The sequence below is a fragment of the Pimephales promelas genome, chromosome 1 (genome assembly GCF_988280905.1).
Source record: "Pimephales promelas chromosome 1, fPimPro1.hap1.1, whole genome shotgun sequence".
Taxonomy (NCBI): domain Eukaryota; kingdom Metazoa; phylum Chordata; class Actinopteri; order Cypriniformes; family Leuciscidae; genus Pimephales; species Pimephales promelas.
Genome location: NC_142769.1, coordinates 11,373,694 through 11,500,591, shown reverse-complemented (window position 1 = coordinate 11,500,591; position 126,898 = coordinate 11,373,694). Strand labels below are relative to the sequence as shown.

Sequence of the window (126,898 nt, the reverse complement as noted above, 5' to 3'; positions counted from 1 at the left end):
GTTGAGCTTGAGAAATTCCAAATCCAACTTTGCCTTTTCTAATTCCCTTTTACCTTGTTCAGCACGCAGTTTTATGTTCTCATGGTCCATCTGTAGAAGTAGCAGCTCTTTTTGCTGTTCAAAAGACAAATTACTTTTTAAGTCAGGTGCAATCGGTACATCTTTTTCCTCCATCTCGATATCTAAGATACCTTGTTTAATTAACTCAATTTTCAAAGCTGTCTTAACATTTTATTTGAGCCTTTTATCTTTTATCACAATTTCATAATGTTCAGCAATACTCAATAATTGCTCTTTAGTACACCCATTCAAAAGTTCATGAGAAGGTGAACTAACAAACTCATCAATATCAGCCATGCTGAAATCACCAGAACAAATATAATCAGCACAGTGCAATCAAATAACGAGAGTTTTCCCTCTACCTACCTTTCCAATACTTCTCTACCTAACTCAACCCTAGTCTTCATGCGATTACCGGTGGGGGGTATTTATGCACTTGTAACAAGAGTTACTTAAAACATCAATTAGTATACCACAGTGACCTATTTTAGTGATATTTAAGTTATTAGAAACCAGAATTAGGTTCGGCTCTTGAAATGAATTGGCTACGACCTCTGTTTGAATAGCAAACGCAGTATCAAAACATTTATTTTAACATTCCAGATGGATTGTGAAACACACAAAAGAAACAATAATAACAAATTTCCCCAAAATAGTCAGTCAGTTAAAAGAAAAGAAAAAAAAAATCAGTCCAGTCAAATAGTTCAATGTTCAACTCAGTTGAGTTTCAGTTCCAATCAATTCAGTTCCAATGTGGTTTGTCAAAAGGCCTTGTTTCAAATCACTACCGGCAGTGTGTGATAACGTTGGAGATCTCTTTAAATCTTATCTGTATGACGTATCCGAAAATGTGCGGTCCATCCACTTGGTGAGTTGATGGCCACTGGTTACGGTCACACTCCAGAATCACTGAATCGCTGAATCACAGGATCGCTGGCTCGCCGCAGAATCTCTCTCTCTCTCTCAACAGTGGCAAAATATGCACACACACAAAAAAACCAGTCTGCATACAGCAAATGCAAAATATCGAATTAGTAGCTGTATATGGCTTCATCACTAATCATTCAAAATCAATACAACTCAAATTCTAAATCACTCAGTTTAAACATGAACACAATGCACTTTGTAACATGTCACCTCAAATATGACTTAGAACAGTCAGTAAGAATATATGTGAATAGTGCAAAATGCTTATTTTACAGAAAGTTTTTTTTTCTCATTATCATATAGCTACGAATAGGAAGGCAAAAATGTGTTACAAACATCCCTTATGCTGGCTCAAAACCTCGTAGCTAAATAAACATACATGAATTCACGTTACGCCATCTCACAATAACGCATATACAAAATGGCGTTTCAAATAACAACAGTAGAAGTGAAGATAAACATATCAATTATCTCCGACTGGTTTTGTTTCATTGTCAAAAGACATAACAGGAATAACAAAGTAACAAAGTGCACATAATATATTATAGTTTCATAGTTTTAAATCAACTTAAAATGAAATGCTAGCAGAAAATCTCACTTCTGATGTACTCACCGAAGATTCTTAAAACAAGCAAGGAAAACAAAAGTGCAAACGGCAGTTTACAATAACTAAAACTTCTTTAAGCTTTTACAACATTGAAAATTATTTATTCTGTGTTAAGCGATCTGCTTTACTATATTTATCTCACTCCGTCTTCATCTCACAATGCACTTGACGAGAGGGTAGGAAAAAAATAAATAAATCCCCAGTCTTCTTTAGCTGTGCAACAGAGTGACTCAGACAATAAAACGTGAAACAGCGCCATCTAGGGGAATGGAGAATCACAGCAACTATCTCAGTCCTGTACAGTTTATGTGGGCTACATCCTCCCCCCCTGAATGTGCATGCGTCCCTGCATGTATCTATAGCTACTTAAATAGTAGTCAGTTGGTCTGTTTTTAAAGCAGTAAACTTCAGTGTGGGATGTAAGTCCAAAGCTTTTGTAAAAGCCTGGTCAAGACCATTCAACAAGGAGTGCATAACTAGAGTCAAGGGGTTCCCTAATGTCTGGTAAGTCAGCCGGTCAGGCTCTACCCTATGTCTAACTGATCTTCGCACTTCTGCGTCCTCTTTTTGTAGGACATCATTCACACTCAAATCTTCAGGTTCATCTTCCTCTGATTGTTCATTTTTGTTTTCTTTCTTCACAGGTTCCTCTTTGTCTCCATGTTCTTTTTCAGGTATGGTTTGCACCTCATCATCTTCCTCAACTTCAAGACTCATCTCATCATCCCTCTTTCCTATCTCATTAGGCAAATCATTACCCCCTTTCACTTTGTGGAAATTTTCTCTCCAATCCTCTGTTGGCTGGAATACCTCAGCTTCAGGTCTCAGTCTTGATTCCTCAGGGCTTGTGTTGGTGTTTTCCTCTCCTGAAGGAGGCCTAGGTTCAATCTGAGGGATTTCATGGACAACAGTGACAGGTGGGTGAATTGTCACCAGCATTTCCTCTGGATAGTCGTAATCAACTTCCTCCTCACTATCATATGATTCCAGCTGTTCTCCCTCTCCAGACACTGGAGTCTGAGCAGGTTGCACTGTGGCTTTGTTTTGCTTATGCTGATTCTCTTCTGCTTCTTCGGATGGAGCCAGGAAGCCACAAGGTAAGAGCAAGTCACGATGCAGTGTCCTTTCAGGGCCATCAGAATGAACAGGTGCTACGACATAGACAGGAGAATCATTTATGTGTTTCACTACTTTGTACACAGTTCGACTCCAGCGGTCAGCTATCTTGTGTTTGCCCCGCACCCCGACATTCTTGACAAGGACATGGTCTCCTACTTCCAAGATGGATTCTCTTACTTTCATGTCATATCTCTGTTTGTTTTTCTGAGCGATTCTTTCACTGTGTTCCACTGCAAGTCTGTAGCTCTCCTGCAGATTCTCTTTGAGCCTTTTCACATAATCAATATGAGTGGTTCTGCTCTGCCCCTCTGGGTGTAATCCAAACGCCACATCAATTGGGAGGTTTGGCTGCCTCCCAAACATTAGCTGGTAAGGAGAAAAGCCTGTTGTGTCATTTCTGGTGCAATTGTATGCGTGCACCAAAGGCTGCACATAGTCTCGCCACCTGGCCTTACTTTCTTCCTCTAGAGTCCCAAGCATCTCCAAAAGCGTTCTATTGAACCGTTCCACAGGATTGCCGCGTGGATGATAAGGGGTGGTTCTGGTTTTCTTGATCCCCAACAGCAGGCAAAGGTCTTTGATTACAGCAGATTCAAAGTCCCGACCTTGATCGCTATGTAGACGCTCAGGTATGCCATAGTGAACAAAGAAACTGTTCCACAACGTCTTGGCTACCGTCTTGGCCTTCTGGTCTGCAGTAGGTACTGCAACAGCATATTTTGTAAAATGGTCAGTTATTACTAGAATGTCCTTTGTCCCACGGCCATCAGGTTCCAAAGACAGGTAATCCATGCAGACTAGTTCAAGTGGTCTGCTGGTCCTAATGTTCACAAGACAGGCTGTCCTCTCAGCTTTTGCTTTGCGACGAATACATCTCTCACAAGTTCGCAACTTCTTATCTACGTCCGTAGACATCTTTGGCCAATAAAACCGTGTACGGACCAGGTCTATGGTCCTCTCGAATCCCATGTGTCCAACTGAATCGTGGAGACCTTCTAGAGCTGTTTCACGATACTTTGTGGGAAGAACCAGCTGGAAAAATGGTTTACCACTGTTCATCCTCTTGCGGTAAAGGACCGCATTGTTAATGACGAGTTGATCCTGCACTCGAAGCATGAGTTGGACTTCTTTGTCCTCTTTCTGTCTGACATGATAGGAAAGGCGTTTCCCTGTGGTAAGTATGTCCATGATTCTGCTGATTACTGGATCAGCTCTCTGCTCTGCAGCCCATTCCAACGGTGACATTCTGGGAAGGGTGCTGGATCCTGGAAGCATATCAGAATGAGTGAACTCAGCTGGGATAGCACTTGCATCCATAGCAAGGGATTCAACAATCACAGGTGAGTAATTACTCTCTTCCCCCATACTGAAAGCTCCATCTAGGTCATGTCTCTGGCATACAGCTTTAATTGCTTCTTTTGGAAAAGTGGCATCACTCTGTTCTTTTAAAAACTTTGACAGGAACTGCAAAACTCTATCGTCTTCAGCTTTGGCACTCAAATCTGTCTCATCAAGGTCATGTGGACGCCTGGATAAGCCGTCGGCATCTTGATTTCTCTTGCCGGCCCGATACTGAATGCTGAAGTTGAAATTTGACAGGGCCGCTAGCCACCGGTGGCCAGCAGCATCTAGTTTGGCGGATGATAAAATATAAGTCAGGGGGTTGTTGTCAGTGACAACGGTGAACTCGGCTCCATAGAGATAGTCAGAAAATTTGTCAGTTATTGCCCACTTCAAGGCAAGAAATTCCAGTTTATGTGTGGGGTATCTCCGCTCACAGTTTGACAACCCCCTACTGGCGTAGGCAATAACTTTCATCTGTCCATCCTGCTGTTGATACAGAGCCGCCCCAAGGCCATGAAGACTAGCATCAGTATGGAGAACGTATGGCAGTCGAGGATTGGCAAAGCCCAAAATTGGGGCAGTTGTTAACTTTCCAATGAGAGCCCTGAATGCTTGTTCGCACTTAGCTGTCCATTTTTCAGCAAAGGGTGACTTAAGGTCTGTGCTGGCAAAGGACTTGGCTTTGCATTTCCGCCTTGCCGGAATGTAGCCAGCAGTCAGATCATTGAGGGGCTTTGCAATTTTTGAAAAGTCCTTGATGAATCTTCTGTAATATCCGGTAAAACCAAGAAAGGACTTAAGCTCTCTAATATTGTCTGGTCGGGGCCAAGTTGTAAGCGCAGAAATCTTTTCAGGGTCAGTTTCTACTCCATTCTCCGAGACAACATGTCCCAAGTACTTTACCGACTTCTTGAAAAAATGACACTTCTCAGGCGATAACTTGAGCCCAAACTCTTTCAGCCTGCTCAGAACTCGCATGAGTCTCTCCTCGTGCTGTTCAAGGGTTTCTGAGAACACAATAAGGTCATCAAGAAAAACAAGAACTTCTTTTTGGTTCAAGGAGCCCATGCATTTCTCCATGACTCTTTGGAATGTGCTTGGAGCGTTTGTTACCCCTTGTGGCATCCTATTGAACTCCCAAAACCCCATAGGAGTGACGAAGGCGGTTTTAGGCTTGTCCTCCTCTGCCATTTCCACCTGATAGAAGCCTGACTTCAAGTCCATCACAGAGAACCATCTCGACCCCGTCAGAGCAGTAAAAGTCTCCTCAATATTTGGCAAAGCGTAAGCATCTTTAATGGTCTGAGCATTTAATTTTCTGTAATCAACGCATAATCGAATTTTGCCACTCTTCTTCTTTACAATTACAACTGGTGATGCAAATGGACTCTCAGACTCTCTAATGATGCCCGCATCATACAGCTCTTCCAAGTGGAGCCGGACAGCTTCGTAATCGGATGGGTGGATGGGTCTCACCCTCTGCTTAAAGGGTGTTGGATCAGAAAGACGGATCTTGTGCTTGACTGCTGTTGTATGTCCATAGTCAAGGTCACCACTCGCAAAGACTTCAGAAATTGAATTCAACCTCTTTGTAATCCTTTCTTTCCATTCTTCGGAGAGTGGAGAGTCACCAAAATCAAAAGTGATGAGGTTTTCTGGAGCCACTGAGTGCAGTGTGTAGCACCTAGTTGTGGTGCTAGCAGAGGATGACTGTTTACTCTTAGTTACGTCTTTGCCTGTTAAAGAGGTAAGTGGGGAAACAGATAATGGGACGGTGAGCTCTGCTAAGGTGCAGTGTGCTGGCACTGTAACACTGTGTGGGGTTTCATTCTTGAGCAAAACAGGCACTTTAAAAGATGTCCGTTTGGGACTTGACATGACATAACTGCAGAAGGTCAATCCGTTTGGTAAGCATGAATGAGATGGGAAATCTACCAATAGGGAAGTGCCAGAAAGACTATTCACGTTCCTCGTATAGCCATCTACTGCAACTTTCTGGCCTGCTGGGATGACTATTGCCTTCTTGTGAAGAAGTTTGACTTTATTCACTTTGTTTTTGCCTTGTGCTTTATTCTTATACAGACTGTGCAGGTGTTGGATGAGAACAGCATACGCACAATTTTCAGGGACAGGCCCACCAATCTCCTCACTGAACCCGTCATACAAGACGTCCAGAGCATTAGTTCCAATGAGGACTGAGACGTGAACAGAGGCACTAGAATCGGGAACGACGAGAGCTAGCGTGCTAACAGTTTTGGGGCTACCCGTGAAAGTCTCTGGAAAGAGTATTTCAATCTCAATATAACCAATATAAGGCACACGCTGGCCTGCTGCCCCCTCTACTTCAATGAGATTAGCCAAAGGACAAATTGGATGAGAAGCTAAGTGGGAGTCATGGAATGACTTGGAGATTGTGGTGACTTGTGAGCCTGAATCAATAAGGCACTCATGTTGAATTCCTTCGATGGTGACGTTAACTAATGATCTTGATCCAACTAATCCATTCATGAGATCATCTCTAGTGGGTCCAGTGGAGAAACAACTGGCCTCTAGGGTTTGCCATCTATTTTTAGGACTACTGTCACGATCATTGGCTCCGGGACGTCCCTCTACCGGAGCCTCGCCCAGTTTAAAGAAGAGCCCTGTCTTGCTTTCCACTCATCCTGCTTTAACTTCAGTTCCTTGTATTTCATGTCGACTGCATCTTTGTTCATGGGGTTCTCACACATTCTGGCAATGTGGCCATCATCCCCACATCTAAAACAGAACCAGGCCTTTGGCTGTGCTCTAGGTGTAACTTGGGGAGTCGCTTGGTGAACTTGAGCCTCAGCTCGGGGTGGTGGTGGATGTAGGCCAGACTCAAGAACTGCAGCCTCACGCCTTCTCTCTTTTTTGGATTTCTTGGCGTTGAGTTGCATTTGCAGCTCAGCAACTTGTTTCCTCAAGCTTTCAGTCTCAGATATGTACGCTTGTAACACACTGGCATTGTTATCAGTAAGGCAAGAGAAGTTGGCCACCTTTTGGATATTCACTGAGGATTTTCCTTTGGAGGTCCCTAAATGGCGGCTCATACGGTCAAGTTTGGTGGCTCTCTTGTCCTCTTCAGTTCTCAGCTGCAGTAAGAACTCAGCAAAGTCAAGGGATTTATCAGTTTTTAGCTCTAGCTGAAGAACAAGGTCGTGGTCCCAACAGCCACGCTTAAACTGCTTCATCAGGTGCCGGTTTACATCAGACGGCCTAACCCCTCCTCTCTTTACTGCAGTACTCAGCAGCGTTTGCAATCTCTGCAGGTAAGTGGAAGCCTTTTCTCCTGGATCCTGGTTTGTGTTCAGGAATCTAGCAAATATCTCTTCGCCGTCTTCTACCAGGCCAAAAGCAGACTCCAACAGCCTCATATAGTCTCTGGGATGACCTGATGAACCTAGCTGTCTAACAATATCTGAGGCTGGAGGAAGCAAACTCTCTAATATTCTCCTCCTCTGCGCTTCAACAGAGACATTGTCGTGGAACATCAGCTCTACATGGAGTAGCCAAGTTTCAAAGTCGGCTTCGCCTGGTGGCTTAGGCACTCTGCCAGAGAATGAACGCAACCTCTTGGAATCATTTTGAGACTTTGGTGCATCGTTTTTTATCACATGTTCAACAACAATCCGCCTCACCTCTGGTGGGTTCAACACTTCCTCATCCAGGTCATCAGCCGAAGTGGGAGCGACTCTTCCCCTAGTTGATTTGGGCTTTATCTTCACTTGCGTGGAAACATGTGGGTAGGGCTTAGAAATGTCATTTTTCTTCCTGGATCTATGAATGAGGGGCGTTGTGCTGTGGTCAGAGTCAATGCTGCTACTGCCATCAGAGTCGCTAGAGTCTGTGACTGTCTGTGTGAGTACTTTAATGCTAACAACACGCCATGTCACTACAGTGTCCCTTATATTTTGTATGTCAAAAGGTAACTTGGGCTCAACTAAAGCGTTAGCAGCAGCTGATTCGAATTCTACAATGGCATTACATTTATCCTCTTCTTCTGTGGTTGACAGCCTAACTACTTTAGTTACTGTGCCATACTTTTTAAGGGTTGCAGTAATATCTTCGTCTTTGTCAGTGTGGGCGACGCCTAACACGACAATGGACCGGTCTGTCTTGATACCGAATTCCTGTTCTACATCCATGTCTACACTGTAAACAGTTTCACTCAATGCAATAAGTAATAACACCTCCAAAAAAAAGGGAAAGAGGAAAAAAAAATAAAAAAATATCACAGAAATGGCAGTACGTATCTAGAACTCTGGAATGTACGTTCAACTGTCTTGGTCGTGCTCAAAACACTCCTGGCTGGCTCGCCACTAGCTGTAACAAGAGTTACTTAAAACATCAATTAGTATACCACAGTGACCTATTTTAGTGATATTTAAGTTATTAGAAACCAGAATTAGGTTCGGCTCTTGAAATGAATTGGCTACGACCTCTGTTTGAATAGCAAACGCAGTATCAAAACATTTATTTTAACATTCCAGATGGATTGTGAAACACACAAAAGAAACAATAATAACAAATTTCCCCAAAATAGTCAGTCAGTTAAAAGAAAAGAAAAAAAAAATCAGTCCAGTCAAATAGTTCAATGTTCAACTCAGTTGAGTTTCAGTTCCAATCAATTCAGTTCCAATGTGGTTTGTCAAAAGGCCTTGTTTCAAATCACTACCGGCAGTGTGTGATAACGTTGGAGATCTCTTTAAATCTTATCTGTATGACGTATCCGAAAATGTGCGGTCCATCCACTTGGTGAGTTGATGGCCACTGGTTACGGTCACACTCCAGAATCACTGAATCGCTGAATCACAGGATCGCTGGCTCGCCGCAGAATCTCTCTCTCTCTCTCAACAGTGGCAAAATATGCACACACACAAAAAAACCAGTCTGCATACAGCAAATGCAAAATATCGAATTAGTAGCTGTATATGGCTTCATCACTAATCATTCAAAATCAATACAACTCAAATTCTAAATCACTCAGTTTAAACATGAACACAATGCACTTTGTAACATGTCACCTCAAATATGACTTAGAACAGTCAGTAAGAATATATGTGAATAGTGCAAAATGCTTATTTTACAGAAAGTTTTTTTTTCTCATTATCATATAGCTACGAATAGGAAGGCAAAAATGTGTTACAAACATCCCTTATGCTGGCTCAAAACCTCGTAGCTAAATAAACATACATGAATTCACGTTACGCCATCTCACAATAACGCATATACAAAATGGCGTTTCAAATAACAACAGTAGAAGTGAAGATAAACATATCAATTATCTCCGACTGGTTTTGTTTCATTGTCAAAAGACATAACAGGAATAACAAAGTAACAAAGTGCACATAATATATTATAGTTTCATAGTTTTAAATCAACTTAAAATGAAATGCTAGCAGAAAATCTCACTTCTGATGTACTCACCGAAGATTCTTAAAACAAGCAAGGAAAACAAAAGTGCAAACGGCAGTTTACAATAACTAAAACTTCTTTAAGCTTTTACAACATTGAAAATTATTTATTCTGTGTTAAGCGATCTGCTTTACTATATTTATCTCACTCCGTCTTCATCTCACAATGCACTTGACGAGAGGGTAGGAAAAAAATAAATAAATCCCCAGTCTTCTTTAGCTGTGCAACAGAGTGACTCAGACAATAAAACGTGAAACAGCGCCATCTAGGGGAATGGAGAATCACAGCAACTATCTCAGTCCTGTACAGTTTATGTGGGCTACACACTGTAGCCCGCTGGGTGAAAAACGCAACTGGTCAAACCAGCGACGCCCTCAACACCACGGATGTGCTCCCGAGATAATTACTACTACCCACTTTCACCGCAACACTACACAAAAATAACAAACCCGACACATCTCAAAAGAAACATGCCGCTATGCCTATCAGAGAAAACTCACGTTAAAAAAAAACAATATTGCACATTCACTTACCAACTGGTGATTTCATACGGTGAACAAATTGACTTTGGCACAAAAACATTTTCGTGTGTCCAACAAATAATCAATTATCAAATTAAGCATCCAAAAATGTAACGCAATCAAATTATCAAAGGACGGACGAGCCCCCAATTTGTTACGACCCTTGGCTCAAGGGAAGCAACAAAAACAAGGGACACACGCAAACCAAATTATAGGCTCAAAAATAATGTTTATTTAACTACAAATGATAAGACAAAACAGAATAATGAAATGAAAACCATTAAAGAAAATAAAAGTGTTTCTGTAGTAATCAGCAAAATCAGTGTGTAGAGCACGGTGCATGGTTGAAAGTGTAATGCAATGTTGAGGTTTGAAATGTGAATGCAAAAAGCAACAAAATACAACGCAAGCCAAACACCAAAGCAAAGTCCAAAACCAAAAGCCCTCCTTCCTTGGCTCAGATGGTGATCTTTTAAGCGTCTAAGGTCACAGGTGTTTCCATTGAGGCAATTAGGCCATTGGATGCAATTAGCGGGCTCAGGTACCAACAGCAACACTCAAGACCAACAGCAGGGGTCGTCACAGCTCAGGCCTATAGATCAGCCCATTCTCACCCCCAAGGCGTCACTTAACTGACGCCTTGGGAAGCATTTGAACATGCTTCAATTTCTGACGCTTTAGGCGCCCTTTAGCGTCAGTTAGATGACGCCCTAGGATCGCGTGTACCCTACCCTCACCCCACACCTAAACCTAACCGCGTCCTCTAACTGACGCTTTCCTTTAGCGTCAGTTAGATGACGCCGTAGGATCGCGTCATGTAAGTGACGCTAAAGGGCGCCTAAAACGTCAAATATTGAAGCATGTTCAAAGGTGACGCCTTGGGGTGAGAATGCATTGTATAGATAAGATACTGCCTATACTGACTAAATTGGCACATCCTAACATTACTGGCATCATATACTCTCACAGTTATACCTTTCCCTCCTCTTGGCTAGGTTCGCCTCTCTAGCTGCAGGATCTGCCCTTAGCTTTGCATGGAAACATGCACCCCTCTCCTTACTAGAAAGAGGCATCTGTAATAATGTGAAAAAATGCTTAAAATAGGCAGAAATATATTATATATGTTAATATTAATTCATAGTAGTCGTACAAACTATATATGTGATATAACAATTAAGAAATAACAGTTAAATGCTCTGTGTCATATGGTATAACAACATGTCATACGGTAAAATCGTTTGTCTGTAAGACATTTTTTGTTTGCCCTTATGACAGTTTTGTGCTGTGTCATTTATAACAGGCAGTTGCTTGGCCACCTCCTTCCATCTTTACCATTTACCTTGACTTTTAAACTTTATATTTCACCTGTAAATAAATATTTTTTCAAATTTTAAATGTTTTAAACCCTTTTTTGACGTTTGACCATATGACACCCAAATCTGTGACACATGTAACTCACTTGGAAAAGGTGAAATTACCCCAAATGTAGGAGCAAAATCTTAAACTTGCCTTCAACTTGGCTGGTCCTCAGGGGTCCTCTGAGTGATGTCATCATTAATATTCAGTTCCAAAATGGCTTCTAAACTTTGTTTTACCGTATGACATAGGGAAAATGTGTTTTTGCGGAACAATTTGTTTTAGATACTAATGACATTTCTGAAAGGACTATCTTACTGATACTTTAATATGCTTATCTTAAGACTTGAAAAAATATGCCAAATGAAAAATTTTATCATTTTTAAACATTATTAATAATTTTAAATACAATTGTCTTAAATAACTTTAAGTGAATTGCGTTTGACCGTATGACATTTGACCACATTAATAGTCTAAAAATTACCTATTTTTGAAATTTCACACAATTAAGAACAGTGAGGAGGACAGATGATGTGAGATTAAAACATGTATATAATTTTAAACCTATTTTATATTAATATATAATATTTATTGCTCCTGGAAGTGCAAATCAGTGCGGCACGTCACTGACTTGGCAAACACTTACAGAGTAAACTGTCATAATGAAAACATGACAAAGCCATTTGACTATCTTGTTCATAAACACTGGTGTTAGGACTTTTCATCTTGACCACACTGACACTTTCAATGATATGAATACTTGCTTTTGAGGAATGAGTAATCCATTTTGAGCAAGTGATACACTTTTGCAGGTTATCAACTAAGTTTTGCAGTTTGTACTAATTGTTTTGAGAACTGCATTAACTGTTGTGCAAATGTAAATAGTGATGTGATAAATGCACCAAAGCGACGGAGAAAAACTGTATTAGAAAAGAGGTATTTCTGAAGTCAAATAATGTGACTCCAAAATGCTGCAGTAAAATTGTTTGATATGAGGTGTGTATACTGTATGGGACGTCCCCTACAAGAACTGACATTTTTTTCTACTTATTAGAAATAAGGTATTTATGGCCCTCTAAAGTCGAATAATGGGATGGGACATTTCTTCAAAATGCTACAATAAGATTGTTTGATATGAGGTGATACTGAATGGGACGTCACCTATAAGAATTGGCCATAGTTTTTTCTTATTACAATTTTTTTTTGTAACAGACAGACAGACAGACAGACAGACAGACCGATAGATAGAAAGAAAGAAAGAAAGAAAGAAAGAAAGAAAGAAAGAAAGAAAGATCGATCGATCTGGGTAGGCTACTCAAGCGCTCTGAAGCGCGTTCTTTCTCTGCTGTGTCTGAAATTACCGTATTCATAGTAATTAGGCGCACACGCTTATTTTTTTAGCGGCTGGCTTGACCGTGTATTTTCCATGCTTTATTTCGCGCGATTCGACATGTTGAATCGGCGTCGGGCCGTTGGGGAAAGAGAGAACTTTGATTGGCTGTTCAGCTAGTGAAAGAGTCAGTGCACGAGAATAAAAGCAAAACAGCAAGCAAAGAATCTATATAATGGCTAGATGTGTTACGGCGGAGTTTCCATCGTCATCACCGGCGGCCATCTTGTCACAGACAAGCTGATGTAAGATGAGTGGTCAGCACGAACACAAATACTCTTATCTAGTTGAAATCTTGACGGATTTACAAACGGTTTGGTTTCTTACAAACGTTATTAACGTGGCTATAATTATCTGGATGATTATTTATTTATACACTTTTTTTCATAAGTATGTAGTGTCATAACTACATCTCTGACGTTTACAAAACAAACCGTTTGAAAATCGGTAGAAAATTAAGCAAGTTATGGTAATTTAAATAGTACATGTACCATTAACACAATGTTACGAGTGAGCGAGCTACCTGTGACAAGATGGCCGCCAGGTGCAGACGTCGACCTCCATTGTCCAGCAGCGTGGACGACATATCTAGCCTTTATACATATCTATGATATGCACGCATAAGTTCCGCATTTGACGCAAGGATGCTCGTCCATTTCCGGTTGTGGAGATTAAAGCGGAGGAAAACTGAGGAAAACGGGATTATGGGAGAATCTTCAAAATTTACTGGCCTCCCCAGATAGCAAACTGACATTGAATCAACGTGGAAATATGACATCGAAACAACGTTGATCTAACATTGTTTTGCTCATCGAATTAACGTTGAACCAACGTCAGACGCGTCATTCTTTCAAAACTAACGGAAAATCAACTTGAAATCAACGCGTTGTTTCAACGTTATGAAAGCAAACCAATTTTCGATTATCATTTAGCTTTGAAGAATGCCGTGTCTGACGTTGGTTCAACGTTAATTCGATGAGCAAAATCAACGTTGTTTCAATGTCATGAGAGACGTCGTTTCCACGTTGATTCAATGTCAGTTTGCTGTCTGGGTCCTGTCTTTGAAACGAAACATACATACATTTAGATGTAATTTTATATATTATGTTTATTTAATATAATTTTAAAAAGAAGCATAAACACAACGAGGGGTGTCTGTTTTATCTGTTTTTGTGACTAACGTTTCTTTAGCATAACCATGGAGTATAAAATTCAATTTAAATTCTCGGTATTACATTGGACTCTACGATCGGCGGAAGTTATCGAGCATCCTTAGCAGTTCCGCATCACAATCCGTACAGCGACGCTTCCGTAACATGAATCCGTACAGTGACCCTTTGAATCAAATGTACAATTAATCACTTCCAGGTCAACTAAAGTTATATATACCTTTGGAAAATGTGTGTTGTCATCTTTGATTTTCTTCACACATTGTCGAAGTCCACGCCCTTTGAAGACGACATTTTAGCGATAAGTGCAATGACACCTGAGTGACATTTAAAAATGTAGGTGGGCAGGGATCTCGCATAGATACCGGTGAAGGAGGGAAGAGAGTCAGCAAATGAAATGAATGAAGTTTTGGTCATGTGGTAAATAGTATTGAAGTTAAACGTAATGGTTATTGGTGTTGAACATTTTTAACCTAAAATGTGTCTTATAAAGTTAATAAAATCCCATTTTAAACGGCAGTTTAAAAACTAAGTTCACAAGGTCTTGGAAACGACCTGCGGTGACCGAACGCGCCATTTTCCGTAATGAACAATATTTTGCAGATCAGCGATAGCAGCTAAGGACTTTAAAGTCACCCAAAGAGTCAAATGTGAAGTAAATTGTGTCATAATGAAATCTAACTACTGCACGATGAGGCAGGGTGTCCATAAACGTTGTTTATCCCCGTTGTACGGTTTCATGTTACGCTCCCAACAATGACTGTACGGAATCTTGTGACGCGTAACATAGTTCCCCACCCAGCGCTGCCTCAGCAAATCGCCATTTATGAGCATTTCATAGGCCAAAAATAAACCAATCAAAGCTATAGAAACAAAGATAAGACCTTCCCCCAGTAAATGACGTATCAAAAGTTCATTGGTCTAATCCGTTAAGGGTTGCTCTGACGTTTTTACGTGCCCGGAAGCGAGTTTTCGTGTACGGATTGTGATGCGGAACTAGCTAGACCCTCCCTCCTCCGCATCTCATCTCCTCCCCCTCCCTTCCGTCCTTCCTGATATAATTGTGAACGTGCATTTCTAGCTAATCCTTGTGTGGGTTTGGCGAACATCAGCGTCAATTTAGAAGAAAAAAAAAACAATTTAACGTTACTCTCCTGTCCAGCAAAAACAGAGCAACCTGAATGTCGGACTGGAAGCCCTTCTGCCGCCGGAGTTCTCGCCATCGTTCAAAAGCTTTGCTACCGATGTAAATTCGGAACTTCGCACGTTCTTTATCCGACTCCTTCTTCTTTTTAATTTGTTCCTCAGAACGACGTCTCTTTGGTCGTGTTTCGGCCATTTTTCAAACTTCCCTCTTATGCTTCTCTCTCCTTCACACACACACACCCTTCATGTGCACGCGCACTAACCCCCCAGACCAACACTATCTCACGACCAATTCGTACGAATTCGACGCATGATTAAAAAGTGGCTAATTCGTACTAATTCGTACGACCTCACTCGTACTAATTCGTACGATTTGTCTAAACCCACGTGACGGTTAGGTTTAGGGGCGGGGTAAGGGGTAGATCATTCGTACGAATTCATACGAATTGGCCAATTCGTAAAATATGTACGATTTAGCAAAATCGTATTAATTCGTACGAGTGAGGTCGTATGAATTGTTACGAATTAGCCGCTTTTTAATCATTCGTCGAATTCGTACGACTTGGTCGTGAGATCGGGTTGCCCAGACCCACCCTCAAATACTTCTTGCCAGTGATTGGCTGGAACACTGTTTGTTAGGTTTCGTGGTCCGGGTGAGACATGATTGTTTTTGTTGCCGTTTGTGGAGCCTGTGGTGTCTACAGAGACCGCATTTTTTTACAGTGTGTTTAGGGGACAGGCAGCTAGCCGATAGTGAGGAGACGTTTGATGTATGTGACAAAAAATGTTTTGGCCCCACATCGCTTAGAGAACCTTTAAGGATATCTCTGTTGATTGTTGCAACACCGCCGCCACTACCGGTCAGACGGGGCTCATGCTTAGGCTATAAGCGTAACATTTAGCACAAGTACTTCAAACAAATTAAACCTACGAGGAGTTTTCTGAGTAACATTTTAGATGTAAGGAAAAAATCCCTATTATCTCTAGCATTGGCTACTAGACCTCCAGGGCCTTACGCCGACTTCTTAAAAGAGTTTGCAGACTTTCTATCAGATCTATTGGTCAACGTTGATAAAGCATTAATTGTTGGAGATTTTAACATTCACGTAGATAATTCAAATGATGCGTTAGGGGTTGCGTTCACAGATTTATTAAACTCCTTCAGGGTCAAGCAAAATGTCACCGGACCAACTCATCGTCTTAATCATACACTTGATTTAATTTTTTTATCATATGGAACTGATCCAACCGATATAGATATCATTCCTCAAAGTGACGATGTCACTGACAATTACATGGTTACTTGCATATTACGTACTGCTGTAATATGACATGCTGCGCCACATTATCGACCAAGTAGAACAATTCTTCCATCCACCAGATCATTTCTCAAATAGCTTACCTGATCTGACTCAGCTGCTGCCTGAACCCAAACAAACAGATGAACTAGACGAACTTACTAGCACTATGAGCTCCATTATCTCTAGAACATTGGATATTGTTGCACCCATTAGATTAAAAAAGGTCAGAGAAAAAAGTATAGCAACATGGTACAATAATACTACGTATGTTTTAAAGAGAGAAACCCGTAATTTAGAGTGTAAATGGAAACAAACTAATTTAGAGGTCTTTAGAATCGCGTGGAAAGACAGTATGTCACGTTATAAAAAGGCCCTTAAAACGGCCAGGGCTGTGCACCTCAGCAAACTAATAGAAAACAACCAAAATAATCCAAGGTTTTTATTTAACACCGTGGCTAGACTAACAAATAAAAAGACGACACCTGAACAAAATATCCCTTTACAGTTTAGTAGTAATGATTTCATGAACTTCTCCACCGAGAAAATTGAAAGCAACAGAATAACAATCGTAAACTCTCAATCTCTGCTGCTTGCGCCTTATAATTCAGCCGCAATTATCACCCCGCAAGAACAATTACAATGCTTTACAACCATAGAACAAAAAGAGTTAAATAAACTTATCACTTCATCTAAAACAACAACATGTTTAGATCCTATACCAACTAAACTATTGAAAGAAGTGTTACCTATAGTGGAAGAGCCTCTTCTTAATATTATTAACTCATCTTTATCTTTAGGTTCCAAGAATGTTCAAGCTGGCAGTTATAAAACCTCTTATTAAGAAACCACAATTAGATCCAAATAACCTAGCAAATTACAGACCCATCTCAAATCTTCCATTTATGTCAAAAATATTAGAAAAAGTTGTGTCCGCTCAACTCGGCTCTTTCTTGCAAGAAAACGACATCTATGAAAAGTTTCAGTCTGGATTCAAGCCACATCATAACACTGAAACTGCGCTTGTTAGAATCACAAATGATCAACTTCTAGCTTCGGACCAAGGCTGTATCTCAATACTAGTTTTACTTGATCTTAGTGCTGCGTTCGATACTATAGATCACACAATACTCTTAGATCGACTACAGAATTACACTGGTGTTCAAGGACAAGCATTAAGCTGGTTCAGGTCATACTTATCTGACCGCTACCATTTCGTCTACTTAAATGGAGAAAAATCGATCATAACTTCGGCAAACTATGGAGTGCCGCAGGGATCTGTGTTAAGCCCTTTATTATTCTCAATATATATGCTGCCACTAGGTAATATTATTAGGAAACATGGAATTAGTTTCCATTGTCATGCTGATGACACTCAAATATATATTTCATCACAGCCAGATGAATACGCTAAATTATCCAACTATCCAAATATCCAAATTTTGTTATATAAGATTGGGTGACGCGTAATTTTCTTTTATTAAATCCAGACAAGACAGAGGTAATACTTATCGGTTCCAAAAACCATCCACAAAACCTTTCGCAGCACGACTTTAACATATTAGGATGCCCTGTTACTTTATCCGCTACAGTAAAAGACCTGGGTGTTATATTATTTCATATTTCATATGTTACAAAAACAGCCTTTTTCCACCTTAGAAACATTGCTAAGCTATGTAACATGCTTTCTGTCTCTGATGCAGAAAAGTTAGTTCATGCATTCATGACCTCGAGACTAGATTACTGTAATGCTTTATTAGCTGGTTGTCCTGCATCCTCAATAAACAAGCTACAGTTAGTCCAAAATGCAGCTGCTAGAGTTCTTACTAGATCAAGAAAGTATGACCATATAACACCGATTCTATCATCACTTCATTGGTTACCTATAAAGTTCCGTATTAATTACAAGGTATTGCTTTTGACTTAGCTCTAAATGGTTTAGCTCCAGTCTATTTAGCAGATCTTCTAGCGCCCTACAATCCATCGCACTCTTTAAGATCACTAAATTCGAGGCTTCTGGTCATTACTAGGATATCCAGGTCTACCAAAGGAGGGAGAGCATTTTCACATTTAGCTCCGAAGCTCTGGAATAGCCTTCCTGATATGGTTTGTTGCTCAGACTCGCTCTCCCAGTTTAAAACTAGACTAAAGACGCATTTATTTAGCCTGGCATTCATATACATTTTTTTATCTTAGAGTTACTGTAAATTTGGCCTCTAGTTCATATATAAACGCCAGAGGAGAACTGAGCCTGGATTCTCCCAAGGTTTTTTTTTTCTCCATGGGGTCATCTGATGGAGTTTTAGGACAGCCATCAGGTCACTTGATGGAGTTTTTCAGTTCCTTGGCACTGTTGCCTTTGGCTTGCTCAGTTGGGGATATTCAAATTAAATGACCCATCAATCCATTGATCAGCTCTACCAAACTTGATTGTCTTTTTTCATGAATAAACAAACACTGTTAAGTTGTCTTGATTGATACTGTGAAGCAGCTTTGATACAATCTGTATTGTGAAAAGCACTACATAAATATATTTGACTTGACATACAACTTCATTATTTATCATACCTACAATAGAGGTTTCATTGAGCTTTATCCAGCAATGCGTGTTTTGTTGTGCCGTCTACTCGGTCCAGCCCATCATCAGCTGTCAATCAAAGTTAACCACACCCTTATTTGGCATTCATTTCATATCTAATTACGATCTAAACTAACGAGCTAAAAAAAATTAAATAAGTTTTAAAAATTTTAAACAAGTGTGAGCAATTTTGAGTTGCTGTGTGCAAATGAGAACACAAATTGAAAGTTAATGTTTGCCTGCCCAGGTTTAGCATTTTGAAGTATAACGTCACACTGCAAAATTTGTAATGGTTTTCGTGAAGTATGTATTTATTCCTAAAGATATTAACCAACACAATTCCCTATAACCATTAGTTTTTCTTCTAGAATATAAAGTAAAGTATATGGGTTTATCTAAAGTCCTTTTCAGGCAAGCCATTGCACTCAGTAATCTTTGAAACACCTCTTGGGGAGCTATTTCAGTTATACAAGTACAGCCATACAACTATGCATTTCATTAGATTTGTGTATTTTATACTAAAATATATAGGCCTGACAGTATCAGCATAAGTGAAAACTCCTTGATTCCATTATCTTCCAAGGGAAGCACATACTGGTGAAAAACAATGATAGTAAATGCTAGTTTACATCCTAGTAATGTGAGGCAAGTGCTTCTCTGTGACTGTATAGTAAAGAAGATGCAAAAGTAAATGCACAATAAACTTGGTGTTTGTGAATGTCACTTTACAAATATCTGCAACTTCAAATAAAAACCCATCTATTGAATTATTTGTGCAAATCAAAACATGCAGCTTGTCACATAATATCTGCAAGTTTAAATTACCACTTTGAAAAAGTATTTCAAACCAAGACACTACAATCCATAGATATAAAAAAATGTGCAGAAGCCAGACTGACAAAACAGAACTACTTTTATTTACCATAGAGAACTTAAACTCACAAAAACTTAATTTCTGCTCTCAGTAGCCCAATAACAAAATCTGTACTTCCGAGTACTAACATTAAACAAAACATCATTTTCAAACTGAGTGCATGTCAGCACAGTATTTAAAAAAAAAGTGTGTGGGGGTTTATTTTTTTTGATCAACCACCTTTGGAGTCGCCCGAATACTGAAAAGATCTCGCAGATTTACTTCAGGATCAATGTGGTGTGGGATTTTGCGCTCATTAAACAGGCCCGTCAGATCAGCTTCCAGTTTGGCCCTCTGAGTGATGTTCATGCGCAATGAAAAGAGAGAGTGAAGGTCTTCAACCAGAGGACGTCGATTCCGCCCTTCCAATCGTTTCTGCCAACTCTTACTGCTCCGCTTATGTGGATGCTAAATAAGAATACAAGCGTTACAGAGATGGTGGCGTTTTATATAAAAAGAAACCAACATTAAACTTGATTTGTTAATGTGGTAATGTATAGCATGTCATAGCTCAAGCAGCTTTCAACCCATCATACTCTTAAGGGATAGACCTACCTTGAGTTTGACCACATCAGGTTCATGATGTAACATGTGGCGGACGAGGCTTTCCTGTTGAAAAAGCACAGATAAGAGTTACGAACACATTATAGAACATGAGTTAAGAGTAAAAACTAGTGCTGTCAATTGATCAATTTAAAACACTTTTGTAATTAATCATAATTAATCCACTCCTAACATTGTTTTTAATATACTTCTATATTGTAATTTCACATTTAAAGGTGCCCTCTGTAAAAATTGAGGTTAAAATATCCCAAAAATGAGCTACACACACCAAAAGAACAAGAAATAAGGTTGATTGGTTTTTTTTTTTTTTTTTTTTTAATGACAAGTAAATTAGCATGCTAAATTACTAGCCCCGGCCCGGCAGGTGTCGTAATACCAGTTTCGGCCAAGGGAGGCTGTATGCGGGCTGGCAACATAACCACCAGCCAAACTGCAATACACGAGTAACACGCACGGCTTGTGTGTACTTGAACCATGTCAGTCGTGTGGAAAATACAGCCCACTACAACATTTCAGTTCAGGGAAGAGTTAAAAAAATTATTGGTTGATATTATGCTTGAGGAATACATTTTGGTAAGTTGTAACATACTGTACCTTTCAACAGTGTTCGTGTTCTTTTACCATTAGCAGCTAGCTAGTAGAGATGATCGGTTCACATGTGCTAGGGATTGGTCGTGTAACATTTACAAGCGCCAAAACTGCATTTATTGTTTGAATTGCATAATAAAATTAACAAAATCTGAGAGCTGAGATCGGTCTCCGTGTCCTTTTCTGTGCATTACAAAATTGATGTGTGGCGTGAGAGTGTGTGAAAAGTGTCAATTGTGAGTCTCGCTGTGAATTTGTGAGAGTTGGCAGCTCTGAAAGGCGCTAGCTTGGTCCACATCTGGGAATGCTGTCTGTCAAATTAATTCAAAATAATGATAAAACTACCATAAAACTAGAAATAATAACATGGGCTTTAATTTTCCCATATCGTCGAAATGCACCGGCTTGTCTATGAGACGGCCTTTATAATTTAGTATTGAGATGTTGTTCATGGAGTCTGTAATCTCTAAAAATCTCCAAATGCTCCACGTGAAACTGCGGTCTTCCAAACTTTTACTATCGTGCCAAATGATTTGATTAATATGCGCGAGCTCGGGAGAGAGAGCAACACAGTGCTCGCTCGTGTTGTTTGAAGACATGAGTGCGTGTGGCCGCGGAGGTATTTCTGGAAGATTTTTACCTCAATTTTATCCATTAAGTATAGCATTAGAGGTGTAACGGTTCAAAATTAGACACGTCTTTTTTATAGTGTACTTTTTACAATAGCTTTCAAAGCAGCTTTACAGAGATGACCAGAAAATGCACATTGCAGTGCTACCGGGTTCTACATCAAAATGCCACCTCACTATTCAACAAAGACCTTGAAGGTCTAACAGGTCGGATATGTACAGAAATTGAATAAAGTTAAACACGTCACAGTCTTCAGTGAATAAACCATAAACGGAATAGATTAATCCATCTTAAAGCTCCATAAAGTTATTCTGTCAAGAGAATTGAGTTTGTTCAACTGGATAGGCTAATAAACCTTAAAACATAATACCTAAATCATTGAATCTTGTATGCTACTAATACGGCTCCCTAACACACACCTACAATTCAACTTCTTGTTCTGACTGTCAAATGGTGCAACCAAACCTCACAGCAACAACTTATTGTCTGTTTGCTTGTTACTCATAGTACGCGTCTTTAGATTAAATAAGTGTGAAACTAAGAACATTATGCTGGACACTTTCTATTTTTAAAATCGAAAAAAGTGCACCTTCGATAAACACCATTTTATTGCCCAGGCTGCGTTAAATATTTAAAAAAAAAAAAAAAAACATTAAACTGAAAAAATGTATTGCATGCATTAACACCACTTGTAAAACCAAACTTTGCTACAGATTCAATTTTGTCTTCATATTAGTTTCCAATGCTGGCCCTGGGAACCCCCTTTAAGGGAAGAGATGAAAAAAAAAAAAAAAGAGTGCAGAGTAGTGAGTTTCAGGTAAATTTCTTTACAAATAGGAGTATTTCAACTATATCGACATGTGATAGTCTTTTTGAAGAAATTGTAACTACTACTCTAATTGACACCACAAGACCATTCTACCATCCCTACCACATTCCTCAATGTACTCACACGCATGGCAAAAGTCTTGCTGCAGCCAGGGAAGGAACAACGGTGTGAGAGCAGCTGCAGATGAACCTTTCGAATATGGTGCTGCAGATTGAAGGTTGTGGAAAAGTATGCCTGGCAACCTTGACTGGGACATACCAAAACTGGTTTCTGCAAGGCATGAGTCCGCTTGTGCCTCCTCAAGGCATCACGTTTTCGGAAGGCCTTTTGACATACCATACAGCAGAATGATGCTGTTGACAAAATTATATGACTTGAGCTTTCGTGTAACCCATTACAGGCACAAGGAGAATGCATAGCACTCATGGGAACTGGAAAGGTACTGGCAGATAACATTTAATAAATTAAGTTCTCACTGGTTTACCTGGGTGACTCGCCATGTGTTTCCGTAAATTAGTCCAGTTGTGCACACTGATGGGGCATTCAGCATAAAGACAGCGATAACCTGAAGAAACAGTTACTGGGTGGCCATTGTCAAACCAGTTCGAATTAGTGGTTATTAAGTGGTGGAATTAAGTGGTCTCTTTCTGCTATTTGTTTTATAGCAAGTATTAGCAGAGGTGTTTGAGTGATACTTCATTACAATACCAATAGAGTAACCTGATATTGAAAATTCTATTTAAGTTTAACAACCTTTAAAAGGCTGCACACTGCCAAAATTGAATAGTGGGTAAGAGTTTTTGGGTTTGGGCCAACTAGGTCTTGATTCAGAGAAAATGGATGGCATAACCCATCATGGTCTATTCAATAAAACGCCATTTCCAATATTGCCAAGTTCCAGTATTGCAAAGTTTGCAGTATGGGTGAGCGGGGCACAACCTAACACGGGGCTAGTTGTGACACCGTTGAAATACTTTCATACATGCTAGCATTCTGAAACATAGTGCATTTACTAGTTTACATTTCAATACTATAGAGACAAATTAAATTCAAAAACTTTGGAAGATCTCACTTGACATTTAACCAGAGCAAAAGTAAATGTTAATGTTATCTATGTTGTGTTTTCAAATTAGACTAATCTGATCATTTAATTTAATGATATTTTAACAGTTGCAATTTAATGCTTTGCCAACTAGCAGAAGACACTAACAAGGTTTAAATAAGTTGTGTAGGTAAAACTATTATACTATCATGCTATTCTATTGAGACCATAAAAAAGCAAATAAAGAGTCAATGTTCAGAAATTATTAATTATGTTTTTAACTATGCTGTAGCCCAGGGGTGCCCAATCCTGCTAATTTCACACTTCAACTATAATTGTTTCATTAATACAGCGTATACTTTTCCCCCCGGATTTCTCTTTTGTTTACCCTGAAAATTTAAGTACAATGTGACATGCACATTAATAAAAAAAAGACTAAAATTTAATAAAATGCAATTAACTTTAAATACAAAATAACAGCTTTAATTACATTAACTTTGAATTTAACAAACACCAGAAAACACAGTTATAGGCTACAGTAGAGGTGCCCAATCCTGCACAGATCTCCAACCCTAATCAAACACCAAAAAGATTATTTAAAAAAAAGCTGTTATTTTGTATGAAAAACTTATTTAAAGTCTATTATATTTATTGTCACATTTCACTTATTTTTTTCAGGGTAAAGAAGAAGAAAAAAAAGTATACACTATTATTGTAAGGACAACTGAGAAAATGCAGGGGAAGTGTAAATACTTCGAACCCAAAGTTTACACTGAGAAAGTCAAAAAGCGTTGTGAGTGATTAGGTCTCCCCAATCTCAGGACCTCCAATTTTAGATGCCTGGGAGTTGAGAAGCTTGTACAGAAAAGTAACAGAATATTCCCTCCAGTGCACTTTACATTTGTCTCATTTATATAATTAACTTGAAAGTACACTTAACATTGAAGAATCAAGTAAATCAAAAATGGTTATTCAGTAAATGCCAATAAAATGAACATTTAAAGAATTGATGAATCCTCACCTGTGTGTCTTCTATGATGAGCTTTCCGCGCAACGTGAGACTTAAACCTCATTCCACAGCCGCTTTTCGAGCATCTTGTGCAAAACAAAAATTTCCTCCATATTTTACCTTCAGCTGTCAAAGTTCTAAAGCATTATACAAAACTCTTATGCTACATACGCACCTGAAACTTGAAGTACCGTGCGTCGCCAGGTGCAGTTTTAACGCTCGTCTTTTCCTGAACATCTTTGTGCACTGACGTTCTTTACACTGGGGAGGAAGACTTCATTTTGATAAGCTTTACTTGTGTCGCAAACAGCAAAATGCGTCAAGAGCCAGTAACGTTAAATTGGTGGGAAGGGAAAAATGGAAGTCAAACCTGGAAGTAATCGCGTTTTTCGCTGTGCGCGTAACGCACGTGCCTCTTAAGTTTATCTGCGGCGTAGAAGCTTTTGCCACATGCAGCGGCAGTGCACCTGCTCAATGATAAACGTTTTCAAATCACTAAAACAAAGAAAATAATGTCTTACGGGCTTACACATTAAGAACCTTCATTCTAAACTGGCCACATTTTCTTGCTCATCATGTCATAGCTATTTAAGCGTTTTGTGGTCGACTTAAAAGAATTCCCTAGCAATTTTCACATGACTAAAGTAGCCCACAGATAATAAACCTCAATTAATACAATGCCATAACCTCAAAATTAAGAATTTTGAAAAATGTTAAAACAAAACAGAAGTCACCCACGCAGTGCTGAGACTAAAGTAGCATGTGCCTAAAACAGGTCTAACGGTAGGACACCGCGGACAAATATACAAAATTCTCTAGCCTATTTTAAACTGATCACATTTAATAACCCAATTTTGCCTACTTGAAGTTTTTCTCGCTGCTGTGGACCGAAACGTGCCGAGTCAGATGCGACTTACGGGTGAAGCTGCGTCCACATTCCACAAATGCACACTTGTGAGGTCGCTAAAGGAACAAAACAAAAAACAAAAACAAAAAACAAAAGGATATGATCATAGAAAGTTAGAATCATTAATACGCGTTTTTTAAACACTTAATGTATTACAACTCACCGCACCAGTGTGCACAGTCTCGTGCTCCAGCAGACGCCATTGTCGAGTGAATGTCGCGCCACATTCAGCATAAGAGCAGTTAAACAACTGCAGTCGCGGCACAGTATCCTCTTTCTTAACTAGGCCTACCTGTGGGTTCATGATTTTCCAAACGTCCTAACAGCTACCAATGCGTTTTTATTGTGATTTTTTTTTACGTTGTGCTCGAATTATTAATTGCTTGATGACCGTGTCGGCTTCACTCATGCCACCTGCATGTAGTTGCGCTAATGACGTTTGCCAATAATAAGAGAGTTAATGAGAGCACAGCCGAGGATTGTTCCATGAAGGCCGTTTATAAAAGCGGGGATTAAAGTCGAACACCTGACTTGAATGAACCGAATTAATCAGTGGCGCTTAGATCGGTTGCATGACGATAAGATCTAAACGTGTTACCAGATGTTTATTATACGAGGAAGAGAATACGAGAATAAAATGCTAAAATTATATGAATCTTCTTTTGAGAAAGTGTCAAGTGTCAACATTGTATTGTTCGAATTAGGTGGCAATTCCCAGGTGAAAAGGAAATATATTTAAACTATGATATGCTAGTGTAGCTCCATATTAAGTATGTATCAAATGTGCTAAATTGAAACAACTTCAAGTATATTAAGTGTACTTTAATATGTATTTAAGTTCAATTTTAAGGTAATTGTAATATATTTTATTATACTTAATTGTGTTAAAATGGAACCAATTTAAGTACTTTTAGTGTAATGTAATATAATAGCACTTCTTTAAAGTGTATTTTTAATACACTTTAAATCGACTTTAGAAATACAGCATTAGTATATTTTTAGCTTGTTCCGAGTATATTTTAAATATAATTTCAGCTTATTAATAATGTATTAGTAGAACACTATAGGACCCACTATTGACATAGTAAAAATATATATTTTTCCAAAAACCATTTAATATGAAAATAATATATTAAAAATACAGTTAAACATTTTAATTCAATAAAACCCAGTAAAAATTATTTCTACAAAACACACAAACACTCTTTGAAAGATAAACTTTAATGCACTACATCAGTACAGCATTATGAAAACTAAACAAAATACATTAACATAAAATGCATTGATTTGCAGATGTATTAAACAGAACAAAAATAAATAAATAAACTAACTGCAAGGAGTAACTTTTAAAAAAACTTTGTTGATAATTTACTCACCCCCATGTCATCCAATATGTCATGTCTTTCTTTTTTCAGTCGAAAAGGAATTGAGGTTTATGATAAACATTCCAGGATTTTTCTACATATAATGGACTTCACTGGGAACCAAACGGTTCAAGATCCAATGGCTAACAGTGTTGCGATAGACACGCAAGGTCTTTCGCTTGCTTACCTCTGCCGTCGTGCGCGGTTAGGACCATGCCGTTAGGAGCTCAACATCTGTCTCGCATGCACGCTTGATGAACGAGTTCAAATAGGAGAGTCACGAACGCATATCACAGAACAGAGCAAGGCGAGCATTTGAGCTTATAAAACTTAAGGGTTATAGTTCACCCAAAAATGAAAATTCTGTCAGTATTTTTCTGTCAGTATTGTGCTAATGTTACGCTCTTAGATGTAAGAAAAAAATCCATATTGGCTACGGTTTATAGACCTCCAGGGCCATGCTGAATTCCTAAAAGAGTTTGCAGACTTTCTCTCGGATCTATTGGTGAATGTCGATAAAGCAATAATTGTTGGAGATTTTAACATACACAATACAAATGATGTGTTAGGGGCTGTGTTTACAGATTTATTAAACTCCTTTGGGGTCAAACAAAAGGTCAGTGGTCCCACTTATCGTCTAAATCATACACTAGATTTAATTATATCATATGGAACCAATCCAACTGATATAGATATTATACCGCAAAGTGATGATGTCACTGGATGCATGATTACATGGTGACTTGCATAATACGTACTGCTGAAATGTCATGTTGCACCACGTTATAGACCAGGCAGAACAATCCTTCCAACCACTATAGATAGATTCTCAAATAGCTTACCTGATTAGAGAGAAAACTAAAGCACCATGGTACAACAGTGCTACGCATGCTATCAAGAGAGAAACTCGCAACTTAGAGCGTAAATGGAAACAAACTAATTTAGAGGTCTTTAGAATCGTGTGGAAAGACAGTATGTCACGTTATAAAAAGACACTAAAAACAGCCAGGGCTGAGCATCTCCGCAAACTAATAGAAAATAACCAAAATAATCCAAGGTTTTTATTTAACACCGTGGCTAGACTAACAAATAAACAGACATAACCGGAGCAGAATATTCCGTTACAGTTTAGTAGTACTGATTTTATGAATTACTTCAATGAGAAAATAGAAAGCATCCGAAACACAATTATAAATGTACAATCCTCTATGGTGTCTTGTGATTCAGCCTCAATTATGGCCCCTCTAGAACAACTACACCGCTTTACAACTAGGAAGAGCTAAATAAACTTATCATTGCATCTAAACCAACATGTTCATTAGATCCAATACCCACTAAACTACTGAAAGAACTGTTACCTGTAGTGGAAGAGCCTCTCCTCAATATTATTAACTCGTCTATATCTTTAGGTCATGTTTCAAAAATATTAAAAATGGCAGTAATAAAACCTCTCATTAAGAAACCGCAATTAGATCCAAATTACAGACTCCTTTTAAATCTTCCATTTATGTCCAAAATACTAGAAAACGTTGTGTCCGCTCAATTGTGCTCTTTTTTGCAAGAAAATTATATCTATGATAAATTCCAGTCAGGATTCAGACCGCATTACAGAAACTGCGCTAGTGAAAATTACAAATGATTTACTTTTAGCATCTGACCAAGGCTGTATTTCAATAGTTCTACTTGATCTTAGCGCTGCGTTCGACACTATAGATCATAAAATACTCTTGGATCGACTACAAAACTACACTGGTGTTCAGGGACAGGCATTAAGCTGGTTTAGATCGTACTTATCGGACCGTTCTCATTTTGTCTGTTTAAACGGGGAAAAATCAAAGATAACGTCAGTAGACTATGGGGTAGTGCAAGGATTGGTTATTAGGCCCTCTGCTATTCTCAATATATATGCTGCCACTTGGTAACATTATAAGAAAACATTGAATTAATTTCCACTGTTATGCTGACGACACTCAATTGTATATTTCATCGTGACCAGACGAAAACACTTACTCATCTAAATTGACAGTGTCTGAACGATATAAAATGCGGGATGACGCTTAATTTCCTGCTATTAAATTCAGATAAAACGGAGGTATTACTTATTGGTCCAAAAAACTACACACAAAGCCTCTTACAATACAACTTTAATATAGACGGATGTCCTGTTACTTTATCCACTACAGTAAGAGACCTGGGTGTTATACTAGACCGCAACTTGTCTTTCGAAAATCATATTTCATATGTTACAAGAACAGCCTTTTTCTACCTTAGAAACATTGCTAAGCTACGTAACATGCTATCTGTTTCTGATGCAGAAAAGTTAGTTCACGCATTCATGACCTCGAGACTAGATTACTGTAATGCTTTATTAGCCGGTTGTCCTGCATCCTCAATAAACAAGCTACAGTTAGTACAAAATGCAGCTGCTATAGTTCTTAATAGGTCAAGAAAATATGATCATATAACAGATTTTATCATCTCTACACTGGTTACCTATTAAGTTCCGTATCAACTACAAAGTACTACTACTGACCTATAAAGCCCTAAATTGTTTAGCTCCTATCCTGACCTTCTTTCACCCTAATCCACCGCGTTCCTTAAGATCATTAAATTCAAGGCTTCTGGTCATTCCTAGGATATCTAAGTCCACTAAAGGAGGGAGGGCGTTCTCACATTTAGCTCCAAAACTCTGAAATAGCCTTCCCGATACGTGCCGAGGCTCTGACTCACTGACACAGTTTAAAACTAGACTAAAGACGCATATCTTTAGTCAAGCATTCACATAATGCTTGCCTCTTATTCCTCTGTTATGCCATACGGAACCGTTTGCCACTGAAATTGCTCAAAGCACCAGTGGGGCTCGACAGCCTTTTAGACAAACGGGTCGGCGCGTATGTTTGGGTTGTGGAGAGTTTAGGATTGCGGAGAATTTGTGAGATTGTGGTTTTTGAACACCTACTCCCGTGTAATGGAAATCATTATGAACATCAGCTATGCTAATTATTTCCCATTTGCCTTTCTGCTGTTGAATGGCGTTCGTCAGCTCCAGTTTTGTATCCAGCCTCTCATGGGGATTTCGGATGCCCCAACGCCTGTGATGAGAAGACCAACGCCTGTGAAGAGACAAATCCACGCCTGTGAAGAGACGACTCAACGCCAGCTACATGTTATTCCCTTAATATTACATGAATAACTAAATGTATTTTTCCATGTACTTTCTGAAATACACTAACTGTAAAGCTTCTTTGAAACAATATGAATGTTAGCCAGAGGAGAACTGGCCCCTGACTGAGCCTGGGTTCTCCCAAGGTTTTTTTTTCTCCATCCAATCTGATGGAGTTTTGGTTCCTTGCCACTGTCGCCTTGCTTTTGGCTTGCTTATCGGGGATATTTAATATTTGATATTTAATATTCAACAATATTATTGATCTGTGTTGTACTACTTTCATGTTATCACTGTCTGTGAAGCTGCTTTGATGCAATCTGTATTGTGAAAAGTGCTATATAAATACATGTGACTTGACTTGACTTGAGTATTTACTCACCCTCTTGTTGTTCCAAACCTCTGTGTTTATTTGTTCTGCTGAACACAAAGGAAGATATTTGGAAGAATGTTTTAATCAAACAGATCTCATTCCCCATTGACTACCATAGGAAAAAATACATACTATGGTAGTCAAAGGGGAATGAGATCTGTTTGATTAAAACATTCTTCCAGATATCTTCCTTGGTTTTCAGCAGAACAAATAAACACAGAGGTTTGGAACAACGTGAGTAAATACTGACAGAATTATCATTTTTTTAGGTGAACTAACCCTTTAAACTTTGTTATTTATATTTTAAATGAGCGACCGTTTTGCTTGATTCATCGTCTGGAATCGTTTAAAGCCCTTTGAACAGTTTGCACTGAAACTGTCTTTTGGACCTTGAACCGTTTGGTTACCATTAAAGTGCATTATATGGAGAAATGTTTTCATCAAAAACCTTAATTTCTTTTCGACTGAAGAAAGAAAGACATGGATGTCTTGGATGACATGGGGGTGAGTAAATTATTAGCAATTTTTTTTTTTTTAAAGTGAACTACTCCTTTAAGTCAAACAAAGTGAAATACAATAGCAAAAAGCAAAGTGGCCAAATCTTGAGTAAAAAGAGAAGCTTGTGACTTGTTCAGTCTGCCATAGACTCTTTTGGGGACATCAGAACCACTGAGGGAAATCTGTGAAGAATAAAAAAACAAGCATTAGTATAAACTTGTTAATTTACAGTATAATTCTAATAAAAAGTGTCATGATCCTGGGCCGGCTCTTTCTTTCTTTCTCTGTTCCTTTTCTGCCCTCTTCTGGTCACTCTCTTACATTACATTACACACACACTACTCATTCATTATCCCGGTCACCCTCAGCTGTGTGGCTCATCTTCTCATCACCTCCTCATTACCTTCCCAACTGTTTCTCACTATCTCTGATTAGACTTTCTATTTCTTGGCTTCCCTCTTGCTGTTCTTTGTCAGATTATTGCTCTATGTTACGTACCTGTGCATATCGCTCCTGATCCTGTCGTATCGTATCCTGTCTTGTCTGGTACTAGCTGTTCTGTATTCTGTGTTACCTCGACTCTACTCTGACACTTCCAGCATAGTGGTTCAGGATTGGCGTTCCCGTGCCAGCTACGGACCCAGCCTGTCTCTTCCTCTGAGTGACCGTCCGTGCTGATCAAGACGGCAGCTTTCTGTTCTGTTATTAAGAGACTTTTTGTTCCATTACCATTGAGATCCCTTTGTTGGATTTACTCGCCTGTCGGCTCCTGTGTTAACTCTTCTGAAACATTAAATCACTCATTGACTGCCCTTTGCTTTTGGGTCCTCTTTCTCATACGTGACAAAAAGCTGTCACTTTGGTTACTTAATTCAGAACACTTACTGAAGTGTTAATGCACAAAAAGAAAGATATAATTATTATTACAAATAGGATTTTTCTTTATCATAAAGAATTTTCTAACCATTTCTGAGGTTTCAGGAAGACACCGCTCAGATGAAGCTTGAAGCTTGGGCTTGAGCTGAGGGCATCTAAATCTTAAAGGAACACTCCGACTTTTTGGGACTTTAGCCTATTCACCTTACCCCCCAGAGTTAGATAAGTCCATACATACCTTTTTCATCTCCGTGCGTGCTATAAGTCTGTTTGACGCACCCACCGCTAGCCTAGCTTAGCACAAAGACTGGATGTGAATGGTTGCAGCTTTCATACTGATCCAAATGAGTGACAAAATAACGCAAACGTTTTCCTATTTACATGTTGTGGTTTGTATAGTCACAGAGTGTGCAAATATCAAGGCCATATGAGACACAGACATCTTTTGACCGTATAAATACTATATTTTCTGAAGGGGATCACTGCTACTTGGGCAGAGTGATAACCATCACCTGAGACGCACCGTGACGAGGAGCAGAGAGTTCGCTTCGCTCAGCGTTGGAATAAAGAGTCAGCAATTACTAACGTTAGATAGAAAAGCATAGTTTATCATGGGTGTTTGCTTTATTGTATGAGCTGTGACAATAAACAGGGGAGACCAGGTAATACAGTACCATGTTTCATTGATTTCCAACCAAAAACGCACCCAGATTTATAAATATCACATGAATAAATAATTATTATTATTACAGGAATCAATATATTTTAAATGCAATTTATTAGCTGAACCAAATGTATTCAACAGTAAATACATTTGCCTATATATTGCATTACTATAGGATAGAATAAGGGGAAATTAATAGCACAAATTGTTTTTGCACAATGAACTCACAGCGTACCCTTTTGCACGCTCAAGTTCGTTATTTCCATGGTTATTTCAAATTTAGGCTACTAGGCGCGCAGCGCGCAGGGTGCAAGTTCAACGCGGTGAAAGCGCTCGTTTTTTTTCCCAAGCGCGTCCGCACCGCATCAAGATAAAAACATATTCATACCCTAATCATATAATAGTGTCACTAACGTTACATTAGATCTGGCTAAAGGCACTGTTACAGTAGGTCATCTAAAAACATAACGGAACACTTACCTCAGCCGCAGGTGATCCACTGTCCTGTCTGTGCTATCGATGGGATGGCCGTATCCTTCAGCACATTATGGTCCGTGTGGCAAATTCCATTTTTTCAAAATAGTCGTCCTCATTGAAATGTACCGAGCAAACATAATGTCCCTTGATAATCTTAGGTGTGTTTGGATAAATATCCAGAGTAAGTTATAGCCATTTCTTATCCAGTCAGCGTTTTTAGTTGGAATTCTGTGAAACATGGTTACCTCCCCTGTTTACAGTCGCAGCTATTTACAATAGAGCGAAAACCCATGACTCTAAACTAGGCTTTTACTATTTATAAATTGCTGACTCTATTACCCAAACACCGAGCGAACTCTTCGCTCCTCACCACGGCGTGTCTCCGGTGATGCGGTTATTACGCCGTCAAAGTAGCAGTGCTTCGCCTTCAGAGAATAGTTCCCAGGTTTTATACGGTTAAAAGATGTCTGTGTCTCATTTGACTTTGTTATTTGTACATTATGTGACTATACAAATCACAACATGTAAATAGGAAAACGTTTGCGTTATTTTGCCACTCATTTGGATCAGTATGAAAGCTGCAACCAGTCACATCGAGTCTTTGTGCTAAGCTAGGCTAGCGGTGGGTGCGTCAAACAGACTTATAGCACGCACGGAGATGAAAAAGGTATGTATGGACTTATCTAACTCTGGGGGGTAAGGTGAATAGGCTAAAGTCCCAAAAAGTCGGAGTGTTCCTTTAAGTATTGTAGCTTTAAATGTAAAAATGCTGAATACAACACATACAATCATATAAATCAGTCCCTCGAGAAAAACATGATTATGCTATTGCATGATTCAATGCATAATCAGACAAAGTATATTCATGCGGGGGACGCATTTTTTCCAAATACGGCACACTTAAAAATGCAAAAAGATAAATAAAGATAAATGAAAAAAGTATTTTTACTATCCCTACAAGATCCCTATGATTTCAACTGTCACACAGGTAAATGAAAAAATCTGTTCAAGATACAAGCATTTAACACTACTGTTTTTGTTTTTTGTTTTTTACCAACGAAAAGTTACAGGATCAACTACTTACTCGACTTGACATACTGACGGCAGTCTGTCTTTGCAATATGAACATTTCTTGGTTATAGGCTATATATTAAATATAAAAACTCTAATTTCATTATTTAATACTGTTTAATTTCTCAGGGCAAGATAACTGGTTTTGTAAAAGCAGTTGGTGATTAACTTAATTTATTTATCGAATTGACATGAAAACTGAGAGCCTACTATTAATGAATTAGATTTTACTATGAATTAAATATCACAAACGTGTACGTTTAATTAGAGCTTAATATGAGCCTATATTAAAGCTACAATACTTAAGATTTAGATGCCGCTAGAGGGCGCTACATTCAAAACAACAACAACGGCTTTGCTTGATGACGACGTGGAGGAACGCGGAATGATGGGAACTGTTGTTTTCAACTCCACTGTGGATAAATCAGTCAGACGGGAATCGAAAATTAGTTGTCATGGATGAGGTAAAGTTCGATTTCTATAAGCGTTTAATGACATGCTTGTTTTTCATTAAACTGAAATAACCGCAAGAAAGGTTTAAAAGTAAATTAGTTATCACATATGTTACTGTACGAGTCACTGGACGAAGCTATGGTGGAGAGGGTTTGAAGGGGCAGGTCTCTTGCAAGGAGTTGACGTGGCTGGTCCTCCTTGGTAACTTTATAAAAATAAAAAATCAATTTAAATGTACATTTGACACATCTTTTCATATCGTGTAGTATTCAACCACAGCTACAGTTTCACAAAATTAACGTTAAGGGGGTCGCACACCGGACGAGAAACTGCAGCGCCACGTCGCGCCACATCTTTAAAATTCGAACACATTATTATCTATAAGTGTACATACCGGCGGAGCCCAGCAACGCCTCAGGACCGTGTTCAAAATCCTGCTGCGCCACAGAGCGCCATTTACATAGTTTTATATAAAATTTTTATTATTTTTGTCTCAAATCGTTGCTAATGGATCCTGACTTCGCCCTATGCTGCAATATGCATTTAGTTTTGCAGTCATTTACAGAAATCAGCTGCTTGAATGACAATTGCTGATGTTATTATTAGATTTTTCAGGTGAGATTCTCAATTCATTCAGTTAACAGATGCTCTGAGGTAAAGTTTTCAGAATGCAGAGCAACGATTGTATTTAATTGTACAGTACAATCATAACATAGAACAGACATTATCTTCATTTCCTGTCATTAAACATAATATTGCTGGCCATACACTGATGAGAAAGTGCGCGTCCGGTCTGCGATACTGTGGAGTTGTCCTAAACGTGGCGCAGCGCTTCTCGTCCGGTGTGCGACCCCCTTTACAGCCAACAGTTCACATTCCCAGAATAAATGAAAAGAATAATTGTGCTCCATTCCATAACAAATGCGCGAAACAAGCTGACGTTTGTTGCTTGATAGACGCTAACGCACAACTACCGCATTTGTCCAGGACTACACGTCCCAGATAGCAAACTGACATTGAATCAACGTGGAAATATGACATCGAAACAACGTTGATCTGACATTGTTTTGCTCATCGAATTAACGTTGAACCAACGTCAGACACGTCATTCTTTCAAAACTAACGGAAAATCAACTTGAAATCAACGTGTTGTTTCAACGTTATGATAGCAAACCAATTTTCGATTTCATTTAGCTTTGAAGAATGCCGCGTCTGACGTTGGTTCAACGTTAATTCGATGAGCAAAATCAACGTTGTTTCAATGTCATGAGAGACGTCGTTTCCACGTTGATTCAATGTCAGTTTGCTGTCTGGGGTAGTACGAGCGGAAAGCGAGGTAAGCGGATATGACGCGATTGACTGGCGACTCCCAGCTCACCCCTGCTCACACGCCCCGTTTCCTTGGTTAAAATCTCAATTTTCTCGCGATTTAAACATTGTTTGAAACATTTGGAATATTGTGAGTTATCAACTAAATATATAACACTGGCCTTGTGATTTTTGGATATTTTAATGCAAAAATCTTAGGTATTCCACCTTTAATTGAATTTTTATTGTTGAGTATAACCCCTTGAGATGAAACATCTCGTTTTCGAGGGGGACCGTCCTCGAGACAAAAACAAGATAATACAACACATATACATTCACTCACACCTGGGGCCCGTTCTTCGTACGTCCCTAACTCATTTAGCTGGATTTGATTGCTGGCGGTAAATTAACCGCGGCTGAATCATAAGACACCATAAAAGATTGTAGCTACATTTACAATTGTGTTTCGGATGCTTTCGATTTTCTCAGTGAAGAAATTCATAAAATCATTACTGCTACATTGTAATGGGATATTTTGCTCAGGTGATGTCTGTTTATTTGCAACACATTCTCACCCCAAGGCGTCACCTTTGACCATGCTTCAATATTTGCAGCCCATTCTCACCCCCAAGGCGTCACCTAACTGACGCCTTGGGAAGCATTTGGACATGCTTCAATATCTGACGCTTTAGGCGCCCTTTAGCGTCAGTTAGATGACGCCCTAGGATCGCGTGTACCCTACCCCCACCCCATACCTAAACCTAACCGCGTCCTCTAACTGACGCTTTCCTTTAGCTTACGCTTCATGACGCTAAAGGGCGCCTAAAACGTCAAATATTGAAGCATGGTCAAAGGTGACGCCTTGGGGTGAGAATGCGTTGATATTTGACGTTTTAGGTGCCCTTTAGCGTCACTTACATGACGCGATCCTACGGCGTCATCTAACTGACGCTAAAGGAAAGCGTCAGTTAGAGGACGCGGTTAGGTTTAGGTATGGGGTGGAGGTAGGGTACACGCGATCCTAGGGCGTCATCTGACGCTAAAGGGCGCTTAAAGCGTCAGATATTGAAGCATGGTCAAATGCTTCCCAAGGCGCCAGTTAGGTGACGCCTTGGGAGTGAGAATGGGCTGTTATTTGTTAGTCTAGCCACGGTGTTAAATAAAAACCTTGGATTATCTTTGTTATTTTCTATTAGTTTGCGGACATGCAGCCCTGGCTGCTTTTAGAGCATTTTTTATAACATGAGACATGACATAGGCTACTGTCTTTCCACTCGATTCTAAAGACCTCTAAATTAGTTTGTTTCCATTTACGCTTTAAGTTACGAGTTTCTCTCTTTATATCATGCATAGCAGTGTTGTACCATGGTGCTTTAGTTTTCTCTCTAGCCTTTTTTAATCTAATTGGTGCAACAATTTCTAATGTAGGCTACTAAAGAAAATGGTGCTCAAACTGCTAGTCATTTCCTCTGGTTCATCTGTTTGTTTAGGTTCACTGAGGAGCCGAGATAGATCAAGCTATTTGAGAATCTATAGTGGTTGGAAGGATTGTTCCTGGTTGAAAATGTGGTGCAACATAAATGCAGCCTTTGTTTCAAAAACATTAAAACATCTTTTGACCGCTGTACTGTAGTGACCTGCCATGTGCTGAGGGACATTACTGAATTTTCTTTTCTTTTTTAGCTAATGAGCTCTGAGTGATCACTTTAGATCCACAGCAAAATTGCTGTTAGATCCTTATTTTTAGCAACCCTCAGAACATTCTGCCGTAGCAAACACTTTTCATTGTGAACTTATCATAGTGTGGTAAGTAAAGAACTGTCTTGCACAAATCTGTAGGTTAGCAAATATATTTTAATATATAATATATATTTATATATTCATTTAAGCACAATGACAAAACATAATTTTGGTTTAGCTAAATTTACCCCAATATAGAAGCCACATCTGTAGGTATATCTAACATTTTTTATACTGTCCTTCACTGCAACGAAAGAAAAAAAAGAAAGAAAACAAAAAGAATACTGAAGTAATGCTAACATCACTCTACCCATGAATGTTTAATGACAGAAGAGAAAAATGAGATTCAAACATTAGCGATTTGCAAAGCGTTTCAAGCCAATGTGTCTTGTGAAGCGATAACTGGCTATGCTGTTCTCAAAAAGAGAACTGCAACACATCAATAAATAAATATGCAATGGCCATAAAATGCCCAAACAAAGAAGTCTTTCAACAACAGTCTAAAACAGACCAAAGTTCAGTATCTATTTTCATTTACAAGCAGCTATTCTACCCGACTTCAGCACAGCATGGCAATCCCATTTCAATTTACACGCCAATCCGAGCACTAAACACTACTGCACAGCAAAAACTTCTAGGGTGTAAGCTCTTTTAAGCTTTTTTTTTAAATTGTATGTAGCTTCTTATCATGAGATTAATAAATAGTTCTGCATAATAATGTCTGTTTTAAGCTTCTGAATAAACAAGAATTCAGTTGGCACTTTATCATGGCATGAGAGCATGCTTTAATCCTCAGTGTAAACGTTACAAGAATAGCTCTTATGCGCACGGTTTTGCATGTGCTCTATATTTGAATGTTTTCCTGCTACAAATGTGCATTACCAATAGGCTATATGACATTTCTCTATTTGCCTTTTTTTTTTACACACATTTAAGTTTCTGCAGTAACATTAACTTGTTTATCATGAGCTATTCAGCTCAAACATTCTCTACAAGGTCTTTACATGTAGGCTACACCCGAATATTTTAGACATGTGAAGTGAAGAAAAAAAGAAAGTTGCAAGAATATGTTTTGGGCCATATTTCACCCTAAAATAATAAAAAAATGAATAATATTAACTATTATTTTTAATGCTGAAAATAAATCATTTATGGTTACAATTTTACAATGTAAAAGAAGTCTTAATGGTCCTAAAATAATATATTGTTTTAATTTGGGGTTAAAACTGGCCCTAACATTTCTCTGTGAGATTCACCCTACAGACGTTATATCTCTGTTATATTTCTTTTCTGGGTTCTGTGATGTTAATGTTCCTGTATTCATTAAAGCACTGTACTACACCATCTCACCATATTCATTAAAGCACTCCCTCAAACTACACCCTGTTTCAGCACCATCAAAATCGCTCTAACAATCTTTTGACAATCTTAGTAACAGCATCGCACAAATAATGTTAAGTGTTGCTATCTCCACACAAACCTATTCCACATTCCTCAAGACCTCATTCTAACATTCTGATGGGGAATTTGAAACGTACGTAAATTAATGAACCTTAAAGGTGTTCTTGCATTTACAGCCAGTGGCCTCTCATACAAACATTTCACAACATGACACCAGCATGGGTACAACACATAGTCAAAATTGTCATATTATGCTGATAAGCATATAACTAAGAAAGAGAACAAGCATTTGGAACAACACTACAATAAAAAAAAAAATACAAAAACGTTTAAATGATGCTGTAAAGTTATTAAAACAGAAGATTATTGAAAAGGATCTTGAGCCCAGTGCCCTATGTTAAAACCAACATAACAAACCTAATCTGAGCCATCACACGCACATTTACAATTATGAATAGACGTTCCAATTTTGTCCAATTAGTAAACATACATCAGTACAACCAAAACAAGAAACAATTGCATTAAATAAATTAATAATAAAACACTTTTATAAATTCACAATATTTTTGTATGTACAACTTAAGAACAAACCATCAGTCAGAACAACAAGAAAAAGAACAAACGATGATATATTTTTTTTTTTTTGCATTTTGGCATTATTTTGACAAATAAACACATCCTCCCCCATTGTCATTATTGTAATGGAAAAAAATACATCAAAATAAAAACCTCTATTACAGTAGTGAGAAATAATTATATAATACATATTGTGTGCTTATGCAAATTATATTTTCATTACATTTATTTTGAGGATTACTTTTCTTGACAAATCACCCAAAAAGGTTTTTTAAATTGTTTTCTTTTTTGTTGTTAATTTTTTTTGTTTAGCTAGATTCAATGATGTCTGTTATGCCGATATGAATCTTCATCATTACGAAGCTTTTGCAGCATTATCAAGGCTGATATGTTTTGATACCATGACATCCAATCTGACAATCAAATGACATGAATTATGTGTATATGGCTTCAGTGGTCTCTTAGTTCTTACAGTATCGTATTGGCCGAACACATAATACTCTTGAAAACTGCATGTAGTGGTCATTAACAACATTGAAAATGTGTCTAGAGTTGACACAGTACCAAATATATTCTCTGCATAGAGGAAAGGAAGTGGCATTAAACTAGAGAAAGATGCTGTTTATTCCATTGAGCGCTGCATTATTTCCTGCTGGCAGAGGAAATTCTGGAAACTGAATACGCCTCTATTGTTCAAAAAGGAAACATGGAAAAGGGAGAGCTATAGCAATATGGCTATTCCAATGTTCTCCAGTTGAGGCGCTGTTTTGAAAATACACTTGTGAAATTATTTCAATCGCAAAGCACAGTGCTTAACAGATGCTCTTGATATAGACGAAGCTGTCATTCAACAAAGGCTAACCTACAGGTGCTCATGCACACAATATGTGAGCGGCAGAACCACATCAGGTGTGAACTGAAAACCCACTGTAAATGGCGTGAGGACATCTAAAGCCCTTGGTTGCTGGTCTGGGGACATTATAAAAGTCTATGATTGGTTGGTAAAACTAGCATAAGCATATAGAGAGCTGATCTAGAATCAGATATCACAGAGAACTCAGTCTATGGATGACAGGCCGGAGGATGCAAAAAAACAACATCCACAAGATTACTGAAGAACTGAGCAAAACAAACAGAAAAACGAATCAATTCAAGGACTGATCATGGTGTGTCGGAAAAGACTGATTTGAGCGTTTGGCCACGTGTCCAGAGAGACACTAGACAGGGAACATCACCACGTCACATACCGCAAAATTCACAAGATGACATTTGTACACAATTGAGAAACATCAATACAGCAACAACAACAACAACAACATAAAATTTCTAATAAATAGAATAATGTACAATCTGTTTTTGACAGGATTTTTTGTGACTCGTCGCATATATATGGATTTGCACTTTGGAAAATGACAAAAATGAACATTCTGTAATTTACTCGCCCTCAAATCTGTGTGACTTTTATTATTTCTTGGAACGAAAAAGGAGAACTGTTGCATAGAATGCAAGGGGATTTACGTGCATTCAAATGTGTTACAGTTTCATTGATACTAAATGCTATTGGTTCTTGCACAAATACAATGATAGTGAAAGGGGATAGGTCAAGGCCCCAAATGGACTAAGAAGTATACACTTTTTTCTCTTTTTTTGGGGCATTTGGGGCCTTAACTTGTCCCCATTCACTTTCATTGCATGAACATTCCCTAAATATCTCGTTTTGAGTGTATTTGGAACAAACATACAGGCTCGGAATGTAGAATAAAGATAAAGAGCTGTCCTTTTTGGGTGGCAACAGCAGAAGTAAAGTTTACATTTCACTGATCTAAAACTTGACGGGAATTTCTTTACAGTCCTCAGAAATCCATAGTAACTATTTCAAATTAAAAGGGCCACAAATGTTCCTAGCCAGTTGCGGTCTATCTTTTCAAAATGTTCCAGACTTTAACAAATACGTAGTTCTAGGTTCGATTTTAAAAAAGGTCTTAGAACTTGTTTTCTTAGATTCAATGAAATCACACAACAATAAATAGAGAAACAGCCTGTAACTGAACGATGCATCCTGCCCTCATGCGTGGGTGGAAATGCAGACGCATAAAATACGCATGACTTTATAATATGAAAACAACAGTCTGCAGGGGTTAAGCAACAACACTGTGATCAAGCAAATTTAGAGTCGTGTTTGAACAGTCTTTCAGCAGATGGTGTCAATAAAAGGCGCAATCTTACCAACACAAAGAATATCACAATGATAATCATGATATTAATATTTGTAAACGCAGCATGATCTTAATATTCTGTGTTAGAACGATTGGCAAAGATGTGTGTTTTTCAAATCAATGTCATACTTATTAAAATATAGCCTACTTTTGTGAAACAAGAAAAGTTAGAGTACAAATAGAAGAAAACACCTAAAAAATGTTGTGCCGTTTGGATCCACAATGTGATCCACACAGACTTTTGGCCACATAGAGTGCTGCAATTTATGGATATGTATTTACCATTCCATTAACATAATACTTTTTTATTTTTATTCTTACCACATCCTTGACGTAAATATCTCAGTTTTAGTCGCAGCTGTTTCTTACCCTCTATCAGTATACAAATTATAAACAGAAAATATATGTGATATTATCCTAATGTTTCATATAATGGTATACTGAGGCATCTGAATAAACAATTCACAGTAGAAGTAGTCAAATTTTAGGTTTTAACAAAAATATATGCCTTCTGTTTCCTGATAGTTAAAATGTTACTCTAAACACGTTCATCAGTTTTGTGTTCTACCATGTTCCGTTTTGATGGACTTTTCGTGTTTTTAGACCCGTTAGACATCTAATATAGCATATGGATGTTGTCTCCCATATGTACTAGAACACTATTATAATGATATATAAGACTGCTGTTGTTTGATAATAAACAATTAACTGATAATTTAATAAACTACAATTCATAGAAGTATGATGCAGAAATATAAAAAGCAGTATTAATTCTCTACTAGGTAATTGCATACCCTGCAACAATGCATTTAATTTCTAAAGAAGGCAAATATTGGCTTTCTAAGTGGCAATCACACAAATTCAGAGATGAATTTTCTGTAACACTTTTAAATGTTGATATGAGCTTTTTTAAAGGGAATGTACCAACCTTAAGTCTACCCACATTACTAACTAGGGAATAAATGTGTCTAAAGGAACAGTGATCCAGTGGTTAAACCTGTTTCACAACTAGATTCACATCTTAGGCCATTAGGACATCAACTGCAAACTCCCTATTACATAGGTCTGACCAACTTCTGACAATCCCACTTAATGCTATCAAGGGTCCAAATAAACTCTCTCTCACACATACAATATTCAACACAAGTGTCAGCGAACACAGAGTGATTGTTTTTCATTCCGACACACAACTTGACATATGACCCATTTACTATACAATTGTAACCAGACTACAAGTCTTGTGGTTGCTGTCTTTTTGTCCATTTCTTTGTCTTCCGTGTTCTTCGTGTGTTCCATGCCTCCGTGGCATGGGCGTGGCTGTAAAGCATCTTGGCAATCTGATTTGCTGCTTGGCTTCTGTTCATTGGGAGGTGATGTGGGCGGGGTGGTGGGAGTGGTTTGGTAACTATGATGGGCAAGATGAAGTGCTGGGGATGAGCAGCAGAGGTCATGAACTTTGACCTCATGCCTTTTTAGGGGGAGGGGCCAGTTTGATAATTTCATCTTCTGACGGTTGGCGAATGATATCTACAACATAGAAGAGAGACACAAAGAGAACTCTGTTACGGACAACATTATACAGAGTGCTGGGTAGTCACTGATTACATGTAATCTGGATTACATAATCAGATTTCAAAAATTAAGAACTAGATTATATTAGAGTAATTAGATTACATTAGGCCTATATTTTAAAATACTTGTTAAATACATAAATAATTGATACCTACTTATTTACTATATGTTAAATTTCTATAAAATTCTAATGCTTATATATGTTCAGGAATCAGGTTTGTTTAATTGTACACACAGACCAGTCATGAATATGTCTATTATAGAAAATGCTGATTGGTTAAGTTAACGCAGCATTTTGATTGGTTGACTCCATGCAGCATTTAATTTCAACCACCATTTTTTAAAGTCTGTTGTATTGTGTACAGTATATTCCACCGCAATTACCAGGAACTATTTGTCCCAGGAACTTTTTTTTCCCCCCCAGACCGCTTGCTTACTGCGTACACCGTGTAAAGTACCGGTCCGGGGCAGGAAGATGACGTTGAACTGCGTGCGACTGCTCTTCCTAGCCTGCGCGTTTGTTTTGAGTTTTGTATGGAGGAGATTCAAGCTTTGCTGCTTTTTTGTGTGCGATTGGTTTACTAACGAGGTATTTAACAAAACGGCAGAAAAGAGACGAGCACCCAAAGCGTATTCAGAAAGCTCGTAATGCTAGATATAAAAGTTGACGTTTGTTATCAGCGGACATTGACTGTGAGATGAATGGGACGAACGCGCGCCATCGGGCAGAAAGAATAGCGTGGTAAGAACCAATCAGAATGTTCCCACCCCGAAAGTTCCTGAACTCTGAAAAAGTACTACCTCGCCAGCAGGGACTTTCTGGGGGGGGGGGGAATTTTTACCCGGAACTTCATTTAGACCCTGGTTCCTGCGGTGTAAACACACCAAGTACCTCCCCAAAGTTCCTAGTTCCTGGGGAAAGTTCCTGCGTTGGAAACGCGGCTTAACGCCGCCTTCACACTGGCAGTTTAAATCAGCTCCGTAATACGCAATACGTTCCCAACGGACATCGTACTTCACAGTGAAAAGCGTCGGACGCGGGTAGAACAAAAATGGCGGAGAGATTACAATTCTGTCAGTTCTGTATGATCTCTCTGATGAGGGTTATGCTGCGCAAGGAAAGTTACTGAGGACGTTGACATGTCAGGTCGGCTAAAAAATTTGATATAGTGGTCAATAGTTCAAACCGTCAATTTAATTGTATTAACTGCCCTTATAAACGTTAGAAAGTCATGAAAATAAAAAAAATGACATGACAACTTATCGTTATAAAATCATTATTTATTTTATTAAAAGTTAATAATTCAGGTTTGTTTATCAGTACCATAGCAACAGTCAACTTCCGCTGGAATTGTCGGATAGGAACCGTCCATAGCTTTTCGCACGAGTTCAAATTTTTGAACGCATCCGGATGACCAACGGACACGATTTTCTTCGCACCGCACTCGGTCGGACCCGTTTCGGACCCGTTCGCATGCGGTCTGCGAATCTCCATAGGAAATGAATGACTTCCGGTCGTTTCGCAGCCGCATCGGAGCTGATTTAAACTGCCAGTGTGAAGGCGGCGTAAGAGTTGTTTGGTTTTCGAATGAACAGTGGAGTTTAAAAAATATGACCGATGGACTAATGATGAGGTTACGGTTTTTATTAAGCTTAAATTCGGAGGACGTAATCCAGCGGAAACTGGAAAGTCGTGTAGGTGGGAGATTTGAGTCTGTGATATGCCATAATAGAGGGATTTGCAGTAGTCCAGCCGAAACATGATGCAAGCATAGACTGCAACCTCTAGAGAACTCTCTGAAAAAAAGGGTTTGATTCTAGGAAAAAAAAAAAAAAAACTCAAAAGAACTAGACATGTCACAACTTGAAGATGTACATTTTTATAATTATACTAATAATCTTTTACTAGCTAAAAAAAACCCCTATAAATTATCAATAAGACCACAGAAGGTATGTAGTAGATTGTGTGCAACAAATTTATCAGCAAAGTTTTTTTGATCATGTTGATATTGTAGAGGGATTGGAAATTTGTGTGCTAATTATAATACAGTAGACTTTTTATACTTAATATAATCTGAGGTTCCTTTTGAGTAATCTATTGCCTAGGCTACAGTAAAGCCTCACTCCTTCAGAAGTAAATAGGACGAAACGTGAGCAATGTCAGAAATAATGCTAATGATCTGTTTATTGTGTTTATTTATATGAAGTAAAAGACACACAGACTTGATCTGTACCCTTATATTTCTTTGCAGAGGGGATGCGCGTGAGTTTGGTGTCAATCTCGTCGTCTTCAGAGATCTTTAGCACGGTTGTGCGGTACTCAATGACCCGGGTCAAGAGGTCGGGTCGCCGTGAGATCTCAAAGATGTGCTCTATGTAGGAAAGGTCATCTATGCAAGACCGACAAATCACAGAGATGTCATTTAAAACAGAATAAAAGCATAAAAACATATCTTCTAATGCATTCAACTTCCTTTGTTGTTGTTGTTTTTTACAGAATGCTTGAGCATATTTAAACATGGTGCCTCAAAATGTGTCACAACGTTGTGAAAAAAGAAGTGCACTAAATTATATTGAATGTGCCCTGGCAGTGTACCTCAAATATTAAAAGTTTTTTTTTTTTTTTTTAAAAAGCTTGTAAATAATATAAAATTAATTTAATTAAATGCCAATTAAGTAAACTTAAAGAAAGTAAGCTTTCATGATGTTTCTTAACACACTTATATGGAATGATTTTCCAGACAATATTCAAAAGGAATTGTAAATTGTATCAATTAGTACATGCATACACAAATGCGTGATTTACAATTGATTTATGGATTTTCTTTTCCATGTATGTGACATTTCTACCAAATTTCAAATAAAAATGTAGTCCCAGTTTTGTCCAAGCAAATGCATTTCCAATGTCTTACGAGTTATGACCCTGCCATTTTGGAATAGCAATCGAAAATCTCCTATTTGCTATTTCACTTCATCTGTGTCATCCCCCAACCCTCACAAAATTCAAATGGAATCACAATTTCCGATGTCCACAGTAAAATGTACTTCAGATTGCAGCGTTGATATCTGACCAATGTTTCACAATAAAAAAAGTTACAGTAACAATATTTTTGTGTGTGTGTGTGTGTGTCAGGAGTGCACATCAATCATGCTGAATCAAACTGGTATTTCGTTTTTCACATAAAAAGAGAACACATACTATACCTATTCAGTTGCACCTGCTTCCATTTATTTGCGATCTCAGGAATGCATAGAACAACAATTAAAGCCTAAAGGCTTACACATTTAGAAAAATATTACTAAAATATTACATTACGTCACATTTTTGCGAATTTCTATTAATTTTCCATGAAATTATGCAATGATTGTGATCTGATGAGGTTTGAGCGATCTCGCCCATCCTTATCCTTTCAGCCAGAGCAACAGAGGGAGCTCATGAGTAGAAAACAGGATTTATTAGTTAATAAATGAGCAGCGGTGTTGACCATCTCCTGACCCAGGTAAACTCCGCCTCTCTTCATGGCCACTCCTCAGGCCACAGTTGGTCCGCTTTGGACCAAGCAAGGTTTTCAGCGGGCCCAAAAAAACCCTGGCTGAGAAAGCCCAGATGAGGCCGATCAAGCCCCGGAAGTGACAGGGGAGAAGTGACTTGCCCTGACATGCACTAGTAGCTCTCTTTTGGCCCAAAAGTGGGAATGTGGCTAATCAATCTTGAGGGTAGGTTTATTGATTAAGTCAGAAAGTAAGCCACGCCTTGAAGTGGTGGAAAACAAAGCAGTATTTTCATCGTTATTCATTCCTAAAACTGCTGTGTAGTGTTTTGAACTTTAAACAAAGCCAAAAACATGTAACTAAGTATAAATCGCCTGCCAACCAAACACAAATGAAACCAAAAGAAGCTCTGATTGCAAGCTACTTGTAATGTTTTGTAAATGTCAAAATAAAGATACATATATAGTTGAAAGAATATGAATACATTTAAAAAAAATAATGTTGAATAAAATGTTGAAATGAAGCAGAATTCAGAGCATCCTCCAACGAAACGAACATGAACTGCAGTTTTCTTTTTACTTCTTTTGTTCTGGTTTCCAGGTAAAAATGAATCAAATCTGGATTTTTTACTTTGTTTGAATTTAATTGAAAAAAACTGCCATGTTTTTATTGCAAAAATAGCCAAATTCCCCGTTTTCCACCACTTGTGGGCATGGCATACTTTCTGACTATATCAATAAACCTCGCCCTTTAAGACTGATTGACATTTGACTGTGGACATCGTAAATGCAAGTGCAAAGGGGATTGTGCATCCATTTGAATATTGTGAGGGTCAGGGCAATAGCAAATGGGTGATTTACTATTGCTATTCCAAAATAGAAAATAGCAGGGTCATAACTTGTAAGAAATTTGAAATGCAATTGCAAATGGACTTTGCATTTCCATTTGAATATTGTCAAATATCATTCCATACCTTTAAGTACACTTTTAAAAAGTGCATTTTTTGATAATGTGAAATTAAAAGTTTTAATTTACCATATATTTTAAATCAATTTGTTTAGCCATTCAAAGACAATAGAATTATGAAATTACATGTAAAGAAGCAGATCCAAAAAGAAAAAGCACTCACCTATAATACATTTGCATTTAATTGCAGGTAATGCAATTAAGTGTCTGCAAACATTACTCACACTTAAGTATTTTCTTTTAAAGTATATTAAATACTTTTACTAAAAGTATGTTAAAGTGTACTTCTATTTCACAAGGGCGGTTATGTCAAACATCGATTTTTCTTCCTTCCAATCACGGCCTTTAAGAGGCATGGCAGAGAGGGAGATTATCAGTGACTAATAATTGAATTCTAATTTATACTTAACAGGGTAAATGATGCATTTTAATTTTAGTGAATGGAACTTAAGGTTTGATTACTTCATTCACTCACTGTTGATTGACACTGCAGAGGCCAGTGTCTTTTACTCTCTGTCTCACCTTGTGTTAGTTTGTCATTCTTCTCCAGGTAGCTGAACCACTCTTTGGAGGAGATGATGGAGTTACTCTGTTCTTCAGGGATGTCCTCCTTACAGGCTGACTTCAGCTGCTCCACGTCTTCATTAGTGATGTTCTCAGACAGATCACTCAACAACGAGCTGTATTCAGACATTCTCTGGGAAAGATGGACAGAATGAACAGATAAGCACAAAAATGTATAATGTAACCTCTGCTTCATACAATGGCATTTCACAAGAATAACCTAAGAAGGTTTTTCTGCAATAAGAACAGTACTACTAGAAATAGTAGAAATCCCTCTCTAGGACTAGTACTAGATGCAGGTATAAATGTCCAAAGTTTTTGACTTTTTTGTACCTTGTGTCATTGCTTCATTAATTTTTGTCAGCCATTTCATTATTTGCATTTGTTAACGCTTGTAATCCTTTTTTGTTTATTTGAATACTTCCTGAAAAAAACTTTCCATAATGGCACTGAGGTTTTGGATTTTTTAGATCTGGGATTAGCCTGGCATGCCAGATCTACATCAAGATGTTTGGTCTGGTAACTCATCATTGACGGGGCTCAATCCGAGGGGCGGGATAAACGGTTGTCTTTCAAATTCTCTCCGCACGCAATGGGCTATATGCACGCATAAATTCCGCATTTGACGCAAGGATGCTCGTCCATTTCCGGTTGTGGAGATTTAAGCGGAGGAAAACCGAGGAAAACGGGATTATGGCAGAGTCTTCAAAATTTACTGTCCTCCCGTCTTTGAAACGAAACGTACATACGTTTAGATGTAATTTTATATATAGTTATGTTTATTTAATATAATTTTAAAAAGAAGCATAAACACAACGAGGGGTGTCTGTTTTATCTTTTTTTGTGACTAACGTTTCTTTAGTATAACCGTGGAGTATAAAATTCAATATAAATTCTCGGTATTGCATTGGACTCTATGATCGGCGGAACTTATCGAGCATCCTTACACCTTCACCGGAAATACCGCCGTGCATAGAGCCCATTGGATTCTTACAACCAATCAGAGCAACTAAGAAGGTGACAAAGTAAGCGGAGTGGTGGAGCAAGTTGATATATTAAACTTTTACAGTATCCAGTCCATAGCTCACTGTCAACATTGAACATTGAAAATGAGGGAGATTTCCCAGAATCCATCCCCAAAATAAGTTTTTTTTTTAACATGACCCACAAACTTTAAAAATAAAACACTAATCATTAAAAGTCTAAAGAGTTTATAACTAGCCTACATATGTGTGAGAGAGAAAGAGTACACACACAGTATATGTGTGTGTATGAGAGAGAAAGAGACAGTGTGTCATTTGAAAAAATATCACAGAGAATGTTTAAATACTAATATCAGCATCCGAGGGAAACGGAGGTGCTTCGGAGGCTGAGTGCTGGAGATGATTTGGGAGAGGTCTGCCTTTACCGATCAGAGCGTGCGCTGACACGGAATAAAGCCTTTATCCACAAGTTTCCTACGCCCCATGAGGCCTTGCGTCAAAAGTGGGCGCGACTTCCGGTTGGAAGTAAACAAAGCGCGATTTGACACGCTTGACACTCGTTCATTCAACAGTTGACAGTCATTCAAGTTATAGCGATCCAAACTAGCTAACGATGTGGGAACACAACCTCAACGAAATTCAAAAGGGTGAAATAACAGTACCTTTACCCTCCGCAGTAGTTGATTGGGAGTATTATAATAACATTATTAATAATCAATACTCATCAAGGCATGGTGACAGACAGTTGTGCGAGCTGGCAAACATTTAAAACAAAAAATACACACTTAGTCATTGTGCTTTGGTCGGAGTTTATTCAACATTATAAATGAATGTGCTACTTGAATAACTTACATTAACTGGCACATTTGGTATTCTGTCAACACAGGCTTTGATCCCGAGTTTAGCTGTAACATCAGTAGCGAACAGCCAATCACATGCTGATAGAGTTTATAGAACATTAAGAATTTAAACAAATGTACACAGGAAGATTCGTCGTCGGAAGTTTCACCCACTTTATTTTTTACAGGAGCGCCCCTCGGAAACTTGTGGATACTCGACGCGTCCGCACCGAGCGTGCCGCATAAGCCCTCAAAAGTGAAGCCAAAACGTCTCGATCGCCCCCCTGTGACCAGTCCTAGTATAGCTCATAACCCCCGCCTCCCCATGTTATTCAATGGGACGCGAGACCAACTAAACAATTAAATTACACTTCACATATCCTTTTTCCAAAGATAGTTTCTGTCATTTACTGTAGTTTCTTTCATTCAAGTGTTCGTTTTTAAAATAAGTTTGTTTTTAGTTAGTTATGTGATGATAAAATAACGGTGCTCTGACATCATGATTGACAGCTGATTGACAGGTTTCTCTGTGCGAGGTAGTCACTGAAGCACCAGTGGACTTTTTTTAATAATGTTGATTATGTGGTTAGTAGGTGTATTTACCTTATTTTAACGAGGTTCTACAATCAGCAGACATCATTAGAGAAGAACGAAGCAGACAGAGGACACTTAATGAAAGTGCGGGGCGTATGCTTGCGTTTGATTCAGCGAGAATGAGGGCGCAGCCTTGATTTCGCGGCTTTACTTCCTGCTCACGACTGCGCATGACTGGTCCCGAAACACGCAAGTGCGCAGACTCGAGTTCCAAGATGTCAGTGTCATAACGAGACACTGGCGGCTTCAGTTCTCTTTGATGGAAAAGAGCGAAGGGGCGTCGTCCATCTTTTTTTACAGTCTATGGTCCGCACGAGTACAGCAAAAATGACAAGTTGATCGTTTTTCGCCCATGCTTTCGCCCCAGCTTTTTTGTAACAGCACGCGTGGCGCCTCATCCGAGGATGGACGACTTCAAACTGTCCGAGCTTGCTCTGACCGTTGCAACTCTGTCGTCATTATGTTAATGCCGCCTGCCGACTCTACACATGATGTGATTGGCCCATCATGAGTTGAGTTTTTCCAGAAAAAACCTCTATTGAGAGTTGCTAGACCACACTGCTGCCACTAGGGTGCGTCTAGATTTCTAGGCTAATCTAGGATAGTTTTGTGCACTTATTTCCTGAGGCGCTCTCAATGACGTAATGACAGGCTCAGAATGACATAATCGGCAACGAACATTTCTGGGATATTTTGACTACATTTTTCTACGAGGAAGGAAGCGGAGACATCTTGTCCATCTTTTTTTACAGTCTATGGCAGTGGTTCTCAACTCCAGTCCTCGAGACCCACTATCCTGCACATTTTGCATGTCTCTCTTATCTTATAGATCAATGTTTCCCTTGTGACAGCTCTCTGTCTCCCTCTAGTGGAGCTCGTGACCATCATAATTAACAAAAGTGACATCTTCCCACTTCCACAGAAATTCCTGCCTCACAAACAGTGCTGTTATCATCAGCACCTTCATGTTGTCAAAATACCAAGACGTGGTAGGATATACTGCAAGATCCATGTGGCCACATTTACTGTGATGGCAAACAATTCAACCTGAACGCGTTTGCTGCTGGCCAGCCCACATGAGGACAGAGGTCTGAGGAAACTGTGCAGGATCCAAAGCCAAGATGGACGCCTCTGTTATTTTACAATGTATTGTTTGTGCTGTGTGACAGCCGGTTTAACAGTGCAGACATTCTGAATTCATCACCTTCAATGTCACTGGTATAATACAGTGTGTGTGAGTGATGGAAGAAATAGAATGAGTGGGAAACATACAAAGGCATCCCCCCACACACGTTTTATACAAATTTCATATACGTACAAACACTGTTGGCATGCTTCAGTTTATTTGCTACTGTCTGTTACAGTATCTGTAAACCACACTGATCTGCTGGTGACCTAAATACAGTGCTGCAGTTACGTGATTCACCAGCAGAGGGAGAGAGAGAGAGAGAGAGAGAGAGAGAGAGAGAGAGAGAGAGAGAGAGAGAGAGAGAGAGAGAGAGAGAGAGAGAGAGAGAGAGAGAGAGAGAGAGAGAGAGAGAGAGAGACCATGCAAATGTAGTTTGACACATCTCATGTCACTTCCAACATCAGAGCAATGCAAAGAATAGTGTTAAGAGATTCAGGTAAGTGCACAGGTTTAGATTTAGCTGGTTTCTTGGCACTCAACATGCCTCTTGCTTTTGTAAGCACTGTACACAAATAAAAATGTATGTGTAGCACATAAATACTATAAAGACAAGAACAATCAAAATTCAGTATGCAAATAAATCTAGGAAAGATGACTGATCATAAGATAGAATGCAAATATTATTATTACAAAAAAAGTTTATTCGTGTGTGCTATTTGTCTAGTAGCCTGTAGGCCTACTTCCGTTAAACTAATACTTTCAGTCTACCTTTTATGTACTTCTCAAAAAAGTCATAAAAAAGTCTAGGTATATTTGGCCTATACTTGCATCTTTTGATCGAGATGTAGTTAAAAGTATAATTGAGTATTATAAGTTTGGATTAGCTTGTAGTTGTGTTTAGTCTACGGATGTTCTGTTCAAGATTTTTGCAGTCGATACAGCAACCAATTTCTTGTCATCATGATCGCCCGATACCGATCCCAATCATTCAAGCTTTATATGAGTGATATAAGCTCTCTGGTGAATATCACTCTTCAAGGGCGCATTTCGATATAAGCACCCTTCTGAAACCAAAAATGACAAATGGGACACCTTACGGTCTCATGGATTTAACGGACACAAGCAGCTATTGAAAAACCACCACTAGACCGAAATAAAGTGTGCCATTTGGGACAGGACCTTGTTGACAACCAATCGCTCTGTAAAAGATCAATCAGATCATCCCTAGTTTCCTCTTTTGTCAAAACACAGGTGTAGGATACACGCAAACAGGCACTGTAAGCATCGCTTACACTCATGTATGCTAATGTGATCATTAAACAGCATGAAAAAAAGAAAACTGCATCACTGAATGAAATGTCAACCCAGGAAGAGCTATAGCCAAGACTGTGCCAGCTTTGGGGGCAGTGGCGTGCCCAGAACTCTGCTGAGGTAGGGGAGAAATTGCATTCCGGACTTCAATAAGGCCAAAAGGCCACTTTATTTTTTAGTAAGGGTACATCACAACCTGTTGCATTTTGAGTTTTATTTCTAAATTCCATTTTATAATCTTTAAAATGGCCCTTTAACAGTGAGTGCGACACGATAAACCAGGGGTACCCAATCCTGTCCCTGGAGATATACAGTCAGGTCCAACGGATTCCAAATGCAAATAAGCACACTTGAAATGAAATCTGGACCTACTACTACTTTTGGTCCCTTAAAAAGTGGGAGGCACATATACAAACGGCGGTGAAGACCCTTCAGGCGGCCGTGGGTGGGACATTGGGCCCCCACCCAAAAAATATTTGGGGTGAATCCCCGGATTAGGGGTAGACGGGGCACGAACAGTCTCTGGCTGGGCGGTCTCGGCTGGACGAGACTCTGGCTGGGCGGTCTCGGCGGGACGAGACTCTGGCTGGGCGGTCTTGGCGGGACGAGACTCTGGCTGGGCCGTCTCGGCGGGACGAGACTCTGGCTGGGCCGTCTCGGCGGGACGAGACTCTGGCTGGACGGTCTCTAGCTGGACGGTCTCTGGCTCGGCAGGGAAGGACAGAACCAGCGGAGAAGGCACTGCAGAACAAGAAACAGGCAGGACGGTTTCAGCAGGAACAGACTCTAGGATGATGGCCCTCCTGACTGCACGTGCTGATATCACCGGTGGATCAGCCACGCAGGAAATTAATCCTGGACAGCCATAAACTGAACTGGTAGTTGGTTTGATGGTTGGCGTGGTGGAGATGGCTGGAGATGGTGGTTGAGTGGTGATGTCATCTACGGTGAAGGGTGAGCCACTCAACCACAGCACATGATCCAAGTACTGAACAAATGATCCTGGGATTGCCGCTGCTGGCGCTTGATGATAAAGGGTATAATCTAACCCAAACCAAAAGAAGTTCTTCTGGACCTCTTCTGCCCAGCTTGCCCCTTCAGAGAGCTCCAGGAATTCAGCAACATACTCCTCGATGTGCCGGCCATCCTGGAAACAGATCAGCTTAGATTTGTTCACTTTGGCAAGGGTGAGGAAAATACCCATCTTGTTGCTTTCTTTTGGGTCCTGCAGTCAACCTCTTTCTCTTTCTTATATGGTCCGTTCTTCTGTTACGGTAGTGTGGTACTGGAAGCACGAGGAGACGAGGAATAGCAGGAAACAGGATCTTTAATAACCAAAACATCACACTGTACTACAAACGAGAACAGACCAGGAGTGAGGAGAACACAGGGTTTAAATACACTAGAACAGACTAGGGGAAAAAGGCACAGGTGGGGAAAATAAACCTAAAACAGCTGAATGAACTAAACCATAACGAGGAGCGGAAAAATGGAAACAGGACTGAACCAAATACACAAAGAACGGGGGAAACACAGGACACATGTAACAGCCTATGGGGAAAAAAAATACTATTGGGTTTTTGTCGGGGGAACCAGTTCGATGCGAATTGGCGGTAAGCCTACAAAGTGAGGTCATACCTGCACCACTCTATTTTGATGGTTTCATGGGGCAACAGGAAAAAAATTAATTGACAAAAAAAAATTATCTGTGATTGATTGCGCCTGGTGTGAATAGCTCCACAGGGATCTATAGTTTCGATTCAAGAGCATCATAGCGCTGAGAGGGAATTCAATACAGCCAATTATTCTGCTAAATACCATGTTTACCACACTTTTCATTTTCCAGGTTTTTGTGTATGAAACTAAACTGGTTCAGCATCTTGATTAGAAACAACCCAAGCTGTTTTAGTTAGTAAAACTATGATTGGACACATAGTATCCCTACTATCGTTACAAATACAAAAATTAGCCATACATTTCTTGAGGCAAATCAGAAGAAGTGATCTCCTCTCCTTTTATCACAAAAGAAACTGCCAAGTGCCAACTTATATTCAAGCAATTGAACCTTGAATGAAGCCCGTCAGCAAACTTATCCAGTTCAGACTAGAGGGGAACTCACTTCGTCAGAAATTGCTTGAAATCATACAAACTTATTCAGGGAGTAAAACTAATCGCTTTCCAGTTAGATGTGATGTTGAATTATTATTTTTAGAAAAGTATCCACCTTTTATTGAAGATAAATCTCAAGGTTTATTTGCATTTATCATTTCATTAACATACTGAAATAATCAATAATATAAAAAAAAGTTGAAAACTAAATTATGCCACAAGTAACGTGCCATATATTGGAAGTTTCTTTGTTTGATATGTGTACGTCGTCTGCTTTCTACTGAAATTAGAAGCTTGGCTGTATTGTGGGAAATAAAGGGTTATACTAAATGATAGAGGAAATGAATGCAGTTAAAGCACTCTGTCCTCCACACTGACACAGGGTAATTGCTTTCAATAGCATCAAAACACAGCTTGTTTCCAGGTAGCTAAGCACTCTGGAAGCTCTAATAACATTGATCACTTATATCCTCTTTTTTAATGAAAGAGATAAAAAAGATGACAGATTAGTATTAAACTTTTTAAAATTTCAGCTATTAGAAAAGCAGGTATAACTTCAAACAAGTAAAAAAAAATCAATAATTAGTCAGATAACAAGCACATATACATTTTTTTAAATCTGTATAAACTGCAATTGCCCATTTTAAGAGTTGCCAACAAAGAAGATTAAATTTGATTGCAAATTAAATAACTTTGTTTATACTCCAAATGGGAAATTCACAACAGCAGCACATAATATATGTGTACTGTATGTATATATAAAGTAATTAAAATTAAATTAAAAAACAGCAATTGCACCATCCTCATCTCAAACACTATTTCAGTGTACAACAACAAAACATGGTAGATGTTGATGGTAGATGTTTAAACATACACACAGCACAAATAAATGCCTCCTTTCCAAATAAAATGCAATGTAAAATAAAATAATGACATTTAGATTATGTAAAAAGCTTCCAATACATTATCACATCTCTCCAACACAGACCCATCACTCACAAACAGATGGAAACTCATTAATATGACCTTGGTACATAGAATGGCTGTGTAGAAACTATTATCTTTTTTTTTAAACCTGTGTGTGTCTGTGAATTCAGCCGTAAGCATTTTTCTCCTCATCTGATGATGTTAGATCAGCGCCAGTGAAATGTTTTCAACCTAATCATGTGTAAGAGAAAGCTCTGTTTGAGTGTTTTAAATATGAGGGGAAGATATAGTGAATATTTTCATGATATTGTCAAATTTGGCAAATCATTTTCAGCCTTTAGATTTAGTTTCATAGTCCATCGCTGTCTCACGAGTATGAGACAAGTCAACATCAGAACACAGAATCTGATTGAACTTTCAGAATCAGCTTGATTCTTTCCACAAATCAGTTCACATAACCGGTTTCCTGTTTTTTTTTTTTTTTGTTTTTTTAAATAATACATTAAATATATGTAGGTAAATATTGCTGTTTATTATTATATATTGTTATATTGGTGCATATGAAAGATTAAATATGTTCCAAACTATGTAAAAAGGTCAAAAGGTAAAAAGTGTTCACATTTTTTAATGAGATGCATCATCAAAATGCTGAGCAATATGGAGATATATTGTAGTAAACTATATCATCCATGTCCAGTCTTAGTGATAGTCAGGGCCAGTACAATGTATCGACGTGTTTATATGCGAGTGTGATGTTTTCCCAGAAACAGCCCCATCAAGCTGAAGAGAACGAGTTAAACAGACAACAAGGAGGAAAGAAGAAAAAGAAGAATGGGAGAAAGTAAAAGACTCTGCCTCTAAACAATTTTAACCCAAGTTCAATTTGTGTTCTTGTTGTACTTTTACCGGTTAAACTGTATTTCTATTGTTGCATGCAGGTGGTGCTATGTAATTCAACACACAATAACACAGTCAGTCAAATTCTAAAGGTTGAATTGTATGTTTATTATTTATGTTAACTAAAAATGAACAGGATATGAAATTATTAATTTACACACTTTAATGATTAATTCATTGCGTTAAACTGGGTGTCAGTCAGATTTGACAAAGCTTCTGCGACGACGTGTTACAGTTTCAAGTCTTCACACAATGATGAAACATAAAGCTCTGTGTTTATATTTCACATTTTTGTGACGGCAAAAATGAATAGAAGTTGAACAAATGTAAGATGTTATGCAAACATTTGATATTTTGAATTATCTAATCTATAACTTTCCTGATTTATGCATAAACTGTTTATACATTTTTATGGGGTCAACAAATCTCACAGTCTGCTTAAACATAAAAACATGCAAAACCGTCCATTATGCTGCTTGATACGGAAAAATGGTATTTCTTATATTATTTTAATATGTGTGAACCTGGATCACAAAATCAGAGTCGCACGGGTATATTTGTGGCAATGTAGCCAACAATACATTGTATGGGTCAAAATAATCGATTTTCTTTTATGCCAAAAATCATTAGGATACAAGGTAAATATCATGTTTAATGAAGATATTTTGTAAATTTCCTACCGTAAATATATACTGTATAACATTTATTTTTGTGAGTGAATCCAGCACAATCGCAAACATACAGTAAAGGGACAAGGGTTAAAACACCACCCCCGCAGAAGAAGAACACCTTCTTCAACACGGCTGGTTTAGCCCCGCCCACCGATTTGCACATTACACGCATAGCCAAGTAGCCTAACATACATGCCTACCTCGTGATGACAAACCGGATCGAGCTACCGAGCAATACAGAATATTGTGCAGTGCCTGGTTGTGGAAGACAGTCACTGCATGAATAAACTTTATTTTTAATGACGTTCCAGCTGATGAGGGTAAAACATCGTCGTCTGTTCGCTTCATTTCACTGAGGATTGTTTTGTAAACAAGACTGGATTTGCAGACGATTAAGAGTAAAGAACGTGCTGTGCCGTCTATATTGGATCTGACAGGAAATGTGCAACACACGGACTCTTGGTCGAACATGTATGGGCGAAGCCGGTTGCCATTTGACAACATTGGACGTTTTCCCCCACGTGCACCGACGGGTGAGTTAAACTCATTATAATATGCAAAACTGTTCTCCACTCACAGCAGTGGGCGTTTATTTCCAAGTCTTCAGTGCGACACGCCCATAAAAACCTACCGTTTTTCAGGAAGGCTCACAACTTGGGTACAAAATAGCCTATTACTTATTCATTTTGATGTTTTTGAATGCAAAAACCAAGCGAACGTCATAAATTGACCTCAGACAACAATATAATAAAATTTAAAAAAGCCAGTTCATGACCCCTTTAAATGACCCATGTGACTGGTTTTGTGGTCCATGGTCACATGTCATAATTGTAGCGCAAATGGTTTTGAAACTGCATGTGCGCTAACAGGGTTTGTACTTTACATGAAGTGTCTTTAACTATAAACAGCAGGAATAGTGATTGTTGGTAGAAGAAAGAGGGGAAAAGGAGTAGTTTACGTCTTGCTTCCTTATCCAGCTGCTGTTTTTTCCGCTGCCCTCTGAGCCCAGTGAGGAAGTGAAACCACAGTAACAGCAGGAAGTGAAGGCCGGCTGGCCACTCACAGCTGTGTCTCCATGGCAACCATACTTTTTTTCCAGTTGCAGTGAATAGGCAGAGTGGCGAGGGACGGGAGGATGACTGGCGCGCTGTGTTTATGGACAGAGGATATCCTCCTCCTCTTTGTCACTGGATACAGTGTTCGCTTTCCGTATTTGACCTTTGACTTCTTTGAGTAATGCAAGCCCCGTGTGCATGCATGCGTTCAGCAGGCAGTGAATAAATTCTGCTTCGTCCTACAGTCTGGCATCACGCCGATGCAGAGCACAGGAATGCGATGAAAGGCAGATGTGTGATGCATAGAGATGCCAGAGACATGGATGTGTGAGGGTCATGACTCAGGATTTCTGATTGCAAACAGTCTGGAACATTTGTGGAATATTTTAGATTAATAAACCAAGAGTAGGGCTGTGCATTTAATGAAATGGCGAAATGGACTAGTGTTTGTAAATATGAAATACTGCTATTGTAAGACTATAAGTCTGCATGTTGTCTCAGTTTGGTCTACTACACAAACTCAAGCATGTGTGACAGTCATGGTACTTTCAGAGTCTCACAATATGAGGACATGAACACATGAACTTAATATCCAGAGCTGCTCTGAGTCACTTTACCAGCATTTCACCATTACATTAGGAAAACTATCATCAGACACAGAAAATTTAAAGCTCTTCACTACAGCCCACCAAAAAAACTTTAACTTGAAGAAATGATGACAGAAATAAATTAGTACTGTACAGTAGAATGTACTATCAAACTAGGAATATAAAATGGTATTTTGGGGGAAAAAATGTCATAGAACCCTACATCCCAAACAAATTGAAATTTTCTAAATTATATTTGCTCTTCCCCTCAGTATAAACAATAACCCGATGACATAATTGGAATTGGTTTATTTATGAGCATTTAAAAATTGAGATCTAGTTTACAAGTAACTGTTGCACAGGCTTTACTGCATGTTGGCAAGTGATGAAATTTTGGGCAAAACCTGTACGGATGTACACTATGTGTCTTCCTGTGGTTTGTTTGCAGGCAAAACTCATGAACATGATGAATGAATGTATGTGTGTGTGTTTGTGTATATGAACATATTTTGGTTGCTCATCGGCTAATGGAGTCTTTGGGCCCTATTTTAACGATCTGAAACGCAAGTGTCAAAGTGCTGTTGCTATTTTCCCGGCGGGATAAATGCCTCTTGCGCCTGGCGCAAATCTAAAAGGGGTTGGTCTGAAGTAGCTTCATTATTCATAGGTGTGGTTTGGGCGTAACGTGAAATAAACCAATCAGAGCGCCATCCAACTTACCCTTTAAGAACAGGTGCGCATGTTGCATGACGGATTGTTATTATAACGGCGGGATTACCAGGCGCGCGCCAGGAGGGTTCACAGCCGATGAGACCAACGTTCTTGCCAGGGCAGTTAAAAGACATAGAAGTGACGTTGTATGGGGATGGGAGAAACCCTCGCACATCAGCGTCGGTTAAACATTATATACGTATGTTTCTTGCCACTACTGGGCAAACAGGTCTGATCCTTTAGTAGCCTACAGGTACAATTAGCCTTAAAAAATGAGTAATAAGGTTTTTTCATCTTCATGTAAACCACAATGATTTTCCTCATGTGTTAATACTTTTTTCTTGTTATAATGTATGATTAGCAAAAATAAAAACTGCTGCATCTGTGTTGATGAGAGAATCAAAGTGTATGCGCGTTATGCACCCGCTACATTATGGCCAAGCATGCACGCTTAAAATAGCATTATGAACAACGCGCAACACGCAACACACCACTGACTTTAGACCAGTTTTTTTTCTGATCAGTGGCGCAATTGTTTTCTGGAAGTGTAAAATAGCTCCAGGGAATATTTGCGCCGAAACACGCCTCCTTTTTGCGCCGATCCGCCCAGGGAGCGCAAGTTCATTTCCTAGTTTACCGACGTGCGTCTTTTGAGGGAAAAATCCGGCTTCGCGCGCATGCAAAATAGGAATTACACATATACACATATTGTGTATAAAGTCATTTGCGCTGGGTGCAAGATAGAGCCCATAAACTTGATGCTGACAGGAAGTGACCCATTGACCTTTACAGAGTTTGAATGAAAAGCCTGTGTTTATTGCAAGTCTGTAGCAAAAATAGAAGCAAGGGAATTGCATGAGAACTTTTTTTTGTGCGTTCGTGTTCTCTTACGAGAGGTTCTCTCGTATTGTGTAAGCTAGCTCACGCTACGGGAAAGATTCATCTTTGCTGAGAAGTTGAAGTCAAAAAATTATTCCATAATTTTGTAATCATTGTCACCGCAGTTTCTCTGAGGCAGACCATGAGCGGGCTAACTAGCAGCTCATTGGTTCGTTCAGAGAGAGTACAAGAGCCTATGGGAGAGCGGCGCTGAGCCCGCGGCCAATGAGCGGCAGGCGCTCGCTCATTGCGTCAGAGCCCGCCGAAAGGGGCGTGGCTATAGTGTATAAAAGAAGCTCTCCCTAGGCTGTACGTCGATTCTTTCATTCTTCAGCGAGCTACACGCATCCGCTGTCCTGGGAAGAAGCCGTCGAGAAGGCCCCTTCTAGCGAGCTCCGGAGACTGAGGAAGCCGGCCGTCTGCCACCTTCAGCTGCCTTGCAAGCTAGCGCCATCTGATGACAGTATCCTTTTGTTGATATTCCATTCTAAAAGAGCTACGAGGGTCTTTTTCAAGATGCCTCGTACTTCCTGTGGCTCCTGCCACTCTCCACTCAAGAGCGGAGATCGCCACCCCATCTGCGCTCTCTGCCTCGGACTGGAGCACGCAGAGCTCGCCCTCGCCAACGGAGGATTTCGGGGAAGACAACTGCAGGCGGTAAAAAACACTCCCGCGCTGCCCCTGATCTCGCCGCGGAAGAAGAAACGCCGCTCTCAGAGGACGCCGGAGCTCACCGTGGATTTCAGTGGGCCGCTGCTGCCGCCCCCCGACCGCTCTCCCTCTCCGCCCCTACTGGACATCCAGTTGCCGCCGAGTGGCCGCTCTGTCGCCTCTGAGGACGCCGCAGAAGAGAAGGACTCCTGTTCGCTGCACGCTTCTGACAGCGAGGACTGGTCTTCACTCAGTTCTTCAGCGTGAGAGTCTGCGGGGACCCGCGCCGGGATTGAGGAGGAATTAATGCGTCTCCTCTCACAGACCGTCAAACGTCTCGGGCTCGAGTGGTCGCCTCCTCCCGAGCAACCACCGAACCGCATGGATGGTAAATTCCTGCACCGGCGCCCGCCCCCCGCCTGCAACCGGGCCGCATGAAGTCCTGGAATGCTCCCCTTTTGCCCCCCCGCTCCGACGTGTCCGCCTCGCTGCGCTCAGTGGATGGAGCCGCCGAGAAAGGCTACACAGCCATGCCGCCCGTGGAGGACCTGGTCGCCGCTCACCTTTGCCCGCCCTCTGCTAGATGGCGTTCTTCCCCTACGCTTCTGCCGAAAGCGTGCAGAGCGACCTCCACTTTTCACGCTCGCGCTTACGCCACCGCTGGACAGGCTGCCTCAGCGCTGCACTCTATGTTAGTCCTCCAAGTGCTACAAAGCGACATCTTGTGCGAGATGGCGAGGAGCGATAAGAACCCGCCCTCCTTTTCGGATTTGAGGAGCGCGACGGACCTCTCCCTTCGCGCTACCAAAGCAGCCGCTCAAGCCCTGGGGAGATGTATGGCTGCCCTCTGTGTTGCTGAGAGACACTTATAGCTCACGCTTGATGACATGGGAGACTCAGAACGCGCCGTTTTCCTCAACGTGCCTATCTCCCCGACCGGCCTCTTCGGATCTGGGCATCGTTGACCGCTTCTCCAAGGTACAGAAAGCCACCCAGGCCATGAACTTGTTCCTGCCCCGCCGCGCCAGCACTTCTGCAGGCCGTTCTCGCGAGCCTCCTGCCAGAACCCCGCAAGAGCGCTCGCCTCAGCAGGCTCATCACCCCCAGCGTAGACAGGGCGGCCACCAAAAGTCTGCCTAGCACAGCTGAGAAAAAGACGGCCTTCTCCCGCTGCGGCCAGACCGCCGTTAAAGTTTCGTCCTCTGCTAGTCCCCGATGCCTCGCCGACTACAGTAGTGCTCACCGCCACAAACAAGCCAGAGAGTTCTCAAAAAGAGCATAAAAGCCTCAGGTGTAAAAAATGTGCCCACAAGCATGTGTTCACTCATACACACAAGCACCGTATGCCCCGTGTCTCCCACAGAGCCCATTCTCACAGAGCAGCCACAGCCCGCTCTAGTAGCAGAAAACATAAACACGCCCACGAGCCCATGCGCGTGTCCCCTCTCTGCTCACTATGTCTCACGGCCCACAAACTCCTCTCTGAGTGTAAGTCCCGTTGCCACACACACTCTAAGCGTGCCCACACACAGTGTCCAGCCCGCTATGTGCAGCAATCAGGGCAAGATTGCCATTCAGCCGCTAGCCGCATGCTTCGAAGCATGGGAAGCCATCCCCGACATCTCCCCGTGGGTTCTAAGCATTATAAAGAATGGCTACCTATTACAGTTTCGTCGCCGCCCGCCCCGTTCCCACGTTCGGCTCGAATCCGCTGTCAGCCTAGCAGCGATGAGCATGCTCCACTCAGAAATAGCGAAGCTGCTGCAGAAGGGTGCAATAGAGAGAGTTCCACCATCTATGACCGAGTCGGGGTTTTACAGCCGTTATTTCCTTGTACCCAAGAAAGATGGCGGCCTCAGGCCGATCTTAGATCTCAGGGTTTTGAACAAAGCGCTCATGAGGAGACCGTTCAAAATGCTCACAGTCAAGAAACTCCTCGCGCACATGCGCCAGGGGGACTGGTTCATCTCTCTAGACCTGAAAGACGCCTATTTTCAGATCCAGATAAATCCTCGCCACAGGCCATTCTTACGTTTCGCCTTAGAGGGTCAAGTTTACCAATATGCTGTTCTCCCGTTTGGCCTATCCTTAGCACCCCGTACTTTCACAAAGTGCATGGATACAGCGCTCGCCCCCCTGCGGAGTCAGGGGCTGCGCATACTAAACTATCTGGACGACTGGCTGATTCTAGCACAATCCCAGACAGAGCTTCTGTCGCACTGCGCAGTTCTCCTCAACCATCTGAAAGCGCTGGGACTCTCTGTCAACTGGACAAAGAGCTCTCTTCAGCCCAGTCAAACTATTTCCTTCCTAGGAATAGATTTGAACTCTATCACGATGAAGGCTCACTTATCCACACAGCGCGCGCCCCGTGTTCAGCGTCTAGCCGCCTCCTTTCGGATGGGTACCCACACACCCCTGAAATCTTTTCAGAGGATGCTGGGTTATATGGCCTCAGCCTACGCTGTGCTACAGCTGGGTCTCCTGCACATGCGCCCCCTTCAACTCTGGTTAAAGAGCCGCGTATCCCACCGCGAGTGGACTACGGGCCACCAGCTTATCAAGGTTACACAGACATGTATCACTGCACTGCAACCATGGTCAGTAACCGACTGGTTTCAGAGGGGCGTTACCATGGGAACCTTTTCTCGCCGAAAAGTCATCTCGACAGATGCATCCAACACGGGTTGGGGTGCGGTCTGCGAGGATTCACCGGCCGCCGGCCAGTGGTCGAGCCAGGAGAGTCCCTTACACATAAACTGTCTGGAAATGCTCGCGGTCGAGAACGCGCTTCTGCTTTTCCTCCCGCGCATCCAGGGTCACCACGTCCTGATCCGCTCGGACAATATGGCCGTTGTTTCCTACATCAACCGTCAGGGCGGGGTCAGATCCAAGAATCTCTTCCATCTGACGCGCCGCATCCTATTGTGGTCCCAGAGTCACCTGCTCTCGCTCAGAGCGACGCACGTACCGGGCCATATGAACGACGGTCCAGACATACTGTCCAGGAACCTTGTCTCCCCCGGAGATTGTTCCCCGCACACTCAAACAGTCCAAACATTGTGGTGCCTATTCGGCAGAGCAGAGATAGATCTCTTCGCGTCAGAAGAGAACGCTCACTGCCCGATATTCTTTTCAAAGAGCGAGGGCGCGTTAGCCCAAAACTGGCCCCGCCGCCCGCTCTATGCTTTTCCCCCGATCTCTCTGCTACCGCAGGTCATTCAGAGAATCAGGGACACATGCCACCTGGTGCTCCTCATAGGCCCATGCTGGGAGAATCAGATTTGGTTCCCGTAGCTCACGCAGCTGTCGCAGACAGCCCCGTGGCCCATTCTAATCAGAGCAGATCTCCTCACTCAAGCTCACGGCACGATCTGGCATCCCCATCCACAGCGTTGGGCGCTTCGTGCATGGGTGACCAACGACTACTCGTCAATTTGCCAGAAGGAGTTCTGAACACGATAAAACACGTCAGAGCGGCGTCTACTAGAAAGCTCTATGCTGCAAAATGGTCTGTGTTCAAAAATGGTCAATCAATGGTCTGCCTACGACAAAAATTAGGACCCACGGACGTGCAAGGTTTCGTCTTTGCTCGTTTTCCTTCAGGAGATGCTGGATAAGGGCAGGTCCCCATCCACTCTGAAGGTTTACGTGGCAGCCGTCACGGCGTTCGTTGAACCCCGGCACGCCCAGTCTTTGGGCAAAGACGAGCTAATCATCCGCTTCCTCAGGGGAGCCAGAAGGATGAATCCCCCTCGCCCCCCTTCGGTTCCGGTCTGGGATCTTTCTATAGTTCTCGAAGCTTTGAAAGCCCCTCTGTTCGAACCACTCGAGTCCGTGGACCGTGGATCTCTCGCTAAAAACAGTTTTTCTGATTGCCCTCGCCTCAGTAAAACGCGTGGGGGACATTCACGCGCTTTCTTCGTGCGCCGCGTGTCTTGAGTTTGGACCTAATGACTCAGTTGTCATTCTCAAACCTAGGCACAGTTATGTTCCAAAAGCGATTGGTACCCCCTTCAGGGCGCAAGTGATTTCTCTATCGGCTCTGCCTGCATCCGATAGCAAACGTGACGCCGATCGCCTCTGCCCGGTCCGGGCTCGGAGAGTGTACACTACACGTACTGCTGCGTTCAGACGCTCGGAGCAGCTGTTTGTGTCGTTCGGCGGCCGCACCAAGGGTCTGGCCACCTCTAAACAGACACTTCTAGATGGATAGTGGATGCTATCGCCTTTGCTTACGCCTCTAAAGACCTGCCTTGCCCGCTGGGCATCAGGGCTCATTCCACTAGAGGCATGGCCTCGTCGTGGGCATGGTCCTGCGGAATTTCCATTCACGACATTTGTGTGGCCGCGGGATGGGCCTCCCTGTCCACCTTTGTCAGATTTTATAACTTGGAAGTACCCGCCTTACAGGCAAAATTACTGGCGGTCTAGTACAATACAGCTCTCCTATAAGAGGCTGCATTATTGGAAGTTCTATCACAACCGGTTCGCCCCTTGTGCTTCCCCATGTGCTTATGCATTATACGATAACGGCCCGCTAGGCCGGCCGCCTTATGCTTTATACTATAACGGCCGCTATGCTGGCCGCCTTATTTTTCCCTTCCACCTTAAGATTCCCCCCGGGTTTCCCCACTGGGATGCTTAGTGGTTACATAGCGCGCACGGCGTGGTGTTTCCGTAGCGTAAGCTAGCTTACGCAATACGAGAGAACCTCTCGTAAGAGAACGAATCGGTTAACGAATCGGTTAACGTAACCTCGGTTCTCTCTAGATGAGGGAACGAGTATTGCGTTCCTGGCCGTGCTTGCGCCACTAGCGCTTCGCTTCACACTGAAAGAAATCAACGTACAGCCTAGGGAGAGCTTCTTTTATACAATATAGCCACGCCCCTTTCGGCGGGCTCTGACGCAATGAGCGAGCGCCTGCCGCTCATTGGTCGCGGGCTCAGCGCCGCTCTCCCATAGGCTCGTGCATTCTCTCTGAACGAACCAATGAGCTGCTAGTTAGCCTGCTCATGGTCTGCCTCAGAGAAACTGCGTTGACAATGATTACAAAATTATGAAATAATTTTTTGGCTTCAAGTTCTCAGCAAAGATGAATCTTTCCCGTAGCGTAAGCTAGCTTACGCAATACTCGTTCCCTCATCTAGAGAGAACCGAGGTTACGTTAGGTAACCGATTCGTTTGTGTGTGCCACCACCTTCTAACGCCATTATGGCTTTATCCACAAACCACTTTCATTATACATCAAGAGCTTTGTAAAAAAAAAGATTTGTATTTTGCAATGTTTCATTTTGTAAATAAATGTAAATGCAATAAATGTAAATTGAAATTTTATGTATCTCTAGAAGAACCCGAATGCAATAGTAATTTATTTCTGTGATGCAAAGCTGAATTTTCAGCATCATTACTCAAGTCTTCAGTGTCACATGCTCCTTCAGAAATTTGAAAATGCTGATTTTTTGCTCAAGAAACATTTCTGTTCCATTTCGAGGGAAAGCAATGCTTTGTCGAAATCACTCTAATCTTATTGGCGAAATGTAGTCCCGTGACAGACAATGGTGCACCCGGAAGCTTTATAGGACACCCAGACCGAAGATTGTCAGCTTCCTTTTGGTGTTGCTTGTCCCATTATTATTTTACAAAAATAAACGAACAAGCAGCAATTTAAGATCTGTCTCCCTGCCTACGCTTTATTTAAAACATAAATAAATAAAAACACTGAACTGACTCCTGCAGAACAATGAACTGTTTGCATTATTGAATAATTTTCCTGTTATCATAATAAAGATACTTTGAAACAAAGCTACCAGTCCTCTGGTTACAATGGCAGCAAGGCACATCAGTATTTGCCCAAACTAAACCACCATCAAAGCATTGACCCTTCAAGACTTTAATCTGAGACTGCAACCCCACAACCTCTTTAGTGGGCCAGCAGTTTTCATTGAACTTTTGGCCCATTCTTCATCCCCAGAAATATTGCAGAACTTGGAGGCTCACACTATCCAAGAATGGTATTGGAGAAGTATGTTTGGTTGTACCCTGCAGGTAAGCAGGTCTTTTGAGACTGACCTCTGGTGTAGGCTGGTATCTTTTTTAGACTATTTGGCAGCCATTTCTGCCAAATGGGTTTTGCAAATTATAGAAGCAGAGTGTTGCTACTCGAGGCCATCCACAGAGAGACTAGGCGTCAAGGTGGCACTCGCAGCATGGCAACTTCTGCCAAATATTTCTCTATGGGTCCTGCAAATTTTGAGAAATGTCCAAGTGGTCAGTGGCCCAGGTGTTAGAGCAGGACGTACATTTGTCTATTTTTGCAAAAAAGGCCACAGAACATGTCCCTCTTCAGAGTGAGACTCTGGTTTTTATAATCGGTACTCAGTGGACTTAAATGTTCAAGATGCTAACGCTGAAAAGTATTTTACCGGTTTCACAGACAAGACTTAAGCCTAGTCCCAGACTAAATGTATATTTGAGCTGTCTTCACTGAATGCAACTTGCAGTGACATATCGTAAAATGTGTCAGTGTCATTGTTTTGTCTCAACATGCACACCAGTTGTCCTTATTTAAGGCCTACTCCTGTCTTAGTCTAAGCCCTGTCTGTAACTAGACCATTGAGTTCCAAATCAAGTCAGAGGTGTTGTTTGTTACACTAGAAGATGCTTTCTCAATACAGGAAGTTCCTTAGGTTCACTGCTAGGGGCAAAGATTACCAATTATTGTCTTCCATTTAGGCTTCCCTTGTCACCTAACACTTTCACAAACTGCATAAATCCAGCTCTGACTGCATTGTGATTCCAGGGCATTTGTGTGCATTCTGAATTGAATTTATGACTGATTTATTTAGTCAATTCTCTCAGGCATAGGCAAGATCAGGCTAGGCTAAGCCATCATTGTAAAAAAATTCAGAGACTGTTGGGACTCATGGCAGTTATGTCCAATGTGATTCATTTGGGATTAAACATGAGAACATTGCAGAAGTGACTCGCTACCATTAATTTCTGACAAATTTGTCTCTTGTGGCTCCTGCAAATGTTGAGTACTCTCCAAAGCGGTTAGTGCAGAGCAGGCTCAGGTGTTGAAAAGTCTCTTTTGGTGAAAGAGGCAATATAACATGTCTCTCACCAAGAAGAGTACTGACACAAGACTGAGGGATTTTACAGAAAGAGAACCCCCTTTAGCATCATCAGAGTAACACACAGATGCATTCGTACCCTAGTGATGTGGAAGAAGCCTTTGTTTTTGGCCCAGGTTCTTGTGCTGGGGCCTCCCTTCGCAAGATGCTAACGAGGGATGAGGTACAGATGAGGTACATGGCTGCTTGGCTTGAGGTCTGTGGAGAGGTCACCATCCTTCATGGCACATGAATTGTCTGGTAATGATGGCTATATTTCTAGCACTGATATCAGAGACTACCATGTCCTTTTCCACTCACACAACACATCGGTAGTCTCATTCATAAAATCACACGCTCTCTGCAGTTGGCACACCAAATACTCCTTTGGGTCCAGGATAAGTTGACCTCGTAATGGGAGTTTACATCCCATGGCAACTAAATCAGGGAGCAGACATCTTGTCAAGGCAGGGGACCAAAGAATGGAGACTCCACACAGAAAAAGTGGAGTTGATTTAGAGGAATTTCGGCCAGACGTATGTGGACTTGTTCACATCAGAAGAAATAGCACACTGTCCGCTCTGGTTCTCCTGTTCGCATCCATTTCCACTGGGGCTGGATGCCCTGGTTCAGACATGGCTGAGGCTATGACTGCAGACATTTCGCTTGATAGCTCTGCTCTCGATAATTCTAAAGAGGATTTGGCCCCTGAGTGGGATCAACTATTGAACTATGGTCTTTCCACTGAGGTTGTTGAGACTATTTTTAACTTGCGTAAAACTGACCATTTCTTGGTGTGCTTTGGTTCAACCAGAAAGGTTCCTCAGTATCCAAGCAATATAAGCAAGTGGATCGTTGAGGCAATTTCTGTGGCTTACAAGGCATCCCAGACAGCAAACTGACATTGAATCAACGTGGAAACGACGTCTCTCATGACATTGAAACAACGTTGATTTTGCTCATCGAATTAACGTTGAACCAACGTCAGACGCGGCATTCTTCAAAGCTAAATGAAAATCGAAAATTGGTTTGCTTTCATAACGTTGAAACAACGCGTTGATTTCAAGTTGATTTTCCGTTAGTTTTGAAAGAATGACGCGCCTGACGTTGGTTCAACGTTAATTCAATGAGCAAAACAATGTCGGATCAACATTGTTTCAATGTCATATTTCCACGTTGATTCAATGTCAGTTTGCTATCTGGGATGTGATATTCCTTCACCCTTAGTCATTAGACCCCACTCTACAAGGAGTAGAATGCCTTAGACGTCCTCTAAAGCATTGTTGTCAGGAGTTTCCCTTCAAGTTGTTTGTGATGTGACTTCAATTTGAGTGAGTATGTGAAGACTTCACATACACACTCTGAAGACATCCAATAATTGTTTTACATATTGTGAAAAGGGGCATAATAGGTCCCCTTTATGTTGTGTGATCGTTACAATTCACAACTTTTGGGCAGGCATTTGATCCCTATGGCATAGTGGGTATGAACATTCCCATAGCGTCAACATTCTGGCACAGCATTGTTCCCTCAAAAGGGGAATTTCTCTGTTACAACTGTAACCCTGGTTACCCAAGAAAGGAACGAGACACTGTAACCCTTTGCCATTATTTCTACATGAGCAACTTATTTCAGCACTAGCTGACGATGTTTGGTCCTGGTGTCATTTATTACTTCCGGATGCGCTGTCATCTGTCACAGGACTACGTTTTGCCAATGAGATTGGAGTGATTTCACACGTGCGTGCTTCAGATGCAGTCACACAGAAGCATTCTCATAGTGTCAAAATATTTGACACAGAATCTAATTACCTTGTCAGGGAACCAGGGTTACTGTCATAACCAAGACGACTAATATTAATATTGAAAACTGTTGAGCTTCATAATTTTGTGGAAACTGTTAACTGTGCATTTTTTTTTTTTTTAGGATTGTTTGATAAATATAAAGAAATAGAAAGTTCATTAGAACAGCATTTGTTTGAAAGTGAAAACTGTTGAAAACAATTTACTGTCCTTGCTGAATAATAAAGGTATTCATTTCTTCAAAAGACTTCAGATATATAATAACCATTATTGTTGCATTTTTATCTGAAACCCTAAATCTGAGATTACTGGTTTCTTTCCCTCACAAACATCTGAGAAGCAGGATTTCTCTACATTCAGTCGTATTGGTGTCTAAGAGAAACAACAGACTTATTAAAGAGATCTCATTGGTGGGAGCGTCAATGTGGGGGTGGGGTAACTGCTTGTTGCTAGGTTACAGTCTCCAGGCTGAAAGGCAAGCGGGAACGGTTGTTATGGGGACATCAGCCATGTGGAGGGTGAATGAATTTTGGACACGCACACACACACACTCACTCACTCACTCAATCACTCACACCCTCACATACACACACTCTCACGGCTCTCTGTCCTTGAAGAACATGTCATCGCTGGCTAAAGGTAGCGTTGCCATGACAATACGTGACAAGCGGCAGCAAAAAAGAGACTGTGGGAATGTGTGAGATGAATGAGAGAGTAAGACACAATATTTTAAATTGATTTTTAATTTGTTATTTTATGTTTTAAATTCAAAGATTTAGTTATTTTGCTGTGTTTTGTCATTTTTATGAATTGTTTTTATTTAATCTTTATAGTTTTTATTTCAGTTTTAGTTATTTTAGCACATAAAGTTTAACTAAATCAAAGTGAGAAATTATGCCTTGGCAACTAGCTAAAATGAAATGAAGTGATTTTTTATGGTTTTAGTTTGGGCAAAACAAAGTAGATGACTAATAACCAATGTAAACAGCTTCTCAATGTTGCATCGTGATGCAACACGTCAACGGTCGCATCCTGTGTACATGGTATAAGTGTGTGTGGTCCTGGTAAACCATATGTTCTGGGGACCATGTCCCCACAACAATAGTAATACCAGTATTTACCAGGACCAGGACATTTTTTAGTCCCCATGAGGAAAACACCTTATATCATCTATCTTACAGAATGATGTTTTTGTTTTGTTTTTTAAATGCAGTAATGTTTTATGTGAGGGTTGTGTTTAGAGGTAGAGTTAGAGGATAGAATATACAGTTGGTACAGTAAACATCATTAAATCTTTATGTCTATGGAAAGGCATAAAACACAGAAACCCAAAATTTAGTGTGTGTGTGCGTACGCGCATGTGGATTGGGGCCCTGTGGAGCGGTGTTAAGAGTTTAGTCACGGAGAGGAGACAAAACACATGTGAAGAAACTGCCCAGACACACATGGGATCCTCACACTCTGTGCATAGGCAGTCTGTTTAACACAGTCACACACAAACACACACACAATAAATAATAGCAGACAAAAGCAGGCTGTGTGTTTCAATGAGTGTGTGTGTGTGTGTGAGATGGTAGTGACAGGCTTCTAAGAGGACAGACAGTGAGTTCAAATGTGTGTGTCAGACAAAAGAAAAACAAATGACTAGCAGGTTTTATACTGTGAATTACATGACATATTTATGTGATCTCTGTAACTACAAGTTAAAAACATTCACATCTTTAATTTTACAGACACTACGACTTCTCTCAGAAGTGACCATTATTACAAAAACAAAAATGTCAGATTTGAACAGTTATTTATTTATTTATTTTTCTGAACCAATACTGCACTTGTCTGATTTATTCAAAAATTGAACAGTCAGAACATTATCTCTTATTCTCCTAGTTAAATGCTGGAAAAAGCTCATGCTTCACTTTTTCTTTTAAATTTGTATGATGTATTTCAAATTAGGCCTAACTCCTGGAACACACTGAATTTCATCATCAATGTCTGGAGGGGCGAAATATTCATGATTATAAAACGCTTAGTTTGAATCCTTGATTCTAATTGGTCAAGAGCTGTGCTTTATTCACGATTAAACACGGCTATGACCGCTTCACCCAACGGTTCTATTGATCGCTGCGCAACACTGCGGTTCTATGTTGTTTTTATTTGAGCTTTCATGCATTTTACACATTGGAACGTTGTTGCTGTTCATGCTCAGGGACTATTTTTTCTAGCGGAAGGAAGGCTTTTAGTGATTTTACTTCAAGAAAGTTGCACTAATACATTGTTTTTACTTTAATATTGTGTGGCAACCGTTTTCTAAAAGCAATAAGGTACTCAAGGCAAGTGCTGTATCGTGAATAAGTAACGACTGAAGGGGTTGCAGGCACTCCACGAACAACGCCCTTCAGCCGTTACTTATTCACGATACAGCACAGCCTCTCGTACCTTATTGCTTACGTAAACAAGACTTCAACCACCGCTTCACTCCTTTTTTAATAAAGCAAATTCTCCTTTATTCACAGATTGACCCTTTAGAACCTGAAGCTAAAAAGGTCTGTAAATATACAAGCATACACACGCACAAACACATATACACACATACACACCACATGCGAAAGAGTCTCGCTCAGCCTTCTCCCGAATCAATGTTCAAATCCTTCCTTTCCACTCTCCCAGAAAGCTGCCCTCATTTGCTGACGGAAAGCAAGAAATGACCATAAATCACATTTTGTCAACTGTCAGGAGCAAATTGAATTGTTTTGATATAGTGCAAACAGTTGAAGATAAGGTAACATGAATACACCTTGGTTTGATATGTTTGCGATAACACAGCTGGTTTAATAGGGTTAATGCAGTCCCCCACGGGAATTAGGACCTCGGCTGTGGCGAGGAATATCGCTCGAACTCCACTGACTTAACACTCATTATCTGTATTGTGGTCACACCAACCACAGTACAGGCGATTCATATGGTTATCGCCCATGTGAACCATGCAAACCTGTAAACACCTCCATTACCTCAATAAACAAAGCATCAAGCTTTATCAGGTTACTCTACGAATCTGTAAGACGCGCTGTGAGGAATCAGCCTTGCATTTACCTCAGCAAAAGAATGTGATTCATTACACGGCTTGATCCATCAGAGGATATCATTTCTGATGAGTGTGTGGTTCATTCTTACATTAATTGTTACAGTGGTTCATTCTTACATTAGCATGTTATAATAAACTTGTACATATTTTCCTAAATGGGCTTTTCCCAAACCGCCAGATGTTGTAATATGAAATATAGGCAAACTTTCTTTGAATCTAATGTGCTTTTTCTTTGTTTATTATTTAATTATATTTGTATTAATAGATACAACTGATGAGTCTTGCAGTCTCTTCAAACTGTTTTTCTATGACAGCACTGCACCAACGCCAGCAAGCTGTTCAACTACATTGGACTGATATTCTAGCCTATATGAACTTTGTGAATCATTGACTACTGATGGTGGGGCAGTTTTTTCTTCAGTGCGTGGAAAAAAAAGCATAGAACACCTCGGAAATGCTATGGTTTACTTGTATCTACTGTCAAACAGGAACTATTTCTAAGAATGGCACAAAGGTGTGTGACAGTTCAAGTGTCCATATTTAGATCAGTGTAATAAATAAAAGTTTGTTGCAAGCAGGGTGGAATCGAGAGCAGTGAGAGAATGGTGCGAGGACGATGGCGTGATTGATAAGGAGCATCACCAGCACTACTCGAATCTCTCAAGGAAGAGCTTTGGAAGCATAAAAGGAGGAGCGACGCCAGTGAAGGATGAGAGAGGACCAGGCCTGGACATTTATGTTATGTTTTGGTTTAAGTGTGTGCGCAGTCACAGATCATTACGTTGATCAGCTCCTCATATGTAGGGGTAAGGGAGGAAGCAGACTCACTCAGCACATATGTCTCGACTCCCATCACCGGGCCAATAACATGCTCTTTGCCAGATCGGAAGAACCCTCCAAGCATGCTTCCGGGTATGGCATGAAAGCTAAGGACCAAGCAGGTAATGCCAGAGAAAGCCATTTAAAAAAAGAAAAATGGCAAGTGGGAGCGGAGCTTGCTCACTGTAAATTGGTCACAATGAGGGCAACCAGCTTTGATATGGCGGCACACACTTCCTGATTGCTTTGCTATATTTTTTACTCCTAGCTACAAACAAACAGAATGTTTACACACTCAGATTTACACAAAAATGGCTTCTCTAAGACAAATCTCATGATGTCTTCTCTGGGTGCCCTTATGGGCCCACATGTGATATCATATCACCCGACAAGAGTTGCCAATTAAGATTGGAATATATTTTACATATTATTTGGGATTATTACAAAGTGCACTTAAGTGTGTTAAGAATTAAGTATTTATTAAGAATTAAGTCTTTAAATATTACTATCTTTGTGTACACTTAAGTTGCCTTTTATTTCATGGATATCTAATCTTATCTAGTTTTTTTCTTCAAAAAACATACTTTTAATATTTGTACACAAGTGCACATTTAATATATAGCCTAATTAAGCACTCTTCTCCTTTTTTTTTTTTCTCAAGGCAAACATCAGTTACGTTGTCAGAAAAACCTAGCTTAGATCGCATTGACTCATTCAAAGCTCTGCTTCTGATGAGTCATCGAACAGATGTCTTCTTTATTTTCCACATTTCCTTTTTCAGAAAAGTAAATTGTGGCAACTGGGTTTCATAAGGAAAGCATAAATAAATAAACTTCTCATATATCCTTAGCTGCGGTTGTTTTATGAATGTCATTACTTATGTCTTGTGTTATTTTGTGAAGTATAAATGGCTCAAATTCATCAAGCCATTTCTGCCCACGAGACAGAGAGAGATACAGCATATTTGAAGAGAAAGCTTTTACTTCATTAACACTGAAAATATCACCGCCTCAGGGAGAACAAGACAGATGCTCGATGTGTATGGGAGAGAGAAAGATTGTTTAAAAGACAAAGAGAACTGCCAGTGAATATGTGTGTGGAGTAATTACACAGAATAGCTGCTTAACAAAAAAGTTTGCTTAATTGTATTGAATGTGAAGTTCAAATCTTAAAAGTATAATTTAAAATTACATTTGCAGATAATATAATATTAAAGGGTAACTAATTCAAAATGCTGGAAAAGTGCAGGGGGGTGTGCACCTGAGACGCATCTCTTTGTATGGAACTTGCCTACGTCACCAACAACCGCTGTGTCACGTACCACCGCAAACATCCAATAGGAAAATTCAACTGCAGTAGCCACCGTTCAACCTGAAGAGGGCAGAACTAAGACGTTTTTACACCATATATTGTAGAACTAGAACACTTCACAAACAAATGCCCAAAAAGTTACTTGAGTCAATGACTGGTATTAATAAAGATCCATTCTTACAGATCATTAACTAAAAAAAAGTTGGTTAAGTGTTTAGTTACTCTTTAATGAAATAAAATACCATTTAAGTGCGCTTCAAAGGGATAGTTCACCCAAAAATGAAAATTCTGTCATCATTTAATCTACTCACTCATGGAAATACTCTGGGCCCATCAACTGTTTGGTTACCGACTCAAAAATGTATTCTTTTGTGTTAAACAGAAGAAAGAAATCAACACAGGTTTGGAACAACTTAAGGGTGGGTAAATGATTTTCATTTTTGGGTAAAAAAAACTCCCTTTAAAGAGAGTATAATTTCATGATGTTTATTACTTTTAAAAGTGCACTTTGTGATAGTCAAATTAAAAGCTTTCATCATACATTTTTAAATCATAATGTTTTAATTATATTTTCTTTAAAGTACACTTTTGAAGCATTCCATCAAGATGATTTGTAATCCTGTTTTCTTCTTAACATCAATTTTAAAGGGGTCATATAATGCCATTTTTGTACAAGTTAATATGAATGTTTAGGGTCTAAATTAAAACTTTGTAATATGCTTTTATTAAAAATTCACATTAGTATTTTCAGAAAACACCATTTTACCTGGTCAAAATCAGCTCTTGTTTTCAGCACTCTGTTTCAGTGCATATGCCTTTAAATAATAAACCCCGCCCCTCTGTTCTGCTGGCGTGAACGCACGTGGAGTGTTGCCTTGACAACAGTTGAAGGTTTTGGAGAGAGAATGACTGTGAGAGTCTCTGAGGACAGATCTGTGAAACTGTATCAGTTTGAACTGGAGTAACATGTTCACCAGAACAAGATGACGGCTGTGAAGAAGTTAGACAATTAAAGTCCCCGTGAAATCAAAATTGAACCTATTTACTTTGTTAGCGCATATTACTAGTCTTGTGGTGAACAATTAATCCGTGCAAGTGAATATATATTAAAAAAATGTTTTACCTTAGTAATCTTTAATCAAAATCTGAAAAGTTACTTCCGGTCTGGAACGGTTTCTTTTTCTGATGACGTAGGTTTCACAGTTTGGGTGGGGAAACGCTTAACCACTCCCCTCAAACCGTTAGTTTGCTATGAGCGAGAGATGGAGAGGAGGAGCGCTAGAGTAAAACCCTGCCCTCTGTTCAATATTCCGTTTCACTTGGAAATACGTCACAGCACTGGAGAAAAATCGTTTGCAACTTCCGGTTCACGGGGACTTTAAGGCTTGAGGACGTTTCTGAATGGTCAGTTAACGTAATGTTACTTTGATCTATCTTTGTATGCACTGGCAGAGTAGAGTAGTGAGATGCGAACGCTGTGTTTACTGATGTATACGTTAGTTCATTGACAGATTGACGTTACAACTAACGTTGTGACATTATTTTTTTCAGCAGCAGCTTCTTAGCAAAACCAGCTTTATACGGATCCTCGTTTATAAAGCAGTCTGGTCAGAAATGATTCGCGCAAACAAGAAAGTATTGACGTTGATCGTGGGGAATATTCCCTTCGTAAATAAAACTCAGCCACTGCGTCTTCAGCGGTTCAAATTTAGGTACATCAGAATGATTTTTGTGTTTTTGTTATTGCACCCAAGAACAGAACATCACAGTCGCTTAGACACCATTCTGCTCCAGTGTATCAACAATGACGGACTTTAGTCTATGATGACAGCTCGCTCAAGGTGGGTCTGTGTTGAAACACTGCTGTCAATCAACAACCGCGGGAGGGGCGTGCGACCGTGTGACGTCACAGTCAAACGGTCGAAAGAAAGGCTCGATTTGAGGCAGGGGAAAACATAAAAGGAGATAAAAACAAAACCACTGGATGGATTTTTATCATTAAATGATGGTACAGGCACTGACATCTCATGTGACCAAAATTGTGCTTCGTTTAGTGACCTCAACAATACCAGATCAGGAGTACAGGTGAGGGAACAACTTAGAGAACAAACACAAACAAGGATAATTGATCACACACAGCTGACACATAGGAGACAAGTGAGTGGCGGGAATCTGAGCAAAGAAGACACATGACAACAAACAAAACTGAAAAGTCCATGAAAACTAAACACACTTAAAGGGTTAGTTCACCCAAAAATGAAAATTCTGTCAGTATTTACTCACCCTCATGTTGTTCCAACCCCGTAAGACCTTCGTTCATCATCGGAACACAAATTAAGATATTTAAGATATTAAGATCGCTCCTGCATACAGTCCATAGGCTTCTTGAGGGACTGGCTCTTGCTGTCCTCGAAAAGTCATTAAAGACATCGTTAAAATAGTCCAAGTGACTACAGGGGCTCAATCTTAAGTTTATCAAACGACGAGAACACTTTTGTGCGCAAAAAAACAACAAAAATAATGACTTTATTTCAACTATTCGTTTATTTCTCCCTCTGCGCGAGTCAGGTTACTAGTTTAATAGCATAAGCTTCTGTTATTGTACGTCACACGCATCACACACATGACCAGCGTCGGCCAATAGTGAGCCTACGTGTGACGTAGCTCTACGCAATCACACTACGTTAACTGACTTACAGGCTCATGGAGAAGGAAGTGAATAGTTGAAATAAAGTCGTTATTTTTGTTGTTTTTTTGCGCACAAAAGTGTTCTCGTCGTTTGATAAACTTAAGATTGAGCCCCTGTAGTCACTTGGACTATTTTAACGATGTCTTTAATGACTTTTCGGGGACAGCAAGAGCCAGTCCCTCAAGAAGCCTATGGACTGTATGCAGGAGCGATCTTAATATCTTAAATATCTTAATTTGTGTTCCGAAGATGAACGAAGGTCTTACGGGGTTGGAACAACATGAGGGTGAGTAAATACTGACAGAATTTTCATTTTTGGGTGAACTAACCCTTTAACATATTGTGACTAATGTAAAGTACTTGATTATACATTTACCTGTAGTGTACAATTATTCATTATTACATTTAAAGTTATATTTTAAACGCACAAAATAGAAATTACATTTTAGTTTACTATAAATGATTGTCAATATTGTTATTATTATTATTACTAATATATTACATATATTCACTTTTTTATTTATTTTTTATTGAAGGCAGTATGCAGTAACTACTGTGCTATAGTGTGCAAGCATTTTATTCCAGATAGTCATAATCTTTTAAACGTTCAGACAAAGACAAAGAAAGAAAAAATTCTTCATTGTCTATTTTCACTCATCTCTGGTATTTCTCCAGTCTGGGCCCTCATCTTCTGTTCATTTCTCAATCTCTTTCTCTCTCTGTCCCTCCTCCACACTGTCAGCAGATATTTTGGAGGCTGTTGCAGAGTTTTGCTGTATTCTCACACAAACTCCTACACACTCCCGCATACAGAAGTCAATTTTATGATTGATTTTTTTCCTCATTAGGATGCTGCTGCATTTTATCTGATGGTACATATTGTGTCTTCAGCCAATTACACCTGCCCACGGCATATAAAGTTAAACTTCTTCTAGGCAGAAACCGCAAATAGTAATGAAATAGGCATTGGGAACTAATTCTTAAAATTAAAATGTTTGCCAAACTCTGGCTGCACACAACATTTGCTAATGAGTTGTTTATATGACTGAGAGATTCATTTAGTTTTAATAACCAACTTAAAGGTGCAGTGTGTGATTTTTAGTGACATCTAGCGGTTCGGTTGCGAGTTTGCACTAAAGGCTCAGCCCACTGCTCACCCCTCCCTTTCGAAGAAGCTACGGTGGCTAAAACGGGACAAACATATCGTCGTCTGAGACAGCAGAGAATAGCCAGAGTAAGCCAAGAGTGTGTAACATTGTCACTGTTTCTGTACCACAGTCCATTATAAACTACATCATGGATAAAGTTTACAAAGCCATAGTCAGGAGAGGATCAACGGTCCTATTAATATGTGATGCGATCTGGGAAAACCCACCACATGGTGAAATTTGACATATTACAGGTTTTGATACCATATTAAAGCTGGGTTCAAGCCCTTTCCAAATCTGTTTATATTTATTTTATCGGTTGTCTGTAACAAAAGTTGTGGTTATCTGAAGTCGGCTGATCGCTATGATTTTCAAAAACAGAATTTTGAGAAAAACAGGTTTAAAATAACGGTCACATCCTGGCGCTCCCTTATTTATTGCCTTTTTTTCATATCACATATTTTAGTAATCATCATAGATTAGGTATCATTCGAAAGCTTACGAACTCAAAATTCATCCTGTGAAAACCGTTTTGAAATTGGACGATTGAGAGGCGAGCAAGGTCTTTTAGACGAGCAGCTTCAAACCCTGTTGTTCTCTTGTGCTTCTCATCATACCACACGATAACGCTGGATAAAAATAAATAAATAAAAACTTGCATGCCGTTGTAGTTCAACCAGGACTGGATTTTATTCTGTTATGTGGTTTATTTTGATAGCTGAACTGTCTTTGTAGTGTTAAGAGAAGGAGAGCTAAACGGGAGATTTGTGTTTCCCCCTCCGCTCCGCCTGTGTGCTTGTTGTTAAAGAGACACACAGTCTTTTCAGCTGGACATTATAAATTGCTATTTTTTCTGCACTAAACTAAGGAATTTTCCCAAGTTATATTCAGAGATGATAAACAAGAAGTTATATAATAATAATAATAAAAACCCAATTTTGACAAAAAAACTGACATTTAATCTATATTTAGACTTTACTGAAAACGTAGCATCGAGACATCCGGCCGGTTTTCCCACATCGCATCACATATATTATATAATAATAGTAATAAGCGGATAGTCTCACAAACGTAACCAGCTCATTTCTCCCCACATAGCAAACCCATTATACAGTGAGGGAGAAGAACCACATGAAACTATGCAACAGGGTAGTAAACGTTTAGCTGGCTAATATGAGCTGTTATAGGGGCTGAGCTGGTTAAAGCGTAAATCCTTGTTTAAACTCGACACGTCCGCATGAGCCCACAGGTCTGCATCCCCTAGACAACACACAATAGGCTTTTTTCTCTGATTTTGAAAACTCTTCGGGATCGACTTAAAATGCTTCCAAGATCGAATTGTCAATTCCGATCGACGGGTTGGTGATTCCTGTAGCATACTGGTCAATGACAAGAGTACTAATCAGTTGTTTTACGAACGTAACCAGCACATTTATCCCCACATAGCAAAGCCATAACACAGCGAGGGAGATAAACTAAGAAACAATCCAACAATACATATTTTACACCATTGACAAGGGAAAAGTCACTACTCACTAGGGGTCGGGAAAAAAATCGCGTTGCGGAGGTGGACGATTCTGAATCGATTCACATCATATAATAACGTAATATTGACGGAACGCGAAAGACGGAACTCTGAAGCGCGGAAGTGCAGTGGCCGGACCGTCTGTGGAGTGCCCATAACAGACGCAGACGAGCGCCAAATCCAAACACCCTCTTCGTTAAAAGCTGACGTGTGGAAATATTTTTGGCTTCTGAAGTTGAATGTAGATATAAATGTCTCATTTAAGGTAATAAATACATTATCACTTATTAAGTAAGTTCTTTATACACCACTGAAAACAGTTATGGATGATTTGATGGTGACTTTAAAGGAAAGAAGAGTATGTTGGCTTTCAACTCCAACTGTTTTTGTGTTTCAGAGTAATTCTGCCAATATGAAGTGTAAAATCTGAATGATCTCAGGCCAGATCCTGTAGAGGACACAACTGTGTGTCCTGATGGCTCTCTCTCTCTCTGACTCAATGCCACACAGGGGATTGTGGTTAATGTAGTTTGAGTGGGAGTCATGTGCCGTTTGGTCAGATGGATTGTAGGCTGTCAGTTTCACACAGCTCAGGGTTCGTGCTTAGATATCAGAGAGTGAGATGTCATACTGCTTTATAGGTTAGACAGTTTAGAGAGTATTTGTCAGAGCAGTATTACACATTTATTGTTTTAATCTACAAACACTTACAGTAGAGGATGACACACCTACATAATCTTCATAATCTTCTAGTTCATTTTTGCATGAGTTTACTTTTATAGTTTCACTGTCCATCAAAGGCTTCCATTTAGCCTGGATGCCAGCCCGTTACTGGTCTTCAGTAACGTAATCCTCACGTCATCAAAGTGCGCTTGTCAAAGATGACTGCAGCTGGAGAATTGAGATGTATAGATTCCGCTGTCGCGTCTTTTTAAAAAAAAAAAAAATAGACAGCGCATTCCTTTTAATAGACAAACAGAGAACTGCAATCAAGGCATTTGTCGATCAGAAAGATATTTTTGGCGTCCTTCCTACATGATTCGGGAAAAGTGTAACTTATCAGCTGGCTCTGACTGTCGTTAAGAAGATGGGACGTAATGAAAAGCCTGTGGTCGTTGCGGTTTCTCCTTTGGTGGCACTCATGGAGAAGTAAGTAAAAGAAGTAACACTCATTATTTAACTTCTAAAGTAAATAAAGTAGGCTACGTTCTGTATTTGAAAACTGCGCTATGCAAAGGAGTTGACTTACGCGTTGCTCTGATTGGTTGGTAGGTCTACCGACTATCCAATTGAGTGCAGAGGTTTTTTTTTTTCCTGGTTCGGTTACGACACGCCTCATAATCAAAGCCTAATAGAGCGGTTTCAGACTCATATTCTTTCTTGAATATGAGTATGATGAAGTCAGGCTAGCTTCCATTTGTATTAGGAGTGTAAATTTGCTCTGACAGCTATTAGCATATTAATATTCACCATTCTTGACTTTGGCTCACAATTAGCTTGTTCTAATATGATTTTAATAAAAAATAAGGTTGAATTTAGGGTTGGGGCCGATCCGATCCAATATCGGTATCGGGACCGATACCAGCGTAATTCACGTATCGGATTTCCCTGATCCAACCTGCGGAGAAAACCAATATTTATGAGCCATGTCTGCGCTTTAACGTTGTCTGCTGAAATGACTCCAAAAGTGATTCCCGCCGGGCCTGTTAGTCTGCTAGCTGGCTGCAAACTGTGGAATGGATACCCTGAACGGAGGTGCAGCTCAATCATAGACTGTAAAAAATAGGGCTCAATGAGACACACAGACCCCCGCTCAGGAAATCCATTCCGCAGTTTGCAGCCAGCTAGCATAGCATTGAGCTACCAACATGTTAACTGTGTGAAAATCCTATGGTGGAAATACTTCACACTGGAAACACCGCAGCAGAGCAAGACCGCAAAATGCAATGTTTGCAAAGCCGTATAAATTAAACTATTTGTCTGTGATGCATGTTTGCAATTCGCAGTCCAGAAGAGAAAGAGAGAGATCTCTCACGCGGTGCCACAGCAAGCACAACACGACAGCCCTAATGAGTGACGACAGAGGAAACGTAGCCTGGTTACACTTTAGATATGTGATATTAGTCTGATTTCCAAAGATTAAAGAATATAATGAGATAAAAAAAAAAAAAACAATAGCCGCATTCTGTCTAGCCAACTTCCTTCCCATCGCGGCGGTGCTCTGTCATTTCTCCCTAAAACTCAAACTTTAAGACAGAATCAGCACGATCTGTGATTGTTGTAAAATGCAGTCTCTGCTGTTGCTAAATTGCGGGACGCTTTTAATAATAAAAAGAGCTATTAAAAGCACAAAATTTGCGCAAGAGATGCTGTTCCCAATGCGGCGCGCGCTCCGAAACAGACCACAACAAGACAAGCAAATTATACTCTGGGCTTCATATGCGCGTCTAAACGATCAAATGTAGCCTGCACAAGAAAAATGTCAAACCGACCGGCTTGAAGATTAACACTTAAACCACCATTTATGTCTAAAATGAACGTAGTTATGGAAATAGTTGGGAGAAAATATGGTGCATCAGTAGACTATAAATCTGAACTTGTTCTTAAAGGGACTCTGTGTAGATTTTTAGGTATTTTATTATCTGAAATCAATATTTTTATTCATAAATATGTCCTCAATGGTGTACAAATACCTCTGCAAATTATCTGACTTATCCTCGTAAATGAAGAATTTATTATCTTTATGTACATGGGACGGGTAGGTTCACGGAGGCTTCCATGTCCGTTCCGCCATCTTGAAAACTATAATAGCAGAGAGGGTCAAAAAGTACCACCAGCCAAACGCGTTTCCACAACGCGTTTTCGTTCAGACTCAGAGCCATCGTCACGTCACATTGAGAGGCGCATTCCCTGCAAGTTTAAACGGCTGCATTGCACTCCTATGATTGCTGATTGCTCTTTTGCTCTATTATTTGTTGCGGACCATATGCCGAGTCACAGGAGAATGCATCCTCATCGCAAAAAAAGGCCAGACTTGAACGAAAAAGGAAACGTGACCGGAGATTGCAAAAAACACGGCCATTAATTTTTCCGTCATAAAATTAATCGGATATGGTTCGATTTTCTGCGTTTTTCGCATCCAGAGCCAGCATTTTGAGAGGTCTTTTGACAATTCAGGGCCGGGGGAGCTCGTCCTCAAATCATTGAACATTATGCGCCGTGCTTTCAGTTTCGGTTTTCAATTCGATCAAGTGTTTATGTTCTCTTCTCTATAGCTATTGGATTATGAAATTAATAAACCTCCCCTTTCAATCAGATTGAAATTTAGGATCGAATAAGGTGTGATTGAGCAGCCTATTCGATAACTAATGTATTATTTGGGCACAATATACACAATACATACACAATAACAGCCTAGCTGTTCTGTCTGCCCAGCGCTTCCACAGGGCCGCGCGCGGGTGTGTGTGTGTTTGTGTGTGTCCATACCTGGTCCATACCAGACACACTGCCAGTCTCCGTTCAGAATCGATTGGTTCACGGAAATTGGTGGTCTTGTTTTTAATATGTGGCTCCAGAATCGCTAGCAAAGCATCAAACTGTCCCGCTGACATTCTGAGGTAAATTTTGAATCGCTCAGGATAAATCCTCTCGGCGCAATTTCAGGATTGGATGGATATTTTCTATTTCTTCTCTTTTCAATATGAGAGAGGGCAAAAATCATGCTCACTGCTTGACGAATCCATTTGGTATTTTTGCGTTTTTTCCCGCAAAGGTTTAATAAATACGCAACGGACTCGGTGTGCAAGGTTTCTATGCGTGACGAATTTTTAGGCTGACGTACAGGAAAATACGCATACGAAAATTTCGTACTCAGTGTGCAATGGCCTTAAATATCGGGATAGCGTTTTCAACCGTGGAAATAGCTAATGCAGCAGAAAGATTTCAGAAGAGACGCTGAAGTTGCCTGCTTTCTCCTCGACAGGTTAGTCAATGTTACAGTCTGACTTAATTTTTTTGTCATTGCTTGGTTGTGTACTTTATTATATAGACAGTATAACATTTATAGGTAAAAAAGTTAAACAAGGTCTTTGATGAATAGCAGCTATTGACTACTTTACTCGCAGCTATTGTGAAGGAAGGTGCTAAAAACAAGGTTTGTAAGTTAATTCTTTATAACCTATAAATTCAGTAAGAATATAGAGATAATGATTGTAAGAAAATATTGCTCTCTGTAAGATTTTCTATAGCTTTCTTTTTATATATAAATGATCAATTAGCTAAAATTGTGATTTTGCTATGTGGATAAGATTGTACAGAGAATTAAAATTAATTTATACAGCTAGACACATAAATTGTACACATAAGTTAACACATAAGTTGCTGTTTTTTTTTTAAGTTACAAACCTGTTCACCCGGAGAAAAACTCGATGAAGTGATACTACAAGACATCCTGTCATAGCATTTTTGGTACATAACGGCAACCGTAGATGCAATACGCACTTGAAAATGCGAGGCGCTGGAGAGCAAAATTCGTTTGGATGCAAAATAATATTTAACCACTAGATGGGGGTATTTCCTACACAGAGTCCCTTTAAAGGGGCAGTATAAATGTGATTGCGACATTACTGAGAATCAAACAACAAAAGGCAAAGAGAAAATCACTCAGCTCTTGAAATAATTACTTCAGCTTTAATAAGCATAAATCTATCTATGATAAACTTTGCAGTGCTATTTTACTTTTGATTACTTTATTATAATCCTTTTTAGACCATAGGCCTACCTGAATAATGTTAGTAGACCTTCCTGAAATTAAAGCACTTTGTAGGACTGGATAATGTGTACCTTTGTTTAATTGTCTATCTATTGTTTAATATATATATATTGACATACATACGTACATATCATCCTTGCCTGTAGAGAGGAGTTTATTTCAGCATCATATAAAATCAATAATAATGATAAATAATATTAAAGCAAACACAGCTCTGGTATCGGAAAAGTATCGGTATCGGCCGATATCCAAAGTCAGGTATCGGGATCGGATCGGAAGTGAAAAAATGTGGATCGGTGCATCCCTAGTTGCATTTGTTAAAGGTGGGGTATGTGACCATTTTTTTTAAAAAATCACTTGGAATCCTATCCCTAACCACTTACAGCCAGAGTTAGAAGCACTGAAATAAAAATTAAGCAGTTTAATCATCTGTGGAACGGGCAGAACTAAAAAAAATCCAGCCAATCATTTCCAAGACCACATACAATCATTGGACTGTAAGTGTGTCAATCAAACAGTTCTACCATACCCCCATCCCCCTCGTGCGCGTCCCTTTCATACAAATCACATACCTCTATGTGTTTATGAAGCATAGGGTTCTTTATTCAACTCCAAAGAACCTTTTATGCTAAAAAGGTTAATGACAAGAAAGAACCCTTTTGGCACAAAGGTTATGTATAGGCTATTATTCATTCATATATTACATTATTCTGCAATATTTTGTAGTTGTAATTAAAATATTGCTTATTAAACTGTTGTAGTAACTTAACATCACATTTTAATCATGCTGATTTTTGGAGGAGAAAAACTGAAATGGCACTCTTCATGTGATATTGATTAACTATAAAAAAATGATATAAATATATACATTTTCTAACCCCCATATCTTGAATTTTTGATCATTTACATGCACATTCATAAATACATTTTGGGGTCTTGATATTTGTCAATAATATGAAATAATTAATCCGGAAAGGACAAAACAAATGATATTGAATGAACCCAAAAGGTTCCTTTTTCCTGGTTAGAAAGAACTCTAAAGGGTTCTTATTATTGAAGCCTTAAAAAGGGTTCTGTATAGAAATTTTTAGGGGTTCCAAATACATAGTGCTGATAGAACCTTTTAAGGTTCTATATAGAACCCTTTCTTCAAAGAGTGTAGAAAACAAATACATTTGAAAAATATTTTCATAGTGAACAACTATACAGCATCTTGGTCAAAAGTATACAACATTTACTACATTTTAAAATACAAATGTTGTATTTGTTAACATTAGTTAATGCACAGTAAACTAACGTGAAAAATGAAAAATTCGATTTTTACTAACTAATGCTTACAAAGATTAATAAATGCTTCAAAAAATGTATTGCTCACTGTTATTTCATGTAGATCGCTATCTTTAGAAACACTCATTCCCAGTCAGGATTAACATGGTTCTGTCCTTTCAAAAGAGATGCTGTGCCTTCAGACTAAAGATCAATTGATCCACACATCATCAAACATGACATCATTGAGGGTATAGGAAAGCCGTTGCCATGACAACTCCCATCCGCTTCATCTAAACCGTGTTGTGAAAATGAAATCTGCTGTGAGTTACACTAGCTAGTATCAGGTAATTTGATCAAAGCTTTAAGAGAGAATTCAAACACATAAAAATTAAAAAAATCATGTGTAACAAAAATGAAGTTATTTGTTTTGATCTATACAATAGAATGGTCTTTGGGACCTCATTGAATTTCATTGTATGCATGAAAAACATACATTTTGCAAAAAATACTTTTGTGTTCAACAAGAGAAAGACACTCATGTCTACAAGTGTGGAAGGACATTTTTTTAATTTCTTCCTGAAATATACATTTTATAATTCTTCTTCGATTAAGAGTAGTTTGTTAAAAAAAAACATACTTTATTCATTTCTTCAATTGCATATTTTTTATTAAAAATGTCTGTGTTATTTTAGTTTCAATGAGAATCTACTACAGTTTTTTTTTAATATTTCAAATTTTCAATATTTTATATTTTTTACATTATTGTTTTTAGTATTTTAGTACATCAAGTTAAACTAAATGAAATGTTGATTTGGCATTAGCAACTAGTTGAAATAAAAAAAAATATTTCAGTTTATTATTGTATATGTCAAGTAACAATGTGTTTGTTTGTTTGCTAGTTGTATTATTGTTGTTGTTGTTGTTGTGTTAGGCTTAGTTTTAGTTAATAGTCCTGTAAATCTTTTGATAAATCGATCAGGGAAGAGAAAATTCTCTGCATTTGATATTTCAATTATCTTAATTTCAAAAGCAGCTTTAGTGAAACCCCCAAGAGCACTGTATTCACTGATCAGTGCACCATTTTTGTAAACAATTTTATCAGAAAGACTGGTTCAGTTTTCTGTAAATTAACAAATGGAAAGATTAGCTCACAGTGTGCTGTAAACAAGTTAAGCTCACACTATTCTAAGATATTACATATATGCTTATATTTATTTGTTTCCAAATAAAACAGCGAGCAGTGCATTGTTGCCTCTACTTAATAACTCCCACTTCAACACCCACCATCACTCAAGCACAAACACACATACTGTGCTTCGGTCCTTGGCAGATGCTTTCAGTAGTACCATAATTTGAGAGCAGAAGTCTGAACTGAATCAGGTCTTATCAAATCCAATTATTCCAAGCGAGACATTTCATTTGGCTGAAGAGGGAGTGAATTATGAGGGTGCTGTGTGCATGTGTTTGTGAGTGTGTACCTGCGAGCATCTCAGTATGTGAATGTGAGAGAAATCGCAGAGGGCAGATTGGTTGGCCACTCACTCGGCAACCATTAGTCGACAGATTTGTTTTTGTGTGTGTAGAATCCTTTGATGTGTTTGCAGTCTGAACAACTTCCTAACTTCCTAAAGATGTTCTACAACGCACATTTATAGTATGATAGCTATGTTTCCATCAAAAGTTAGAATTTAACTTATGCCTATAATGGAATATTGCATAAAACAAGCACTTTCCATATTCATAAGAAAAAAGAATTCTTATGAAGTCACGGATCGGTTCATACCTCGGTTCAGAGTCAGACATCAAGGCTTGGTACAAGTTCAGTACAAAGGAGGAAAACAAAAATGCAGAAGGCATTTTTTATGCATTTCTCAGGCTGTATCACCTAGTATTACTACATTTGAGTAATTCATGTAATTAACATATTACTATTGGAGCATTCTCTCTCCCTCTCTCTCTCTCTCTCTCTCTCTCTCTCTCTCTCTCTCTCTCTCTCTCTCTTAATAAAGTTTTATTAATAAAGTAAAGGCATAGAACCAGATTACTGCATGAACAATATTTTATATAATTACTGTAGTTTATTCATTAAATTAATAAAAAAGACCTTGAGATATGTTTGGTAATTGTACCTGAATGAATTTAAAATTAATTTGCTATATTTCAGAACAATATTTTTGTTTTCCTTAAAATTGTAATTAACAACTTTATTCTCATCTGAATTATAAAAAATCTATTTCTGTTTATAAAACGGTCAGTTCAAATCCTTCATTCTGATTGGTCAAGAGCTGTGCTTTATTCAGAATCAGAATCAGAATGGGTTTATTCGCCCTGAATGTTTGTACATACAAGGAATTTACTTTGGCCGGATGGTGCAAACATATAACATACAGCATATAGGGTACATACTATAATAACACAAAAGTGTGCCCACATGGGGTACCTAATAAAGTAATAGTTGGAGAAATTGTTAATTATTTATGGGGATTATAAAAAAGGTATTGGGTGGATTTTTTTATAATTATAGGCTGGTTGTTTATACACACTGAAGACAAACATCGGTGTTCAAACACCTTGTAAAATGAATTTTGCATAATATGTCCCGTTTAAAGACTGACTGTAAACATTTGCCAACATTAAAGAGTTAGTTCACCCAAAAATGAAAATTAAGTCATTAATTACTCACCCCCATGCTGTACCAACCCCGTAAGACCTTCGTTCATCTTCGGAACACAAATAAAGATATTTTTGATTGAATCTGAGGGCTGTATCACTCTTCCATAGACAGCCTGAGGGACTGCCTCTTGACGGCCCAGAAAGTCATTAAAAGAAAAGGTTTAAATATTCCATGTGCCTACAGTGGCTCAACTATAACTTTATCAAGCGACGAGACTACTTTTTGTGCGAAAAAAAAACGTAAATAACGACTTTATTCGACTTTCCATTACTTCCTTATGGGCGCATGCGCGAGAACTGAGACGAGACCGTTCTTCTTCGACTACTTTTTGTTACCGGCTGCTCACCGCTTAGGAGTTTTACCGCCCCCTACCGTATAAGATGACGTACTGCTTGTAAACAGAACGTTTTGCGCCTCCGGCTATATCAGTACGTCATCTTATACGGTAGGGGGCGGTAAAACTCCTAAGCGGTGAGCAGCCGGTAACAAAAAGTAGTCGAAGAAGAAGAACGGTCTCGTCTCAGTTCTCGCGCATGCGCCCATAAGGAAGTAATGGAAAGTCGAATAAAGTCGTTATTTACGGGTTTTTTTTCGCACAAAAAGTAGTCTCGTCGCTTGATAAAGTTATAGTTGAGCCACTGTAGGCACATGGAATATTTAAACCTTTTCTTTTAATGACTTTCTGGGCCGTCAAGAGGCAGTCCCTCAGGCTGTCTATGGAAGAGTGATCCAGCCCTCAGATTCAATCAAAAATATCTTTATTTGTGTTCCGAAGATGAACGATGGTCTTACGGGGTTGGTACAGCATGGGGGTGAGTAATTAATGACTTAATTTTCATTTTTGGGTGAACTAACCCTTTAAGCAAAGTTAGCAACAGTCTCACAGAGACACAGCATGCAGCGTAGGTTTCGTTTTGTGTGGAAACAGGGTGGAAGGCTGTTTTACAACCTGCTGAGGGAAATTATAGGAATGAATCTATGAATTGAATTAATATGAATGGATTTCTGAAGGGAATGACTGGTTTTAATTGAATTTTATTTTAATATTAATGGCATGTAATGCCTAATAAACCAGTGTTTATTAGCGCAGCTGCATTGTGTAGAGCCGTGACCAGGGCGAGACCTCCTAGAAAGTTTTTTTTTGGGGTTAAGACCAATGTGAAAAATTGCAATGTGCTTCTAATTTTATTTGTTAGCTGTTGTATATAAAACAAAATTAAATTTGGGTGTGTGTAAAGGCTGTACACAATAACTATAACAATAACTACACTATTAACTCCTTACCACCTGAAGGCATTTTTAATGATTGCACATGATTTCAAGTGGCATACTTAAAAGTAATGGCTAATAACACGACCAGAAAAAGTTTCAGCAAGTAGCCTAAGCCTACATACACTAATTTAACAGAAAGTAAAATTTTGATCATGTTTGGGTCTTCTTATGTTACACTATTACAACATTGAAAATGTAATGAAATGTATTTATTTATTTAGTTATTTTTCATGCTTGACATGATGTCAACTGCATCTGGGCCAAATGTTGTGTTGATATCTCAAAGCAATCAAAAGTTATGGCATTTGGAACCATGGTAGCCTTTTTATCAAAAGTCCAAAAACGAATCCAAAAAAGTGATCTGTTCAATAGGCAGATCATGATGACAAGAAATCGGTGGTCAGTATCGACTGTAAAAATGCTGATTGGATCATCCCCACCAGTCAGTTTAAAAAAAAAAAAACAACTTTGCTATAGATCAGATGTGATGTGAACCTTTGACTGTTTAAATCAATCGACAGAGGATAGATTCAGCTCGACCTTGTGAGTGAGACTGGACCGGATGTAAAATTGCACGGTCATTCTATCACTCAGCAGAGATTGAACAGCAGGACTAAGATTTACCAGAGAGAACCACCACAAACACACACACACTTTAACAGTAAACCTGAAACCCCAAATAGATCTTATGTAACAAAACTCAAGAGAGACTTGCACTAGAACACTCCTCGTCAAGTGCTTTTGTTTGCAATCCAGTGTCATTCTGTATTATGCCAAAATAACATTTCCAGAAATCCAACAAACACTTGACAGGACCAAAAGCAAGTGACAGCCTTTCTAAAAACTTCAATGTAAATGCATAGACAGTTGAATTAGGGTGAATTGAATTAACTTGGTCCTGACTGGTATATTTCAAATTCTGAAAATTTCAGAACCATGATAACTTCATTTTCTTTACAAAAAATGCTGAAAAAAGGGAAAACTAGGCAATGACATTCCTGTAGCTCAAACAGTAGAGTATGGCATGAGCAATACCAAGAGATCATCATGGGTTTGATTCCCAGGGAATTCATGAACTGATCAAATGTATAACTTGAAAGCTTGAAAGCACAGCTTTGGATAAAAGCATCTGCCAAATGTATAAATGTAAATGAAGACTGGACAGTTATTCCAGTCAAATATCAAAGAAAAGGCAGCAAACTTTTTTTCAAATAACCAGAGACAGCAGTGAAGATAATAAAACTGGTAACTGCTGGACAATAATAATAATTAAAAAAACTAACATCTGCATAGGTGAACACAATTTAGATCAATGATTCAACTAATGCCTAACTGCCTAATTCAACTACATTTTACCAAGTGTAAGAGAAGAAAACTGTTACTTACAGTAACATAGCAAAAGATAAGGAAGACATTTTGCTTCTCCCTTGATAAGTATCTTGCTATTGTCACAGTCTTCGTCTGCACCATCCTGTCTGCGTCTCCTGCACTACACTTCCCAGGATCCTCTCGTCACCCTATCCCGTGTTCACTCCCTCATCAGCCACCTGTTCCTCGTCATCGTCATCTGTTTCACCTGTCTTCACCTCATTATGTTTGATTCTTCTGTGTATTTAGTTCCCTCAGTTTCCTTCAGTCTTGGTCGATCGATGTTAATGTTACGCTGTGTTCTGCCTGTCTTCTGTTTATTTATTATTAAACCCTTATATTGGAGCTTTTTGGACTCTGCTTGTCTGTCTGCCTGCACCTAACCCGTGACAGATCGATCGACCCCCAAATTGGGACTAAAACATGGATTCCTTCGTGGCGGTTCAGCTTCTCTGCCTAGAGCAGGGGAACCGCTCACTCGAGGACCACTTGGCGGATTTCCTCTCCCTCGTCCCAGCCACATCTTTCCCGGACGACAGCCTCTGCAGCTTCCTATATGCTGGCCTCAACACCGCCACCAGAGAGCTGTTGTCCGGGGAGGGTCCTCTGTGGAACTTCGCTGCCTATGTGGAGTGGGTGCTGGTGTCATGTGGATCTTCTTTCACCGTTGACGACGGCACCAGCCCCACTCCAACGCCTGAGATCTCCTCCTCGCTGGTTCCGTCCAGCCCCGTCCAGCCTGCCCCAGAGACCGTCCAGCCTGCCCCAGAGACCGTCCAGCCAGCGCCTGAGACCGTCCAGCCAGCGCCTGAGACCGTCCAGCCAGCCCCAGAGACCGTCCAGCCAGCCCCAGAGACCGTCCAGCCTGCCCCAGAGACCGTCCAGCCAGCGCCTGAGACCGTCCAGCCAGCGCCAGAGACCGTCCAGCCCGCACCAGAGACCGTCCAGCCCGCACCAGAGCCCGAGACCGTCCAGCCAGAGCCCGAGACCGTCCAGCCAGAGCCAGAGCCCGAGACCGTCCAGCCAGAGCCAGAGCCCGAGACCGTCCAGCCAGAGCCAGAGCCCGAGACCGTCCAGCCAGAGCCAGAGCCCGAGACCGTCCAGCCAGAGCCAGAGCCCGAGACCGTCCAGCCAGAGCCAGAGCCCGAGACCGTCCAGCCAGAGCCAGAGCCCGAGACCGTCCAGCCAGAGCCAGAGCCCGAGACCGTCCAGCCAGAGCCCGAGACCGTCCAGCCAGAGCCAGAGCCCGAGACCGTCCAGCCAGAGCCAGTGCCCGAGACCGTCCAGCCAGAGCCAGAGCCCGAGACCGTCCAACCAGAGCCCGAGACCAGGATCCCACCCAGCCTCCCTCTCCCACCTCCTCCCGTCATGCATCCGTCAGCCCCTCCGTCTGCCAGCTCCCCTGACCCAGCTGGGTCGTTGGATCCCCGGCCTTCGCTTCACACCTCCTCTATCTGGACACTTCCTCGGCCCCCGGTCCCATCGGATCCCCCGTGGCTGCTACCTCCCTCAGCTCCTCCATGGTCCCACAGTCCACCAGCTCGGCCAGGCTCCCTCGTCCCTCCGAACTCCCTGCACTCCCTCGTCATCCTCCCTTCACCTTTGGACTTCCTTCCCTTGGCTCCGCCCCGTCATGTCACCCCCCCGGTTCAGTTGGACTCCTCACTCCCTCCAGTCACCCGTCAGCCCTCACGCACTCTGACCTCACCGTGTCCCTCTGTGCCCCTGTCAGCACTTCGGTCACCAGAGCCTGCGGTGTCCCCTTGCTCCCTCGGTCCCTCCTCAGCACCCATCATCGTCGGTCCCTCAGCTACACCCTGGTCTCCTCTCCCATCCGCTCCGCCCCTGTCAGTCGGCCCCCTGGTGTTGCCAGCCCCACTACCATCGGCTCCACCAGGGGTCCTCCCTCCAGCTGCTCCGCCCTGGTCTCGCCCTCATCATGCTCCGCCCTGGTCTCGCCCTCAGCCTGCTCCGCCCTGGTCTCGCCCTCAGCCTGCTCCGCCCTGGTCTCACCCTCAGCCTGCTCCGCCCTGGTCTCGCCCTCAGCCTGCTCCGCCCTGGCCACGCCCTCAGCCTGCTCCGCCCTGGCCACGCCCTCAGCCTGCTTTGCCCTGGGGACGCCCTCAGCCTGCTCCGCCCTGGTCTCGCCCTCAGCCTGCTCCACCCTGGCCACGCCCTCAGCCTGCTCCGCCCTGGCCACGCCCCGCCCAGCCCCCAGTTCGTCCCCCCTCCTTCCTCTGTTATGCGGCGTGAGGTCACGCCTCCCGGGAGGGGGGAGTTCTGTCACAGTCTTCGTCTGCACCATCCTGTCTGCGTCTCCTGCACTACACTTCCCAGGATCCTCTCGTCACCCTATCCCGTGTTCACTCCCTCATCAGCCACCTGTTCCTCGTCATCGTCATCTGTTTCACCTGTCTTCACCTCATTATGTTTGATTCTTCTGTGTATTTAGTTCCCTCAGTTTCCTTCAGTCTTGGTCGATCGATGTTAATGTTACGCTGTGTTCTGCCTGTCTTCTGTTTATTTATTATTAAACCCTTATATTGGAGCTTTTTGGACTCTGCTTGTCTGTCTGCCTGCACCTAACCCGTGACAGCTATATTCCAACTATGAAAGAATATTTTTTATTTTTATTATTTAGCATTCAGATTTGTTTTTTTCCCCATGACAACAGACAACATATGGAATCTTATGGGTATTAATATTCAATTTGAAGTGTAATATGCAAAATGGCAGTGCAATATGTAAAATGGAAACGTATTTCTGTATTTAAAAATATAAATTATTTTAAATTCTGTACATTTCCATACAAAATGTGCAAAGTTTGGAGAAAAATTTAAATTCAATTTAAATTCAATATAATTGACATTTTCTACACTACTTTTAACATATAATTTAAACGTATATTTTAAAGCTGCAGTCCGCAGTTTTTCCTCTTTGTCGCCATCTCTGTTCAAAACCTGAAATTGCAGTCATTCATGGAATTATCAACTTTACGCGAGTTATACCTCAACACCCTTGGCACGGCACTATGACCAATATAATAATTTTCACCCTAAAATGTAATCTGAACTAGTAAGTAATATCCACTTTTATTCTAATGACCAACTGAAAAAAAAAGCATTGCAGTAAATTGCACTGATTAAATCTAACGATCGATTATCAAATCACGTCAAACCATGCAAATTATAATTTGTTCTCAAATTGTTAAAGGGAAAGTTCACCCCAAAATGAAAATTCTGTCAGTAATTACTCACCCTCATGTTGTTCCAACCCCGTGAGACTTCCGTTCTCTATCTTCAGAACTCGCGGACTTGGTGTTGTTGTGTGGCAGTGCTCGACATTGCCACCTAGCTGCCTGGAGTGCATACTACATTGAATTTCACACACTTTTCCATAACCATATGCACGCGGATTTGCTACAAACTCATCTAAACGCAGAATAAAAAGTGATAACGCAACACCACTTTTGCGTTTTCTCTTCAGAATCGTTTCCGTGTAAACATAGCCTTACTGGCAGATAAACAGTGAAATGGCAATGTTCCTGAATATTTTGCGTGTCCATCAGTGATTTCATTTTAATTTGGACCCTTTGCAACATTAAAACATAGGCTACATTTATATTACAAGCCTATATTAAATTAATGTAGAAAATGGAAAATTATATTATTGATTTTGAATTAGCATTTTTCTCCAAACATTGCACATTTGGTAAGGAAAATTTATTTAAATACAGAAATACACTGCCTAAGCTTCCATTCACATCAGTTGCTTTAGATGATCTGCCATTTTTCTGTTTTGCCTGTAAGTTCATGACTCTCTTTAGGGGGAAAGACTGAAGACTGCCAGGGCCGGAAGAAAACACTATAGCTGGGGTTTGGCTTGTTGTCGATCTAAAGTTTCTGTTAAACAAGGTTTACAGCATCTTTGGCCAGCAAACAATCCCAGCCTGAAAAGCTCTATACACACACACACACACACACACACAAGGACAATGAGGGAAGTGTATTTCTGCTGAGCTGCCTCCTTCCCTTACCACAGGCAAAACACAAATCAATATATGAGATAGGAGAGCAGAAACCATTCTCCAGGTGCAGGAAACACACTGTGTGACTAACAGTAATACATCTGGTCGCGCAATTGCACACTTGGATCTGGTTTAACTTTGTTCAAGCGAGAAAAAAAAGCTGTCTGTGAAAGGAAAAGGGAAGCACTACTCCAAGAGGAAGAGAGTTTCTGTCATGACTGAGGTTGCATTATGAGTTAGTCCAGACTGCTTCCACAGCAGTTTTACTGAGATCCTTAAGCAAATAAAAACCAAAAGTATTCAATGACTGCCAGATTTCGTTATTGAAAATAATAAAGGTAAGGTGGTACAGTGCGGTAACAGCAGACAATAGGAATTTCAGTTAATGCCCGAAATTGTTATCACTTAGGCTACATTATGCTACCCCATGGCTGAATAAAAAAGAAAGAAAAAAGAAAAAGAAATATGATTTCTCAACATAACACTCTGAACAACCAAGTGAGGTTTAGTTAAAAATCAGGAACTGAGTCATTATTATAAAATAATAGGAATGCTTTCGGAATCTGTTTCATCGACACAAGACGCGCAGATATTCCGCCGATGAATCAGCCGGTCCGGATCGAGCCCATGAAAGCTGATTGCGTGGCAGATTGTGCGCCCTCGACCGCTATTTGAACGATGCCCAAGGGATGTGCTTCAATATAGGTACTTCAAATAGTGACATGCTACCATAGAATGTTTTGGCAAATAGATGAGTGACTTACTCCGGGCGCGGGGATCCAGCGATGGTGATGATCTCGGTATGGTGATGGATGATATCCGCTGTGGGCTTTGGCCACCCAAATACAAAGTCCAGTTTACCACAAACACAGTTCAGTCAAAGCATCAGCGAAAAGCATCAAAACTAGAGTGCGAATATGATTAAGTTAGTGTGGTAATAAACGAAGACGCCACGGAAACTTTAAGCGTCCGTTCACTCGATCGTGCTCGCGCGTTACCGTCTCGCTGCCGGATGAGAATGGAAACGCCTTTTTCTCCCTATAACCCCCTCCTCTTTCCCTCTCTCTCTCTCTCCCTTTACCAATCACACTGTCTGAATCTGGAGCCTCAAATACACACACACACACAAACACACATTTTTCGGGCCTGATGTCACTTTGCTATCCGCCCGGTCAGATAATCCCTCCTCCTTTTTATTCCACACAATCCCACATCGTGCTCGCGCTATCTCTCGCTGCAATAAATCCGCTGACAAGAGCCACCTTGCCGATCTTTAAAATAAAATGAAAACAGTATAACATGACAACGATGTTAAACGAGAATTCCAGTGTTTTACATTTGGGAGGATAATGGAATGTTCTGCGCCCTGCAGTACTGCATCTTCCCACAAGGGGTAGTATTTACTCGCGCACAATGTCAACAAAACACATGTGCGATTGTAATCGTGAAATATCTATCTATCTATCTATCTGATCTATCTATCTATCTATCTATCTATCTATCTATCTATCTATCTATCTATCTATCTATCTATCTATCTATCTATCTATCTATCTATCTATCTAGTCTGTTTTATTATCTTTTCAGATCATGATTGTTTGTTTATTGATTTTTCACCACATGTAAACAGCTCGTGCGATGTTATATGCGTGATTAAACTGTAGCCTACAGTTCTCTCGAGACTGTAGCGTCTACCACAAAAACCTCCAAATTTCGACTTTACATTCATGAAAATACAGTTTTTTTTATTTGCTTTATACTATTTTCACAAGTAAGGTGTACATTTTCAAAACTCTTAGTGCTAATATCACAACAGATCATCAAAAGTGCACTTTTTTCAAACATTTCATCATGTTTTCAACTGTGTTAGTACAACTCACACAATCACAAAGTATCCTTTTCACAACACAAAATAAGTGTTTCATCTACATTATTGTTTCATTCACAGTAACTGCCTTTCATAAAGCTCTTACTATCAAACTTTTGATTTGCATCTCTTTTTGTTCAGTTTAATACTTTTGTCTATTATTTAATCCAACAGATCTTAATGGTTAATCAATTAATCATTTGGTAAACCTATAGATTTTCATTTCAGCAATATACAGTTTATGGATTTTGAGAACTACAGAAATAAAATGTGTGTTTGTATGAATACTTACAGTAAATTACATGTAACCACACATGATGAATACTCGTTATAGCTAATTGATTTCACATAGTGGTAACCACAATTGGCCACTATATACTGTAATTTACGTAATGTGTGCACTAAATGTTATGTTTTGTTCTCATTTAGTTACATTTCATTATAGAAAGTATACCTATGTTACTGTACAATTATATCTGAAAAATAAAAACTATAATTTGCCTAAATGATTGTAGGGGATTTCTTCATTGATCCTTACAGTAACTTGATTACATATATGATGGATATTTGGAAATTATAGATTATGTAAATGTTGGGTACTGTAAGTGTATTGCCTAATGTTACAGTAAAACTGTGTAATCTGTCTTTTATAGTACTGTAGCATATTCATTTCAGCACTTCTAAGGCCGATTTGAAACATGTATCATGCATTGTTTGCTGTTGGATGAACTGATTGTTAAAAGTACTAAACTGAAAGAAGATCATATTGTTGTGTTTCAGTGATTAAACCAAATGTTCTCATTACATATTACAATAATCTTGTGTTTGAAATAATGATTACGTGGACTGAAAATATGTGCAACTGATTGAAAGCATTACATCAGGTTTTGAAAGAATGACTAGCTGCGCTACAAGTGTGATCAGTTTGGATTTTTGTACTAAGAGTTTTGAAAATGTACACCTTACTTGTGAAAATAGTACCAAAGCGAATAAAAAAAACTGTAATACACTGCAAATCTAAAGAGAATTTTTTGTTTTGGTTCAATATAAAGGATATATTAAGAATATATAGTCACTGAAGCATTGAAGTTTAATAAAGAACATGATTGTCTATTATTGTTGTTTTTTTAATCCTATTTCAGTTATAAGCTAATTTCTATTTTGTTATAATGCTTTGGCAATATACAGAATTAACTTTTGTCATGACAATAAAAATATAAGAATTGAACTGACAGAGAGACATGAGCCAATTAATCACAGTGCAGTGCATCAGTCTTATTTGCATAGAGGCAGTTTTATGGAAATTTCATATAGCCTACATATTAAAGTGCAAATTCCTGCATTTGAGAAGGAAGTTCATTGTTATCAGTGTAGTGTTAACAAAAAGTTAGCTTTTAATTTGCTTTTTTCAAAGGGATTTGTAAGTGCAGAAGAGGAGCTAGTCGCTGTGCTGACGGTGGCATTCCGCCATGCTGCCATGACCCAGTTTGCTTTCACTTACATCACACACGTGCAGCTGCCGTGGAGTAAAAAGCCAACCAGATTCTGCTCTGCATCTGATGCACAGAGGATATTTCTGTATGACGTCTGATCCTCATATGCACAATAGTTGCTTTGTCATATGTTAACCACATAATAATGTCCATTATTTATTATAGCCTCAGGCATATATGCATATATGAATGTGTGCATTCTCAGATTGTCCTGAACATGCAAAAAGTCAAGTGCATAGACAGAAAAACACAATTCATGCAAAGGAGCAAGACCCTGACTTCCATAAACCTGACATATCAAAGCAGCGTATTTGTACCCTGGGAAACGCTCTCATGAGGAAGTTATTTCTCGCTGTCACAAGATCGACTCGTTCATGAAACCGAGAAGAAAGAGACCTTCTAAAGAACTTCTAAAAACATCCTGAGGAAACACAGAGACAAAGAGAAAGCAGAGAGGGAGGAAGGGATACTGGAGAAGAAAGTTTTTTTGGATCTTGTTCATTTGTTAGGCACTTTCCACAAATCCCATTAAGAGCATTAAAGGGATTGTTAAAATTAAAATTTTGTCTGTATCTACTCACCCTTATGTTGTTCCAAACCTGAATACATTTTGTGTTTTTTTCTACTGTTGAAAAGAAGATTTTTTAAAAAAGTCAGTAACCAGACAGTTGACTGCACCTATTGACTTCCATATGGGGGAAAAATATTATGAAAGTCAATGGGTGCTGACATTCTTTAAAATATCTTCTGTTGTGTTCAACAGAAGAAGTCATACAGGTTTGGAACAAAATGAGGATGAGTAAATGATAACAAAATTTTCATTTTAGGGTGAACTATCCCTTTAAAGGCTCAAATCCCATGGTTTATTAGATATGCTTATTATGTAACATAAATCTAACCCATCATGAAAAGTAGGTCACTTAATTTCACATGAAAATCGGCATTTCCCCTTATAATGAGAATTTTAGGCTGTTACAGTACATCTCAGCTGAGTTCTTGATCTTAAATGACATATTTACATTTTCAAAACGAGAGAGAGAGAGAGAGAGAGAGAGAGAGAGAGAGAGAGAGAGAAAGAGAGAGAGAGAGAGAGAGAGAGAGAGAGAGAGAGAATTGTAATCTGTGAACAAGGGAGAAGAAATAGTCAATGACTTTTTAACATCAGATTAATTAAAGATGCACCAGAAGAAGGGAGACAGATGGCATCAAATACAACATTTTACATTACTGTATGCCATGTGATATTGTAAACAGATTACCATGGTAGAGACTTCCATATTACTGGAACTCACTCTTATAACTACAGTATAGATTCAGTCAAATTATACAGTGAGAACAATTACTGTATTGGCAGCAAAATCTATTCTAAAACCTCATGGATGTGTCATACTCCATCACACCTTTTGAAAACACACTGGATATAGGCTATACTAATACCAACAATATGGATTGAATTACATAAATTAGATGTATTTTCCAATGTGGTATCTGTGGCCTGTCCTGTAATTATTTTAGCAACAAGGGTGATTTGAAACTTGTATCTTGCAGTGTTAGCAATTTAATGAATTGATTGTTAAAAGTACTACATTGAAATTGTTGTATCTTTGATTAAACCACTGTTCTCTTGAGTTTTACTGTAATATAACTTTTTGAAATGTCCAGTACAACTTACTTGTGAAAATAGAACCAGTACTTAAGTATGTTAAGAAGTAGTCCAGAGAAATAGTCCAGAAAAAATACACTTTTTAAGAGACCCTATTTGTGGAAAGCACCATTCACTGACAGAGACCACATGCCTGTGTCATCTGATGGTTCTGGAAAGCTCTGTTCCGCTGGACTCATGCTGTGATGTCGCTGAAAGGAACTGGTTGTTGTTTGTGTGTGTTTGTGTTTGTGTGTGTGTGTGTGTGTGTGTGTGTGTGTGTGTGTGCACGTGCATGTGCGCGTGCGTGCGCGTATGAATGGAGGGTGTGAGTCAACAAAGAAACAAAGAAAATGCGGAGTCATTTTACCTCTCTCATTCTCTGTTTCTCTCTCACTCTCTTGCTTCCCTCTAAAAGATTTTTTAATAAAACTACCGCAACTCAAACTAATGTTGCAGTATGGTAATCACAGCTGTCCAACAAATAAATATAAAAAATAAAATAAAAAAAAGGCCTGCGTGCAAACTCTATCACTATTCTTCATCAAAAGTGTACAAAAATAATAAATTATTTTTCCTAATAACATTAATTGTTATGTTCAAAACCAATTAGTTTCTGTCATGATTCTTTAATTGACACACCCAAACACAGAAAGTTGGAAATCCAGAGTTGAAACTACATTGATGGCTTCTCATCTTGTAAATATCATAATTCCAACATGACTTGAAGGCAACGTTACACACAGTGTGCTTATCAATATAATTTGCCAGACTGGTTAATTAACTCTTAGGCTGTCCGTTTGTGTCAAACCATATTTACCCATCCAATTAGGCCCAGAGCCGAGCCACAGTTTAACTCTGCCTCATCAGACACAAAGAAAAATCAACAGGAAAAAAAGACTGCTAATGTGAGGGCAGAAGTCATCCATTCACTTGTAAAATGGGGAGGTTAAGGTCTAACATTGGTTTAAAATGGGCAGTTGGTTAAAAAAAGTGAAGGCAGACAAGTCAACTACATGATGATGATGATAGATTTGAACCAAAAAGTTGTAAACACAATGGCAACTTTATAGGTACATCCATTAAAATACTCGTTAATGCACATATCTAATCCGCCATTCACACGGTAGCAACTCCATGCATTGAGGCATGTAGACATTAACAAGACAATCAGCTGAAGTTCACATTGAGCATCAGAATGAGTCAAAAAATTGTATTTAAATGATTTTGAATGTGACATGGTTGTTGGCACCAAACGGGATGGTCTGAGTGATTTTCATGCAGAACTATCTCTTGGGTTTACCAAGAATGATCAGACAAGGAGAAAATATCCAGTTCTGCAGTTCTGTGGGCAAAATTGCCTTGTTGATTCCAGAGGTAAGTTGAGAATGGCTAGCCTAGCTGAGCTGATAGAACAGCAAGTAACTTAAAGACTTGTTACAACCGAGGTGTGCAGAAGAACATCTAAACTCTCAACACACTCTAAACTAGGGGTTTCATCAACTAGTTGACTAGTCGACTGTCACAACCACTAGTTGGCGCTGTTGGCCTTAGTCGACTAGTCGGAAACAAAATGATGATGTCATGCCGCTCTATCTGAATCAGTAGTTACGTGTGGTTTGTTTAGGTTCGTTACCATAGTAACTCAGTTCTGCGCATGTGCGGAAACAGGAAGTAAAGATCCCCATGCGGTGATCGGCTATAGTAATGTGTGAGCTCTATCTGTCGTCAGTTCTGAATCCTTCGCTTTTCCTTTTCCCCCTTTGCTAATGCAACGTCTGTGAGTATTTATCATTGTTTGACACTAAGTTACTGCTTATTTTAATTTTGTAAAATTATTGAGAAGGCTAAATTAGCTTTGTTTATTGCTGCTGGTTATTTTTACTAGCTCAATTGTGATTATCAGATAGGCTAAACTGCTATGTTTGATTAGCCCTGCTATTTACACTTTTTCTGTGTATTTTTGGTTTGATTATTAATATTGTCATGTCATTGTACTATATTGCAGTTTCACAAGATTCTCAGTAAACTTCTGGAAATTAATCATCTGTGTCCTGGAGTTTCTTGGGAGTGTTTAAGCTGAATGGAACATAGTCCATGACAGTGAAAAGACGGCAACACAGCTAACAAGGGACTCAAGGATTGCCAAGCTACGGAGCAACTTAATTCTATAAGATGAGCAACTAATGCTACCCTGTCAGCTACTCACTAGCTTCCTTCTCCTGAAATTGAAAACGCGGTGAGTCACAATGTCACAACATAGCAACAGTAAAAAAGGAAATGGAGATAACCAGTCTGAGACTGTGCGCTCAAGAAGCAGTCGTTCATCTGGTACATCGTCCAGCTCAAAGATTAGCATGGCCGTCGCCATGGCAAAGGCAAAGGCCGAAGCAGCGCAAGCTAGAGCGGCACATGCGTTGAAAGAAATTCAACTTAAAGTAGAGCAAGCACGAGTTCAAGCTAATCTTGATGCTTTAAATGAAGAAAAAGAAAAGGATGCTGCCATAGCGGAGGCAAATGCTCTCGTAGCTGGTTTACAAGATATGGGTTTCGAAGTATGTAGTAAAGCTAACAGCCAGGTCTCTCAATCTGTCAAAGACCAGCGCGTTGCCGCCTACGTGTCGGCGCAAGCCAGCCTATGCAGCGAGGCTCGATCTGACGGAAGAGGGAGTGACTATGTTTCGCCAACAGTTCACTCGCTACACCCTCAACCAGTCAATGTGATCCCTTCTACACCTCACCCACGCAATGCAAGTCAAACCCAAGATGCTGCCTCTGCTAAAATTATGCCACAGCAAGTTCCTAAGACCCCTCAGACCAGTTTGGCACTGCCACAACAAAGCTTTAATCAGCCTCTCAACTCTGCTCCAGCTCCTCAGCTTGTTGGGAATCGCCCCCAACAAAACTCAAAACTGGATTCATCATCTCCTGTGCACCTGCCCACTCCCAGGACGCCTCATGGAGCTAGCTATGAACATTCTACGTTCACTGGCGACCTCATCAAATACCTTGCTCGCAGTAGCTTGGTGACTTCAGGTCTCACCTTATATGACGACCAACCAATAAACTATTGGGCCTGGAAAACATCATTCCTGAACGCTATCGCTGATCTAGACCTCTCTGCTGCAGGTGAACTCGACCTTCTCACCAAGTATCTGGGAAAAGAGTCATCAGAACAAGTAAGAAGGATAAAAACGGTCAACATTAAAGATCCAGCAACTGGACTGCACATGGCATGGGGGCGCCTCGACGAAATATACGGCTCACCAGAGGCCGTTGAGGAGGCTCTGTTCAACAAACTAGAAAACTTTCCGAAGGTCACAACGAAGGATCCACAGAGACTCAGGGATCTAGCCGACCTGTTGTCAGAACTACTAGCCGCCAAGGAAGACGGCTACCTTGCAGGCTTGTCGTACTTGGATTCCTCCAGAGGAATTAAGCCTATCATCGAGAAACTCCCATACAACATGCAAGAGAAGTGGCTTTACTTTGGTACAAGATACAAACAGGAACATTTAGTTACCTTCCCACCTTTCTCTGTGTTCGTAAACTTCATCGCCACGGAGGCAAGGGCTCGCACTGACCCGAGCTTTAACCTCTTCACGCAAGCTCCAGTAGAGAGAAAGAGTAAGTGGGAGAAGCCTACAAAGACGTCTGTTTATGTTCACAAGACGCAGGTCTCCGGAACTGCTAAGGCTGAGTGTAGGAAAAGTACAGAAGCAATTGACCCAAACAAACACTGCCCTCTACATAAAAAGCCACACCCTCTGAGGAAATGCAGAGGCTTCCGTGAAAAGAGCATAAATGATCGCAAACAGCTTTTGAAAGAACATTACATCTGCTTTCGCTGTTGCTCCTCCACAGAGCATCTCGCAAAGAACTGCACAGCTGAGATAAAATGTACAGAGTGTGAGAGCACTGCTCATGCGACTGCACTTCACCCCTGCCCACCTGCCTGGAAATCTAAGTCGTCCCCTTCCGCTTCTGAGGATGGCGGGGAGGAGGACAGAGCAGACATCCAGGAGGTCAAGTCGACGTGCACTCAAGTTTGCGGCGAAGGATTAAGCGCCAGATCTTGTGCTAAGATCTGCCTTGTCAGCGTGTTCCCAAATGGATGCAGGGAGGAGTCCAAGAGAATGTACGCCATACTGGATGAACAGAGCAACCGCTCCCTGGCGCGGTCGGAGTTCTTTGAGGTTTTTAAGATCTCAGGAAGTTCCTACTCGTATACACTTAAGACCTGTGCAGGGCGTTCAGAGACAGCGGGGAGGAGAGCAAGCGGTTACACTGTGGAATCGCTAGACAAGAAACTAAGCATTCCTCTGCCTATACTCCTCGAGTGCAACCAAATTCCTAACATTCGAGCCGAGATTCCTACGCCGGAAGCAGCCTACCACCATGCCCACCTGAAGCACATCGCCAATAAGATTCCACCACTGGATCTAAACGCCAAAATACTTCTTTTACTGGGCAGAGACATCTTACAGGCGCACAAGGTCCGAGATCAGATAAGTGGCCCAGGAGACGCACCGTTTGCACAAAGGCTTGACCTAGGATGGGTCATCGTCGGCGATGTGTGCCTAGGAGGCGCTCATAGGTCTCATGAAGTGAGAAGTTACAAAACCACCATCTTGGAAGTTACAAGTTACAACCACCAGAATGGACGTACCAGTTATCTTCAGCCATGCAACAATCAGATCAGAGTGAAAGAGATATTCGGTCAAGTGTCTAAACCTCAGCATCATCCTGCAATAACCTCCTCGCGTGACTCAGTGATGCTTAGTGGAGACTGCTTGGGGCAGACCGTCTTTGCTCGTACTCCTGACGATCACAGACTCGCTCCATCCATGGAGGATCTAGAGTTTCTGAAGATAATGGAAGCTGAGTGCCATCAGGACAGCTCCAAGAGTTGGGTTGCACCTTTGCCCTTCCGGTCACCAAGACAGCGGCTGCCTAACAACAGAAAACAGGCCTTTGACCGTCTTGTCTCACTCCGTCGCTCATTGGAAAAACGACCACAGATGAAAGCCGATTTCCTTGAGTTTATGGAGAAGATGCTCCAGAAGGCACACGCAGAAGTCGCCCCGCCAATGCAGCCTGGACAAGAGTGTTGGTACCTCCCCCTGTTCGGTGTTTACCATCCTAGGAAGCCAGATAAGATCCGCGTGGTCTTTGACAGCAGTGCGTCATGTGAAGGAGTGTCGCTCAACGATGTCTTGCTCACCGGCCCTGATCTTAATAATAGCCTGCTAGGTGTTCTTATGAGATTCAGGAAGGAACAGGTGGCGATCACCGCTGACATTGAGCACATGTTTCACTGCTTTGTCGTTAAGGAGGAACACCGTGATTTTCTCCGCTTCCTATGGTATAGGAATAACGATCCTACCGCCGACATTGTGGACTACAGAATGAGGGTTCACCTCTTTGGGAACAGTCCCTCGCCTGCCGTTGCAGTGTATGGTATGCGGCGGGCAGCTAAGAAAGCAGAAGCCGACTATGGCAGCGACGCAAGAAGATTCATTGACCGTGAGTTCTATGTTGACGATGCCTTAAAATCCTTCAGCACAGAGGAAGAGGCCATCAGCGTCCTCGGTCGAGCACAGGAAATGCTTGCAGCTTCTAACCTCAGGCTACACAAAATTGCTTCAAATCGACCGGCAGTCATCGAAGCATTTCCATCCAATGATCGCGCCAAGGACGTCAACAGCCTAGATCTCTTTGTTGATGATCTGCCAATCCAACGTAGCCTTGGATTGTTCTGGAACATGCGCACTGACACCTTCATGTTTCAAAGCAAAGATGACCAGAAGCCATTCACTCACAGAGGAGTACTCTCAACCGTGAATAGCCTCTACGATCCTCTAGGGTTCCTCGCACCCATCACGGTTCATGGAAGACTCATACTCAGGGAACTCACCATGCAGGCAGAGGACTGGGATTCACCTCTTCCTAAGGAACAGGAGACTGAGTGGACTAAATGGAAACAGTCGCTTCAAGACCTAGAGGGGCTCCAGATCACACGTCCCTACACGTCCTTCTCTACTGCAGGCGCACTAAGAAGAGAACTCTGTGTCTTTGCAGACGCATCAGTCAAGGAGATAGCAGCCGTAGCTTACATCAAGGTAACAAGCCATCAAGAACAGGCTGAGGTTGGCTTCGTCTTTGGGAAAGCTAAGTTGGCACCCCAGCCTGCTTTAACTATCCCGAGACTTGAGCTCTGTGCGGCTGTACTTGCCATTGAGATCGCTGAGATGGTAGTCACAGAGATGGACGTAACATTCGATAACATCACCTACTTCACTGATAGCAAGGTTGTATTGGGGTACATCCAGAACCAGTCAAGGAGATTCTATGTCTACGTACATAACAGGGTCCAACGTATCCATCAATCACCTTGTTCCGGCCAGTGGAAGTACGTCCCAACACATCTCAACCCAGCCGACATTGGGTCAAGAACTGTGACACCAGCCTTGCTTAGCAGCACAACTTGGCTCAAAGGACCAGCCTTTCTCTATGATGCACCTTCGCATTCACCTGAGCCTCAAGAGATTTATAATCTTATTGACCCTGACACCGACTCTGAAGTGCGTCCCCAGGTACTGGCAAGTCTCACGCATGTTACCAGAGACGTGGTACACCCACAACGCTTTGAACGTTTCTCCAAGTTCAACAATCTCCTCACAGCCATAGCACACCTCATCCACGTGGCTCGCACCTTTGCTCACTCCACCAAGAATGAATGTCAGGGATGGCACATCTGTCGTCCTACAGAGAAAGAGTTGCTGAGGGCAAAAGCGTTTATTGTGAAAAGTGTCCAGAATGAGTGCTATTCAGATGAACTTAAGTGTATAAACTCTGGATCCAACATTTCATCTTCCAGCAGCCTGTGGAAATTGTGCCCTATCATGGACCAAGATCAACTTCTTAGAGTGGGAGGTCGGATTGAACAGTCAGATCTGAGCATTAATGAGACACATCCTATCATCATTCCTGGCCGGCATCACCTCGCAACCCTGCTTGTCTCTCACTATCACCAAGCCGTAAAACATCAAGGAAGGCATCTGACCGAAGGTGCTGTTCGAGCGGCAGGTTTCTGGCTGGTGGGAGCTAAACGCTGCATTAGCAGTCTGCTTCAAAGATGTATCACATGTAGAAGGCTGAGGGGAAAGACCGAACATCAGCAGATGGCAGCTCTCCCAGCGGAACGGCTACAAGCAGCACCCCCTTTCACCTATGTAGGTGTCGACGTCTTTGGACCATGGGACATTGTCTCACGCCGCACAAGAGGAGGAGTCTCCAATTCTAAACGATGGGCTGTGATGTTCTCCTGCATGTGTTCAAGGGCAGTTCACATCGAGGTAATAGAAGCAATGAGTACCAGCAGCTTTATCAACGCCTTGAGAAGGTTCTTTGCTGTCAGAGGCCCGGCAAAGCAGATCCGCTCCGACTGCGGCACTAACTTTATCGGCACCTCCCGTGATCTGGAGATGGTCAAGACTAATCCAGGCTTCAACAGTGTGGAAGAGTACCTACACACACAGGGCTGCACCTGGGTATTCAACCCGCCCCATGCGTCTCATATGGGCGGCGCGTGGGAGCGCATGATCGGCATTGCCCGTCGGATTTTGGACTGCATGCTGCTCGAGCAGAGGAGGTCTCACCTTACACACGAAGTTCTGACTACACTCATGGCTGAGGTAGCTGCTATCATGAATGCTAGACCGCTCATCCCCGTGTCATCAGATCCGGAATCGCTGCTCATACTCACCCCAGCAACGCTCCTGACTCTTAAGACTGGCTCTACACCTCCTCCTCCTCCGTCAGGAAGCTACCAGGAAGTGCATCTCATCAGAGAGGAGTGGAAGCGGGTTCAGGGCCTAGCAGACACGTTTTGGAACAGGTGGAAACATGAATACCTCAAGACATTGCAGCTTCGACACAAGTGGCAAGGAAAAAGGCAGAACCTTCAAGAAGGAGACATAGTTCTCTTGAAAGACAATCAAGCAAAGAGAAATCAATGGCCAACGGGCATCATCACAAAAACCCTCCCAGGAGATGATGGATTGGTTCGGAAGATTCAAGTGGAAGTTGTCAAGGACGGAACCAGAAAGTCCTTTTCTCGTCCTGTTACAGAAGTCGTTCTGCTTCTCTCTCCAAAGTCTGATTCTGCTAATTAATGTGGGCTCTTTAAAGATCCCAAGCGGGGAGTGTCATGCCGCTCTATCTGAATCAGTAGTTACGTGTGGTTTGTTTAGGTTCGTTACCACAGTAACTCAGTTCTGCGCATGTGCGGAAACAGGAAGTAAAGATCCCCATGCGGTGATCGGCTATAGTAATGTGCAGGGCCGTATTAAGAGCTCACTGGGCCCCGGGGCTATGAGTTACTGCAGGGTCCCCCCCCCCACTACTTTAGGTCACCAACTACATTAGCTAAATGTTATATTATTATACGAGTCATTTTATCCATCTATGATATACTTCACAGTTAAGTTATGTTACTTTTAACACGATTTTTTTATATCAAAATGTATTGCCACTAAAATTTCATAATTATTGTGACCAATTTCAATATCACCAAAAAAATAATAGTAGCTTAAGAAAATAATCTCAAGTTTATGATGAATAATATTACATTATATAAAGTAATCAAATATACAATAGGTTTTCACTATAAATTCAACATTCATTCTTGTTAATTTTGCAAAAGTAATTCAGTCAAATGCAGTAAATTACTTTCTTTCTGATGTTTGATTAACATTATTGACACACATGGCGACAGCAGCTTTATTAGCAGCGTCTGTCACTTTGAGACCTCAGAGTCGGATTCAAGTGCGCTGTGCAAAACCGTCTCAAGTTCACCATGGTCTCAAAACCAGCATTTACAAAATGAATTCTCTCCCCCTGCTCACTGTGCCTGAGCAGTTTAAAATAATTTGTATCCAAACCACAAAGTTTAAAAACGCGTTTAAATGATAAACTTACATCATGATGGCGCAGCAAAATTTAAATATTTCTACCGGATAAATTATCGCCAGTCCTTTAGGCGAATATAGAGTTTAATCAAACACAAAAAGCAAAATTATACATCCATCAAATCAATATTCAAACTTACCGAAAGTTTGTGGGGTCGATGATGACGCTGTGTTTTAAAGGAACACTCCGACTTTTTGGGACTTTAGCCTATTCACCTTACCCCCCAGAGTTAGATAAGTCCATACATACCTTTTTCATCTCCGTGCGTGCTATAAGTCTGTTTGACGCACCCACCGCTAGCCTAGCTTAGCACAAAGACTCGATGTGACTGGTTGCAGCTTTCATACTGATCCAAATGAGTGGCAAAATAACGCAAACGTTTTCCTATTTACATGTTGTGATTTGTATAGTCACATAATGTACAAATAACAAAGTCAAATGAGACACAGACATCTTTTAACCGTATAAAACCTGGGAACTATTCTCTGAAGGCGAAGCACTGCTACTTTGACGGCGTAATAACCGCATCACCGGAGACACGCCGTGGTGAGGAGCGGAGAGTTCGCTCGGTGTTTGGGTAATAGAGTCAGCAATTTATAAATAGTAAAAGCCTAGTTTAGAGTCATGGGTTTTCGCTCTATTGTAAATAGCTGCGACTGTAAACAGGGGAGGTAACCATGTTTCACAGAATTCCAACTAAAAACGCTGACTGGATAAGAAATGGCTATAACTTACTCTGGATATTTATCCAAACACACAAGATTATCAAGGGACATTATGTTTGCTCGGTACATTTCAATGAGGACGACTATTTTGAAAAAATGGAATTTGCCACACGGACCATAATGTGCTGAAGGATACGGCCATCCCATCGATAGCACAGACAGGACAGTGGATCACCTGCGGCTGAGGTAAGTGTTCCGTTATGTTTTTAGATGACCTACTGTAACAGTGCCTTTAGCCAGATCTAATGTAACGTTAGTGACACTATTATATGATTAGGGTATGAATATGTTTTTATCTTGATGCGGTGCGGACGCGCTTGGGAAAAAAAACGAGCGCTTTCACCGCGTTGAACTTGCACCCTGCGCGCTGCGCGCCTAGTAGCCTAAATTTGAAATAACCATGGAAATAACGAACTTGAGCGTGCAAAAGGGTACGATAGGCTGTGAGTTCATTGTGCAAAAACAATTTGTGCTATTACTTTCCCCTTATTCTATCCTATAGTAATGCAATATATAGGCAAATGTATTTACTGTTGAATACATTTGGTTCAGCTAATAAATTGCATTTAAAATATATTGATTCCTGTAATAATAATAATTATTTATTCATGTGATATTTATAAATCTGGGACTGGGTGCGTTTTTGGTTGGAAATCAATGAAACATGGTATTACCTGGTCTCCCCTGTTTATTGTCACAGCTCATACAATAAAGCAAACACCCATGATAAACTATGCTTTTCTATCTAACGTTAGTAATTGCTGACTCTTTATTCCAACGCTGAGCGAAGCGAACTCTCTGCTCCTCGTCACGGTGCGTCTCAGGTGATGGTTATCACTCTGCCCAAGTAGCAGTGATCCCCTTCAGAAAATATAGTATTTATACGGTCAAAAGATGTCTGTGTCTCATATGGCCTTGATATTTGCACACTCTGTGACTATACAAACCACAACATGTAAATAGGAAAACGTTTGCGTTATTTTGTCACTCATTTGGATCAGTATGAAAGCTGCAACCATTCACATCCAGTCTTTGTGCTAAGCTAGGCTAGCGGTGGGTGCGTCAAACAGACTTATAGCACGCACGGAGATGAAAAAGGTATGTATGGACTTATCTAACTCTGGGGGGTAAGGTGAATAGGCTAAAGTCCCAAAAAGTCGGAGTGTTCCTTTAAGAATAGATTAGATTAGAATGAAGAGAAGAGTAAAGGCGATTTATTGGTTGATGTGTAGCCTATTCTAATAAGGCGCAGTCAGCAATCATCTATAGGCCTACGTGCAGCAGCAGGTCGGTCGTTCACAAGTTAAATATAGAATAAATGTATTTGTCATATCAAATTAAAACCTGACGTTTCAATTTACCATGCCCTGCTCAGAGCGTTGGCCCTGCATGCCTATGGGGGTTTGATTGACAGGTGGCCTGGCCAATCATAACGCCGAATACGCAACTTTGTCCGACAACAAAGCTGTCAGTCGGTGGACATGAACTTGAAAACGGTAATGTTTAAATTACTTAAATGACAATATTTGAAAGTTGAGACTTTGTTTCATATCAGCAGTAAGCTGCTCTGAACTCTCTCTCGTTATCACTCGGTGTAACGTTAGTCTTTGCCCCGCGAAGTATTTTTCACTGCGTGAGTGCATGAGAACATGATGTGCGTGACTCGTGAGAGCCGCCTGGCTCGTGGACCGTCACATAGTACCTAAAAAAGGCGGGTCTTTGCGAACGTCTCTATTAATGATAATGATTCCATGATAATGCATGGAATATGCGGCAAAGTGCAACTAAATAACAGGGATAATTTGTGGGGGACGTTATTGCGTGGTAAGGCTTTGGTAATCAGATGGCTTGCAGTATCTGCTCCACAGCCAATCACGGGCCCCCTCCTTGCTTGGGCCCCGGGGCTTAAGCCCCGCCTAGCCCTATGGTTAATGCGGCCGTGGTAATGTGTGAGCTCTATCTGTCGTCAGTTCTGAATCCTTCGCTTTTCCTTTTCCCCCTTTGCTAATGCAACGTCTGTGAGTATTTATCATTGTTTATCGAAAAATACGAGTAGCCTACTACTCTCGCTTTTAGACCAGCACGCGACGTGTATTACATCAGATTTTCTCTTAAATGTTTGCTTTCACTTTAGACATAGCCAATTCTGTTTATGTAAACATTGTGTGTTTTTAACAGTAATAGTATAATAAGACTCGAAAGATAACTTAGTCCAGTATTCAGGCGCTGTTTGACAGGCTTCTAGTGCCTGTGAACGTTGGGGGTATGCCGCGCGCTCAGGAAAGCGCACGTTAGAACAGCGCATGAATTAAATGTTTAACCGGCAAGGCTTATGCAAATAATGAACTTTTGTGAATTGCAGTGTCCTGTACCTATTCCTTGACGTGTGATGTGTAGGCTACGTCGCGTTGTACAGTTGATACAGAGGCGCCAGAACTGATAGAATACACTGTAACACGATACTACCATATTTCTTCAAAAGCAGATCGTGGAGACATTTACTATTCGTGATATCGCACACCCCTAGAATAAACCATTTAACGACTAGTCGACTAGTCGTCGACTGTTATGCAAAACTAGTCGACTAGCAAAAATCAGTAGTTGTGAAACCCCTACTCTAAACACACAACACATCAAACCTTGAAGAAGATGGCCTACAGCAGCAGAAAACCACACTGGGTGGCAATCCTTTCAACTAAAAGCAGGCAATTGAGACTACAATTAATATGGCTCTGTGGGTCACCAAAATTGGAAAATAGAAGATTGGAAAAATATTGTATGGTCTGATGAGTCTCAATTTCTTCTGTGACATTCAGATGGTACGGTCAACATTTTGCGTAAACAACATTAAAACATGACTCCATTCTGCCTTATCAGGCTGGTGGTGATGTAATGGTGTGGGGGATATTTTCTAGGCACACTTTGGGCCCCTTAGAACCAATTTAATATTGTTTAAATGCCACCAAGTCCATCCCTTTATGGTCACAGTGTACCCAATCTTCTGATGGCTACTTCCAGCAGGATAACTCCCAATATCAGGTTCACGAGTTCACACTTACAAATAAGTCAGATGGAAAAAATGCATATTTGGCGTGCTGTCCGAGGAGAGGGCTCTGGGCTCGGTATTTAGCCCGAACCCAGAGTACCCCCCCCCCCCCCTATATTCCTGACTGTGAAAAAATAAGCCAGTAGTGAGGAGTCGGGGTGGTGGTGGTATGCTGAAACTGTCAAGGAATGTTAGGTGGGTTGACAGTGAATTTTTATATATGCTTCTTCTCGTGCTGATAGGGTAGACATGAAACTGTTTGGTGATGAGTTGATTGGAATGATTTATTTGAACGTGCTCCTCCCAAACCTTGTTTATAAAACTTCGTTTCTAAAGTTCACACTTACAAATAAGTCAGATGGAATAAAGGCATATTTAGCGTGCTGTCCGAGGAGAGGGCTACGGGCTCAGTATGCAGCCCAAACCCAGAGTACTCCCCCCAAAAAGCTACAAATAAAATGCAGGACAGGCGCCAGAATGATGCTGATGACCCCCAAAAAACCTGCAGAATGCAAAATTTAAGGTATTAGCTGTGGAAAGGGGTGGTTTGCTGGGATGATTTTTTTTAACGTAGGATGGGAGTTGGTTGTCTTGAGGTTTGATGGGTGTGCTTCTTAGTTAGAAGGATGTGAATGGTCTACCGCAGGAGTGGAGGAGGATGGTATAGCTGATTCAGTGGAAGTGAGGTGGATGGAGCAAAAGGAGGAGAAGCCACTACTGCGGCAGTGGACTGGACTTGCTTTGGTTAACAGAACTCCTGCGGGAGTGGAGTAGATGACACTGCTGCGGCTGTGGAGCAAGTTTGGAAGGAGTAACGGAGCTCCTGCGGGAGCGGAGTACATGACACTGCTGAGGCAGTGGGGCAGACTTGCTTGACTTAATGGAACTCCTGCAGAAGCGGAGTAGAAGACACTGCTGCGGCAGTGGAGCAAGTTAGCATGGAGTAGCGGAGCTCCTGCGGGAGCGGAGTACATGACACTGAAGCGGCAGTGGACAAGACTTTCTTGAATTAATGGAGCTCCTGCGGGAGCGGAGTATATGACACTGCTGTGGCAGTGGAGCAAATCTGGATGGAGTAATGGAGCTCCTGCAGGAGCGGAGTACACGACACTGCTGCAGCAGTGGACCAGACTTGCTTGAATTAATGGAACTCCTGTAGAAGTGGAGTAGATGACACTGCTGCGGCAGTGGAGCAAGTTAGCATGGAGTAATGGAGCTCCTGTGGGAGCGGAGTAGATGACACTGCTGCGGCAGTGGAGCAAGTTAGCATGGAGTAATGGAGCTCCTGTGGGAGCGGAGTAGATGACACTGCTGCGGCAGTGGAGCAAGTTAGCATGGAGTAATGGAGCTCCTGTGGGAGCGGAGTAGATGACACTGCTGCGGCAGTGGAGCAAGTTGGTCTGGAGTAACGGAGCTCCTGCGGGAGCGGGGTAGAAGACACTGCTGCGGCAGTGGAGCGAGTTTGAAGATGCTGCTGCGACGGTAGATGAACTTGCCTTTGACTTGCTTTCCTGGGATCCTATTGTGAGTTGAGAGGAAGTTAGCTAAGGAGGGTTTGTTGAGCTTGTTTGGTATGGAGGTGGTTTGAACGGATGTAACTCTTAAAGGCCTCCGACGACCAGTGGCCAAGCTCTTAGATTTGCTACTGGGAGAGGCAGCTGTGGGCAGCTGTGGTTGCTGCACCTATGCGGAATGAATGGCTGGAAAAATTATTTGCAGGGATGCCTGATTGAAGCAAGATGGACTTGAGATGTTTTTGGAACTAGAATCGTGTAACGGGGCAATTGAAGTCATCGGTGAAAAGTGGGTCGGAAGGGGACTTGGTTTGTGAGTTTCTGAGTTGTGAGTATGTAAAAGGAATTTGGTATGGTTGGATTGATGATTGGAGATTGAAGAAGTATATGAAGTGGCCTTTTTCATTTGATCCTGTAAAAAGTTACAGGAGGATGATGGGGTGGTTGAGCTTGTACCGTTGGTATACTCACTTTGAAAGAGCAGCCTGTTTCACTTGAAACTGGCAATGTGGTGTGAGGTGCAGTACTGGACAAAGCTGTAGCAAGTCTGTAGCTCAGCGGAGCGGAGAGAAGAGTGGGGCCTGGCGGCGAAGGAATCTGGGGCGTGGCCCAGGCTAGCTGAAGGCCTGCTGCTACCTGATGCTTGCGGAAAACTAGGCCCTGCGACATCGGGAGAAGGTGTTTTCTGAAAACGTGAGTTTGGAGTTTTGTTATTATTTGCCTTTTTTTCTGTTTTGTAGGTGGAGTGGATTTTGGAGAAGAGAAAGCTGCCTGGAGAAAAACGTACAGGTTGTACAGTTGTGCTTTGTTCATCCACCTAGAAAAAAGAACGCCAGCGCTGATTAGCGCTTGTCTCAACCCCAGCTTTGTCCACTTCTCGATTGCAGGAATATTGGGTTTTGCTAGGAGGATATTGGGTGTAGGAGGAAGCTGGAGATGGTAGAGGTCTTGATGGTGGAGGTGAGGGCAAACCACGGCACCTCTGGGTACGAGAAGCTCTGTTAGGCCGGCGACCGCACGGTGAACCTGGAGGTTCGGAAGTTCGGGGGAGCGTAGATGAAGCCTGACCAACGAAGGAGTCGTCATCGGAAGGGAAGAGTTTGATCTCTGACATTGTGACAAATGGACGGGACCAAATGCTGAAACTGTCAAGTTTATTTGAACGTGCACCTCTCGAACCTTGTTCATAAAACATCATATAATGTCATAAAACTCAAATAATCTGAAACTGGTTTATTGAACATGACAAGGAGTTCACAATACTGAAAAAGCCTTCACAGTCACCAGATCTCAATCCAATAAAACACCTTTGGGATGTGGTGAAATTGGAGATTCAAATCTTGATGTGCAGCTGAAAAATCTGCAGCAACATGCACCAAACCTCTGAGGAATGATTCTTGCACCTTGTTGAATCTATGCCACAAATAAATTGAGGCAGTTCTGAAGGCAAAAGGGGATCCAACTCAGTACTGGCAAGGTTTAATGAAGTGGCCGATGAGTGTATGTTGTTCCCCTTCAGGGATTAGCACTGTGTAATTTCAGTGGGAACGCGCCCCAGTGTAACGTGTCTGAAGCATGAATGAAATCAGTCAATGGAAAGATGGAGCGTCAGATGACGTCATCGACCAGGAAGCTATAAATATCCCCTGAATACACAAGCCGCCAGCTTCTGTTACTTCAGCAAGTGCTCTGTGTGTGTCTGAAATCTTTCATTGTATTTGTCTGTTCTGTCAGAGGAGTTTATCACTATATATATATTATATATTAAAAAAACAAAATGAGCGAGCAGTATAGGAAGTGTGTTCCCTCCTGTACACGATACATCACGGGTGGGGATTCACACAAGCTATGTGTGGCTTGTTTGGGAGTGCAGCATGCCCAGTCGATGCTCTCGAGGGAGTCGATTGTGAGCATTGCGAGCGCTTTCCTCTGAGAACTCCACGCTCGCCAGCGATCGCTCTTAGAGGAGAGCGGTATGCTGCAAGCTCCCCAAGGCTCGGGTCCCACTTCTGTTGAGGCAGAGCGACGACACTTGTCTGGGGTTCGCAGATGGATCTCACCGGCGGCGTTGAGACGGGCCCCGCCCTATTTTTCTACTGCGGAATTTGCTCTGGAAGCACGCGCTGCGGCAGTTACTTCTGCCCGGGTGGAGGCACATGAGGATGTTGAATTGAGATTATCCAGTTCTGAGGAGCTGGATGTCGAAAGTTTTGCATCAGAAGAAACTAGTTCGTCACATTATACTGCAAATGAAGAGGGTTTGATGGATGTGTTATCTAGGGCTGTTGAAAAGCTCAGTATCGAGTGGCCAGCTGATAGACAGGAGTCTAAAAACAAAAGTAAAATACATGATAGATTTCTGTCTGTACGACCTCAACCTTCTCGCCGGTGCTTACCGTTCTTACCAGATCTTCTTGCTGAGGTTTCAAAGACCTGGGTAAGAAAGGTTTCAAGCAGAATTTACACAAATCAGTCCAATGTCCATTATAGTCCATTATGTACAAAGACAGCATCCATGCTTTCAATAGGGAAATAGGCAAAGCTAGACAGACTTTATTATCAAATATTATAAACAGCAATATAAACATCACACACACACTTTTTGCTACTGTAGAGAGACTGACAAACCCCCCGAGGCAGATTCCCATAAAAAATCAAGTGCTGAAATCAAACTCTCAGAAAGCAAGTGCAGTGAGTTTGCTTCTTTCTTCTCTGAGAAAATCAATAACATCAGAAAGGTGATCAGTACATCCTTGAGTTGCGCTGGGGTCAGGCAGATCAGACCACAACCTGAGAAAGTAGTTGCTATGTCTGATTTCGAAGAAATTGATGGCACAATTTTGGTAGAAACCGTTCATCACCTTAAAACATCAACCTGCGCCCTTGACGCACTTCCCACATCTTTTTTCAAAAATGTATTACACAGCTTAGAAACAGATCTCCTAGAAGTGGTAAATGTCTCACTTCGCTCTGGGAGTTCCCTATCGAGGGAACTCAACACTGCGTCGATAAAATCGACTCTTTGGGGGACGCTCCCTAAGCGTGCGCCTCTGAAGTATGAATGAAACTAATCCAATCCTGATTGGTGTTGCGTCGTGACGTAACATGTGACGGCATACCCGGAAGTATAAAAGTGACGCTGTCACAACACACACTAGCTTTCGCTCTTCAGCAAGCGCTTTATGTTGAAACTGTCTGTCTTATTTGGTGTTGTTTGTCTTATTATTGAAAGAAAGTATGGCCAGTGAACAATTCAAGAGGTGTGTGCATCCCTGCCCTCGTTTCATCACGGGTGGGGACGCACACTCTCTATGTGTGTATTGTTTGGGAGTGCAGCACGCACGGGCAGCTCTCGAGGGGGCTGCTTGTGAAATGTGTGAGGCTTTGCCTATTAGAGTGCTGCGCTCCCGGCTGGCGTGCTTTGACGAGCACGGTCAGGCTCGCGTTCCCCAGGGTTCCGGTCCCGCATATGTCGAGGCGATGCGGCGACTGAGATCCTGGGGTTCGCAGCGGGATCTGGCGGAGGAGAGTGAGAATGCTGAGGCATTTTCTCGCTCGCCATCGGCTGGTCCCGCAGCCTCTGAGAGTGGTGTGGGAGCCCGCGCTGCGGTTTCTCCTACCCGCGATCAGGTCCCGGTGCTTGAGCTGTCTACTTCTGAGGAAGGGGACGTGCTCAGCATCGATGCGGACGACCGTGATCTCAGCACGCCATCACGCGGCCTGGGTTATGAGGAGCTGGTGGAGGTTGTGACACGCGCTGTGGCCAGACTAAACATCAGCTGGCCACAACATGAGCAGGAAACGCAAGTCACCAGTAAAATGGACGAGCGTTACCTGCAGCGCAGGTCACAGCCTCACCGCCGGGGTCTGCCGTTTTTCCCTGATCTCCATAAAGAGATCTCGAGAACGTGGGAAAGACCGCATTCGTCCCGTATTTCGAGTCCCAATGTAATAGATTACAGCAATGTTATGGGGGCTCGAGATATGGGATATGGGAAGATGCCGAAGGTGGAGGAGGCTTTAGCGAGCTATCTCTCTCCCGAATCGGCGTCTTCCCTAAAGACCCCGGTGTTGCCTAGTAAGCCCTGCAGAGAGACATCTGCATTGGTGGGCAGGGCTTACATGGCGGCGGGTCGGGCTGGTTCGTGTCTGCACTCAATGGCGATTTTGCAGGCATACCAGGCCGACCTCCTGAAAGATTTGGATGAGGGGGAGGGGCCTACTCCTGAAGATGTCGCGGAGGTGAGGAAGGCCGCAGATTTGTCTCTCCGGGCCACTAGGGAAGCGGCCAGCGCTATTGGCCGCTCTATGGCGGCCATGGTGGCCACGGAGAGGCATCTGTGGCTGAACTTATCCGGTATTAAAGAAAAGGATAGGTCCTTCCTGCTGGATGCGCCGCTTTCGGCTTCTGGCCTGTTCGGCGACGCCGTTAATTCGGTTGTCGACAGGTTTCAGGAGTCGAGAAAACAATCTGCGGCGTTCCAGCAGTACCTCCCCCGGAAAGCGAAGGCCAAATCTAGTAGGGGGGGGCAAAGCAATCAGCCCCAGCCATCAGCCAGCTCCTCCCACAGGGCAGAGCAGAAGGAGAGCGTTTCCTCTAGAGCCCCCCCTCCGGGGTCTTGGCAACAGAGGAAACGCTCCCAAAAACCGAAGTCCTCCAGCCAGAGGGGCGACCTGAGGGACGTCATTCAGGCTAAGAGGACTTCGGAAAAGAGGTCCTAGCCAAGGCAGGACTTCAGAGGGCTGCCCCCTCCGCAGTGAGACAACCGAGGTTGTTCTCACAACGGGGCCCTCTAGGAAAAGATGCAGGTCCGCCGTTAACAGCGCTTCGGGCCGCATCAATTTCCAGCGAAAAGACACCAGAGGCCAGCCTCGAGAGGCTGGTACCCTTAGCAGATTTTGTAGAGGGATGGTATCATCTTCCCAACATATCTCCATGGGTCCTGCAGATAATACGAGTTGGGTACAGACTGCAGTTCGCGCACCGCCCCCCCAAGTTCTCTGGGGTGGTGCTCACTGCGGTGGTCCCAGAGCAGGCTCAGGTGTTGGAACAAGAAGTACAGACTCTGCTGTCGAAAGGAGCCATAGAACGTGTTCTTCCGGTAGACAGGGAGTCCGGGTTTTACAGCCGGTACTTTATAGTTCCAAAGAAGGATGGGGGGTTAAGGCCAATTTTGGATCTCAGGGTGTTGAACCGGTCTCTGAGAAGGTTCAAATTCAGAATGTTGACCATTCCAACAATCGTGAGTCAAATCAGATCCGAGGACTGGTTTGTCACGATAGATCTGAAAGACGCCTATTTTCACATCTCCATCCTTCCTTGTCACAGGAGATACCTGAGGTTCGCTTTCGGGGGCGAAGCATACCAATATCGGGTTCTTCCGTTCGGCCTAGCACTCTCTCCCCGCACATTTACCAAGTGTATGGACGTGGCCCTTGCTCCACTGAGACTTCAGGGGATTCGCGTATTGAATTATCTCGACGACTGGCTTATTTTGGCCCAGTCTCGGGAGATGGCAGTTCGGCATCGAGATGTCGTTCTTGGCCATATTCAAAAATTGGGGTTAAGACTCAATTTGAAGAAGAGTGTGCTAGAACCGTCCCAGGGCACGACCTTTTTGGGAGTCGTGTGGAACTCGATTACAATGCAGGCACGTATGTCTCCCGCACGTATCGAGTCAATTCTGGCGACGGTGTCCAGGGTGAGGCTAGGTCAGGCCGTCACTGTGAAACACTTTCAAAGGATGCTGGGCCTCATGGCAGCGGCATCCAACATTATTCCTCTGGGCCTCCTTCACATGAGGCCCCTCCAGTGGTGGTTGAAGACCAAGGGGTTCTCACCCAAAGGAAATCCGTTCCGTATGATCAGAGTAACGCGCAAGTGCCTTCAGTCTCTGCAAATATGGAAGAAGCCTTGGTTCCTATCCCAAGGGCCAGTGTTGGGGGTGTCATGTCGCCGGGAAACCGTTTCGACAGACGCCTCCCTTACGGGCTGGGGCGCGGTCATGGACGGCCGCTTTACCAGGGGTCTGTGGCAGGACCATCATCGCACTTGGCATATAAATTGCCTGGAGATGATGGCGGTATTCAAGGCTTTGAGGAGCTTCCTCCCAGACATCGAGGGTCGCCACGTCCTTATACGGACAGACAATACGTCAGTGGTGGCCTATCTGAACCGACAGGGGGGACTCAGATCGCGCCCTCTGTGCAAACTGGCGCATCAGATTATCCTTTGGTCCCAGGGAAAGATATTGTCAATAAGGGCAATGTATATCCCAGGGGTTCAGAATCGGGGAGCAGACATCCTGTCGAGGCAGGGGCTGAGGCCCGGGGAATGGAGACTTCATCCGGATGTGGTGAAGTCAATATGGGAGAGGTTCGGACCGATGGAAGTGGATCTGTTTGCGTCTCGAGAGACGTCCCACTGTCCACTTTGGTTCTCCCTCTCACATCCAGCCCCACTGGGGTTGGATGCCATGGTACAGGCTTGGCCGAGGCTTCGCCTGTATGCTTTCCCCCCGATCGCTCTGCTCCCAGGGGTCCTGGAGAGGGTCCGTCAAGAGGGCATCAGTCTACTTCTGGTTGCCCCGAGATGGCCGACACGAGTATGGTTCTCGGATATAATATCACTCCTCATAGCTCCGCCATGGCCGATTCCTCTGAGGAGGGATCTATTGTCTCAGGCGGAGGGCACAATCTTCCACCCTCGCCCAGAGTTGTGGAAGCTGTGGGTCTGGCCTCTGAGGGGGTTCAGTACCTAAATGCTGGCTTATCAGCTGAGGTGGTTGAAACCATACTTAGCTCTAGGGCCCCATCTACCAGGAGATTATATGGCCTCAAGTGGAAGGTGTTTCACACTTGGTGTGGAGAACGAAGGTTGGATCCAGTAAACTGCCCAGTGGCTTCAGTTCTGGAATTCCTTCAGGATCGTTTCTCTGCGGGTCTCTCCCCGTCCACTCTTAAGGTGTACGTGGCTGCCGTTTCGGCTTTCCACGCGCCAGTAGATGGTGGACCTCTGGGGAGGCACCAGTTGGTCATTAGGTTTCTCCGTGGTGCTTGGAGGATGAGGCCGGCGATCAGGTCCAGGGTGCCTGCCTGGGATCTGGCAATAGTTCTGGAAGGGTTGTCCCTCGCTCCCTTCGAACCTTTAGAGTCGGCTTCGCCTAAGGACTTAACGTTGAAAATGGTCTTTCTCTTAGCGATTACCTCTCTTAAGAGGGTGGGAGATCTCCAGGCCCTGGCGGTAACGCCAGCTTGCTTGGAGTTTGCCCCTGGCAAAGTAAAGGCCTTTTTGCACCCGAGTCCGGGCTACGTGCCTAAAGTTCCTTCGAGTACGGCTCGCTCTGTAGTCCTTCAGGCATTCCATCCTCCACCTCATGTGTCGGCGGGAGAAGAGAGGCTTCACTTGCTCTGCCCCGTCAGAGCTTTGAGTGTATACTTGGAAAAGTCTGCTTCTTGGAGAAGATCTGACCAGTTGTTAGTATGCTTTGGGTCACCTAAGAGGGGGCTCCCGGCGACCAAACAAACTATAAGTAACTGGATTGTCCAGGCTATTACTGAGGCTTACAAGGTGCGTGGGGTTCCTTCACCTTTGGCCTTAAGGGCTCACTCGACTAGAGGCATGGCTTCCTCTAGGGCCCTTCTGTCGGGAGTACCTCTGCAGGAGATTTGTGAGGCAGCCGGCTGGGCTACCCCGCATACTTTCATCAGGTTTTACAGTCTCAGCCTTCCCAGTACGCCCGGTGCACACGTACTCGGCCCTTGCTGAGTGCCTAATCAGTTTCACTCTGGGGCGGGTCTGTTCGGTGCGTGGCCTAGTGGGTACTCGTTCCCCAAAGAGTCGATTTTATCGACGCAGTGTTGAGTTCCCTCGATAGGGAACGTCTCGGGTTATGACTATAACCCTTGTTCCCTGAGAAGGGAACGAGACACTGCGTCGTGTTGCCACGCCCCCTTTTCAGACCCTTGAGCGTCTTGCTTCATCGCGAGGCTAGTGTGTGTTGTGACAGCGTCACTTTTATACTTCCGGGTATGCCGTCACATGTTACGTCACGACGCAACACCAATCAGGATTGGATTAGTTTCATTCATACTTCAGAGGCGCACGCTTAGGGAGCGTCCCCCAAAGAGTCGATTTTATCGACGCAGTGTCTCGTTCCCTTCTCAGGGAACAAGGGTTATAGTCATAACCCGAGACGTTTTCCAAACTCCCTGAAAACTACAGTTGGAAAGCCCCTCCTGAAAAAGAGCAATCTGGATAATACCATCTTAAGCAACTATAGACCAATATCAAATCTCCCTTTCATAGACAAGATCATTGAAAAAGTTGTCCTCAATCAGCTGAACAAATTCTTAAGCTCAAAGCTTAAGCTCAATTTTCAATCTGGTTTCCGATCGCATCACAGCACAGAGACAGCGCTCATAAAGATAATAAACGATATTCGCTTAAATACTGATACAGGCAAATTATCCGTGTTGGTACTACTCGACCTCAGTGCTGCATTTGACACTGTCGATCACGACATACTTCTTGACAGGCTGGAAAACTGGGTGGGGCTTTCTGGGATATTCCTAAAATGGTTCAGGTCATACTTAGAAGGGAGAGGTTATTTTGTGAGTATAGGAGAACATAAGTCTGAGTGGACATCCATGATTTACGGAGTCCCTCAGGGCTTGATTCTTGCGCCACTCCTATTCAACCTGTATATGCTCCCAATGAGCCAAATAATGAGAAAGAACCGCATCTCTTACCACAGCTATGCAGACGACACACAGCTCTACTTAGCCCTATCACCTAACGACTACAGCCCCATTGACTCCCTGTGCCAATGCATTGATGAAGTAAACAGTTGGATGTGTCAAAACTTTCTGCAGTTAAACAAAGACAAAACTGAAGTCATTGCGTTTGGAAACAAAGATGAAGTTCTCAAGGTGAATGCATACCTCGAGTCCTCGACGCTAGGGGTAACAACTAAAAATCAAGTCAGGAATCTTGGTGTCTCTAGAGTCAGACCTTAGTTTCAGTAGTCATGTCAAAGCAATAACTAAATCAGCATACTATCATCTGAAAAATATTTCAAAAATATTAGATGCTTTGTTTCCAGTCAAGACTTAGAGAAACTTGTGCATGCTTTCATCACCAGCAGGGTGGATTACTGTAATGGCCTCCTCACTGGCCTTCCTAAAAAGACCATAAGACAGTTGCAGCTCGTACAGAACGCTGCTGCCAGGATTCTGAGCAGGACCAGAAAATATCAACACATCACACCAGTCCTCAGGTCTTTACACTGGCTACCAGTTACATTTAGGATTGATTTTAAAGTATTATTACTGGTATATAAATCACTTAATGGGTTAGGACCTCAATATATTGCAGATATGCTCACTGAATATAAACCCAACAGATCACTCAGATCATTAGGATCACATCAACTAGAAATACCAAGGGTTCACTCTAAGCATGGAGAGTCTGCTTTTAGCTATTATGCCAGCCGCAGCTGGAACCAGCTTCCAGAGGAGATCAGGTGTGCTCCTACAGTAGTCACATTCAAATCCAGACTCAAAACACTTCTGTTTAGCTGTGCATTTACTGAATGAGCACTGTGCCACTGTTCGTCCAACTTTTACTGCGCTTCATTTTATTTTTGATTCTAAATTGTTTTAATTATTTACTGTACTCTATTTTATTATTATTTTTTTATTCTAAACTGTTTTCATTATTCTGATTTCTTTTGATTATTTTAATTTCTTCTATGTAAAGCACTTTGAATTTAGCCTGGTTCAACCAGACTCTAGTTCATTTCATTTCCACACAGAGTCTGGAACCGCTCCATTGAGAAACGTTTCCTTCCTTGTAGGCGGGTTTACTATTAAAGTTCAAATCTATTGGATCTGCCCAAAATCACTCACGATCTGCCATAGCCAATCGCTAACGGGGTGTCGTGAGTGACGTATGTCATGCGCCGAAATGGCTGGAAACAACAAGTCCGAATGATCAGAGGATTATGTTTACAATAGGATTTCAGTCAACGAGTGCCGCAGGTTTTGTTAATCTAGGAACAATTATTAATTCGAAATGTATATTTGACACGAAGGACAGTGATGTATTCATTCAACGGTGGAAGCTGTGTCTAATCATTACAAATACGCCGCTGTGGTCATTTTCTGATCTGCCGCAAATGCTGTAGCAGCTACAGTGAATGATCAGTCTTGTCTCTATCTGCAGATGTGTAATAAACAACAATTTTTCATATTACGTCTTATTGTTTCTTAATTACCTTAATTATGGTCTTCAAAGTATGTGTTTGTACATTTTTATGTGGCATTTAGTTTTTTTTAGTAAAACAAATCAACCATTGCCATCTAAAACTGAAAATCAAATATCTTCAAAGGTTTTTTACATTTTTATTTATGACAATTATTTTTTAAAAATCACAACCAAATTGTATGATTTACAACATGTAAAACTGACACACAAACCTCCTGCACGAGTGCACAAAGGGGCTCAAAATGTTCTATTCATCACAAGAATCAGTAAATTTACAGTTGGGAATATGAGTGTGTCACGGGGTGGGTGCAGGCAGACGAACAGGCAGAGTCCAAAAGCTCCAATACAAAAGGTTTAATAACAAATAAACAGGATACAGGCAGGGTAACATTCACATCGACCGACAAAGACAGACTGAATGGGAAGGAACTAAATACGCAGAGGAATCAAACTAAACGAGGTGAAAACAGGTGAAACAGATGAATACAGGACGCTGAACGGGAGGCTGATGAGGGAGTGAGTTCAGGTGTGGAGACAAGAGGATCCTGGGAAGTGTAGTGCTGATGACAAGACAGGACGGTGCAGACGAAGACTGTGACAGAGAGACTGACATGACTCCTAAGCGGATCTTCAACCATAGTTTAGCAGCCAGGACTCGGGGCTTCCGAACACCGCGAACACCAGGGTAAACTGTCCGTCCAAAATGTCACGGTCATCGTGCACGAGCTGCCCAGCACAAACTTCCAAACTTTCTGCCTCCTTCACTTGGTCCTCAGTTGTGCAACAAGAGGTGAGACGATAACAATCCGGCTTTAAATTCTGTATATTCGGCAGTTTCTTTTCCAACAACGGACCGAATAGCTTTTCTCACGTCTTTCTCTGCTGCCATTACTGAACTCAAACTGACGCGCTTACATCAACGTCATCTTTCTCAGCCACTCCCTCTAT

At 41.2% G+C, this 126,898-nt stretch overlaps 2 protein-coding genes across 3 annotated transcripts; both read right to left on the bottom strand.

Annotated features, from left to right (window-relative positions):
* Nucleotides 1-20,004: 20,004 nt before the first annotated feature.
* 42sp43 (P43 5S RNA-binding protein) lies at nt 20,005-25,750 on the bottom strand. The gene is given in 10 exon segments (XM_039653648.2): nt 20,005-20,185; nt 20,188-20,272; nt 20,420-20,473; nt 22,599-22,828; nt 22,960-23,040; nt 24,539-24,612; nt 24,702-24,787; nt 24,897-24,993; nt 25,389-25,489; nt 25,597-25,750. Coding segments are annotated over 10 exon segments (996 nt in total). The 5' UTR covers nt 25,738-25,750; the 3' UTR covers nt 20,005-20,138.
* A 5,101-nt stretch (nt 25,751-30,851) lies between these two features.
* pea15 (proliferation and apoptosis adaptor protein 15) lies at nt 30,852-97,469 on the bottom strand. Of its 2 annotated transcripts, none has more exons than XM_089126676.1 (4): nt 97,188-97,469; nt 48,166-48,340; nt 45,420-45,575; nt 30,852-31,013 (listed from the first exon to the last, which is right to left on the bottom strand). In XM_089126676.1, exons 2-4 carry the CDS (start codon nt 48,335-48,337, stop codon nt 30,994-30,996), a joined length of 348 nt encoding a protein of 115 aa, XP_088982802.1. In that variant the 5' UTR covers nt 48,338-48,340; nt 97,188-97,469; the 3' UTR covers nt 30,852-30,993. The 2 variants fall into 2 exon arrangements, with proteins under 2 accessions (XP_088982802.1, XP_039508682.1); XM_039652748.2 differs by lacking the exon at nt 30,852-31,013 and adding an exon at nt 42,973-43,140 and having other exon boundaries at nt 97,188-97,462.
* Between the last annotated feature and the right edge of the window lie 29,429 nt (nt 97,470-126,898).

Coding starts and splice junctions, on each gene's coding strand:
- pea15 (XM_039652748.2), bottom strand. CDS start 48,337: ATGTCTGAATACAGCTCGTTGTTGAGTGATCTGTCTGAGAACATCACT. Junction 45,576..48,165: donor GAATGACAAACTAACACAAG/GTGAGACAGAGA, acceptor GGTCTTGCATAG/ATGACCTTTCCTACATAGAG. Junction 43,141..45,419: donor CTCTGCAAAGAAATATAAGG/GTACAGATCAAG, acceptor TCTATGTTGTAG/ATATCATTCGCCAACCGTCA.